Genomic DNA, 132719 nt, shown 5'->3' on the forward strand with positions numbered 1-132719 from the left:
CAACTGGTATTTCGTCATATCCTGGTGATTTACCATTTTTGGAGCTTTTTAAAACATTAAATACTTCTTCCACAGATATTTCACAATCTAACATATCATCATATATAACATCTACATCATTTTCACATATATTTACATCACTATCATCATTTCTATTAAACATATTAGAGAAATCACACTTCCATGTAAAGCAATGGTTTAGATCTGTTGCAGTATATATTACAATTAGTATTTGTTTATTGTTTTGCATAAAACTCAGGTAGCTATTTTATTTTTGTTTTGAATGTTTTATATTTGTCAAGACCTTTTTATATATGTTAGGACCTTTTTATATTTGTCAGGACCTTTTTATATTTGCCAGGACCTTTTTATATTTGTCAGGACCTTATATAGCTTGCAATGCGGAATGGATTGTTTAATTTGTTCAGGTCGTACATTGACACATAGTTGTTATTTTCTACGTCATTTTGTCTATGCTGGAAATTGTCCATTGGCAATCTTCTTATTCACCTCATAAAGTAGTTATAGTTTTTTTTAGTTTGATCTCAACAACCAAGTTAAAGATCAATCCGAAAAAGGAGCAAAATTTATCAATATGAAATTAAGTAGACAGATAGACATGCGATTTATATAATACTACACAATATTTCCTCGTATTTCCGTCAGGCAAGACCAAATTGATTATCCTTCTGACATATATGTCATGCATTCATTAAAAAAAATCCCAAATCATTTACAAAACTCAACGGTTTGATAACATATACATAAAGTGCTTTTTCGCTGGGATTGAATTATGTCTTTTCATTAATTTCAACTAATATCATTAAATATTCAGATCCGATTAAATAGTAAAATCAAAAAAAATACTGAACTTTAAACACAGCAAACGGTGGACAACAACTTTCATATTCCTGACGTGGTACAGCAATTAGGAGGAACACAGGTACTCCCACACCTAAATACTGATCACCTCATGATATTTGTGTATAAAAGAAACACAACTACGATTATTATTAATCAAACAATAATTGCGTTCATAAATGCGTTGCATGTAACAGGGTTATTTTGCATTCGTTCACATTACTCATCCAACATCTATATGCAAAGTTAATGTTTTACTAATACAATTGCTTATATCCTTGAATATTTTAACAATAAACATCTTAAAACAATACCAAAAAGAAGATGTGGTATGATTGCCAATTGCTATGAGACAACTCTCCATAAGAGACCAAATGACACAGGAAATACAACTATAGGTTAACATACGGCTTCCTACAATGAGCAAAGCCCATACTGCATATTAAGCTTTAAAAGACCCCGAAATGACAAATGTAATACATTAACAACCGACAACCACTAAATTACAGGCTCACGACTTGGGATAGGCACATACATACAGAATGTGGCAAGGTTAAACATGTGAGCGGGATAGTATAGTAAAACAATATTTCGCAATAAAGAAAAAGTATTTTACTAATTCAATATGCAGACAAAGGCATACATGGCAAATGTGAAATATTAAAAAAAAAAAACTTACGGCCTAATTTATGATGAACGAAAATCAAATATGTAACAAATCAACAAACGACAATCATCGAACAACAAGGAACTAATTTGGGACATGCACATTCGGAGTGTGGTGGGGTTGAACAAGTTTGAAAGCGCCTGCCCTCTCATAAAAAGGAACAGTGGTGTAACAGTACAAAATAAGAACAACTATAAAAATCAGTTGAAAAGGCTGAACTCATCAGATAGATACAATTAGAAAGACATCTACAAAACAGTGTAGTATGCCGACGGGTACTTGTACACAACAACAACAGAAAGACACATAGTACAGATCTGACAGATAGTTTAAAGCCAATTACAACTAAAAACCAAAGTACCATATAAGACTTAATAATCAATCAATACACATCCAAAGGATTTAGTGTGAATGTGTCACAAACAGTCAGGGAAAACACGGACTTGTACGTATACAATGCCAGTATACTGGTGTAGACCGATTGTAAAGCTACGAATATGCATATGAATTTAACAATAATATTTAGTTTGATTTTAATTTACTGATTATCAAAACCAATATCAATTTAACAATAAAAACGATATTCAAAGATCTAAGTACAGTGTGTAACCTTCTATAAAAATAGAATAAGATTTTAAGGGATCGATAAGTTTATCCGGATTGTTTCTAAATTTCTGTGTTACAATATCTCCGTAAAAAAATCGCTATCCCGTTTCTATGGGTACAACAAAACTTTAAGTCCAAATTTTAATAATATCTACGAAAGATCTGTAACGAAATTCCTGCCTTAATACTCAGTTATACACAGGTGACGTTCATAAAATCCACAACGTCACAGCAGACATGGGCATAGCGAACGAGTTTTGATATATATATACATTGTAAGATGTTGCAAAAATGAACAAAATTGAAACTATAAGCAATAGGGAACGAACAATCATTCCTTTTGTAGTACTTTTTCGTGTAGAGTTTCCCGTGTAAACATGAAATATCTAAATCTAAAAAGGATATTTATAACAATTTACATCAGGGTAAATGTCGGCAGTTTATTTAGAAAGTTCCTTAGTACACGAAAGCGAAACAAATACAATTCACCTATATGCAAACAAATTGCTAATTCGACAAAGGAATTGACATATTAGTATTTTTTTTAGGGACATGTATGATCATATAGTAATGGATGGCGTCATGCTCAAGCAATATGGCTGATATGCAAATAAACAAAGTACACTTATTTTTGCCATATACAAATTAAAATTAATAAATCTGAGAAAATTGCTTTACTGTTGAAATTTAGAGAAATATAAGGTATGGCGACAAACGGCGTATAACGTATAAGAGAAGTTGTCATAAAAATAAAATATAAAAGGGATGTCATAACTAAAATGCCGAGCTCCGATGCAAATAGAAAACAGTGAAATTCAATAAAAAGTGCCGAAGGTAAAAGCATTACTTCATCAACATACGGAATGATTCAAAAAACAACTGTCATATTTCTGAATTGGTACATGACTTTTTCAAAGAAAAGTTGGTTAAATTTGGTTGTCATGCCGTTTATTAGTAAGTTGTCTTTTATATTGAAAATGACTATATCCTGATTAGATAACAGGAAATCGTTTTGGTTCAGCAAAAAAGTAGAGCAGTTGTAAGACATGAATTCATCTCTTTACTGTTCACTAATTTATGATGAAAAACATTAAATTCCATCAATAATGGTACTAATGAATACCATTCACATATTAACTGTTCCTCTGACTGTTATTGCACTTGCTAGATTGCTTTCCAGCATTGTTTGATATCTACAGTGTAATAGTAATGTAAATATACCAAGATATTGTCGTATCATCTAACTAAGTCATTATCATGTTTGTTTCCTTACACATTCATTGTTAAAGATATTATTTAATAAAGGCGAAGTGTACCTAATTGCACGGCTCTAGCGGAATACGGGATTAAAAACGTTCGTCGTTAGTTACGCAAGTTATCTCCCTTACTCCAAGAAAGGACACACGAAAGAGAAACGTTTTGTGGTTTATCTTGAATCCAATAAGTACGCTTGTGCTGTCTTAAAACCTCATAGAAATTTAATTAAATTACTCCAATTAGAAATCAACGCATTCTGTACGTTGTTCCGTTGCAGCCTGACATTGCTACGACATTGTACGGTATAATAAAGTTACGACGTAGAAGTTGTGGCGACATTACTGTAGACCATGATGTTGCTGAATAATTTTAATGTTCCGGCCAAAAAAACAAACTTCAACCAGGAGTAGCGTAAAAACTAGCACGTTTGCTAAGGACTTTCTTTCCACCGATAGATTCGTCTTTCATGTTTGAATCGTATATCAATCAATTTAAAAAAAAATCAATTGACTAACAAAATAGAAAATCTTGATAATGTAAAAATATCTGCTAATTTTATTGATTTTCCCTATATATCCCGTGTATTTTTGGCGTATCATGCTATTAAATTTAACGGCTCGTATCTCAAAAACGAAAACGATTACCCCTTTTTTTATTTTATTTTCTGGTGTAATTTTACAAGCAGAATTCATATGTAGAATTTGAAAAAAATCCATTGTGTAGTTTAATGACGAACACTTCGCCTTAAATGTAAAATGAAGGTAAACTCAAGTCTTTTATCAATCATCGAAATACATTGATCTCTTATATATTATCGCTCTCTTATTTATTAGCCACTTGTTGATTCTTAAGAAAATTATTTCTAATTTATAATCTTCAAATGTTAGAAAGATTTGTTTTAGATCATATCAATACTAAAATAACTGCAATATAAAAAGCATTATATATTATGGGTTTGATATTAAAAGTAACTGTAATAACCTTAAACAGACAATTGGTACGAGATGTGTTATTAAGTCAGGAAATGGCCATTGTTGTACCTTAGTTCGTTTCTGTGTGTGTGACATTTTAACGTTAAGTTTCCGATGAGTCGTTTGTTTTCTCTTATATTTGAATTTACATTACTATAAGACGTGTCACGGTACTTTTCTATCCCAAATTCATGTATTTGGTTTTGATGTTATATTTGTTATTCTCATCGGATATTTTCTAATGCGTCGTTGTTATTATCGTCTTATATTTAATGCGTTTCCTCAGGTTTAGTTTGTTACCCCGACTTTGTTTTTTGTCCATAGATTTTCGAGTTTTGAACAGCGGTATACTATTGTTGCCTTTATTTACTAAAAGATTTAATGTTCCTTGTGATTTTTTTCAAAATTCAAATATCAGAAATAATATAAAGAAAGATTTGTATAAAAGCTTTTATATTGATTCACTTATATAATCTTTGCATCGGAAATAAACACGTTTATTCTTAAACAGTTGTTGGCATCGTACGGGTTGGCATCGTTCACATTACTCATCCAACGTCAATTGTTCTTGTATTTACAGGAGAAAATATGCATAGTTAATGTTCAATTAACACAATTGCTTATATCCTTGAATGTTTTAACAATAAGTATCTTAAAACAATATGAAAAAAGAAGATGTGGTATGATTGTCAATTGTAAAGAGACAACTCTCAATAAGAGGCCAAATGAGACAGAAAATAACAACTATAGGTTAACATATGGCTTCCAACAATGAGCAAAGCCCATACTGCATATTAAGCTTTAACAGACCCCGAAATGACAAATGTAACACATTAACAACCGACAACCACTAAATTACAGGCTCATGACTTGGGATAGGCACATACATACAGAATGTGGCAGGGTTAAACATGTGAGCGGGATAGTATAGTAAAACAATATTTTCGCCAAAAAAAAAAAGGATTTTACTTATTCAATATGCAGACAAAGGCATACATGGCAAATGTGAAATATTTAAAAAAAAAACTTACGGCCTAATTTATGATGACCGAAAAACAAATATGTAACAAATCATCGAAGGCGAAGTGTACGTAATTGCACGCTTCTAGCGGAATACGGGATTAAAAACGCTCGTCGTTAGTTACACAAGTTATCCCCCTTACTCCAAGAAAGAACACACGAAAGAGAAACTACTTTTTGTGGTTTATCTTGAATCCAATAAGCACGCCTGTGCTGTCTTAAAACCTCATAGAAATTTAAATAAATTACCCTAACTAGAAATCAAAGCATTCTGTACGTTGTTCCGTGTGCAGCCTGACATTGCTACGACATTGTACGGTATAATAAAGTTACGACGTAGAAGTTGTGGCTACATTACTGTAGACCATGATGTTGCTGAATAATTTTAATGTTCCTGCCAAAAAAACAAACTTCAACAAGGAGTAGCGTAAAAACTAGCACGTTTGCTAAGGACTTTCTTTCCACCGATAGATTCGTCTTTCATATTTGAATCGTATATCAATCAATTTAAAAAAAATCAATTGACTAACAAAATAGAAAATCTTGATAATGTAAAGATATCTGCTAATTTTTATGATTTTCCCTATATATCCCGTGTATTTTTGGTGTATCCTGCTATTAAATTCAACGGCTCGTATCTCAAAAACGAAAACGATTACCCCCCTTTTTTATTTTATTTTCTGGTGTAATTTTACAAGCAGAATTCATATGTAGAATTTAAAAAAAAGTCCATTGTGTAGTTTAATTACGAACACTTCGCCTTAAATGTAAAATGAAGGTAAACTCAAGTCTTTTATCAATCATCGAAATACATTTATCCCTTATATATTATCGCTCTCTTATTTATTAGCCACTTGTTGATTCTTAAGAAAATTATTTCTAATTTATAATCTTCAAATGTTAGAAAGATTTGTTTTAGATCATATCAATACTAAAATAATTGCAATATAAAAAGCATTCTATATTATGGGTTTGATATTAAAAGTAACTGTAATAACCTTAAAAACACAATTGGTACGAGATGTGTTATCAAGTCAGGAAATGGCCATTGTTGTACCTTAGTTCGTTTCTGTGTGTGTGACATTTTAACGTTAAGTTTCCGTTGAGTTGTTTGTTTTCTCTTATATTTGAGTGTGAATTTACATTACTATAAGACGTGTCATGGTACTTTTCTATCCCAAATTCATGTATTTGGTTTTGATGTTATATTTCTTATTCTCATCGGATATTGTCTAATGCTTAGTCTGTTTCTGTGTGTGTTACATCTTAATGTTGTGTCGTTCTTCTCGGCTTATATTTATTGCGTTTCCCTCAGCTTTAATTTGTTACCCCGATTTTGTTTTTTGTCCATATATTTACGAGTTTTGAACAGCGGTGAACTAGTGTTGCCTTTATTTATTAAAGATTAAATGTTCCTTGTGATTTTTTTTCAAAATTCAAATATCAGAAATAATGAAAAGAAAGATGTGTATAAAAGGTATGGCTTTAATATTGATTCACTTATATGATCTTTGCATCCGAAATAAACACGTTTATTCTAAAACAGTTGTTGGCATCATACGGGTTATTTTCTTCTCATATATTTTATGATGGTATGATACTAAACCCCTAATGGGAAGAATGGTTCTTGATATCATTCGAAATTTTTATTTGATGTACATATTTTATCATATTTTATCATCATCTTAGTTCTAGGGAAGTATAAACCATAAACCATCATAATTAACAATACACAATTTTAAATGTGATATTTGCAGAACATCACTGTCTACAAATACTCTCTCTGTTATGCTATCAATTATTTGAAAACGCAAAGACAGGCCTTGTCGATATAAGATTGACATAGTTCCAGCAACTTCCAGATAAAAACATGGAAAGAAACCGTTGAACTTCTAAACTTAATCAAAAAGAGGCGTACATAACAGTTAGTCTTAGCTAGATTGGCCTTCACTATTAACGTAAAAGTTAATAAAAAAAGTTTTTGTGTGTGAATTGCAGGATGTTTGAATACAGGGTTATTCAAGAAAAAAATGTATGTAGAATAAACTATTTTCTGTAGAGAATCAATATCAGTAGAATATGAAAAGCATATTTGTACGGCATTGCATTCCTGATTTGTCAATTGTTAAGTTTAAAAGTTGGATAAGTAAGAAAGTTAAACTGTCTTAAAGAATAGAACAACATTACTAACGTTTAAACATTGCATTTGAGACAAAATTATGCAATATCGAATGGACAAAAACGGAAAGGATTTTCATAACTAAAAGAAAAAATTGTATCTTCGATGCCAATGTTAGTAGGATTAGCTCTGTTCAAAATGACCATGTGTATTCCATCTTGCATTTGAGCCCTGAGAATGTTTGGGTTAAACGCAAAAAAATGAAAGTTTGGATAATTTAAAAAGTTGACATGAGTGTAAAAATTAAATTTTGCAGTAGATAATAGAACCCATATTTGATATAGACATATCAACGATATAGACTGTGCCGAGCTATTTCCCCGTTTCGGGCCGAATCCTTATATCGTTGATGTGGAAAGTCAATGCACTAGTATTAGAGAGGTTGAGATTGGAAACTTGTACCTGTACGGGTACTTGTAGCCACACGTACATGTACACGAAGAAACGTCTAGATTTTTTGGTTGAGATTTCGCTGTCGCACGTGTACTGGTACGGGTACCTAGACGTACACGGAAGAAATATCTAGTGCTTGCTTGAGATTTTTTTACGTGTACGGATACTTGTATGACTGAATTGCGGTTTTGAAAACAACAATTTCATTGCCTGGCTTATTCCTCACTTTCTTCTAGCTCAATATGTCTTCTGCCGAGATTCTCTTGTTGTCTGCTATTGAAGATAAGGACGAGTTGGTCCTTATTTCAACTGAAATGAACCAGTCTCACGGCAATGTATACAGTGGAGAAACAAATAATTTGGAGGTTCTCACTAATGAACAATGCAGATTTATGTTTCGATTTGAGAAACAAGACATTGATAGACTGCGTGTTGATTTGGGAATCCCACCAAAAATTGTATGTAACAATGGAACAGTTGCAAGTGGCATAGAAGGGCTTTGTATAGTTTTGAGAAGACTTTCATATCCTAATAGACTTGAAGATATCTCTCCAATTTTTCAAAGGCCGTTGTATGAATTATCTTACATTCTTTCCAAGACGCTAGACATAATTTATGACAATACCAGTCAAAAACTAACTTCCCTAGATCAGGAGTGGCTGTCTGAAGAGTACCTTCGTACATTTGCAGAGGTCATTCATGAGAGAGGATCACCTTTTCTTAACTGTTGGGGATTTATTGATGGCACAGTAATGCCAATATGTAGACCAACCAGGCATCAACGAATTGTGTATAGCGGTCATAAGCGTGTGCATGGATTGAAGTTCCAGTCAGTTGTTGCACCAAATGGACTAGTGGAAATTTTATTTGGGCCAATAGAAGGCAGGAGACATGACTCGGATATGCTACGGGAGAGTGGTCTCATGAATCAACTGGAAGGCACAATGAACAGGGTAGATGGAACGCCATATTCCCTTTATGGTGACCCAGCGTATCCTCTAAGACCCCATTTGATTGCTCCATACAGAGGAGCAGCACTTACTGCAGAAGAACAAGAATTTAATAAACTCATGTCAGCAGTCCGTGTTTCTGTTGAATGGACATTTGGCAAAGTTCTTTCCTTATTTGCATTTCTTGATTTCAAGAAAAACCTCAAATTGTACTTGCAGCCAGTTGGCAAATATTACGTTGTAGCAACTATATTCACCAACTGTCATACTTGTTTATATGGCAGCGAGACAGTAACATTTTTGGATTAATTCCACCAACCCTAGAAGAGTACCTCCAATAGGCATAAATGTATATGGACATTTGCGTTTTTTCAGTGATCAGAAGAATGGATTCCATTATTTAACTAGTTTTTGTAAAAGATATCTCCTTGAATTTTTTTTATCTTAATATAATTTCAGAATGAGAGTTCTTATTATTTTCTTAGTTATCTGGTCCCATTACTCTCGACAGTTTCTGAATTAATAGAATTATTTTTTCCGAAAAAAATAGAAAAACTTAAATAAATCACACCCCTTCCACATCCCCCCCCCACCCCGGACGGGAATTTAGAAATTGTTATTTCGTGGGTCAATTAGGAGGAGGGATAAATGCACACAAGCAAATGGAACCCTTTATGTGCCTATCCCAAGATGTGCCCTTGTAATTCAGTAGTTGTCATATGTTGCTGTCTGCCTTACATGATTGTATTTGTTTTTTTCTGTTGCAGTTTTTAGATTAAATCAGGCTGTTAGTTTTCTCTCTTGAATTTTTTCACATTTTGTCATGGCTGGGCCTTTGATATATGGTATGTTTTTTTTAAATTTTTTAAGGCTGTACATTACCATATAGTTGTTTACATCTTCGTTTTCTGGTGGATAATTTTCTCATTGGCAATCCTGCAACATATTACTTTAATAAAGACATTTTTAGCAACAGTGGCAATCTTGGTTTTTAAAATTAATTATACCAGACGTAAAGTGATGAATGTCTGTAGTGTAAATATGGACAATTAAATTAGTCTAAATAACGTAACAATATAGTATTTATTTCTTCAAATATAACATTTTCAACGTTTTCCACTCCTTATCATCACATAGACTACTAAATTAAAAGTAAAATTAAAATGCAATTGCTTTTGATAACGTAACAATATAGTATTTATTTCTTCAAATATAACATTTTCAACGTTTTCCAATCCTTATCATCACATAGACTACTAAATTAAAAGTAAAATTAAAATGCAATTGCTTTTGATTTATTTAAGATTTTTTACAGTTTTGATAAGTTCCATCAATAAAAGCTGTTGTTGTTTGTCATTTTCTATCTTCTGTTTCCTCTCTTCCCTTTCCATCTCTTCCCTTTCCCTCTCCAACTTCAATTCCTCTTTCCGTATGTTCACTTCTGCCATTTTGATGTCTTTTTCGACATCACATTTTTCTTTAAGGTACGACATAATAGATTCATTACCCTTTATTTTGGTGATCTTACTGGGTGTTACTGTTACACCTTCACTGTCTACAATTATACGTTATGTGTTTTTCTATTGTTGAAGGCCATATAGTTATCTATAATTGCTAACACCAATTTCATTTTAACTTTGGTGGATAGTCTCATTGGCAATCAAATCACATCATCTTATTTTTATATTTTTATTTTTATCATTTCAGGCTGCTATATATACCTACTAAAAATTCACGAGTTTCTTTTTATTTTACATGTTTTATTCTAAATACATTACAGAAAATGAATACAGCCTACCATTTAAGATCTTAACTGGGGTAAGGGCTTCCATTGCCCCTTTTCTGATTAGTTTTGCAGAGTGTTCAGCCTTGTCCTTCTGTTGAGCTTTTTCCTTCTGTTCTTTGTCTTCTTCTTCAGCTAATGACTGAATTTCTTGAAGAAGTTGTTGTTTTTCTGTGTATTCTTCTTCTGTTCCAGATCTACAATGTATTGGGAATCTACATGAATTACTATTAAACTATTTATTTAGAACTGCAATTAAACCAAGGAAAGAATTAAGAAAATTGTAATTCAAGAATAAAATGCAGGGTAGGCATGGTAGGAGAGAAGCATGGTAAGCTCTTTCTTAAGACCACGACCATACATAAAATGAGAAGATATTGGCCTATTTTGACTGGTATTTTTTGCAAAAACACCTCCAGAACATGATATATCTGTTCAAAATGCAGATTAGTCTTGTACAAACATGTACACTCTGTCTGATTCAATCTGAATTTCAAGTTTTTTTGGGTGTTAAACATGTTAAAATGTATAAACAAAGTAAAATAATATTTTATTTACCTTTTCAGTGCTTCATAGTTTTCTTTCTGAAACTGCTGCAATTTGTTACAGTAACTGTATCCTTTCTCTCTCTCTCTCCTGGATGTTACATTAAGTACTTTATCAACATTTTCCTTCACGTTTTGGGCAACAACTTCCCATTTTGTTTTGTCCTTGTATGGGTTTTCAGCCAACACCTCCTTTAGAAGGTTTAAATCATCCTTTGCTGAGAATCTCACCTTTGTTTTCCGAAAAAGTTTGGGTAATGCCATGCCTTTGCTACAATAAAAACATGTATGCAAAATCAATAATGTTAAGATTCGATTTAAAAAAAAAGTAAAGAGTTCAAAACTTGAATTTTTGCTACATTTTGATATTACAGTTTAAACTTAGCACATATTTAACAATCATAAAGACAAAATCCTCTGTTTTGTGTAATATTTCATTTTCTTATGCTGAAAGGGCCCTATAGGTCATGAAATATTAAATAACAATACAAAATGGAAAATAATGAAGGAAAAGGCCTTGGAGAAAAGTGATAAACAGTACATAAAGGTGTGGATGTAATGGTACAATGTCAATGGTAAACAATAAATCAAATGAAGATGGTAAACAATTTGTTCGTCAATTTACATGTAAGAGCCCTGCAACACCCTACATGTTATGTAGCTTCTATTGTTATATAATGTTCAGTATACTTGTTTCAAAAGGTCACTTCCATATATAAAAGCAACCAGTGTTTTAAAGTTTGATAGAGGATAAACTTATTAAAGATGATTGATTGTTTGTTGCTTAACGTCCAGTGGCAAATATTTCATGCATGTTCAGGACGAGAACAAATAAACAACAAATACAATAGATAGGTCCTGTTAGTTTAATAGAGGCCGTTCGGGGAAGTTTAGACTTCCACTGTAAAATGAGTGGAAATTGGATAGGGACAGACATTTTGCCTTGCAACAGGCCGCCTACGGAACCCTCCAAATGTTTTTGTAAGAACTCTTACGAGCATAGTTCGTGGCACTCTCTATACACGAGGCATCGGATTTAAAATAAATTGGTTAGCAGGGGCGGATCCAGCCATTTTAAAAGGGGGGGGGGTCCAAACCCAGGATAAAGGGGGTTCCAACCACATCTCGCAATTTAGATCTAAAAAAATGGCGGTTCCAACCCCCGAAAAAAACCCTCCCTCGATCCGCCAATGGTTAGACTATTTTTAAATATTTGTGGTTGTACGTCGTCGGGCACCTGTTTACTATTATAACCGACACTTACGGCACTTTTCGCATGTAATAGTTTGAAGGGCGCCAAAATTTAAATCAATAACTTGTTTAAAAAGACGTTTTTAAAAGCCAAGTTTCAGTTAAATTGGTGTGAAAATATATCTGAATCATATTTATGTCACAAAGTCAAAGACCAATGGCGCCAATTTTGCAAAAATGCAAATGGCGCCGCCTGATTCATTTTCCCCAAAACAGACGTGATTCATGCAGTCTATTATGCTGAATTAATAATATTTTGAAGAAATTTGATACAACACATGCTTAAAATTTTAAGATTTATAATTTTGTTCCTATACAAAGTCAAAAGGCATCGTTAAACCCACACGGGTAACACTTACTTGAAGCAGTTTCTGCACACGTTTTGATCAACTTGTAACGTTGGCGAAAATCACGTGACACTCCAATTCTGGTGACGTAATACGAAAAAATACAAGTTTCACGTACCGGTACAAGTTTCCGATCTCAACCTCTCTATTGTCTTTATACTGCAACCTAAAATAGTACATTTTCAATTGTTGTTTAATGCGTTAAGATTATTTATTTGATTTAAATACTGGGGGAAATCCAATTTAAAAAAAGCCTCATATCATGCTCGCGGAGAAATATACAACACAATGAAATTTACATATACCTGTTGAAACCCACCTTTGATGGTGAACGAAATCGTTTGAGTATGGACTAAACTATCAAACATAAGCATAAAACATAATGATTTATAGGTTGCAAACAAAAAAGATTAACAAATGAAATATGTTTTTTCCAATAATTGCAAAAGAAACAAGGTTGAGTTGTTCCACGCATCTATGTATGCATTGGACACAGGAACAGGTTGAAGAGGTCGTATGAATACTTAAATATTATTTCGGCAACTTTTATTTAGATATTCTTGAGGAAAAGTGATATCGGGTCAGAGACTGTTTATGACATAGAAATATACAGTCAACGCATTTTGACTACTCAAATAGAACGAGTGCAGTATAAATAGACAATAATAGTGCATTGACTTGACATATCAACGATATAAGGATAAGACTTAGAAACGGGGAAATGCGAGGTTCTGACGAGCTTTTTCCATGTTTCGGACCGAATCCTTATATCGTTGATATGTCAAGTCAAAGCACTATTATTGTCTTTATACTGCAACCTAAAATAGTACATTTTCAATTGTTGTTTAGTGTGTATGTTATTATTTGATTTAAATATTGGGAAAACTTCCCCCCTTTTAGAAAAAGGCCTCATATCACAGCACAATGACATGTACATCTACCTCCAATCGATGATGAACAAGTTTGTTTTTAGAATAAACTAAAATATCTACAATAAGGATAAAATATAATGGTATATAATTTGCAAGCCAAAAATGTTAACAAGTGAAATATGTTTTTTTCTTCAAAAAACTGAAAAAGAAAAAAGCTTATGTCGTTGTTTACATTGGAAACAAGAGTAGGTTGAATAGGTCGTATGAATAATTAATTTTATACTGCACTCGTTCTATTTGGGCAGTCAAAATGCGTTGACTGTATATTTCTATGTCATATACAGTCACTGACCCGATATCACTTTTCCTCATGAATATTTAAATAGAAATTGCCGAAATTGTAATTAATTATTCATACGACCTATTCAACTTGTTCTTGTTGCCAATGTATACAACGGCTCAAACGTATTTCTTTAACAATTTTTGGAAGAATTTTTTCTCTCACTCAAATCATTATGTTTTATGCTTATTGTTGAAATTTCATTTCATTCTCAAACAATTCCTTCACCATCGATTAGGGGTTTTATCAAGAATGTACATTTGATTGTGTTGTATATTTCTTAGCCTGCATGATATTAGGCCTTTTTGTAAAAGGGAGAGTTTCCCAATATTTAAATCAAATAATAAAATCAACACATTAAACAACAATTGAAAATGATTTTCTAGATTGCAGTATAAAGACAATAATAGTGCATTGACTTGACATATGAACGATATAAGGATTCGGCACAAAACGGGGAAAATGCTCGGCATAGCCTCGCTTTCCCCGTTTCTAAGCCTCATCCTTATATCGTTGATATGTCAAGTTAATGCACTATTATTGTCTATATAATTTCGGCAATTTCTATTTAAATATTCATGAGAAAAAGTGATATCTGGTCAGTGACTGTATATGACATAGAAATATACAGTCAACGCATTTTAACTGCTTAAATAGAACGAGTGTAGTATAAAAAAGGTAATATACCATACAAATTATTTTTTAAGGCGATCGTTTATTGTAAAAAGGTAAAAGATGGAGCTAGAAAAAGATCAAAACATGAAGATAATACGGGAAAGTAAACTCTAGGATCTAATAACAAACTATAACCTAATAATTTGTGAAATAAAATTACTTAACAACTGTTTAAATGATCTTGTACAAATCTTGCATCGACATAATGTCTTTTAAACTGTATATATGCATGAGATTTCCTTTGAATGAAAGCTAACATTTAAGTTGTCATATTGTTATGAGGATTATGTTTATTTAACTGCTTGGTTATATAACAACAATGTGGGTATGCTTTTAAAATTCTTACACATGGTACTATACGTAAATCAAACTAAACATATATGCATAGGCTCCGACAGCAATGGTAATAATTCAGCAGTCAACTGCAGATTACTTGTTTCTTGCGGAGAGACCAATATAGAAATAAAGTGTTGGGGGTAATAAAGTACTGGAACACACCCGAATACCTAATTTAAAGCGCATGAAAACAATTAAAAGTCGTGATCGTAGGTCGCCGTGTTTCCTGGTGATTGTTTTTATTAGGTTTCTGTTTCATTTGCGCACAACACTCAAATGTATGGAATACGTTTGAATGAATGCCTTATTTACATAAATCTGTTATTGTTAGTCTGATACCCTGTGTCGGTGTCTCGACAATTAACGGCAAGAATTCTGTAAGTTTACTGGCTGCATATTAGTCCAGATTGGTACGATTGGATGTGACATAAAATAGGGTGTGATCATGTACACATAGCTGTAGATGATTTCCTTATTGACAAACGTTGTCTCATTTCTTTGGGAGTTCTTGCGATTCCACTATTGTTATATTTGTCACTCTGATTTCTATCTCCTATTTGATTTACGATATCGAACGTCGGTATAAAAGTTTTTAATGATTATTACGAACTTTGTTTACTCACTGTGATAGGAACTTTGGTAACTCACTGTAATACATTTTTTTTTCGTTAAATGTTTTTTTTAATTTTTGTTGAAAATATCAAACATAATTAGGTATATGCTATCTTTTTTTTTTTATCTTGCTTTAAAATATGTGATAAATAGATTATAACATGGCATTTTTCATATTGGCCATGGTATCAGCCCTAGACTCCCATATCAAGCCAGAGGGCTTGATACGGGTCGTAGGCTGATACCACGGACCTATAGATATAAATATATCATATATTCCCTTTATCATTGTTATTTATATCGCAATAAAAATACCAGAAAAAATTCAAAGCACATGCACACGCTCATTAAGACATAATTCTTGTTATGCAAAATTTTGTATTTCGTTAAGACTAACGTTTCATCAAGACGTAGCCATTCAAATGAAAACAAAATTGACTTTGAGTCTAAGTAATAAACAAGTATAAGCTTTTCAAAGAAATATTTAAAGTATGTCGTCATTATGAGCATATCATGAAACATTTACATACACATTGCTGCTATAAGAATGAGGAAGCAATCTTTACTCTTATCTTAAAGAACCACAATGAATGCACACACTTATTTGTTGATTGGAAAACTAGTACATGTCTTATGTGTTGTATTTATGTCGCTTACAGAGTAGCTGTAAGTAAATTTAACCAATTTATAAGCGTTATATGTTTGATGTGTTTCTATGTTATGTTTTCCGAGAGTAAAGACCGTTCAACACCCTCAAGGATAGTCAAAGTCGTTAAAAACACATACCATCGTTGTCAACGAGAGTATTGTCAACCAAAACGTCATCACTTTTATATTGACATGAATATTGATGATATGTTCATTTTTTGGTAAATTTCATGTTTATCAAATGTTGAACACGTAGGCTTTTCTAACCTAAGACACAGATATATTCAACCGTGTATAACACCCATTTTTTAATTTTTTTTTTCTTTTCTGTAAGCTCTTTTAACCTGAGCTAAAATGTGTGTATTACTGTATACTTGATTATTCTACATTGTCTCGAGGTAAAGGAGGAGGGTCGCGATCCAACTAAACATATTTAACCCTGTCGAATTTGTGCACCTGTCCCAAGTCAGGAGCCTCTGACTTTTGTTAGTCTTGCATGTTTTTAAATTTTAGTTCATTTATGTTTTGGAGTTTAGAATGACATCCAATTTCACACATTTTTATTTAAGGAGCAGCTGATGCCAACCTCCGGATGCGGGATTGTCTTGCTACATTGAAGACCAATTGGTTGCCTTCGGTTGTTATCTGCTCTTTTGGTTTATTTATTGTCTCTTTGACATATACTCCATTTCCAATTTTTTATAGGAATTAAGAAATCTTTTGTGCATTTGACTACAAGTCATTGACATCAACCGCAATGATCAATGTCGTAAAAAAGGCAGAGGCACAACGAGCTGTAATTTGATTAAAACTCAACAAACTCGTATTAAATTCATATATTTCAAAGAATCTACGTCATAGATAGAATTAGTACCAATAATATTTATTTCATCAAAACAGTCATATTTTCATATGTTGTTTGGATATATTTGTATAGTTTCATCATTGTATTCAATTGTTAATGACGCACGTAATTATTCACTGATGCCAGGGAAATGACAATTCAAGACAAAATAGTGCGTCTAATGGGATCTTTACCCTTCAAATAGCAATACAATACCACATTTATTGATTTACAGCATTATTGGTATGATTTCCTCAAAGAATCTGAGAGGTATATACATAAGACATCTCTATTTATTGCATAATTATGTTGCACAATATGTTTTTGTCATCAAAAGCTTGTTTTGACTGTCTTTTTCATGAAAAATGTTGTTAAACAGTCGTTAAAGCAGTAAACTACTGCTTAACGAGGAAATAACTCACAGAATGCTAAAAATATTATTGGTACATGTAAACTAACACAAGAAGTAAGCACATGTTACATAACAGATCAAAATTTATCATGTATACTTAGTAAATCTAATAAATGAATGTCTTTTATATGTTCTTTGATATTATTGTTATTGCTCAAAACCTCAAGGACCATAACTAGCAAATGTTTGCACTGCAATATAGCATGGCTTAACCAAGTTTTCTGAATGCACTTGGATAACAAAAATCATACAATCAACCATTTATCAATCTCAAATTAGAAAGAATCAGTCGATATATAATCATATTTTTTTTCTTTTTATGGGTATTATGCTATTAAACAATGATAATGTCAGTACAAAAGAGCAGACGATATGTCTTCATTAGCGCGGATTTCACCTGCCTATTTGATTTGAAATTAATTCCTTTATAAAATAAAATAGCTAAGAACAGGATTCAATTAAATCTATGTATTATGTGTCGTCTGTTAGAAGACTTGTGTCCTAAGTGCCAAGCTATCGTGAGATTTACAAAGTTTTTGATAGTTTTTGGAATCATTTACATTTTCTTCTTCTACAACTTATAAAATTGAGAATGGAAATGGGGAATGTGTCAAAGAGAAAACAACCCGACCATAGAAAAAACAACAGCAGAAGGTCACCAACAGGTCTTCAATGTAGCGAGGAACCCCCGCACCCGGAGGCGTCCTTCAGCTGGCCCCTAAACAAATGTATACTAATTCAGTGATAATGAACGCCATACTAATTTCAAAATTTTACACAAGAAACTAAAATTTTAAAAATACAAGACTTACAAAGGCCAGAGGCTCCTGACTCGGGACAGGCGCAAAAATGCGGAGGAGTTAAACATGTTTATGAGATCTCAACCCTCCCCTATATCTCTAGCCAATGTAGAAAAGTAAATGCATAACAATACGCACATTTGAAATTCAATTCAAGAGAAGTCCGAGTCTGATGTAAGAAGATGTAACCAAAGAAAATAAACAAAATGACAATAATACATAACTAACAACATAAACAATCATGATTAATTCGAATCATAGACGTTTTGTTTGTTATAATCGAAAAGCTATCGTCTTGGAATGACAGTGGATCATGCTGTCAGAATTTCTCAGAGTTTTTTCAAGGTAATCTTGATAGAATGTGTTAGCTAGGGAATATCGTTATATTAATATTTAATATTACAAATGTTAATTATTTCAAATACAAAATAACAGATCATTTATTGAAATCAACCTAGCTGTATAAATGATATTAAAAACCGATTATGTCATCATGTTTATTTTTTCATCACATTTTATCAAGTTTTATTGAACGTTATTATCATACTTGACTTTTTATACTAATGTATGAAATGTATATGTCTGGATTTTGTTTGATTTCAATAATGAGGGCCTCTGGTAAGATTAGTTATATAGCTAACTGTGAACTATTAACATAAAGTATTGTTGTTGATGTTGTAATATTTAGGAGGTTTATACTCCATATACAGGGGCTAAGGGGATGTTGCCACAAAGAAATGGAAAATTCACAATTGGAGACTGAAAGCATTTCTTTTATTGCGTAGTTTTCTTCTCAACCGACACTCGTCGTTATCAAGAATGATTTAAAAATATTGTCAACATTTACTCAAAGGTACTAAATTTTAAATAAATCAAACCTGCTTAAGATATTTCTGTTTTAAACGGAAAACCCTAAAAGGGATGAATTTATCTCTTTGTTGTCAACTTTTTGGATGGCGATGTTAAATCACTTGAAACCATCTTAATTATGGTCCTTATATATCACAACTGGTTTGCTATGCCCGTGTCTATATTGACCTTTGTTTCTATTTAAATGAATGTTATTTAGTTTTGTATTGTTGGAAGGATAATTATTAAGCCAGTGATTTGTTATCACACACAACTTTAAACCTTTTCAAAATTACTCCATGGATACAAATATTTGGTGTTGAAGATCTTTATAAAATATTTCAAACGGGATAGCACATCCTTATGTCCACGGAGCTACTATTTACCGAGTCTGGAAATTTAGATACGATCCTGGTTAACCAAGGCATCAGCAGTATATCTCCGTTCAGAAGTCAGAAACAGGATGCAAGAAAACAAATCCGGGTTACAAACTAAAACCGAGGACAAACACCAAACAATAAGGAGAAAAAAACATTATAACATAAACACCGAAGTTCAACAAAACAATCACCAACCGATATGGAAATTGATTTTTTATTACAATAGCAGTATTCCTGAATTGGTACAAGACATTTTAAGTAAAAATGATGGGTTGGATCTGATTTTATGAATAGTAAAAAATTCTGCTTATATGGAAATGTTAACCACAGAAGATTTGTTCTAAAATGCACAAATTCAACCCTGTAATTATATTCTTTGAATATTTATTTTGAATATTTGTTAGGGTATCTGAAAATTAAAACCAAATTCATATGAATGATATATAATCCTGGTACCTGTGATAACTAACTATACATATATGCACATGTTCGATTCAACAATTTGTCGTAATCTGTATTTAAGTAAGGCTTGCAGAAAATCATGTTTTTTCTCTGATTAGTATTAGAACTCATAAACTAAGGCCATAGTATGTTGGAAGTGTATTGATTAATGATTAGTATTAGATAATTATCTATTTTGTGTGGACGGACTACTGTTTTAGAATTGTCATTTATCCTTTCACAATTGTAAATCTTTCGTTTATTGATTGTCCGCTCGTATCATCAGCCTCCTCACATGAAGGTATATTATACACATCATTTTATATATCCCAAGGATTTAATTGCCTGTGTTCCGTGTAGGAACGGATGCTCATCTTAACATGTAAAAGATTTATAGGAAGGCGAAACGCGCGTCTGGCGTACTAAATTATAATCCTGGTACCTTTGATAACTATTTAGTAGTTATTATAGTCTGAGAACTAGATGTCAGTAAATGACAGTAATCTAAGATCGATTTTCATAATTTAAATTTGCATATGTGTATTACACCTCAGTAAGTAAACGTAGTTTACATAAGTAAAATTTATGGTGCATGTTTGCAAATTGAATTATGTTTTAAATGCAACAATCTACATGTTTTTAGTATTTTGCAATAACTGTGTAATCATATTAGTGTACCTTTCAGTGATAGTATCTCTGTCCATTATTTCTACTCTTAAATCCGTTTGGAATTTATCCTGAAACAAAAGGAAATAAAGATGTTTGATGAATGCTATTTGTATAAATTTGTCGTTGATCATGCAGGTTGTTTGCACAGCTTTATATTATTGTTATAACTTTGTGTAGAAAACAGTAAATCTCAAGTGATCTTGCCATGAATAGCCATTTTTTTTTTAAAAACAATATATTGAAGAAACTATTTAATTAATGTCAACATCTGAACAAAAATGTTTTTATCCTGATATAATGGATAATTACTTAAACTGTCGCTATGTACAAACGTATAATTGAACTCATTATGTTTTTGGTGTATATTTTGGAAGAAGATGGTTAGAATGGAGGATAGTCCAGCCATGGCCTCAGTGACTTTTTTCAACAAATAAAAAATGATTTTTTTTTAAATAAGTCACTTAGGCCAGGGCTGGACTAGAATGATGGATACAAACTATTGTTATCAACCCAACAGGAACACGCCAGCTAACCCTCGTTTCAGGGCTGGACTAGAATGGTGGATACAAACTATTGTTATCAACCCAACAGGAACACACCAGCTAACCCTCGTTTGGTCATGTGTTATCATGTGTGGACGGACTACTGTTTTAGAATTGTCATTTATCCTTTCACAATTGTAAATCTTTCGTTTATTGATTGTCCGCTCGTATCATCAGCCTCCTCACATGAAGGTATATTATACACATCATTTTATATATCCCAAGGATTTAATTGCCTGTGTTCCGTGTAGGAACGGATGATCATCTTAACATGTAAAAGATTTATAGGAAGGCGAAACGCGCGTCTGGCGTACTAAATTATAATCCTGGTACCTTTGATAACTATTTAGTAGTTATTATAGTCTGAGAACTAGATGTCAGTAAATGACAGTAATCTAAGATCGATTTTCATAATTTAAATTTGCATATGTGTATTACACCTCAGTAAGTAAACGTAGTTTACATAAGTAAAATCTATGGTGCACGTTTGCAAATTGAATTATGTTTTAAATGCAACAATCTACATGTTTTTAGTATTGTGCAATAACTGTGTAATCATATTATGTGTACCTTTCAGTGATTGAATCTCTGTCCATTATTTCTACTCTTAAATCCGTTTGGAATTTATCCTGAAACAAAAGGAAATAAAGATGTTTGGTGAATGCTATTTGTATAAATTTGTCATTGATCATGCAGGTTGTTTGCACAGCTTTATATTATTGTTATAACTTTGTGTAGAAAACAGTAAATCTCAAGTGATCTTGCCATATATAGCCATTTTTTTTAAAAACAATATAATGAAGAAACTATTTAATTAATGTCAACATCTGAACAAAAATGTTTTTATCCTGATATAATGGATAATTACTTAAACTGTCGCTATGTACAAACGTATAATTGAATTCATTATGTTTTTGGTGTATATTTTGGAAGAAGATGGTTAGAATGGAGGATAGTCCAGCCATGGCCTCAGTGACTTTTTTCAACAAATAAAAAAGTGATTTTTTTTTTAAATAAGTCACTTAGGCCAGGGCTGGACTAGAATGGTGGATACAAACTATTGTTATCAACCCAACAGGAACACACCAGCTAACCCTCGTTTGGTCATGTGTTATCATGTATGGACGGACTACTGTTTTAGAATTGTCATTTATCCTTTCACAATTGTAAATCTTTCGTTTATTGGTTGCCCGCTCGTATCATCAGCCTCCTCACATGAAAGTATATTAACACATTTTTATATATCCCCAGGATTTTATTGCCTGTGTTCCGTGAAGAAACGGATGATCATCTTAACATGTAAAAGATTTATAGGAAGGCGCAAATCAGACTTTTGTAAGAAAGTTTATGAAAGACTATAAAAAAAAAAATCCGCAGCGTAAAATAACTATTTGAAAGAATGATACAGAAACAGATAATAGATTTAAACTTCAAGGATCTAGATACCAATGAAAGGCATATTTTTCTAGGTTCAGATATTATATCCGCTATCATTCATTGAAGTAAATAATACGAATACGAATGATAGAAAAACAAAACTTTTACTTTTGCACACTATACACGTTAAAAGTGTTGATATCCATAGATGTGTTATAATTTACTGCAATTTTCAAATGATAATAACAATTCTGATAAATGAGGAGAAGGTATTATTAACACGTTACAAGAGTACTTTACACATTCAAATATTTATCAAGAAACTCACTTGACCGACTTCTTCAGATGTTCTTAATTACTGATTATGGAACATTTTAATGACTATCACTATTCTCGGTGAATGAAATATTTGATGCAGCGCTAGTTACCTTTCAGGAGCACCTGAGACTACCCCCAGTTTTTGGCGGGGTTCGTGTTGCTTCGTCTTGATTTTTCTATGTTGTGTCTTGTCAGAGACATATAATACAATATGTATTATATGTCTCTGGTCTTGTGTACTATTCTTTTCCTTGTTTTGCAATGTCGTTGTCAGTTTTTTTTTTATCATCCATAAGTTTAAATGTCCCTATGATATCATTCCACCCTCTTTTATTCAGCTGATTTCAATCAATTTTATATAAAGACATCGATTAAAACGTATACACTAGTAGCAAAGATACACGGATAGCATAAGGGAACTATTCTCTTATAGTTGTAGCCAGCTAGTTAGAGACATTTTTTATATCACCCTAATCGGAATGTGATTCGATAAATGATGAAATATACCACTTATTTGTTATTAGTTTGTCCTGTCATGAGTACCAACAATTTTGTTAGGTCAATATTTTATGTTAAATGTCACTTTTCCTCTTTGACAAAGGCGATTTATTTACTGGCGAAGAAAAAAAGTAAAATCACATAAATGCTGAACTCCGAGGAAAAATTCAGAACGGAAAGTCATCAAATGTGACAAAATTAAAAGCTCAAAGACATCAAACGAATGAATAACAGCTGTAATATTCCTGACTTGGCTATGGTTTTTTTTGGAAAAAAAAAATTGTTTCCAGTTTTTGGAGAAAAAAATAATTTGTTTTTGATTCTGTGAAAAAAATTGTTTGTTTCACCCTCAGCTGCCACTATATGTAATGCTAAAATTGAAAGAAAAAAAATGTTTTCGACTTGTCGAAAAAAAAATATCCAGAAAAAAAACCCATAGCCCCCCCCCCAGAAAATCAAATGGTTGCTGCCTTATGTAGACATTGGTGCATAAAATCTGGTTTAATAGACAGCTATTATTTCTGTTGTATGAACAGTCTGGTGTCTCTGATGTTGTTTTTTTTTTTAAATTCAAGAATGTTTTTTAATTAGTTATATATACATCTATTTCAGATATTTAAATTCGAGATATATGAAACATAAATACGAAAGGGAAAAGTAACGTTGGTACAAATGATGGCATACATTATATAATGCATTTCCGTCGATTCAGTATTGTATTACCTATAATTATCAGTAATACGCTTAATCTCGGTATTGAAAATCATTTTTGTTTTAATTATATGATTTAGATATTTTTTGTTTTTATAAATGAACTTTATCATATACTTAATAGAAAAATAAAGTAAAAAAAAATGGGGTCACCGTTCATTTAAGCTCACAAATTTGCCTTCAATGGAATCATGCAGTTTGGTTTAGGTCCTTTTTTTCTGTTGAACTAATAGGAAAAAATAAAGGAAATATCGAAATAAAAATGGAACTTTATTACAGAAATCGCTTACATTTCGCAATTGTTTTGTTTAAGTACAGCTTATTTGAAAATAAAAGAATGATAATATAGATCAGCGATGAGTTAAAAAAAAAAGCTATTTTAATTTGAATGCCAAAAAAATACATTTTTGCACCAAAAGGAGATAACTTAGAGCTTCTTTATTATTCTTGTTGGCAAACACCTACAAAGTATGCTAATTTTTATTGCTTGATATCATTAAAACGCAATAATTGTCACGATTCTCAATTTACTCGAGTACTCTTTTCTTCACATAAATTGGTACTTTAGAGAAGTTATTATAACCCATCTTGAATATATGTTATATATGATATTATCTTACCTCCTATCTCTTTATAAAGATGTGATTGGTTAAAGTACTACACGTGGTGACTATGTACGATAGTATAGATCAAATCGTGACCAATACATTACCAAAGTAATATGAAAATAACGGGACATATTATGAGGCAATTGAGCACGGGGTCGTGCATTTGACATGTTTCTTCTAAAGATGCAATGACTTTCATGACAGAAATGCATGAGATAGTTGTATAAAGTATATGCGTCGGGTCGACACAATACTCCGATTACGGAATTAAAAATAAACGCTGTTAGTATAAAAGGTTTATCCGAAAGGCAGATTTTTGTCGTTATACAGTATACTTATAATCCAAACTTTCAGCTCAATATGTGAACAAATTATTTTTTTCTCACGTCGGTGCATTTTAAAGCCGACTTCGAGATATGGGGTTTTCTTATACTCGAAGGCCATACGGTTACCTATAATTGCTGTAGTGATAGGACAAGTTGTAATTACATTCGTTTAAGTTTTGCAAATAAATGTAAGATTATTTATTAGAAAGCAATTGTCAAGGAAACATGATACATTGTTTGACAATATGTATTGAACATGTTGGAAAGTAAATCACAAGTATGCCGCGCCAAGGATAGTTCAAAACGGAAAAGACGTTATCATATTGCAAACTCAAAGCTCAGACACATCAAATGAATAGAAACAACTGTCATATTCATGTACTTCCGTTTGTAAGAACTTGGTTTTATAGCTAGCTTAAATTCTCACTTGTATACTAGACGCCTGACATTACATTATACAAACAACAAGGGAAGGCCTTTACATAGCATACATCACCATCTTCTACATTTGAAAATGCCTGTACCAAGTCAGGAATATGACGGTTCTTGTCCATTCGTTTTGATGTGTTTTGTTATTTGATTTTGCCATATGATTATGGACTTTCCGATTGGATTTTCCTCTTAGTTCATTATTTTTGTGATTTTACTTTTTTTCACATCAGAATATTTGATACTGATAGGCGACATCTGACAATTATCTTTGACAAATATCACAATTTTAGATTTCATTTGCCAACTTTCCAATGTTTGAAAAGTGTCACACGCTTGGTCCCAAAGTCTTGCGTGTTAGTTCTCAGTCGAATCATTCAGCATATGATTAAATATTATATACGAACTTCGTTTGAAGGCCTAGTGTGTGCTTAAAATACAAACAAAAAACTACTTTATTTCGATTTTACTTGAAACTCTTCCATCTTTTTAAAGAAATGTGTTTGTATATTCAAGCTTGGTGTACAAGGGTAAAGATATTTTGTCATTTAAAGTTTTTTCTCAGTACAAAGCATCTGCAAAGACAGTTATAAGACATATAACTGAAATACTTAATATTCGTCTAAGTTTTTAAAAAGACAATATATTAGAACATGTGCAGAAACGCGTTATTTTGAAGGAAAGATCATTAAGACAAAAAATGAAGTGAACATTTTTTTTTCAAATTAATATTTGCAATGATTGAGAATATTACTAGCAAATGGAAGGTCTCAAAGAGACGATAAGCCAACCAAAGAGCAGAAACCAGCTCGGGACCAACAATGGGTGTGAGCGCAGTGAAAAAAAAATCCAGCAACGAAGCCGTGCTTCAGCTGAGCCATAAACATAATGCTCAGTAGTTTAGTCTGAATAACAGATCAAATACCACCAAATCGGTGGTATACGAAAAAGCGTTGGAATTTTTTTTATTCCCTTCAAATTGACAGCTGTAGGAAATTAACCTTATAATTCATTGCCGTAAACAAAATTCTCAGTTTTAAATATATATTTTGATTTTGACAAAGCGATATTATTATTTTTTATTTGGTGTTTCTAAAGAAAAAAATCGAGACTTGAGATAACATACACATGTAAAAAAGAAGGGGGAAATATGATTTGTTAACTTCCAGTGGTAGTTTTTTTCTTAAATGCAATCAAATTTTGACTATAGTGCTGGATAAGATAAAACTTTACTGATGCCAAGTATCTCTTCATTGTAAACAAAGATACACTCTGCACAATTTCTAGGAAAGTGCAAATTTAGAAAAAAGACTATTATGGAAAATTCAAAAGTGGTATTACATCTTTTTATGAGAAGATGCACATTCACTTTTGACCTTGTTTAACACGCATTTGTAGAAAAAATGAAATACTCTGAATGGATTGAGTCTGAAAAACTCATTTTATGAGAAAATTGACAATAAGTATGACTCTACCATGAATATTAGGAGACAAAGCAAGCGATGGTCCTTGGGGGGCTTTTTCTGACTATTTCCTCTCATGTCTTATATTCTGCTACAATAGAAACATTTTTCCTAAGAAAGACATAACAAGTATAAAGTTATTTGTAAAGGAAACTATGTTTAAAGCAGTAACAACAAATAAATCACCAAAAGGGATTTTTTTTTAAATGTCCCTCTCTGGAACGCAGCGTAAATATAAGTTTAAGATAAGGTTTTATTGAAACCTCTTTGGAGTCAGTGAACTTTTGTATGGAAAGTTCATTCAGCTTGAATACTCCAACGACTCATTTATTATCACAAATATATAATAAATGAGTGAAAGTTATCGCAAATTTTTTATTTATTGGCCTAAAAAATTGGAATTTTGAGGAAATGAGAGTTATAAATGGACCAAAAGAGATTTTCAAAAGAAAACGAAGAGTTCAAGTAATGGCACGTATCATCCCAAAGTCATCCTTTGTATCATATTCAACTGTTTGTTTGCAGATGAGATAAATGTTATACTGTGGATTCATTTATATTCGTAGGTATACTTTTTCTTAGATTGCTGAAAACTTGTATATTCGTGGATATTTGATTTCGTGGTTCTGCCAATCTCTGTATACAAAGCCTATTGAAAATATGATGTTCGTGGAACATTTTAATTCATGGTTCACCTGTATCTTTTCGCAGACATTCGACCATACAACCAAGTTCAATCCACCATTGTTGCTTGAAGTTTCCTGTACCAAGTCAGGAATATGGCATTGTTATCAAATTGTCACTTTCAATGTATGTTGACGTTTGTTGTTGATGCATTTCAGGTTTTATGATAATCTGTGGTTAACCTTTCATGATTATGTGTTTCCCTCTTTTTTGTTTATGACCAATATGTGCTTTGCTAAGTCGAATCATGGCTATTGTACAGTAGTATATAAATGCTGTCTTTATTTATATATTGATGTTATTTTGACTTTTCTCAAACATATTTTAAAGACATTGTTTGATGTACTTGAAACGGAAACTGAAAATAATTTAGAAAATCGAATGTCTGCGAAAAGAAAATCTACTGCTACAATTTTAACGTATGTAATCCAAATTCAACCAATTATGACATCAATCTTCGGAATCCATGTGTGTTTTATGCTAGTTTATAAATAAAATTATCTCCATTTTAGAAAAGAAATATAGGTTTGTTTATCTTTATATTTATCCTATATGAAAAAAGTGAAATAATAAAAATACCGAACTCCAGTAAAAATTCAAAACAAAAAGTCTTTTATCAAAAGACAATATCAAAAACTAAAACCCATCAAACTATATATTTGAAAATAACTGTCATATTCTGGTGTCCTTGGTTTAACTTTCAAAGTTCTACCCTAGTAGTGCACAATGTTAAGTCATGTATTCTATCTCCCCTTGTAACCAAAAAGAAACGTTTAAGAAAAGATGAAAAGTTCATGCACACAAATAAATGGAAAACAAACATAAGAAACAAATAACATAGAGGTAAAAAGAGTTAAATACAACATTGGTAATGAAGAATATAAACAGAAAATATATCTGACCAAATAAGATATGATAGTCATATCACCATATCATCACCATGTACATTATATATATTCATATATTTCTTCCTCAGATAATGTGTTTATAAAACAAAATAAATAAATGTTAAATATATTAATGGTGTCTTACAGTATAGAAATAAGGAGATGTGGTATGCTTCAATCAGAAAACTATCCAGCTAATTTCAAATGAAGTAAAGTGTATGCAAGCAATTATTGACAACCGAAAGTCAGCATTAAAAACATGAAACAATTTATCCGATCTAATTTATAAAAACTATGAATTACGAAAAGATATATGACGGATCTGAACCAACAATACCCACAAAACTTTAGTCTCCTGACTTGGGATATGCATATAAAAATGTGGCGGGGCAAAAAATGTGTTTGAGCGATCACACCCCCCCCTACAATAATATTTCGTCGTTCGACTGAGAATTTTGATTAATACATGAATAGGCTTGCTATGTTAACCAAATATAATTATAAAGGGCTTTCGATTAATGAATCATTTTAAAATTCCTCTCATAATGTCTTAAATTATATTCATCAGATTCAAAGAAAGATAATTCTATCTGATATCATTGCCAACTGCTACAATTTATATGCTTGTAATAACATTAAAGGTACCAATTTTCCTGCACCAGATGCATATTTCGACATTAAATGTCTCTTCAGTGATGCTCGTGGCCAAAATATGTAAAATCCAAAGCTTATATAAAAGATGAAGAGCTATAATTCAAAAGTTCTAAAAAGTATAGCCAAATCCGTGAAAGGAATTAGAGCTTTGCATGAGGGAGAAACATTCCTTAATTTATTATATATTTTTTTATCATATTGAACTGCAATATAGTTTAACATTTATGCAAGCCAGGACAAGTTAAAATGTGTCCCTTACACATGATTACGATCTTCAAAAAAACAGAAATGTTGTTGGCACATGTGTGATCATCTTTCAGCAGTTCAACAAAAACATACAATAAACACCACCGACATACCTGACTGATAAACATGGCTCAACCCGCTTGAGATTTTATCATATCATTGTACAGTCATCATATCTATATATAATATGTAATGCAAGAAACTTTATAACGAATTTATTTTATTAATTCTGTATTTTGCAATAATTTGTTATAAATGTTTGCAGTTTTTCAGCAATTCGTAGGTTATCAGTTGTACGTTTGTCTGACGGACAGGCTAGAATGTGGCACTTGAAATATGTGCATTTTCAAATTTTTCTCTTAAATGCTGAAAATTGTTGCATTACATAGGGATAAATAAAAGTGAAAATTGGTAGTGGTATTGAAATTATGCTCACAGGTGACCAACGACATTTTTGAGATTGTCGTAACTACAATCTCATCTTCTTTTCTCCCTCAACCGCCCCGATCATGACATTATTGTATACGATTGCTCACTTAAACTTTTTTAATATTTATACTGTTGTTTGTGTTTTTGATGTTGTCGATTTAATTTTAAACTTTAATAAATTTTGAATAATGATTTGGAAGTTTACATCTTTTTTGTTTAGTGTCTACCTGATGTATAATAACTATGTCTATGGTTTCTCCAATACTCAAGACCAGAGATGAATTTTGCAGTACATTCATCTTTCTAAAAATTATTTGTTAAAATACATATAACTTAATATTTGTCTGAATAGCCATAATGGTTTCATCTATCAGATTCCAAATGAAAAACAAAGACGAAAGATACCAAATGCATTTTTTAACTCATAAGTTAGAAAAAACCAGACAACGCCATTACAAAAAACATAAATCGGCCATACACTAAAATCCCATTAAAACAGAAAACGTACAACCAAAGACAAAGCAACAATAACACAAAAATTTGGTGTTGATATCATGTGCTCCGAAGGGGTACGTAGATCCTGCTCAATATGTGAAACATGTCGTGTTATTTATATACATACAAACCAAACGACAAGTTTCAATTGGAAGGTCAAATGCGAGGTAACTAAAACATTGTAGACAGACAATAGAAATATCTGTGAAACGGTCAACTAGTAATAGTGTCCGTACCTTTTTCGAGGTGATTATTTCAACTCCATAAATTTGAATTCTTTGATTATCTCCTTTATAAGCAACAACTTCCTTTCGGGGCAGCTATCGTGATTGGAACTACGAGCTCTTGAATATCGTATCCATTGAGATAAATTTAGTCCTTCATAAGGCACAGCTGGAATGTTGCTACCTAAAAACATAATGTCTAAGGAGCTAATATGTCTATCGGAGTAAAGACAAAATATAGGAAGATGTGGTATGATTGCCTATGGGGGAAACTCTCCTCCAAAAACCTACTGACGTGTAAGAGTACAATTATATGTCGTTATCGAACGGCATTCAATAATTAACAAAGCCCACAACACATTGTAAGTCATGGAAGGCCCCGAAAGATCAAATGTTCGATAGGGTCCTAAAATGGCCCCCTTTTTTAGCGTAAATTTCAAACTCGGATTTATCGACCAATATCACGATAAATTATAGCTAATACATTGACTAGCTAGGATATAAACCATTTTGTTGAACATTTTACGTTTCTGCGTTCTATTATGACGTCACAAGTTGTACTCATGTTGATTTTACACGAAAAAATCAATGAAAATGGGTAAATTTCCATAGATTATTGGACAGGAAACATAGAGCGCATACGTCGACAACAAAGATCTTTTAAAGTAATGTTTGTGAAGACATTTCACATGTCTTATTTGAATCTTAAGCTTGTCGACGCCTGCGCTCTATGTTTCCTGGTCCTTTATTTGGTTGAAATCTAGCTGATTTTGTCAAATTTCACCAAAATCCCTTATTTTTACATTTTATGGATGTAAAAATCAACGTGTTAGAATTAAACTTTGACAAAAACTGTTCTGTTTAACTCTCTAACATGTCTTTAAGGCAACTTAAAACATGTATTGTCTTGTAACTATGAACTTTATAATTGGGGCCAAATATGGCCCTTACCGAACTTACTCCCTTATACAAAGTAGAAAAAAACCGACCTGATTTATGTAGAAAAAAAGATATACAGAAGCAGACGACTGTATAGCATCTTCCTAACTTTGGACAAGCACAAATATATAAGTGGGGTAAAAAATATATGCTGGCGCCAAACCATTTGATAAGTTATATTATCAACCGATCCTCAGTGTCAATATCTAAATGATAGTCAAGTTAAGGTGAGGTCTTAAATGTATATAGGTATAGGAAGTCAAGAAGTGTTTGTTTACCCTCTATTTCAAGTACGATATGATAAATGCATTTGATACAGTTCCCAAACTTAAAATCACCGAGAGGATTTTATGTATATAGTGAAACGTTAATTCAAAGAATTATAACGTTCTTTCCGTTCTTGGTAAGACGTCTTCCAGAGATAATTAAAACCAATTTTGTAAATCAATGAATCTATTTTGTAATTGATATGAAAGTTATATAAGACCACCAGGTTTTTGTCCATGCAAACCCTAGTTATTTTATACATTCAGAGGAACTTTTCTTTTTAAAAGTTGTATACTAGTATCTCCTTGAGGTGTAATACCACCATTGATTTTCCCCTATTAGTCTTTGTTAAATTGGCACTTGTAACAAAATTGTACAGTATTTACCTTTATTTCAACCAAAGAAATACTTTGCATGTATAAAGTTTGATCCTTTCCAGTGCTAATGTGAAAAGTTCACACTACATTTCAATGCATATAAGAAAGTAACAGTCACCGGAAGTAAACAACCCAATTTTTACACTGTTATTTACTGGTTACCTGCTTTGGTAACTATGTATCCTTAACTTTTCAAAATATTTTATATAAGACCATCAAATCAAAAAGGAATGATGCATTTAGACACCCAACATACATGTGTATGCCTCAGAAAAATTTAAGTGCATTGAAATGCAGGGTTAATTTTCTACAACTGTCAAATTCAAGGAAATATTTTTAAAGACCTTCTTTCGTATGCAACCGGATGTAATTATCATGATTTGGTGGTATTACACCTTGATACATATTATCATGCATGTTGAGCCTTTTTCAACGGATGTTTATAGTTAGTTCTAATGAGGTTCTGTTACGACCCTGTCCCAAGTAAAAGGGAAGGTTGGGATCATGTTAACATGTTTAAATTCGTAAATACTAGTAGGTAACAAAGAAGAAGGCATATAACAACCGTTGCAAGATTGTTTTTTTTTCCCAAACGAGTAGTCAGGTAAAGATCCGAGGCAATTGCTTAAATTGTCAATGGATTTTTCAAGTTGTGGCAATCAAGGTTTCGAGCGTACCCTAAAGTGTATATCCGATGCAAATGTCGTTTCCATCAGACTTTTTTTTCTTCTCTTATACGACTGATTCTAAAAATCTTAAGCAGTTTGTAATAAGCTTACACATTAGTAAATTGTTATAAAACTGATGTTAATATTACTGACAGGTAGTTGCCATTAGACTTTTTATGTTATTTAAGCGAATTAGGTTACTGCTAATTTCCACTGGGTCAATTATTTCTTTAGCCAAAACGATATACTTTTCACCACTTTATTATTTTTTTCGCCAAGTAACAAAACTATATTTTTCATTTAAAATTTCCATTTTTTTTCTCCCCCCCCCTCCCTTAAATAAGGTGATTTTTGCTTTTGAACATTTTTCGTCAAAACAACAGCTTTTTTTCTAAACTATCTTTAAAAGGAGAGGAGACGTCAAATTATTGATTTTCTGTCCAAATCTTAATGAGGTCAAGGTGAATTCCGAGTATTGTCTGATCGGGTAAAGTCAGAGAAACTCGAAAAAAAGTAAATAAACAAGATGGAGGATTAATCGTTATATATATTTTTTTGCCAAATTCTTTGGCAAATAACGAATTATTATCGCCACAATTATTATTCTTTTGCAATTTTTAAAAAATGGCGACTGCCAGCGGAAACCCGAGGTTAAAGTTGTAAAAAAATAGCAAAAAAACATACCGACACTTTGTTATTGGTAAACCATTATTATAATTTCATTTACGACAATAGCATTACTTATGATCCTTTAGATTCTGAAACAGTTCTTATGAATAAATACAATAAAGACTGGAAATATGTCGTCATAAGTGTTTACTTAGAACAAATTCATCAATTGTAAAACATTTATTCAAAAGATGTTTTCCTTTTGATTCAAAACATGCTTCACACGTTTTCAAATCTCGAATCCAGAGAAAGAAGAATGAAGTCCACCTCGAATGTAGTCAACGGACGAACCTCTGTGTTTGATGAACACATGATCGCCTTTTTGAAGTTGGACTACCGCATTCATAACATGGCTTTCACCGCTTGTAGTGTTTGCTGAATACCCGCGTACAAGAATATCGTTATTCTTATTCATCTGGGTAATTACATCATCTCCTTTTAATGCATTGTATATTACGCTGGTAAAATGGTAAGTTCCAGGATGTGGTGCAACGAAAATTCCTGAGAATGGATCGTAACCCGCTCCTACGTTTGTTTTTACGAGGTCAAATTTTAAGGTCTGATCGTTTCCAACACGCGGGTATGCATTCAAAATTACTAAGAAAGCTGGTTTGGTGTCTGAAATGAATATTTTTTTACCTTTTGACAATTTTACTAATGAACAAATATAAGTAGTATTATATAACAACGTAATTCATTTGAAATGAATATCAAGAATATCCTTTACAGATCAACTGTTGAATGAATATATACATGCGGTTGCAAAGATCTTATTAGATTTAGTAGAATAGTTGGGAAAGAGGAAAAATAAATGACACACACAATTTTTCAAAGTGAACTTTTAGATAAGTCAGTTGGATGAACAATATCACTGACAATCAGTCATGTATTTTAAGGTTTCTCTTAATTTAATCTTCGATTTTGCAGATTACGGAAATTGCATTTTACATTCTCTAAGAGGAGTTGATATTTTCCTTCTCCATGCTATGAAAAGAACTTATTCAGATATTATTTTGATCTTAAAAGTAATGCTTTGTCTTAGGTTTTTTAGATTCTTCTGAACAGAATCATTGTGAAGTAAACTTCTACTAGTAAGTGCCTTTTTAAAAATTGATCCAAGAATAAATATATGATACGTAGAAACTTTTAAGTTAATGATTACTTAAAAGCTACGCCATTTATAACATCTCATTCTAAAATTATGTTTGAAGTTTTGAACATAGGCTAATAGTTATACCCTCTCTACTACTCGATATTTATGTGATAACATTCTGGTTGACTAGATACCAGATATCCCTATTTCTATATTAAATACTCTGATAAAAATGTTGAGCTGTGACATGGTTTCCAATGAGAATGAGCTCCAATAAAGTAAATATTAGCGATTATAGACAAACGCACGGCCTTCAGCAACTTAAGCTGTTTTGTTCTCCTGTTGTTGTAAAATTCTGCCATCATATATTCTATATAATGTTGTCGGCCTACTGCTGGATAAAAACACACCAACGTCATATATGATACTTACCATGAGCACCAGTCAGTTGTGCTACCATTTGGTTCAGATTGGTTACAGTCTGATTCAGGAAAGCTATGGTATTTTGCATTTGTGCTAGCTGCTCCTGAACCATAGAAGATTCAGTCAGTAAAAGACGACGGTCATATTCAGCCACACTACATGTTAACATAACACCCCAAAATAAGAAACACTTAAAAACTTCGTTCATTTCTAAAATATTGTACTGAACGGTTATGGTAAAGATAAGTGTAATAAGATAAGTGTAATAAGATAAGAAAACCAGGCGTTTATATATAGCTTAATAAGAAGCCAAGGTTTTATCTTTCTTATGTATTTTAACATTGATCTAAGAAGAACTTTTCTATTCAATATATGTTTATGATCGAGACGGAAAACCGACATGGTCAAACAGAGTTTCATTTTAATGGTCTTGTCATGGTTAGAATTAACATAAAATACCACATTTACAAACTCAATCCTCATTTGTTTTTATTCTCATGCGTGTCTATGAATAAAACAAATCTATTCTCTATTTAGAAATTTGCCATTGATAATATAAACGTTATACAAAAGGTGATTTTTTTCGGTGTTGATACATATATGTGAGGGACAGTTTTTCTTTCGTTTGCTGTCGTCAATTCATTGGATGTGTTGTCAAAATTTTGCTGTTTACATGTTTAAATTTCTATTGCATTATTTATTTATGCATGTTTCTGTTCTGATGGTAATTGCGTTCTTTTCATTTGTAATGTATTTCTGTCAAGTAATGTTGTCATTTTATCGGTATATGTATTATTGCCATACAAACGGAAGGTTAGGCTAGACTTTAAACCAGGTTCAATCCACCGTTTTTTCTGAAATTGTACTGTACCAAGTCAGGAATTTAACAATTGTTATTTCACCTTGTCGCTGTATGTTACAATTTGTTTTGTTACTACTAGTCAGTTTTTCTTTTGCTCTTAAAGTTCATGTGTTTCCCTCTGTTTTGCTTGTAAACCTGATTTTGTTTAACGCCTATTATTATTATTTTTTTTTTTTTATTAATAATGGTTTACTACTGTTGCCTTTTTTACCGTTCAATGTCAATAAATAACTGTGTATATGAAGATCAAATGAGTGAGGATTAAGATGAAGCAATAGTCATATTAATCCCAAAAGTCATTTAGACCATAAAACAATACAGTATCACTTACATAACATAAACAAAATAGTGTATAGAAAACTGTTTAACATTTGAGAACTTATTGCGGAAAGATAGTTAGAGCGAACAAACGGTGGAACAATCAGTACGCATCACTTACTTCTTATATATATTAAGCGTTATATATGTAACACTCCCAAACGTGTCCTTCCCCCCAAACGTGTCTTTTCTCCCTAAACGTGTCCGAAATGTACAATATTCCCGAAACGTGTCCATTTCCATAAACCCCAAACGTGTCCGAGAATTGTTATTCGCCAAAACGTGTCCAATATTCAACGCCAAAACGTCACACGTCTTTTAACGCTAATACTGTATATGAATCTCCTAAATAAAATCGCTGATAACGTTTACGGTAATTCTATGATGGGAGTCACAGGTGATTAAGTTGTCATTTATCAGATTTAGTTAGTACAATGTAGGTTTTTAATGATTATAATAATTGCAAAATTAATCTATTATTATCAATTAACTTTGACTGAAATTGCTTATTGTCGAGTTGCAAGTATTTCATATTCATTTAGAAGGAACATGCACATAATTCTGGAGTTGAATTAATAATTAACTTTGTTAATTATTTGTACTTATAAACTCCAATGATACCCCCACTTTTGTCAATAGTTTGTGCGTATTTCAAACGCTCATCAAATCATTAACTAGTTATCCGTTTTTTTAATAAATTTTAGGTTTCAGCATCACTAAAGACGCACGATAAAGTGACATAACGTCCAGTGCCAAATGTTTCATGCATAGGTTTTATAAATTCTTTTTTTTTATGAATATAATTATTATGTGATCAACGCCGGTTTTCATTGCAAATTTATTTTGTAGTGTATAAGTAAACATTTTGACTTTTGATTTCGAATTGTCCAGTTACAAGAACATTATGTATATTTAGAGTGAACAATAGTTTTGCAAGTTTTAATACTTTTACAGTTGTACTGTACAAATTAACTTTAAACTGATGATCGCGTATTGTCCAGTTGCAAGTATTTTATGCATATTTAGATAGAAAATACATGTACAAGTTTTAATGATTTTGCAGTTCTTTCTAGAAAGAACTTAGGCTACTAGTTTTTATTTAGTTTTACATTTGAACATACATATCTTAATGTTTTTATTGTTCTATTGTTAAGATAAACTTTAGACTGTTGGTTGCATATTGTCAAGTTGCAAGTATTTAATACATATTTAGAGAAGACATACACGTTTTAATGTTTATTTCTAGTTCTACTTAATAAATTAACATTAGACTGTTGATTTCGAATTGTCCAGTTGCCAGTATATAATGCATATTTAGAGAGAACAGTAACGTTTTAATACACAGAGAAAGGGACACTTTGACCCGTTAACTGTACAGTTTAACTAAACATGTTGGCCTACAATTTACATACAATATAGCCGAAATGACGCCACCATTTAAACCCAGTTTAATTCTTCCGGTTTGAAAAAGTAATAACGTGCCTTATTTATATTTTTAATTAAACAGTAAAACTAGTATACGTTAATAAAATAGCAATAACCAAATAACGCTTGATGTGGACACGTTTTGGGGATTGGACACGTTTGGGGGTTAGTTCAGAAATAGACACGTTTGGGCGTTTATACAAATGACACACTCTGGCACTGTTTTCAACTAGACATGTTTCAGGGAATCGGACACGTTTTTGGGGAAGGACAGGTCTCTGAGTGTTACATATATGTTACATACGAGTTGGAAATCAGTAGGATTATGAAGCTCATAGTAAAAATTTGGATTCGATATAATAATGAATTGATCAATTATCACTAAAAAAGTATATAAACATCCATCTTTTTTAACAATTGCGCGAAATAGATGTCCTACAAATACTTTATTTGCTGACCGATCGACGAACAGGTCAAACTACAGTTTTTACTATTTTAATCCTGTTGGTACAAATAATCTCATCTCTTCACATGTTTGTTTTCCTTTTTCGTTCTTTTAAACAAATTCGAACTGATGTTGTGTGTGTCTCTTTAGTAAATTTGAAAATACTTAATTCAAATGTATTTTGAAAATTGAAATGAACATAAATCGGCAGAAAAAAACTTTAAAGTTAGAACTTTAAAAAAAGAAAGATTTTTATTGATTGATTAATTGATTGTGGCACTCAGTTTTTATTGGTAGAGGAAACTGGAGTGCCCGGAGAGAACAATCTACCTTCGTAGAAAGTTTTTAACTTAAAGGTTGCATTTGTAAATACAGCTGCTTCTCAAACTACGCTATTTTAGGGAGCTATATAATGTTCATAGATAATTAATTTTGTTTACGTACTGTTTTACCGTTATGATCTCTATGTTTCATCTTATGTTACCGGTAAATATACATGTGCATATTGGTCATAACGTAATGTGTAGTTATATTTAAGTCAATGCAGGGTATTTGAAAAAGTTGATGTTGGTTTAAACTGTTAGAAGTTCGGGACACATAAATGTTGAAAATATTCCGCACAGCCCTATAGTTTGACCTTTGAAAAAAAATAGGAAAGTGGTACTGTTCTAGCCTTAACAGGAGTTCCTTTGGGAAATCGCATTGTCCATATTTACAGAAATGCAACCTATAGCGGAGTTTGTCAATTTCTAATGTTATTTAAAAATAACATAAACATCAGTAACAAAAAACAGCAACTTTATTGCGTCATCTGTTAATTACAAATTATAAAAACCCAAGATTATATAAATTAGAGAACTGTCTATACATAGTGGTACTTATGTATAATCAAGTATGTATAATAAGCGATGCAATATTGTTTCATGGTAAATGAAATGGTGAAGTCTTCTTCTCGATAAACATGTACATATGCACAAAAATGTTAAAGAATACAATATACCTACTCGCAAATGTAGAATTAATTTGCAATATAAAACTTGTTAAACTATTAAATAAAAGTGAAAAATTAATAGATATATATATACATGTATTAAGAGTTCCAAATTCTTGATTTGTTTTCTTTACAAACCATAATCATTTTTATTTCATTGATATATAAATAAGTCATAATTACACTATACCCTACTTACAATACTTTGCACCACCGTAAAACAATGATCTTCATTTTTATCTTATCATTTTTTACGTACACATTTGTTTTTAAAATGGGAATGGAGACATTCAAACTTATGAATAATATTTTTAACCTGTTTTCAAAAATGATATCGAAGGTAAGTGTTTTTATTTGGAAACGATTTCATTTTATATAAAAATCAAAAAAAAATTATAAACAATATGGAATTAGGTAATTATTCAAATCTTGTCATCAATCAAATGTAACCGTTTGGTTTCACCCAAAAGAAATTTACTTGCTCATTATCCTTGTATTTAAAACATTCATTCAGCTTCTGCATATCTCTAAAAAATATATTAAGAAAATAAGGTCAATTTCAAACATAACAAAGACAAAGCGAGGTAATTAAAAAAAATTGAAACATTTTAACTCATAATGTTTTCACCTGGAGTCTTTAACAAACAAAAAACTTGATTTGAGGTTGATTACGAAATTTTATAACGTGCATGTTTTATTATTTGACATTGTACTACTTTGAAACATATTTCGACTAGACAGATACCTATTATAACATCACAAATAAAGACGACTTTGTCTAATGACCTTACATGGTAAAATCAATTTATGTGTGCAGATCATTAATAAAGAAAGTACATGTTTGTCTGCATATAGTTTAACAATCATAAGAGGAACAGATTCTTCCACATATCTTGTGAAGTACGATATTCCTCCTCCCTTGACATTTCTATTTCAAAGAAAATTTGTCGAGTAGAGAAATATCGTTTCACACACTAGATATAGTGGATGTATTTATATACAATTTTCTAGATATAACAGTAAGTTATATTTCACAAAGACAATAACATAATCACATCTACATCTAAAACTTAAAGTGTTCCAAGTGTAAAATGTTTAAATACAATAACAAAACTTAAAATTAGAATAATCAACAAACTACTTATATTTAATACTCTTTTAAAGTCTTAAAATCATTTTGTTTGAAAAGATGACAGACTGGTGTCATCATAATTTGCGTTCACATCACATCATTAAAACTGAAAAATGTAATAGTGATACAAAACGTTATGTGAATTTTTCATTATAAGAACTATATTACCTATATACATATTATATACATTAAAACAAATCATTTAGACTCAATCATATAAAATCAACATTTATAACAACTTTGGTTAACTTTAATTAACAATTTAGGACGCATATTTACTTGAATTCATTATTTGTCATATCTTCTTCGTCCACCTTACTCTTTAACAGACAATATTCCGGAACATATCTGTATAGTATTCGTGAATATTATTAAATTATGGTATAGCGTACACCCAAACATTAAAGTATGGCTATCTGACAAACCTAAATCCACATCCTAAATCGTGTTTGCTTCAAAGAGTATTTGCACATCAGACTTTGAATGAACTTAGTCTTTTGAAAATGTCTAATACTGATAGAGTTTATTTTACAATAGCAATAGAAATATAAAAACAGAAGTACATTGCAAATACATTTTACAACTGCAACATGAAGCACTATTAGATTGAGAAAATATTGACGGTTTAGCTGTTATTTTGATAATTTTAGATGATGGAACAGGTTGTTCTATAACTCTATAGGTTATATTTTCGTCATTTTGAGGTCTTGATAGGGTTGGATTAATTGCAGGTTCACAAACTGTAGCCTTTGACTTTTTTTCTGAAATAGAAATATATAAACAATAAAGAACCTTTTAAGTCATATGTTTATATAAAACGTATAGTACGATACGCGGCACTGAAGATGTAAAAAAATATAAAGTGGACGTAGTTTAAGTTGCACTATGCCAGTCTAGTTATTTCTAAAACACAAAATAAATGACAGACAGAAACCAATAAAAATCACTAAATGAAACTGCCGTGGATCATGTAATGATGCGCGGTTAAACATGTTTATAAGCAAGCACCCTTTGTGTCACCTTGAACAGTGGTTCGACATAGTCACCAGACTTTCACAGCACTCAGTGTGAACAGGACATTGACAGACTAGGAATACACATAACCTTGTGCATATATACTAAAATTTATTCATGAAGACGGTGTAGAACCATACTCAAGTACAGTTAGGCATATTTAGTAATGATTGATTTCAGTAAGATCTTATTACGTTGTTAAATGGAAAGTATTAAGAATAAGTTCAAATAATCAAAAAGTTAAATATAGCATATCTTATTTTACGTGCTCTATAAACAACATCGATGTATAAAGGCTGTTAAATACTACTACACATTACGTTGGTGCATGTCTTTGTTTTTAGAAAGCATTTAGCAGGTTTACAGTTATACATTTATGTATTGTTACAAAATCCCAACGGCCATGTTTTTATATACAATTTATCATTTCATTCTTATTACGTCTGTGCTGCATTAACATTGACTCACACCATCAAATGCTGATCACTGCTTTCTTAGTCGATGTGTGAACCTTTTTTTATACGCCTTGATCAATTTCTAAATTATTTTCAAAAAATGATATTCAAATATTTCAAACATTTATATATTTGTTTTTCAAATAAGCACCAAGTGATTTTTTTTATGTGCTGGCTCTTGTGTAAAAGAAATAATTACATGGTGTACCGAATTATAAGCCTCGAATCTTTCATAAAAGTTTTCACGTTTGCACCTGTCTTTTTTTTTAACGGAATAAGATGAATATTTTATGACAATCTCCGTCTTGGGCATGAACGATGGTATGTGATAATTTTTAATACCATGTATGATCTTTGTCGTCGTTTATTGAAAGGTGGAATATTGAAAATAGGTATTGAGAAATATATTACAAGTAATTCTTTTTGCATATCTTCCTTACCATATAACAAATGAAAGTAGTTATTTTTATTCCGGATGAGGTGTTGGTTGACATATTCAAAGGAAGAACATTGTAAATTTGGCATTTTATAAATCCTTGTTTCCGGGTATTCGAAATCATCACCAGGAAAAGTTGTTACCACCTGTAATGACATAAAATTGAGAATGGAAATGGGGAATGTGTCAAAGAGACAACAACCAGACCATATAAAAAACAACAACAGAAGGTCACCAACAGGTCTTCAATGTAGCGAGAAATTCCCGCACCCGGAGGCGTCCTTCAGCTGGCCCCTAAACAAATATATACTAGTTCAGTGATAATGAACGCCATACTAATTTCCAAATTGTACACAAGAAACTAAAATTAAAAAAAATACAAGACTAATAAAAGTCAGAGGCTCCTGACTTGGGACAGGCGCAAAAATGCGGCGGGGTTGAACATGTTTATGAGATCTGAACCCTCCCCCTATACCTGTAGCCAATGTAGAAAAGTAAATGCATAACAATACCCACATTTAAAATTCAATTCAAGAGAAGTCCTAGTCTGATGTCAGAAGATGTAACCAAAGAAAATAAACAAAATGACAATAATACATAAATAACAACAGACTACTAGCAGTTCAGTGACATGCCAGCTCCAGACTTCAGTTAAACTGATAATAAGATTATGATTTCATCATAGAACATTTTGTTAGCTAATTGATTTTACAACAGCCTCAAGATAACATAAAATACAAATAGTTTCCATAAGCGACTGACCCCTTTTTATTGAGCTGAAATGCACATTCAACAATTGTAAAATGCTAGTTTTGCTTTTTGTGATTATATTTTTGTATGTTTTTCCTTTTCGTGATTTGTAAAATAAAAAAATAAATAAAAAAAATAATATTAAAGATATAAACAAAATATTAAGATACAAAAGGTTCGTACAGGGCGTTTAAGTGGAAGAAAAAAAACAATATCAGTTTCAGAAGTTAAAACAAATGATAAATAACATAAACATTCGTAATATTTAAAAATCGAACCTCAAAAAAACTTCAGAGACGAACTAGTTTGAACAACCTTCATAGAGTTTGATTGGTTATACCAATTTAAATCATGCAAAAAGCCAAAACAAAAGGCGCTAATTTCAGTGGAGATCAACATTCTTACAGGAGAAAACTTGGGCTTCCTCTAAGGCGACCATTTAGCTAATATACAGAAAGATTGTCTTATTATTATTTAAATTATATTTTATCAAATTATTTAATTTCATGTCCGTTATTGTTAAAATTGGGCTTTGCACAGAATTAAACATTGATATGATCTCTAATAAATATTGTAATTATCATCATAACAAACTGAGCTGAAACACGGCGTAGTGAGAATTTTTAAAATATAAGTTATTTATTATACGACTGTGCATTTGTGTTTACTACGATTCTTACCCAGCAGATAAATTCATTCGATCCATCCATTGCTTGTGTCAGAATCATTTGAGTAGACATTTTCTCTGACAAATCAAATTCATCATTAAGAAAAGCTAAACATTTATATTCTGAAATAATAATATTAATCATAGATATAACATTAATAATGTACAAAGATATTTGTAATGCATAACTCAAAACTACATATTTTAATGGTTTTTAATTCAAATTAGCCTGTAAGAGTAATGCATTAAAATATACAGGATTGAGTATTCGAGTATATTTTAAGTCCTTTGTATAGATTTAGAGCATTCATTAGGTATAAGTATCAAAAACCCTTACACATATATGTATACATATCTACTTTGTCAGTCTTGAACGACAAAAGATAATTGCTTTTATCTAGTTTTCCATTTAATTTGGTGCGTTTTCTATTTAATAGGCGTTTCGTTCAAGAATGTATAAGATTTACATTTGAAGAAAGACAACTCAAAACCTTTGATTTAGTAATATTCAAATTCCCTTCTTTTGTATAACGTTTTTGTAATGTTGCTTCTGTATAGTGTGATGTCGATTGTATGATGAGATATATCCACATGAAAAAGGTTTATTAATATACTTTTTATTTTATTACACAATTGGATAGTTATCTTGTGAAACACTCACTACTTTCAGTTTTCACTCCAATGCAGTTGTTTGAAGTTATCTGTACGTGTGTATTATATGTACATGTGATGGCATTCCAATCTGAAACGTTTCCTGTACATTTGTGACCTCCAAGAACAGCTTCAAATGGGATAGTTCCAGATAGACCACATGGTGATTCCCATAGCTCTCCCTCTCCTGATAATATAACAATGTTGATATTTAACAATTTGTTTTCTTTTGCAAGAACAAAGAAAACAAAATTGTACAGTTGTTAATAACAATTTAATAAACTTCATGTTAATAGTTATCAAAGGTACTAGGATTATAATTTAGTACGCCAGACGCGCGTTTCGTCTACACAAGTCTCAAAATAGTTGTTGAGCCAAACAAGTACAAAGTTGAACACCATTGAGGACCCAAACAAAGGTGGTGCCAAATACCGCTAAGGTAAACTATTTCTGGGATAAGATTAATCCTTAGTTTTTCCAAAAATTCTAAGTTTTGTAACAGGAAATTTATAAAAATAACCATATAATTATTATTCATGTAATTTAGTACGCCAGACGCGCATTTCGTCTACAGATTTTTCATATGGCAAAATACTAGGGTACTCATTTATTTCAAATCACGGCTTTTCCAGTGTTTTGTTTTAATAAACCCTCACATACTAGTCCATTAAAAAGAAAAAGATATAAATTAATTTTAGAGATAATGATAACAGAAATTCTAAATAATAATTGAATAAAAATTGAGATGCGATAGAACAGATAGCTGCCTCTCAAAACAACTTTGTCCATTTCGTCTTCACCTATACCTTTTTCCCAACTCTATTAACAATGCCAAAATGTGGTTTTTATACATATTATTTGGAAATATTGGTTAGAGTTAATCAATTTTTCCAATCTTTTACGATTGTTTTAACGTACAGTACATGATGCTGGCTGTGCGATCAAAGAAAGATATGTCAGCGACTGAAAATTATATAAAGGAAGCACATAAGTTGCACTAATTACCGTAGGATTTGCGGTAAAAAGGAAAAATGAATTAACATTCAGCAGCTAGATACCAAAGTGGCAATAATTTTTATTGTATTTCAACAGTCAAATGTTATGTTTGGGTATTTTTTTTTTAGATTAAGTAAGTCTACAAAATAATGATATTGTGATAAATGAAACATAACAAAGAATGCATTTTGTACCAACTTAAATCGACACTGCATAAGTGTTATTAACACCAACCCGAATCGGTACGATTTGTTTAATGCTTAATCTTACTTTTGGTGAAGGCAAATTATAACATACAGCAAAGCTATTTTCTGCAGGCACGAAACAGAATAAGTACATTTTTAATGGCGTGTACAACCTTTTCGTTATCTCATGTTCTTGTTTATATAAGTACTTTGTTTTTTAAGATAAAATAATGTAAAGAGGAACTCACTTTTTTTAATACCTCTCGGAAAGTTTTGTGTAGGTTCATATATTATACTTACGTAACAGATTTCTCCTTTGAGGACTTCTATATCTGCTTTCGATTCTACCTGAATATGTGTCCTTTTTAAAATTACACATCTCAATATGATTTTTATCCTCTCGAAAACTGCGACCTTTAGAAAAAAAAATGTATGCAAACTCACACCACATCTTCCTATATCTACTTAGTGTGAAAATAAAAGCACATATTTCATATGTCGGTAATGATGCATGAAAAAGTATACAGACATACAAACTTGCTGTTTAATGTGAAGACTATACTTTGACTTATAACGGTTCATTTTTTAGACAGTATGACTCAGTGGGGAGTTGTCTCATTGGAACTTATATCATATATTCTTATTTGAATAACCGTTATCTGCATCGTTGGTTATATGATTACTTGATAATGTTTGCAAAAATGTAAAACAATATGCATGGTACATATAATATTTAATATTTCAATTTACATCTGGAATATTTAACCCATGACAGATGGGTAGTGATAATACAAAACATAACTACAAATATCGTTAGCGTATTGTAAAGAGGAAGTTATGTTGTCTTCTAAATTAACATCAGCAATGAAATTTCATATTATAAACACTATATGAAATATTTTCATAAAAGCATGTGCAATGCGGAAAATAGTATAGGAAAAACTACATAAGATTAAAATATTTTAAAACCGAAGGTTATTTAATGTAGATAAAACGCGATTTAGTTGTATCAAATCATATCATTTTATTCATTAGGCATTATTCAAAGAATTTCCAACTATGAAATTGATGAAAGATGTTCATAGCTTTAAGTGATGATTTATACCAACCTAATCGGAACTGGAGAATGTTGTTATGCGGACGTTTCAATTCAATGCAAGTGTATCTCGTTGAGCTGAAATAAAAACATCTTTGGAATCACTTTGCTCTTTTCCGTGTAAAATTAAATATAAGGGTTCTGATTTGTCTGATTTTGAAATTAAAAGAAAGTTCAAATGAGCGTTAACTTTGCATGTCTTTAAAATAAATATATATGTACTAAGATAAAAACAAATAAGCATAATTTTTTTCGAGTTAATGAATTCGGAACTTAAGACAAAATTTTGTTTGACACTCGCGTGATTGTCTTTTGTTTTCAAAGTAAATAAAAGTAAACCTAGGTAAAGTTATATATAAGACAGCTTTAAAACACCATGTAATAACTCTAAGTATATACAAGAAGATATATCCAGTGCTTTAAATAAGGGTATTCAATCCTCCTTGTCCCAAGCCAAAGTAATATCTTAAATTATCATTCAGTTTATATGTAAATGCCAATATTTTTTTTAGATGTTTTAATTCATCACGAGAATGTTACAACATAATTGGTCTCACATTGAATATTTTTAAATCATTAATTTCATGAAGAAGTTATCTAAATCGTAAAATAATATTTTTTTCTGCCAGAATAGCACAAATAAAAAGATGCAATAATTTATGTATTAACAGTGCTACAAATTAACTTTTGAGATCACATAACTACATAAACAAGAATGTCTCCAAAGTATTCAGATGTCCAACTCGCACTATCATTTTCTATGTTCAGTGGACCGTGAAACTGCGGTCAAAACTCTTGTGTGGTATTAAAATGAGAACGATCATATCATAGGTAAAATGTGTATTAAGTTTCAAATTCATTGTACTTCAACTTCATCAAAAACTACCTCAACCAAAAACTTTAAACTAAAGCGACACAAATAGACAAACAGACGGACGGACGGACGAACAAACGAACGAACAAACGAAAAAACGAACAAACGAACGAACGAACGAACGAAAGAACTAACGGACGGACGGACGGACGAACGAACGAACGAACGGATGCTTAGACCAGAAAACATAATGCCCCTCTACTGTCATAGGTGGGGCATACAAACTTACCAGCCATTATTAAAGTTGGACACCAACTTATATAGGTACTGTGCAGGAAGAGATACTCGTTCTAAACATACAAAATGGCCAAGGTTTGAGAAATAAATGTGAGTCCGATTTATTACCACTTTTTCTTCCTTGTTGTTTTCAAACAACAACCACTTTCCTCGAACTAGCTCACTAAATGAAACCTCTGACCAGAAATGTTCTTTGTTATCTGAAAAAAAGTAAGGTTTGATAGAGATTGTTTTTTATCATGTATAGACAAAATATGTTTTTTTAACGTTAGAGTAGCTAATCTAAAATGGCATGTAAAATATAACGATGATAAAGCTTAAAAGAAATGTTTGCTATTATACAAAACACTCTCTAAAATATCAATACTAATAGAAAACAATAGTTTTTTTTTTTAACAAAAGGGAGATGTGGTAGGATTGCCTAAACTTTTAAGAGCCACCAGAGACCACAGACGACATTCAAGAATATGTTAAAACCAAAATAATACACTTTCGTGTGTTATATATATGAACGTATATACACATAGTAAATTACGTAAATGTAACAGCTGCGTGATGAATTATGTATAAACAAAGATGTGGTATGATTGCCAATGAGACAACTCTCCACAAGAGACAAAAATCACACAGAAATTAACAACTGTAGCATATACAATAGCATATATATAACTAATGAAAAAATAAAAGTACAATTCGTTTCACCTGAAACCCTGACACGTCTTCTTTTATTAAAGTTAAATTTCATCTGTTTTTAATCGATTTTTCCCTTTTTTCAGTAGTGATGTAATATTTAATGTTATTTTAATATATTTTAGTACAACAAAATAATTTCATTTAAGTGCAATCGTATCATACCTAGTAATTTAACCCACTCTAGCATTAGAAAGTTACCAAACGAGATATTTCCAGACAGCGATATATATAATTCTTATTCTCACAAACTATACTGCAACTTATCAGTATAATCAGCTACATGAAGGAATTTTTAAAAAGGACTTCGGTTTTTCTACCCTAGAAAAAGATTTATTTAAGCTGTAGTTGGTCTGTAACTATTTTTTAAACTGTCTTTTTATACGTTACCCGTGTGTCTGGCGTACAAAATTAGAAAGCTCAAGCTTCTTTGATGAGGTTTGTTAAAACCAATAAGTCGATGCTACAATTTATACTCTAGGTGTATCATTGGCCCCAAAGTCAGCATTTTAGTGTTGACATGTAAAATCATAGATTCTTTTTTTATGAATCAACTGTTCGCAAGACTTAAAATCCAAATCAAGATTTATACCCAATGAATAAAATACTTTATCTGTATTTGGCCAAACCTATTGGAATTTCTAATTGGTTTAAAAATTTAGTTTATACTTTTGAATCAACCGTCACTGATGAGTTTATTAGAAAAGTCAACGCGCTTCGGGCGTTAAAAAAATAAGCATGATATCTTTGATGAGTTTGTTCGCTGCACTATATCCCTAAAAGTTATACTAATTAGAATTCACTTACTACAGAGACCACATGTTTTTCTGCAGTGCGGAAGATATCGGTTATTTGATTTTTCACACATTCCTTTCTGGGCATGGTTTTGGCAAAACTTTTCATTTTCGTCTTCACATTCGTCTCGATCTACATAAAATCAAAATTGAGTTATTCGATGTTATTTTCTACCTCAGGCATATATTACCTTAGCTGTATTTGGCAAAATGTTTTAGGAATTTTGGTCCTCAATGCTCTTCAATTTCGTACTTTGTTTTGCCTTTTTAACTTTTTTTAGATTCGAGCGTCACTGATGAGTCTTTTGTAGACAAAACGCGCGTCTGGCGTATATACAAAATTTAGTCCTGGTATCTATGATGAGTTTATTCTAAACGTCTATAAAAGTTCCTTTTATCCACTGGAATGGCTTATTTAAGATTATTAGTGAAAGCTACATGTGAGGTTATAGCGTGATATACAAACAGATGGTTGTAACTTTAATTTATCTTGCATATGCACAGTTGATTGAAGCGCAATGTTTGACGTTTAGGTAACCTGCATGTTTTTTTTTGCTTTGATTGTATGTATATTTCAATTTTATTTTCCACCTCATATCTCTTGTATTTTTTCTCTTGTATTATAGTTCACGCCATTCCCTCAGTTTTTGTATTAATCATTGTTAATTAAGATTTGCCTTTTTCGGCGATTTATAAAATTTGAAAATCGAAAAACTACTGTTCGACTATAAATATACTACACATTGCCTCGTCCATATATACGATGATGACTAAATGTCTTAGAATGCTATATATGGTTTTTGTATGATGCACAGACAATAAAAAAAATCTTTCCACATTTTTTGGTGCGTGCAAAATTGTCTTGCTTCGTGAATAAGATTTTAAATAATAATTTACCCGTTCTGTTTAAATGTAACTCATAATAATCTATTCCTGTTGAGGGCTGCCCGTCTTCATGTATTGGGCATATTGGACTAAAGTATAACAGTGCTACAAATTCTTTATATGGTTTTGCAGGAAACCTCTGAAAAAACACACCATGCAACAAAAGTAAAGATATTGGTGATATCTATTAAAACAACAAAATGGAGGATACTATAATACAAATCAAAATGTAGTTTATACGAAAGAGCTAAACAGTCGTATTTCATTTGTTCTTATCTTTATGTCAAACTTACTTATAAGGTTTATTTATTTGTTCAAATATAGTTTTATTTGTAAATTAATAACACTTACTTTGGCTAAGAACTACCATAGGTGCTAATCAGTGAAATATGCAATCAAATTTGATCTCCAAGTACAAGGTAAAAATGATGAAAAGTTGACAGTAGACTATTGAAATAAAACAAAGCCACACACAGTAAACCACATTTTAATCTTATACTAGGCACAAATAACTTAAAGTAGTTTTGTAGTCCGTGTAAACAGAACATGATGTGATACAATATTGCAAGTGAAGTGAATTTATCATATTCAACCCCAAATATAAAAAAACCCTTTCATTTATCTTATTTATTCTAATTTTCGAATTCAATCTTTAGCTCGGGCTTATGAGGCCTAGATATTAAGTTATGGCCTCTTTGCGTTGTCCTCTCTCTTTTTTTCGCTACAGGTATCTCAATGAAAAACTGCTTTCTATGTTTGTCTCCGTCTTGATTATCATTCAATGAATAACTCTTATTAGTCCGGCGGCTACAAGCATATTTCAGACGAATTGTGCACATCCTGTTACAAGCATGAATTTTGGCATAGACCTTCCTCAACTATTACTCTTTTATTTCAGATAGGGAGGCATTTGAAAAAAATGTCTCACTTCCGGTAAAATCCAAAATGGCGGACGTCATACTTAAATCAGCCCAATATCGAAGGCTAGCGTGTAAAAATGTGTTATTATCATGCTACTATCATAATATTTGGTACAGACCTTTGTTTTTTACTACTTTTGGATAAATTAAATAGATAAGATATCTTCAGAAACCCCACTTCCGGTTAAAATCCAATATGGCTGACATTGTACTTAAATAAGCTTATTTTTTAGGGAGGGTAACTCAAATGTTTTTTAACGTATTGCAACTATCATTACATTATGTATGAACCTTTCTTTGGTGTTTCTGATGGATACAATGCATAAGACATATGTCTTAAAAACCCTTTCTTCCGGTTATATCCAAAATGGTGGACAGAGAAATATCAATTTTTTATTCAAATTTTCATATTTTTCTATATGTAAAGAAATAAATTTATTTTTTGCTGGTCATTAAACTTTTGGCTTAAAGTTATCCTCAAAACCACTTATTCTAGCATGTTGTAAATATTTAGATAAACAGTTGACACTTCCGGTTAAAAATATGACGTAAATTTCAAAGATGAGTCCTCAATCTATTTCTTCGATTTAGAGTTTTGGATAGATTGATTAAATCAAAATAAAATCACTATAGTACTAAAAATTATTTAAAATTATTACTATTTGGCCAAGAATACATGTTTATTCACAGTCACCATGACATGCACACATCACAGTGCACGGGATACCCGATTTTCCACATTAAAAATGACCGCGGAATCCTATCTTACATCCACAATGTATAAGCTTTTGACAAAATGATGAGGCCTCAAAAAGAGTTTTTCAAAAGTTATCCTCTTTGTCCCTGCCTGGAGAGGGTAGCATAAGAGCCAATCCTAAGCTCGTCTCCCTAAACACCTGGCTTAGTATATTGCATTATTTAGACTAGACCAAGTTGAGGGAATAGCCTCGAAAAGCCGTCCCTGTTGCGCAAATAGTTATTTTCTTGCTTCGTTAACCATGTTATACCCATCTGCTAAGTTTGTGCGATCTTACAGTAAAACCCCGGTGATTTAGTCTGATTAATCATCATTCTTTTTGTTAAAGTCACATCTTCAAATTCAATCAATGTCTCCCACATAGTCTCCCCCCCCCCTTTCAAGCAAAGAGAGAACCATATCACAACAGGTAAAGACATGGATAACAATTAGTGTTTCAGATCACTCAGATCACTCATTGCCTAGTGCATTTGAAAGACCATTGATAGATATTAATCCAAAGTATTTTGCCCTCCCAAACACCATGTCTACCCCTATGTCACGGAATAGCGAAACAGTAGTGACAACATCATCATTAACGACTGTTCGAATCATGACTCGTTTAAGTGCGTGTTTCACTGCATCAGACACATGCACCATGATTTTAGTGTCTGCCTCTAAATGTGAACTTGGTGCTGAACTTGAAATACATTACGTGGTGGATAAGATAGAATATCCTGACCATTTGTTGCTATAACTACCATACGCATCCAAGACTTCATCCACTCGTATTTCAGTTTCAAGGTATTTTATTTAGGTAAGGACATAATACCCAATCAGCATACTCAGTAGGCCGCAATTCACAATCGGAGAGCTGATTTCCAACATTTACAAAGACTGTGGTATTGTTTCTCACATCTTAATAAATTCTGCAAAAACACATATTTTCTTGCCTTGTTAACCTAATCTGTTTCTTTTTTTTTATCTTCCAACAAAACCACGTATCGTTTTCAATGACATTAAACATCAAATCCATTTGGTGATGTTGGCTGGTCAATCATCATTCTAAATGCTATAGTCACATCTTCAAACTCCCTTAATGTCACCAACGCAGTTCCTTTTCCAGCGAACGTGTTATCTTTTAATGCCTAGTGCATTTGAAAGGTCATTGATTGATATATATCTTATACTTTTCCCCTTCTAAATGCAAACCAAAGTTTGTCTGCCCTATGTCACGGAATAGCGAAACAGCAATGACATCAGTATCGACTGTTTGAGTCATGACTCAGTTAAGTCTATGTTTCACTGCATCAGACACAACTATCTTGATTCTAGTGTCAGTCTCTTCGTGTAAACATGGTGCTAAACTTGAAACATCATCAAGTGTTGGATAACACTAAACATCCTGAGCATTTGTTGCTTCAACTACCTTGTACTCAAAATTGTATTGAGCAAGCTCCTGTGAATGAAAACTTAAAAGTTCTTTCTTACTGTCGTCATCTCTCAGAAAACTTTCCCATCTTTGAGGATGTTTTTAATCATGGGTTCGTCTGTGTATTCCCTTTCCCCTAAATGTTGCCCTTGCTTCTTTTAGCAGCTTTCAAACTACCAGTATTTCGCTATTCCGTGACAAAGGGACAGACGAACTATTGATTGTATTTGGTGAGGCAAAAAACTTTGGATTGATATCTATCAATGGCCTTTCAAATGCACTAGGCAATGAGTGATCACACACTTTTATTTCTGACCAATACCTTATGACGGGTTGTGATACTGTTCTCTCTTTGCTTGAAAAGGAAAAAAAAGACTGCGTGGGAGACATTAATGGTATTTGAAGATGTGACTTTAACATAAAGAATGACGATTGATCAGCCTAAATCACCGGGGTTGTACTGTACAAACTTATCAGATCTAACATGATTAACGAACCAAGAAAGTCAATTTTTACACAAAAGGGAAATCTCATTTTAAGTGAGGCTATTCCAACGACTTGTTCTAGTCTTTTCAAGCATGTAAAACGTGTAATATACTAATGCAGGTGTTTAGTGAGACGACCTTTGGATTGACTCTTATGCTACCTAGTCTTGTCACTAATGGATTGCGAAGGGACAAAGAGGGTCCCTTTAAAAAAAATATTTCTGAGACCTCATCGTTTTTTCAGAAGCTTGTACATTATGGATGTCAGAAAGGATGCCGCGGTTATTTTTAATGTGTAAAATCGGGTCTCCCGTGCACTGCCTTGTGTGCATGTGGTGGTGACTGGGAATAAGCATGTATTCTTGGCCAAATAGAAGTAGTATTAAATATTTTTTAGTACTATAGTGATTTTATTTTGTTTAAATCAATCTATCCAAAACTCTACATCGAAGAAATAGATTGAGGACTCATCTTTAAAATTTACGTCATATTTTTACCGGAAGTGTCAACTTTATATCTTAGCATTTACAACATGCTAAAATAAGTGGTTTTGGGGATAACTTAAAGCCAAAAGTTTAATGACCAGCACAAAATAAAATCATTTTCTTTACATTTTGAAAAAAGTTGAAAATTTGAATAAAAAATTGATATTTCTCTGTCCGCCATTTTGGATACTTCCGGAAGTAAGGGTTTTTAAGACATATGTCTTATACATTGTCTCCATCAGAAGCACCAAAGAAAGGTTCATACACAATGTAATTATAGTAGCAATACGTTAAAACACATTTCAATTACCCTCCCTAAAAAATAAGCTTATTTAAGTACAATGTCCGCCATATTGGATTTTAACCGGAAGTGTGGCTTCTGAAGATATCTAATCTATTTAATTTATCCAAAAGTAGTAAAAAACAAAGGGCTGTACCAAATATTATGATAGTAGCATGATAATAGGACATTTTTACACGCTAGCCTTCGATATTGGGCTGATTTAAGTATAACGTCCGCCATTTTGGATTTTACCGGAAGTGAGACATTTTTTTCAAATGCCTCCCTATCTGAAATAAAAGAGTAATAGTTGAGGAAGGTCTTTGCTAAATTTCATGCTTGTAACAGGATGTGCACATTTTTTTACAAAGCCGCCGGACTATATATAATATTAAGAATTAAGAACACTTACTATACAAAAGTGATGGTTATTATCATCTCCAGCTGCTATCATAAAAGTATAATTTCCATGAGTCCATCCTCCTAGACAATACAGACGCTTCCCTATGGTGGATCAATAAATTTCAAATTGTTTGAAAATAGCTTGATGTCATGTTAATTTCGAATGAACTTTAATATATACTTTTGTTTACGGTTTGTGTATGAAAGTAGGAACTGCTTTCTCTTTTGAATTAAATAATTCATAATATCAAATGGTTCTATTCCATGTGTGTTAGTGTTTTTTTTTGTTTCACTTCGGTGTTCCTGCGGTTCCTGTTATTCCTTTGTTTTCCTCTTATATTGATGTGCTTCCCTCTGTTTTTGGTTTGTATTCAAGATTTGTTTTTTATCAATTGATTTATGACTTTGCATCACCGGAATACTACTGTTATTTGGAAAACCATTGTTATTTTGTTTGATTTAGGTATTTTACCCTGCCTTCTCAATATTTCAAGAAATCATTTTAGGCTACCCAAGAAATGTCTTGGTTGTAGATACAATTCGTTATTTAATCTAAATAATTAATATAGATGTCAAAATTTAAAAAAAATGCATCTACAAGCATTGCCCAATCTTGATTCAAATCAAAACAAATAAGAAAAACTTACATTCTCCCTGGGATAAAAACGGATTGCAGTTACTTCCCTTAGGTGCAAAGAAATCCATGCCATCACCTTTTAGACATTCAATTTCTAATTTTGATCTTCGCCAATCATCTTTACAAACATCCTGTAAAGAGAGGCCAATATCAACAAATATCTTTCACTATATCGACAATTATAATTACTTGCTTATTTAATTTTGTTAATTTAATGTATGACAGACTTAGGCGTTGATATAAGAAAACGTTTATTAGACTTTAATGTCCATGCGGCAAACAGGTTTCCAACGCGTTGATTTTTTGGTAAAAGGGTAACATGTAAGAGGTTCGTATACATTAAAGTGTAGAAATGAAAATTCTGATCATGAAAAAAAAGAATAAAGAAAGGAATGGGGGAAGTTTAATTTGTTTTCAAGCATTACTGCCCAAATATGTAGTAAATATTTATCCTGCCTAAATAACTGATGTCTTATTTCTAGACATGTTCATGTTTTCCACAAAACAAATTAGAAACTAAATAAATGGCTACCTGATTAGTCAGTCTACTTTTGGTCCGAAATGTAAAGCCACCAGCTACAGGACAAACGGTTGGCTCCGGATTCCAACTAGCTAAAATAAGTTGACGATATTTTAAATAAAGTGTAAAATGGAAATACATTTAAGATTGAACATTTCTTTTTAAATTTTAGTAAAGTTTGTGTAGGTTTCATTATGAATTGGATGTTGCAAAAAATAGCGTGTTTATCAGGGGGGAAAAGCTGAAAAATGATAGTCAACATGTTCAATTAAACCACTTATTGACTTCACCAAAACACATTGTTGCATATAGTATTATTTTAGTTGTGTTTTCGATATGATTGAAATTTGGATTTTTTTATTGATTGATAGGTGTATAGCTCTACTATCAGCAGAACTATTGTGCTATATCTTGGCGGTCAGTTTTTATTGTTGGAGTAATTCAGTAGAGCTATTGTGCTATATCTTGGAGGTCAGTTTTTATTGTTGGAGTAATTCAGCAGAGCTATTGTGCTATATCTTGGCGGTCAGTTTTTGTTGTTGGAGTAATTCAGCAGAGCTATTGTGCTATATCTTGGCGGTCAGTTTTTGTTGTTGGAGTAATTCAGCAGAGCTATTGTGATATATCTTGGCGGTCAGTTTTTATTGTTGGAGTAATTCAGCAGAGCTATTGTGATATATCTTGGCGGTCAGTTTTTGTTGTTGGAGTAATTCAGCAGAGCTATTGTGCTATATCTTGGCGGTCAGTTTTTATTGTTGGAGTAATTCAGCAGAGCTATTGTGATATATCTTGGCGGTCAGTTTTTGTTGATGGAGTAATTCAGACAGCTCAGATAAAAACGTCGACCGTCTATGGATAAACTAACAATCCTAGTTTATAAAGATTATAATTGACCAGTTTAACCTATCGGCCATAGCGTTTAGATTTTGTATTAAATAGTGTATACGCCTGAAAACATGCTGTAAAATGATATTCGCCTCGCAATACGACACTTGGAACTTACTAAAGTGATACAATGGGTATTCACTGATCTAAACATCTTATATTTTTAATTGAACAGTTATTGAAAATGTGTGATATACAATTAGTTCGGTGAATAGTTGTTATTAAGCTTGTTCGCCCTCATAACATAGAATTAGATAATAACTGTCTTTTTTTCAAAAAAATATGATTACAACTTGGACAAAATTTGAATACTCGCTACAGCATAAGTGATTATCAGTCTTTCTTTTTCAAAAGTAAAAAAAACCAGCATAGCTTTCCTATCCAAAAGACAGTGATTGTAATGTATCGAAGTAGCTAGGCGAAATTTGTTTGTCTCCAAAACAACAAAACATATTTACATGACATAAACTTGCATCTGTGGATATAAATCAATGAAACTGTTAACTATAAATGTATATCTTTGGGACTATTGGAATGTATAAAGGGTAAACAATTCATGGTTGAATCAACTGACGCTTTCAATCATTTGAAAACAAAAAGATTTCAAGATTATAACACAATTTGGACTGCTGCTCCTTTTTTATGATATTTATACCATACTATGTTTTTTTTGTTTCGAAACAATTGACTTTTGTTAAAACACCATCATTTAATGATAGTTGTTTCTTAAAGGTGTCAAATAACAATTGTTTTGTCATATTTATTGATTTGTTAACATTAGCTTTCAAGTCTTTGTGTTATTTACAGTTTATCTCTATCTATTATATAGAGAATAAAACATGGCAAAAATCCGTATCATATGTCGTTTCATCCCGAGACATCAAAATCAGCCCAAGGGCCTTTATGCCCGAGGGATGATATTGGCCGAGGGTGATACGGCATGTGTTACGGATTTTGCCATGTATTATACGTTTTATCATATATTTCAACAGAAGAGTATTATATTATATGAACTGTTTTCTGATCCATAGCACTGGGTTACCTTCATATCTATTTTTGTTTTGTTTCAAAGGCCTTAAAAGAACTGCTCAATTACTCATCCGAAGCACCTGGGTTACCTTACAATTTGCGAGCTGTTGTTTTGAAAAAATATTTTGTTTATTATTGTATTTATTTGTGTGTTTTGTATTTTTTATAGTTACAATTAGTGTGCAAAAAATATGAAAACTTGACGTTCGTGACGTCACATACCAAACAATGACGTCATTAAAAAAATTGACCTATTTTGAGGAAAAATTATCTTAAGCAAACAACATCAAACAAAACTGACTATGTAAAGTAGGGTGTGATAAAAGGTATGCGATAAATGGTGCGCATCAAAGTTGCGGCTGTTTTAGCCTAGTTAAAAGATAATCTGAGATGCATGTAGAGGAATCGAGGTTGCAATTGGCCTGGTTGTTTTGTAAAAGTAACCGGACGATAGAGGACGGTCGATAGGTGTTGGAAATAACTAGCAATGTTCATTTTGGCGAATTTATTTTAAAATCCGATAATTTCAAAAAAAGAAAAAAAGTATTGTTCTTTCCCTAAATCAATTCATGGGTATATTAGTAATTAATCAGGCCATTCTAAAAAAAAATCCTTCCCCATTGTAGTCTTAGACTATGTTCCAGATTGGATCAAGTATTATTCAAATAACTATTTCATCAATTAAATAGAAAAAGAGGGACGAAAGTTACTAAAGGGACAGTCAAACTCGTATATCTAAAACAAACTGACAACGCCATGGCTAAAAATGAAAAAGACTAACAGACAAAAAAAAGTTCGCATGACACATAGAAAACTAGAGAATAAACAACACGAACCCCACTAAAATCTGAGGTGATCTCAGATGCTCCCGGAAGGGTTAACAGATCCTGCTCCACATGTGGCACCAGTCGTTTTGCTTATGTGATAAAAAAAATCCGGGAAATAGTCTAATTCGGTTGGTCACATTCATGAAAGGGAAGGAAATTGTAGTTACGACGTAAGGAACACATCAATTACTGCTTAAAAATCATTGAATATGTAATAGTTCAATTGAAAAAATGCAAGAGATGCTACTTTTTAATTCTTAAATAATGCTGCACCTACCAATCCACGGCCAATCATCAACATACATATTCTCACATAAATCTGGTGCATTGGTGCTTCTCCAAGCTCCTATAAAAATACAGAAAATACAATAAACGTCATATATTAAATGTTTTATTTGTCTTTAGAGTATCATACATCTTTTTGTTTAGAGATAATTGACACGTGTTGAACGGTAACGTCTAAGAAGAAATTCGCATCCATTTATATTTCTTTAAGAATATTTGCTGAAGCAATAATACATCTGCTCCATCAATAAATCTGTATTTGGAGATGATCTCTAGAGAGTTCTGTCATATTCTAGTTGTTGAATGGTAGGTAATCATATATCATACTTTTTTCCTTATCTTTCGGTGATCTTGACTTTCCCTCTGGTATCTTTCGTCCCTCTTTTAGCAATTACATTGTGATTTCTTTTGTGTCATTTTATTCTGGTTAAGAACACTAATTAAACTGGTCATTTACATTTTTCTTAAAATAACAATTAATTAAAGAGAAAAAAATACCAATTTGAAACATAAACTCGTGTATATTCTTAGTAACTACAATGAACAGTTTAGAATTTTTTTTATCGTTCTCTTATTATCCTATACCGTAATATGTTTTAATGAGCAACCTTGTACGTGTAACTTCCTTTGGATAATTGACTGGAAAGAAATATAGTGTTGTGTTTATTATCTTTCGTAAAAAGCATAGAGAATTTAATTCAATTGGTTTTTATGTAGTTTTTAGGCAATAATTGTTGAATTAATTTAATTTGCACAATTTGACTTCATGTAATCATTGAAATGTGAAAATGTCAACTGCTAAAATAATAATTAAAAACAATTCTAAAACATTTGTTTTCAAATGGCGAATGTGATTTTATTCATTTAATATTGAATAGAAAGAAATATTAAAATTGTCACAAATAAGATTGATATTTTTACAACATTTAAGCATGTACTTATAAAATACTAGGTTCTGGTGTAATACTAAAGATGAAATCATGTAACCATGTAAATTGTCTATTTATGAGACATAATAGCTATAAAATTACTCGAATTACATTTCATAAACAATAACCGATACGAAACTGAGCGAAATAATAAGTTATTTTAAAGCTGTGACAATAAAATCAACAGATGACAATGTTTGGGAACAACAATTATAACCTAATTATTTTCTTTTAGTTTCGAATAATTAACTATTTCTGAACATGACGTTAATTATACACATATTGATAAAGATTTTTTTGTCAAATTATATCGCCATTGTTTATTCATCGATGAGATATTTGCATCCGGGTCCATTAAAGAAATAGATTATTCGGAACATTTCAAAGGCTAATTTATAATCTTCCGAAGATCTAAAAGCAAAATAAATTGTATAATAGTGAATGATTCCAAACGCAATAACTTTAAGAGGATGGGTGATATGTTTTTAAAAGAGTTATAGGAACATCTTTAATACTGAAACACAAATGTTTTATTTTGATTGCCTTATAGATGAGAGGAAATAGGAAATACACATAAAAGAAAGAAACAACGCAAAACAAAATCAATCAACAGGTAAAAATACAGTCTGCCATATTAGCCAAGAGAATATTTGATATAATAGATACATGAGATGTGGTGTGAGTGCCAATGAGACAACTCTCCATCCAAATAACAATTCAAAAAAGTAAACCATTATAAGAATATCAAAATAATCCAAAGCCTTAAAACAAATACTATATATTGACATCTTGTATTTTTCAATATTTTTGTTTGATACGTCTGCAATATTGTCGAATTGGTCTCTCATTTGTTCATACCCCATGTCTAATATTATATGTTTATTTCTAATGACTAAAAGCCGTATTTTGCTAGATTTTATCTTATAAGAATAATTTTTGATATATTGATAAACCGTACGTCTGGCTTCAACTCAAATAACAATAATTCATTTTTTTTCAAACAAAACTGTATACAAGAGAGTAAAGAACCGATTTAATTACATAACAAGGATCCATCCGATAATACAAATACGAAAATAGATAATGTCAAATGTACAAATGTGTCCAATTGAAAACAAAGTCTCTGACGTTTTTTTGGTTTTAACAAATAATAATTTGAAAATAAAAATGTTTTAATAAGTTAATTTTCTCTTTCTCGTTGTGGTGTACTTCTTTACAAAGTCTTTGTATAAGAGTAAACTTGATGCTTGGAGCCGAAAAGTAAACTTTAAAAACATATTGTGGTCATTTCACCTTAATAAATGCGCAAATAATGTGTATGAACGTAATATAAATAATCACTTACTAATCCAAACGATCAACTATGCTATTTCAGAAAATGAAAGTCGGAGGTTTTGAGGTTTGTATGATGTATGATCATTTTGGGAGTTTTCAACAGGTTATTAAAAAACAAGTTTATAACATATTACTTTCCTTTGAGTATTTAACTACAGTTAGCATCGCCTTTAAAATCACATAAATTGCATGTCTCTTTCTTTTATGCGTTTCATGATTTTGATTGCAAGCAATCATTTCTCTATAAATATAATACCACGTAATGTACCAAATAAAAAGTCTGTACAAACTAATTTTGAACTGCTCATTTAGAAGTTCATGACACTATAAAGATATGATACTAAACAATTAGGAATATGATAATACCAATGAGGCAACTATCTACCACAACATGTTTTTTTGCCCCGCCTACGATAGTAGAGGGGCATTATGTTTTCTGGTCTGTGCGTCCGTTCGTCCGTCTGTTTGTCTGTCCGTTCGTTCGTCCGTCCTTTCGTCCGTCTGTCCCGCTTCAGGTCAAAGTAGTTTTTGATGAAGTTGAAGTCCAATCAACTTGAAACTTAGTACACATGTTCCTTATGATATGATCTTTCTAATTTTTAAACCAAATTGACCCCAATATCACGGTCCACTGAACATAGATATTGAAAGTGCATGTTTCAGGTTAAATATTTTGGTCAAGGTAGTTTTTGATGAAGTTGAAGTCCAATCAACTTGAAACTTAGTACCCATGTTCCTTATGATATTATCTTTCTAATTTTAATGCCTAATTATATTTTTTATCCCATTTCATGGTCCATTGAACATGGAAAATGATAGTGCGAGTGGGGCATTCGTGTACTTTGGACACATTCTTGTTTTATTCTGTGAAAAATCCACATGAAGTCAAAATAATAAATATGATATGAATGTCAATGAGGCAACTATCAACCATCACGTAGATGTGAGCAACCGTTGGTGACTAAACTCCTTTAAACATGTTGGGTGTGAAAAATTAGGAAACAGTTTTGTACAGCATTTTGATTCAAAAATGTAAAGATACGTAATATGTGATTCTTATATACAACATATTTCGATAAAACCTAAAATTGTTATTTCCTTAAATAAGTTAATAAATTATTATATATCTTACCTACAGAAAAAAACCCAGTAAAATGTTTGACATGTCAAAGTGAAGAAAACATACGTCAATCTATTGAGATAATATCAATAATGAGTTATACTGTATATCATCTTAGATATATCAGATGCCAAAATAAATAAAATGAGTTCATATTTGAAACTTATATCCAGAGTCACTCTGTTCAATAATATAGTATTGACACTGTATATTTTTGTTTATTTGGCTTGAAAATTAGACATGCCCTTTCGTTGTAGCTGAATTTAATACATGATGAAAGTCTACTTTAAGGTCATGATGCTACTAAAGATGTTTTAATATCTCTGTTGAACATTATTAGTCCATGTAACTATCATACTACATTCAATATTGCTACTCATACGTTTTAATTCGATTCTCAAGAGAGTATCTAATGTTTTCACATCAATAATAAGTCAACAAGTGGGAACAATAATACAGAAATCTTTATTGATGCTTAAAACATAGACATATCTGTCTGTAACTTTCGTTGAAAGTCAGATGCTTAAGGAATAATTATATTGGATTATGTTTTAATTGAAAAAGATTTAACTATTTACATTTAATAACAATATTTAAATGAAACTATCATTCGTACGCATAATTGTTCTTTTTAATTAATCAAACACACTATGAAAAATGTTATGATATTTTACCGTTTCATTGAATAAAACCTAATTACAACGTTAACACCTTACACGGAGCACTATAAGACTCAACAGCATCTAATTGGATTGTAGCATGGTCCATATTTACTTAATGAAATGTATGATATCACTTGCAAACAATTTAAACATTGACAACATTCATAATTATTGCTAAAAGACAATTATTGACTGTTATTGTTTTGAAGGGAAAACGCAATGACAGAGTCGTTGGTGAGGTGCCTGATTTGGGTTGAAAATTACAAAGGGGAAAATACAGAAATAAATTATGTTGTCGAATAGTTATTAAAGGTACCAGGTTTATGATTTAATACGCCAGACGCGCGTTTCGTCTACACAAGACTCATCAATGACGCTCAGATCAATAAAGATGAAGCTAAACAAGTTCAAAGTTGAGAAACGTGGAATAAGTTTGTATATTTACAATCCTTAGTTTCGCGTATTCAGAAATACACTCATACACTAATATAAAAAAAATGACATAGGTTAAGATGTAATTTGCATTTAAGGCAACATCTAGTTTTTAAGGTTTTGATTTTAGATTTAGAATATTTAATAACTTTACCATTTGGAGATGACATTGCAATATAGAAAATACAGACCATCTTTATCAACTGCCATCAGACACGAAAATGGTTCCAGATGTTGCACGCAAAATAGAAATTCAACGTTTAATTTGCGACTGAGTTCACCCCTTGTTATTCGTTTGGATCATGTAGCTTATTATTCAGTTTTCAATATTGTGTCATGTGTACTATTGTTTGTCTGTTTGTCATTTTTTTTTTCATTTTTAGCAATGGCGTTGTCAGTTAATTTTCAATGTATGAGTCTAACTGTCTCTCTGGTATCTTTCGTCCCTCTTTTAAGCTGGATGTCAGAATTAAAGTAACTATATTATTACCTCAATGTATTGTATTAATCTTCACTTCAGTAATATAACTTTTGAACAAATAAAGGATGAAATAACTTCCAATGAAAGGATACAGAAAAAGTAAACTAAGCGTGATCAGTCATACTACACTTTCAGTACACTAATTGTAGCATGCCAATGAAAATTAGCCTTGTTTCTAAGATTTAAAGAGAAAAATTTATAAGCATTACACTCTTGTACGATTGCCTACAATTGGTTTTCACAATTCAATTAACCTACTTAACAACTTTACCACTACTTAATGTATATTTAAATACTTTGTCAGATAATTAGGTCCAAATCACGAATTACAGCAAAGAAATCTTTATTTCTGTTATAAATTAGTAATAAGTTTCATGTACAAGGAGTCAAAATTGAGATTAACTTGCGACTTATGAGCTTTTTTTCTCAGCGAAGATAGAGGAGATATTATATAGCAAGAACGTATGCTACTTCTCTGAGTAATCTGTTTGGTTGTACCACACTTTTTTTGTTTCTTCATTCGGGCTCATTATATATAGTTTTCTTTTTTAGTTAAAACATATAATTATATACATATAACTGAATAATATTGATTTCAACAATAGTTTTAAAGATCTTTTTGTCAAAATCTAGAAATATGTTAGTACTTATTTAGTGTCCTCTCGTGTTATGAAGTTATTTTGTTTTTAGTTTCCTTTCTCTGTTGTTATTAATGCAGTCTGTTTTTCCGAAAAAAAAATCTATTTTTAAATTTAATGACTAGATGGATATTAGTCTCCAACAGTGGAGACGAAATCTAATTTCCTTCTTTTTGCCTAGATAATTAATTCAATATACGTTCATATATCGCTTTTCATTTTAACAACTATAAAATGTAAGGCTACAAATTTTAACTAAAAGTACTAAAATGATGACGGTCATTCTAATTAGTTTAAAGATGTTATTCTACTTGCATAAGTATTCATATAGGTTATGTTAAAGCTTTCATAAACATATGGTAAACTTTCAAATGTGCCAGGTATCAAATAGAGCTCATTTTACATGTAAAAGGGATGACAAGAAAATGTTTCATTTTAATATACTTCCTAAATCTCATGTTGATAACATTTAATTTATTATGCCAGTTTTAAATCGAAGGTACAGTGTAATCGAAGGTACAATGTAATCGAAGGTACAATGTAATCGAAGGTACAATGTAATCGAAAGTACAATGTAATCGAAGGTACAATGTAATCGAAAGTACAATGTAATCGAAGGTACAATGTAATCGAAAGTACAATGTAATCGAAGTCAAAGCACACGAGTCATATCTACAACTCAGTTCAATCAATCTCCTTTGTCAAATACAAGTGCTGTGGAGAATCCAATTCTTATTGATATAAATTAATCAGTTTATCACACTTCTAAAAATATAATTTCTACTGATATATAAATACTTTAGAAAAATAAAGGCAGCAGGTTATTAGATCAAATTTTGGTTGACATTATAAGAAGAACAGAGAAAAAGACCAAAAATAGATGACATTGTCTAAATATAATAAAACATATAATACTTTCTTCTATATATAACACTCAAGAGGAAACTGTCAATAATTTGTAAGCTGTATCTTCCTGCCAATTAATAATGGTCAGCGTTTTCTTAACATTAGGAACTCCGAGATTTAATGTTTTCATGATATAATTTTATCACATGTTATGGAAACCTTCCAACCTTCATTTATGAACCTTATATTCACCGCTTTCAAAATATTGTCACTATTTATGTACGAAACCTTTGCCACACGGCATTCTAAAATACCCGCCGTCTTTCATCGACACAAGGTGCAGAATCTACTTATGATATGATATATGATTATTTGCCCCAGAGTGTTAAACAAGAGACAATTATTAAATTTATCACACTTTTGCAATTGATGCTTACATAAAGGCTTCGTATTTTATCATTTGTTCAAATTATTACAAACAAGTTTATATCGTTATTCACAAAATGGTGTTAACACAAATTAAACGAAGTATATGCTATAACATAAATTGACGTTGAAAATAAACTGTTTATCGATTATAATATTTATCCTCCCTGCGCTCCCAGTAAAGGTATTGCTCCCTTTGGAGTTCATGCGATTCCCTCAGTGTTCTTTTTACCTTCATTCATATGTTCTTAATCAATGTTATGATATTAAAGTACTGTTGTCTTAAATTGTAGGTATAACGATAACATTGTTTCAAAAATGCTGTAGGAGGCTAAGTTTCGTTATAAAAAGAAGATATAAAACAACAACAAAAAGAAAACTTTTGAGTAATGGTTAAACAACTCAACATAGATACCAAGCTTAAAAGTGTAAATGCCAGTCAATGGTTTCATCTACAAAGATACATCAATGAGTCTCAAAAATAAAAAGGTCACATAAATACGAAGTTTCAGTGTATAAAGGACTCAAATTTCGAAAGGTAAAAATATATTAAATATGAACCCATACGTTAAGTGTAAAGGAACTCATATATTGAAAACAAACATTTTTCATAGAAAAATTGATTCATCACAATATAACAGTCGAATTGTAATTTAAGCGAATCTAAAATATACATTTAGGAAGCAAGTGGCGGAAAATTACAAAGCACCATATAAGTCGAGCTACCAACCAGTACTTGAATAGCACGAATAAAGTCACATGGGGATATTATACTTGGTCTGGTGATAATGCGAAGTTCGAGCTAGTAGACAAATAAATTGTACCACAATCATGAACAGATAGTTGAGATTTGTAAGGTAAAATATTGATCAGTATTTGCAAGATGTCACCTTGATAAAAAAAGAAATATGACGTATTTGACGGCAATGAAAAATCGGTTCCTAATATGACTAAATAGGATAAGCATATGTACGGGAAAAGCACCAATTTGAAAGTAGTCTTTACAAAGAGATATTCTGAATTCTTAAATGGAAAAAAAACTGACAATATCATGGGAAACGGCGGGAAAGTCAACCAACCGTCTTCTACACAAAACTATACATATATAGATTTAGAAAGTCGAACCCCGCAAATATTAAACCGTGATCGCAAAAAAAAGTTAGCATAATGATTATTATTTTTTCATGTTTCATGTTTTATTGAAACTTTTAACATTTTAATATCCAAGTTTCAACATATTTTCTTATACCGTCATGATTAGATATCAATCTAGTGACTTCAAAAATTTAATAATACATATGCTCTTCCTATGTTTAACTTGATATATAAGAACTTTGGTTCTATCTTAAGGAAATTAAATTTAGCTCATACAATCACAAGGAGTATTAATATCCGTTTTGTTTAAATATACTTTTTCACTCTTTTGGTCTTTAGGAAAATGTTGTTTGTGCTGTTTTAGACCCTTCTACAACGAAATTTGTTTGACATGCACACGTATAAAAATTGCGGTTTTTATCCAACGCATTCATAGGTTTGAACGTAGTTTTCAATTTAGACTCGTATATATATATATATATATATATATTTGATCAAACTTGTGATAAAGTCTTAAAATAAACCTGTCTCTTGTATGTTTTTAATGCAAGCCAACTCGCTTGTCTATAGTTGAATCACTGCAGACAATTTTTTCAGGCTAAATATTAAAGTCTATATCACATTCATGTTTGGGTTGAGAGTAAATAATTTATGCAATAGGTTGGTTCTATAAAATTCTATCTTCGTGATTTCTGTTTCCTCCTGTTGTAACAAAGCATATAAGAAGTTCTCTTCAGTAAATTACTTTGATACATTACACATTAAATAGGGAAATACTAAACCATGTAGGAGTTAATTTCAAATGTTATCATATTTGAAGAAAAAAATATATATTGTATAACATGCAAATGGTTTTGTTAACAGTAAATTTTGATTTTATTATCGCATTATTTCACATTATTATGTAATTTCAAAAAATGAATTTAACAGTTTTATGAATAACGTATTTTAACTCAAACGCCTGCATACTTTATACTACGATGCTATATATATGATCTTATATCATCGTTGTAATATAAAATGTCAAGCATGGTTTTAATCTGATAATTCTTTGAATTAGGATTTTAAATTCGTTACAAATTCGCATAACAGTATTGTCATGCATGTGATAGTTTTGTTTTTGTTAGTTTTTATTTGTCTTAAAAGAGATCCAATCAAATTCGAAGATATAAAAAAACATGAACATGCATTATAAACAGATGAAATTAAGCTTACAACTGCGTTGGCTTTAAAAGTTTTAATCCTTCCTAAGGGAAAGAATTCGAAAAAGTAAAAATCAATCTCTCTGTAAATGGTTCTTTACGGCTTTTACAAATATACTATTGTTCTTTTAATATTACCTTGTGTCACCTGTATAACGTTGTTACTCCGTAAGGTAAAACTCATGCAGACGTAGACAATTCTGTAAAAAAAAATATAATTAATGGCACTTTCAATGATTTGAATACATTTTTGTGTGGCATTACTTGATGCTTTATATTTCGATATATTGCAACATTTTCCAATTATTTCTAATCAGCACCATGACAGTTCTTTTAATGTATTGTACTTTGCCGTCGTGGAAGACAAAATGTGGTAAAGAGTACGAATAACGGATATGTTCTTCGTTCAGAGTTTCTCGTGTATAGAAATACAACGTTTAACGTTAAACGTTAGCTGTATTATAAAAAGAACCATTGTGACAATTGCAGTAAGCATTTTGCGGCTTGTTCTCTAAGCTGATGAAATCCTTTTTAAGGCTCGCATAAATATAATACATATATATATTCAGTATTTTTTCTAGATCATTGGATGGAATACATACTATATTTTATTACATTAATACAGATTTTTTTAAAATATCTTTTTTGTCCGTGGTATCAAATGTATCGTTCACATTATAATAGATGACTTATCACGTGCAGAAATAAATGCAGTTGGCAGAAACCAAAGTTACAGTCTTTCAAGTAGCTGCAAATGTGCTTTATTTAAGGCTAGATCACCCCTAGTTTTTTTTGGTGGGGTTCGTGTTGTTTATTCTTAGGTTTTCTATGTTGTGTTATGTGTACTATTGTTTGTCTGTTTGTCTTTTTCATTTTTAGCCATGGCGTTGTCAGTTTGTTTTAGATTTATTAGTTTGACTGTCCCTTTGGTATCTTTCGTCCTTCTTTTAAACCTAGTTATATCAAGAAAGTACAGTTAATTTTTAGATTTAAAGTGTGTTGTCCATTTAAAAGTAAAATATGGAAAAAATGGATTTAATTATTTACAAAATTTACTTCTGGATACTATCTTATGATCATAAACAAGCTTCTGTCCAAATTTGGTACAAACCCAGGATAGTTTAAGAAAGTTATTAAAATTCTAAAAAATTTAACCACAGAGTGAATTTAATGTTTCCCTGCAGAAAAATCTAAGTCCATTTATAAGTAAAATACGGAAAAAAATGGAATTTTATTTTTACAAAATTAACTTCTGGATATTATCTTATGATCATAAACAAGCTTCTGTCCAAGTTTGGTACAAACCCAGGATAGTTGGAGAAAGTTATTAAAATTCTAAAAAATTTAACCACAGAGTGAATTTAATGTTTCCCCACAGAAAAAACTAAGTCCATTTATAAGTAAAATACGGAAAAAATGGAATTTTATTTTTACAAAATTTACTTCTGGATACTATCTTATGATCATAAACAAGCTTCTGTCAAAGTTTGGTAGAAATCCAGTATAGTTCAAGAAAGTTATTAAAATTTCAAAAACTTTAACCACAGAGTGAATATTTGTTGACGCCGCCGACGACGCCGACGCCGACGGAAAGTAGGATCGCTTAGTCTCGCTTTTTCGACTAAAGTCGAAGGCTCGACAAAAATGACCATATTATTGATATTCATGTCAACACTGAAGTTATTCTTTATGCGTGTGTTAAACTCTTGAATACTTATGGATTTTTAAACATCATTGTTCTAAAACTTTAAGTTGAAAAGTACTATAGAAATAGTTTCCTTGATTGATCAGTATATTGCAGAGTATTTTTTGTAGAAATCGTAATTTCCCAAAAGATTTAGCCGAAGAAATTTTTGGCAGTTAATTAGAATTCAAAATCTGTTTCGAAAAGTGCCGTTAGAAAGTCAGTTAGGTCTTAAAAATACTCGCTCCATTTAGAACACATTTAGCTTATGTGAGCAGGTACTCAATATCTTAGCGAATTGAATTTTACAATTTAGGCTTATTTCATTTCCTGAAATGGTTAAGAAAACTCTTGATCCATCATTTTCAATCCTACATAATTAAATATACTGTTACAGGAATAATTAAGAGTATGTGATGGATGAATGGATGATCCCGGTTCAATTAGTTCGTGCTTAATTACATCAATAAAATTAATTTCCTGGGGTATTCATTTCAGAATTATTCTTTAATATGTTGTCCAAGTATCTTGAAATTATGATTCGCTTTTATCCACAGGATACCAGAAATATTACCAGTACAAATCACAAAAATGCATTTACATGAGTAGTAAAATGTTGGCGTGGAAAACTGATTGAGTTTGGAATGTGTCAAGAGATTTGTTCTCTTATTCCCATGAAAGGCTGGTGCGTTCAGAAAGAATTTCTATTACGACGGACACAAAAGAAGAAAATGCAACTTTAGAATGCCTCGTATCTAAATGGTATTAAAGTAATAGGTATTTCAGTAATATAAAGTTGACAAATGAATCACTGACACATAAGAGAATTATATTTACTTTTCTGAAAAGAAGATTGATTTTAAAGTAAGATCAGTACTAGTTTTATATCAAATTTAATTGTAATTTACTTATAATAATTAACTAACAAATACCATATCTATCAATATCACAACCTCAATAACATGATTAAAAGTTTACATGATGTTTATAACAGAATTACAATTTTACGTAACGTTGTGAAAGAAAAATAACTTGATAGAATTTTGAGCATATAGCTCAGTTGATTCAAAATTCCTTAGATTATCTTCTGTTTCCGGATTACATTTATACAGTTGGCTCCATGCAAGAAAACGGTTAAATCAAGGATTTATGGAAGACTTTTTCGAGTTTATTACCAGAGATCACCTCATTTTTTTTAAATTATTTTCTATGTTACGTTCTATGAACTGTTGTTCGTCTGTATGTCTTATTTGTTTTAGCTATGGCGTTGTCAGTTTATTTTCGAATTATGAGTTTGATTGTCCCTTTGGGATCCTTTGCTTCTCTTTTCAATTTCTATGTGGTCGCAATTTTGACTTGGTTGTTAGCTGTAATGGATTGTATGTGTCCCATATAAACACAGACATATTGCATTTAATTTAGTCTTTTACCTGACTTAAATCTCGTTTTCCTCTCCTTCAACTGTCCTAACTTTTTAATTCGCTAATCAATTTTGTCATTTTATATAGTGGCTAGGACCACTAACTTCCTATCGCTGTAATGCACTTGTTAGTTTCCTTGGTTATCCCGTGATACCGGGGTCTTGATGCTCCATCCGTCACAAAAGGGAAATTATATTGACCTAGTGATCAGTCTATTATTTCTGATAATGTGAGTTTGAACTATGCTCGTGGCGTATATTTTCCTATTCACAGTTGGGGAAACATTTTAAAATGAGCATTTTTTTTTATATATTACAAACATAGTTGTCAAACAGCTGATTGCAAAGTTTCAATCCTGGTATCTATGATGAGTGTGTTGAATATGTGGAACGTGAAATATTTGTTTGAATAAATTGATTGTTTACAAGTTATATAGTTGTCTGTAAAGTTTAAATTGTCGATGTATTGTGTTTCGTTTTGTGTTTTTTGTTTTTCATCGTTTTGTTGGGTTGTAGACTTTTGTTGAAAATCTACCGATGACAAAATTTGTTCTATTTAAATCATTATCTTCATTCTTAATGGTAAAAGTGAACTAAAATTAAATACCATAATTGCAAACGAAAAAGTTGTAAAACATAGAAACATTTACCCTCCGTCGTCAAACTGTGCTATTCTGAATTTATTACTTTCTGGCGATATACATTTCCTTTCATGGTGTTTTTTAGTCATGGCACATTCTTCTTTTTTGTCTGATTTAGAAAATGGTGTGAATCTCCGACTTTTACGTGCACAATTAATTTCGTCTTTTTTATAAACAACACGCATATCAGATCCATTGACATATATCTCATGTTGTTCCTTCATCCTAGGATTATCTCTTATGTTAATCCACCAGGATCTAGTTATCCAAGGTCGTAGCTCACCGTCTATCCTTTCACTTTGTAGAAACTCGGGGAAATGACAAACGTCCAATTTGACACATCCTGAAAATGATTATAAAAACATGTATCACGAATAACAAAACTATCTTTCAAATTAATTTTTAATTATATTCTAATAACGGTGCAAAATCCATTTATTCAAAAGGGGTATTCAAGTATCTACGAATGGAAAAATTAACAAGAACCAGACCAGGTGTCATCAAGGATCCTACAAACTATAATGCGTAAAAATACTTTGAAGTGCTATTTAACTTAGATGTGTTCAATTATCTTTTTTCAAATCTGTTAAATCCGTGAATAAATATTCATCGAAGGAAAACGGATTCATGATTTATCAGATACAGATTAAGGAATTTTTAAATACTTTTTTTTAAAGTTTAGAAACTATTTTCATTTAACATAAACTTAAAAATAGCCATGGGTTAGTTTTAATATTCTATAATGAATTTGAAGCTCAGTTTGCATTTGTTGAGACTTGAGGAAAGACATATAAAAAATTCTATAAATGTGGCAATGATGCTAACAATACTCATATTTATCATTGACTATCATAAACAATTTCTTTTCTCTTTCAGAACAACTGGTATGACTCTGATTGAATTGGAGATCCTATTGGATTTAACCTTCAAATCCGTGTTATGTTCTGTTAGTTCAGTCAAAACATATTTTAATGTTCACAACCTGTATAAACGGATGAGACACAAATGAAACAACTTAGTCTTCTCCAGCTAACATAACATAATTATCCACATGACCTTGTTATATTCTCTCCCCCAGCTTGCTATCATTTTTGCGTTGTGTATACTATTTTACAGTATTTGTTTTTGTTTTAACATTGACGCTTCGGAACTTTTCTATCTTGTTACATTATTCAGTGTTCAGTCGTAAGGAATGCTTAAAAAAGTAATTAACAAATACGACTTTTTCTTTTCCAGACATCATAAGAGAAAGACGAAATTGATTTTGAAACCCGATTCATGTTCACCTATTGTAAACTGTGAGTTTTGAGAATAGAGAACCGAAGAATAACATCAATTTTGATAAATGTCCTGCGTGATTATATTTCTATTTTCCTAACTGTGAATCTGCACTAAAAATACCAATATAAAACTCCTTCGGTGGTTTCTACAAAATTTGGTTACAACAAGTCTAATAAGTTAGAAGGAGTTTTCATCTAACCATTGCGTGACTAATTCTGATTATCTATCGAACAGTATGCGTGTAGAGTTATAATCGTAAGATTTTTGTTAGACTAAAAGATATTGAAATATAAATATTTCTCTTCTTTTTGGTTTAACTTATGTTTTTCTTATATAATCGTTCTCTAAAGGCTACAAAGCTAGACTAAAAGACGTCCAGAACAATTTGTATTTTAACATATTCTATAATTTGTAAAGTATCGTAGATGAAATGAGTTGGTTAAGTCTTATTTGATTAGCTCTAATATGATCAGGCTAATTTAATTGTGCTCCACCGTCGTTGACGTTTCTAATACAATTTGTAGACAGTTTCTGTCTTAGAACGAGCAATTGGACTGAAACGCGCTTAATGGGCGAGCAGCATTGTTTATAATTGATGTTGACGCTTATACAAAGTGAATTAGACCAAATGTGATTTATTGGTAACTTATGGTATCTTTTTTCTAAGAAGATATTATACTATCGATATAATGTATAGGCTCAAAGAATGAAGTTTTATGCTAAAGGCTTTGTAAACAAAATATGACATTAAATTTCAGTCAATCAATGTAAAGGGAACTAATTAGATTTCTTCATGTTAAGCATTGCTGTAAATCTATCTTGTATAACATTTCCTTAATTTTGAAGACAGTCTATAGGAATATAGATCTGGTTGTAGTTGGTTACCATAGAGGAAATGAAGCAAAAGTGCCCTCTTGATAATCATAAAAGCGTTTGCTCTATATCTTTTTCGATTATGATAGTCTTTGTATGTTGTTTGAAGTTTCTTTTATGTACTGGTTATTTCTTTAAAAAGGGTTTTGATATGGCATCGTCAGTTCGTTTTCAATCTATGAGTTTGGTTAGCCTTTGTGTATCTTTCATCTCTCTTTTTCTATAAATAGATAAGGTCGATCAAAAGCACAATTATCCTATGTATGGACAACGATGGAAAGATACAGAATTGGTCAGAAGTACATATTTCCCCGATTTCCGCCGAGGAAGGTATCACATGTTTTTTTTAGTGCGTGCTATAAGCTATTCCGTGGCAATACTACCAATATAACATAAGGTGTGGGTTGATTGCCAATCAGACAACTATCCAACAGAGACCAAATGTGCAGATGTCGGCAACTACAGAATACACGTACAGTCTTCAAAAATATGAAAACCCCATCCCACTTAGTAAGCTATGTGATGTCCCGAAAGGTGAAAATTAAAATGAAAACATAACGGCTTGATTTATGACAAAAATAAACAAAAGCCAAATATGACAAATACTAAGCAACAACAACTACGGTATTACAGGCTGCATACATGCTTTCCAATACCAAATATATATTTAAATGATATATAGAAGGCAATAAAAAAACAATAGACAGACAAAAAACTGCCTTCTACCATCCATGGATGTTTCAAAAAGAATATACCATATTACTTAGGTATTGGTATAAGAGGTGCAGTGCTATATATACCTTTCATTTCAGTTTTGTTTGTAATATTACGTTCATAAATTATGCTTTCTAACTGTTTTGGGACCTAATAGGTTGAATGTTAACAACACAAATATCTTTGGCTTACGAAACGTTTGATCTCAAACTTACTTGACTAAGTTTATCCAGAAACAACTAACGTTCACATTAAGATTATTTTGATATGATTCCTTTTGCCTTGTATTATTTAGATTTTTACACTTTATTTTGTTAATTAATGTGTTGTTGCGAGTATATGGATTAAAACGAGATTTAATTGCACCAATTATTGAAATTTCTTGATCAAATTACTTTGAAATGTTTAACTTAGGTTAGGTGGTTGAAAGTGTACAAATAATACAAGATGATAAATGGCCCAAGATGGCAAAAGAATATTTTCTTCATAAAGCAAAAATCATAGTTCATATCTGATTTCTCTCTAGGGATAGGAAGTCTGGTCTTAAATGAAATTGCATCGGATAATAACAAAACGAATTATTGTTTAAATACAAATTAACCATGAATCGCGTGTCAATAAATAAATGCAATTGACTTCAATTTGCCACCAATAGTACAAATAAAAATCAGTTTAAATAAATTCCGCAGAGGTTAAAAATAGCACATTTTCTGCTTAATTTGTAAATAGTTTTATACATCCGAGCACCATTCGTCAAATTAGGTTACTTTAACATCTATATATTTCGAAGCAGAAGCCATTAGGGGTTAGAGGTTACAGCAATTTAAATTGTCTTCAGGGAACTGTTAGAAACAGCTTATAGCAATAAAGATTGTAATTATATTATCTAAAATGTAATCATGGTAATTGTTTTATGATTAATGGTAGATGTTCATGAACAAATAGAGTTTATATGACTTGTTTATCAGAATAAAATACAAGGGTTGAAATTAACAATAATAAGTACATTTTTAGAATTAAAAAAACATAAAACATAATTGATTATCTGTTAGTTTGGTGAGGTCGGGTCGGAAATGTTTCACAAAATAATGAATATTGTGGCCGAAATCCTAACATTTTATGTATCACCGATTTCAAACCGATCTTCGAAAAAAAGAGATAATGGAAAAAAAAGTTAGACGAAAGATACCAAAGGGATTCAAACTAAACACAGAGCATCACAAACGTCATTAAAAGCTGTTGGTGATCTCATGTGCTCTGGTAAAATTATTTGATCTTGCTTCACGGATTGGTTTAACGTCTTTGAAAGTTGGCGCAATGCTTGAAATCAACGTCTGAAAAACGAAACTCCAATAGATTTGATAACTTATCGGTATTACTTTCGCCTACGTCACTATAGATGCTTAGTCTTAACAGACATAGATTTATAATTGCGGCAATTTATTTTTCGCGATTTTTTTGTTGCCGTGAAGTATTGATATAAGGGAGATCCAATTGGTGCATGTTTGTGTTATATGTTTTACTTGCGAAAGTTGCGACAGTAAATCGCACGCAAAAAAAAGTTGGTTAACAATATTTCAAGGAACACTATCTATGTATGGTAAGGAGAATAGCTGCTATATCTTGTTCAACCTGGATGTGAAGACAATATAACAACTTATCATATGAAAAAAAGTTAGTGTTAAAAGGAGCATAGTCGGTTCCCATGCAAATTTAACTGGTTTTACACACAATGCATAGTAATTAAAAACAATGTCGCAATTAACTTGTAAATGACATTGAATCCGTAAAAGATTCATTATAATACTAGTAACTGGTCCACCTGAGGAATAAGAAACTGATTTTTTTAGATTTCATTAATTATGATAATATTCAAATATAGTGACATATAAACTTAATACCAAAACATTCTAGTGTATTTCCTTCAGGTGAAGAACTAGAGAATAAAAGACTTGCACTGAGAAATATCGTACAAAGAACAGAATTAATTCTACTTTTGTAACCTAGATCCTGATATAAAAATTGTTGGATAAAATTGAGTACAAATGTCAAGTACAATCTTTATGACAGAAACTTGATGCAGTTGTCTTATATGGTTAACCAGGAGTATAGGCTAGCTAAACAATTTGCTTAATTTATCTACAAGAAACGGGAGTTATTTCATATAAGGTTAATATTAATGCTATTACCAGTGTGTCGTTTAATTGGAGGTGATACACTGGGACTATATAGTTGTTATGTGTAAACTTCTCCATCCCTTAAATAATTTTTACAAAACATAACTGACGACTAAATCAATAAGGCCATAAGTTTTCTCCTTTGAATTGTGTTACATTTGTGATATAGGGCCTTATAAAACTGACTATGCGGTATGAGCTTTGCTCATTGTTAAAGACATTACAGTGACCTATTTGTGTTTGATGTGTTTTCCTCGGTTGTTGTTTGTAACCTGGATTTGTTTCCTCGCTATCGATTATGACTTTTTGAACACCGGTATATTACTGTTGTCTTTATCTATAATTGTAAATATTTGTGTAATGTTGTCTCTCGTAGAGAGTTGTCTCATTTGCATCATATCACGTCTTCTTTTTTTGTAGCAGTAACTTATGAGGTCTCACTTTGAATTCTGCCATTCTTTGTCCGAAAACAGAATACGAATTTTCTTATTCTAAACATTTGAACTCTTCAGATTTTATTTTCATTTGTAACAACGTTACCTAACATCTAGAAAACGTGTTCGTACTTTCAGGTTAATCCAAATACAAAACTTTTACTAAAAATTATTAAAAAATATTGTTTCCTGTACCAAGTCAGAAATATGACAATTGTAGTCCATTCGTTTGGTGTGTTTTATCTTTTGATTTTGTCATTTGATAAGAAACTTTCCGTTTAGAATTTTCCTCGGAGTTCAGTATTTTTGTGATTTTTCTTTGTTCCAACGCAAACCTTCACGTATCTCCTGAAATATTCTGAGACCAAATTTGATTTCCAAAACCCAAAATATAAAGCTGTTACAAAGTCTCTATTTTATATGTATTGACGTCACAAGCTGTTTGTTTGTGTGTATGTGCGTGCCAGGGGTTACACTTGAAAAAAGATTACTTATATATAATCAATCACCACTGTTAATATAAGCCTTTCCTATCTCTTTAGATGATTATTAATTATGTGGTCATTTTTATAAATTTTCTGTTTACAAAATTTTGATTTTTTTCGAAAATTTAAGGATTTTCTTATCCCAGGCATAAATTACCTTAGCCGTATTTGGCATAACTTTTGAGAATTTTGGATCCTCAATGCTCTTCCACTTTATACTTGTTTGGCTTTATAACTATTTTGATATAAGCGTCATTGATGAATCTTATGTAGACGAAACGCGCGTTTGGCGTGCTAAATTATAATTATGGTTCCTTTAAAAACTTTTCACACCACTAGGTCGATTCCACTGCTGGTGGACGATTCGTCTCCGTGGGTATCACCAGCTCAGTAGTCAGCACTTCAGTGTTGTCATGAATATCAGTTATATGGTAATTTTTATCAATGTTCTGTTTACAAAAATTCGAATTTTTCGAATAACTAAGGATTTTCTTATCCCAGGAATAGATAACCTTTGTCGTATTTGGCACAACTTTGGGGAATTTTGAATCCTCAGTGCTCTTCAACTTTGAACTTGTTTGGCTTTATAACTATTATGATATGAGCGTCACTGATGAGTCTTATGTAGACGAAACGAGCGTCTGACGTACTAAATTATAATCCTGGTATCTTTGATAACTTTTTTGATTCTCACAAGAAAAATAAAAGTAGTTAAAGTTTAAAAAAAAATAATACCAGTTCCTGATCAAAGTATTATCATCTGGATCTTGAGTCTTGCAATATTGACAATTGTAAATTTTAGCGACCTGATTCCTGGAAATTCCAGAAGATGCCTGGTGTTTTATTATAAGACAAAATACTCAGAAACATCTAAACAAAATCATAAATCAAGTTAATTCTCCTGTTAAAGATTATTGTTACTTTTTACGTGTATTCTTTGAAATGACTGTCAGGGCATTTAGAATAGCGAGTATTTAAATTATTGAACAATATGATTTCCAGTACACAAGTCTTAAATTTTTAACTATATAAAAATTGGATGAATAATGAATTCATAAATAAAACAGGTGAAGTGAAAATTGCTCAATACAATATTTAATGCTTAAACAAAATGGAAGCCTACTGATTTCAATAATTTCTAAAAAAAAAAATATATATATATATTCAAAAAAAAATAATATATAAATGATTCATATGATCAAGCATCAAATTAAATATATAATAGATAAAAGCGAACACTGTCAAAAAAAATCAGAACCAAACGAAAAATCGCTGACAAAATTCAACTTTAAATGGAAATAGTCATCAAAGCTAAACATCAAAACTGGATATGTTTCATGGTCAAGAGTACTAGTCATTTTCAAAACGTCGGATTTCTTTGGATGAATGACGAATAACGGAAAAATCTAACAATGTTTGAATTTTCGTTTATGGCAGTATCAAAGAAATACAATTTCAATTTATTGTTCAATCCATGTGGCCTTCCAAACTTTTTTCCTACGTTTATAAATATTTAATTACCGAGGTTGGTTATTTAACTGCCATGATATATTTCTGTTGATGAACGAGGTGTAGGGTATGCAAAATTAACTCCTTTTATGAACGAATGGGGATGCCGACATTGTACATGTATTTTCCTGCTGGTTTTGATCTCATATTTTAGTCATTTAATCATTTTAACCTCTGAAGGTGACAAGCAAATAAATATATATATCCAAAAACGAACGTATTTGAGTGAGTGACTTTATTCGTTTTCGTTTTTTTCTTTTCGATAAATTAATAATTTTGTTAGTGTGTGTGTGTGTGTGTGTATGCGTGGAAAGGGGAGACGGGTTATAAAAATATAAAATGATTGAAACTACAATTAAATCAGGATAATAACGTAGGGCTGAACTTTTCACTTTTATCAATTTAAATACATATATATTGAAAAGAAGCAATAGGAAGCAACATAAAAGAGGGGCAAAAGATTCCAGAGGGACAGTCAAACTCATAGATCAAAATTAACTGACAACGCCATGACTTATAAATTAAAAGACAAACAGTCAAATAGAAGTACACAAGACACAACATAGAAAACTAAAGATTAAGCAACACCCCCCCCCCCCCCCCCAAGAAAAACAAAAAAAACTTGGGGTGAATTCAGGTTCTTCGGAAGGGTAGGATGATTCTGCTCCACATGTGGCACCCGTCGTGTTGGTCATGTTATAACAAACCCGATAAATAGTCTAATGTCGGTAAGTCACATAAAATACGTTCAAAACGTAGGCTTCAGAACTTTAAATTATCTTAGTATTAACACTCATGACAATTTACACTGTTATAGGAGAGGCAGACAAATATAACAATCAATATTGAACAAGATAGAAAGGGAAAATATAACCCAATTATTGAATTTGTTATGTAAAAGTACATTTGACCTTTTGGCAAAAAATATACTATCACAGCAATTCCGAGTTTTTTAAGTGAAATTTTCCAAATTATTCAAAACTTGTACATTACAAAGACAGCTGACCTTTCATCTTATCTTCTCTAGGGTTTACACTATTGTAATTTGGTATAAACTTCTGTCGTAATCTTGTTACTTCGTCATTATGACACATAAATAAATAATGAATTTGATTACCAATGCAATTATAAATACGTAAAGTACAAAGTAATCTTTCTTTTTTTAATATTATACCATAGATAAAAGAAAGTTCCATAAAAAAATGCATGCATACTATTTGAAAAGACTCGATTTTAAATGTTTAAATCTGGTTCAAAGAGCTTACTTTTAAATACGTAGAAATTTAGAAAAATAAAATATATACGCACACGTTTACATAAGCCTTTTAATTTTCCTAACTGGACATGCAGATGTCTCGAAACAATGTCAAATATTTAAAATAGTTTTCATCTACAAACTAGTAAGATAAATGTAAGAAGACGAAAAGTATAAAATAACTCACCTATGATGCCACAGAAAACCAGAACTTTCCACAGTATAACAGTTGTCATCTTCTTAATGTTGTAATTTTCACAAGGCAGTTCACAATATACAAAGTCCACATTTCTAAATTTTTACTATTGCATTCTACTGCAGTAAGATCTTCATCGAATTAGACAAAATGTTTTCGAAAAGGATTTATTCAGAGATTTATTCATACTATGTTCCGTGCGCAGATAATCAACATAGTAAACGGGACTACTCATGTAAAAAAAAAAATCCGAGTTATTACAACGTCACAATGCACCTGACGTCCTCATTGATGCCTAGGTTAAACAGTCTAATTAGAACAGCGTGTGGTGATTTAGTAAATCTCTGCCCTTAAGAATCGATTGGTTTCTAAGAACCTTCTGTTCAAATATACCTGTAACAAAAAGACAATGATTATTATTTTTGATGATATTTCCCAGTCATTCTCCTATACTCTATTTCATAGATGATAATGTTTGAGTCTCTTTAGCAAACCTACTTTTGTCTTTAAGTAAACATATTGAACGTTAAGAACCAACGCATGACGGCCTCAATTACGGAATGTGTATTGGTAAATTCTGCCTTAATAGATAAACACAATAGCAGTTAGAATTAAAAACACAATCCATTTTAAAAGTTTAATGTAAAAGTTTTTAATTCATCTGAAAATTACTTGAAAAGTCATCGACATTGATTTAATCTTTTTAATATAGAAATGATTTGTAAAATGATGTTCTTATCGAGGCATATAAATGTTATTGATGCAAGCTTGAAATAGAATGATGGTGCAAAAATCATTGTAAGCCTACTTAACTATTGAATATAGATACATTAAGTATTTAACTAGATAATAGCATGACAAACTCATAAGACGGCCCATGCTGAGATTTTAGTTAGTGATGATTTGGTTAAAAATTTACATATTTTCTTGAATTTACTTAAATAATTTTGTTTTAAAGCGACAAATAGTAGATTTTCATTCCCGGGTTATACAAAACTGTTATCTCATCATCATGAAAACATTGTATGTGTATTTAGCTATAAAGAAAGATTTACAAGACAGTTTTTTTTTTTTATCTTATTTGTACTGTGAATAGTATTGTTATTTATAAAACGGTGGGCGTAAAATATCACTTTAAAATAAATTATTGCCATAGAATCAAACATCATATAACTCAAACATTCCATTTCAAAAGTCAAATCAGGGTAGCGTGTTATCCAAGAAATTGAAACGCTGAGGGGTCAATCCACATTTTCATTATTCAAATACAGTAAATTGGCATTTGCTGCTAAATCAGAGTAAAATGAAGCATTTAGAAGAAGTTAAAAAAAAGTATCGACTTGTACACATACGCGCATGACGACAATACAAGCATATCTCTTCTGTGATGTTCGAGGTCAAAATATTTGAAAAAAACAAACTTATACAAACTTTAAAATAGAAAAAAAAGACATAAGGTATAGACAGTCGATTTGTCTTGCAGCAGGCTGTGGACTGTACAGTTTAGCATTTTGAGGTAACAACTCAAAACTCAAATAACGTATCAGTTCAGTGAAAAGCTTAGAAGTCTTGAAACTATAAAAAAAACAAAGGCAACGGTAGTATACCGCTCATATATCTTGAAACGATAAAGAGTGAAATTAAGTATAACAGTACTAACATTTATCTTATCATTGTGATATCAATAGCTGTATAACCTACATTGACATATTAACTCTTTCTCTGGTTATGTTAAACATTATTTCCCACAGTCCTTCGTGTAATTGACATGACATACTGTCCAAAATTATCCCCATTTAGACTGGATTACCTTCTGGAAGATGGTGCATTTGATTACAGAAAAAATTATCATAGTCTTCTTTCGACGTACAATTTCTTAGACGGCCATATATAAATTATGCAAAAGCTCTTAATATACTGGGTGCACTTTATTGCTTGTGAGGAAAATTACATCATTGAAATCATATCTGCACGGTGGTGCACTCTTAAAATGCATTTGTCGTCATTAATTACTTGCCAATTTAAATTGGAAATCCAAAAAAGAAATGAAAAATCCGAACGTAAATATGTAAAATCTCAAATTATGGCGCAATTTATATATAAAAAAAATCTAACAAAACCAGAATAGGAAGACGTAAGAATTGTGCAAATAACTCACAGATTTTGTGACAGTTTTGTTTTTCAAATGAAAAAAGTGTCATAGAATAAGCCTAAGCATGCCATAGAACATAAACACTTGATACTTTGATAAAACATCGTCGTTCTATTATGAATCCTTCAGGTGTTGTATTTGTCTTAAAAAAATAATTATACAGTTATTTCTCTTAAAAATGATAACTCCATCAAAATTTGAAAACAAGAACATCCAACCGTAATTCGCCACAATCGTAAAAACATATTTATCAATTTATTCAGACGGAAATGATATTGAATATACTTACAATCTTAATATTCGAAACCTTGCTTCAGTTCACACCAACTGCTTTTATCATTGTAGCTATTACGATCATTAGCAATTACAAGTTTACATGAACATACATATAACGTGCGGACATCTTTTTCTCTCGTCCTACATCTTGTAAATTACGTAATACTTAAGACTCTTTAATACTTGCTTGTTGATTCTTTATAGTTATAACACGATATGATGATTTTTTTTCAATTCCAATAATTGCGTCAGTAATGTACTTATATCGATGTGAAAAAGTTCATTAAAATCTGACATTTTAAGTATAAAACAAAATATGTACCGAACACCACGGTATTCCTTCAGTGCACTTCTAAAGTCCGGAAGTATGCCGTAGAACCTTTTATCTGATGTTTTGTTTCACTAAATTCATTTTTCTTATTAGCTTTGACATTTATAATTAAATAGACAAAAGATGTGATTTTGTTCAATTAAGAATCAATGCATATAATATCTAACGCAGAGTAAAATCCGATGAATTCCGATAAGACTTGCTTTTCAATTTCATGTCCAATTAATGAATTCTAATGATTTCTGATCATTTCTATTAAGTTTCACCCGAGATGAGTTCAACAGTTATTCTATTTCGAAAATAAAATATCTTTATTTCTCAATAAACGAAATAAATATTTATCTGTTTTTTCAATCCGCAATAAAGAACGCCTGTTTAATATATAACAGTTTCCTGAAGTTGAAATTTAAGACTGCATAAAATAAATGGCGCCTTGTCTGTATTCATATTGAAAAGAAGTAAACATAGTGTTAAATATGGTCAATCTAAACAGGGTTGTTGAATGCGTTAGTGCTTTAATGTAATGAATCTAAACAGCAGGTATTAAAATTGGAAAATTTGTAATTCTTGCAGTGTTTTTACACTTAATTGTAAATCTGAGTTTTAAATTGATTGATAGTTCCTGATTGAACAAATTACAGGATAGTAAAATGTATCTATTTATTTGAGTCACAGAATGATTTTTATGCTTCGAAACATTATCACAGTGTGAAAATCGGTTATGAATGACTATTTACTTCTGTAGAGAGGACACACAAAACACGATGAATTTGTTAATAAAAAAAAGTGGCTGATGATGCTCATATTGAATGGACAAAAAATTAAAATACGCTTTAGCCGCTTACAACAAATGACAGTATTTTAGAAAATTGCCAAACATAAAAGTAAAATCCAAAAATACTGAACTTAGAGGAGAACCAATTCGGAAAGTCCATAATCACATGGCAAAATCAAATAACAAAACGTATCACAAACGAATGGACAAGAACTGTCATATTCCTGACTTGGTACAGGCATTTTCAAATGTAGAAAATGGTGGACTATACCTGGTTCTATAGCGCTAAACTTCTCACTTCAATGACAGTCAACATTGAGTCTCTGGTTTTCTAAAAATGATAAACACTCAAATAACATTATGTAGCTGCATTTAGAAAGAAAAAGAAAAAGTCAGGAGCCTGTAGTTCAGTGGTTGTCGTTTATTTGTGTGTTACATATTTTTTTTTTCGTTCATTTTTTTTTTACATAAATAAGGCCGTTAGTTTTCTCGTTTGAATTGTTTTACGTTGTCCTATTTGGATCTTTCATAGCTGACTATGCAGTATTGGCTTTGTTCATTCTTGAAGACCTTACGGTGATCTAAAGTTGTTAATGTCTGTGTCATTTTGTATTTTGTGGATAGTTGTCTTATATTTGCAATCATAACACATCTTCTTTTTTATACATTATTCCGAGAGAGAAAAAACCGATCACATCACTATTTATAATAAATTTAAGTTAAAACAACGGAAACATTTTTTTTTTCGATTTAGTGCATCAATGTTTATTTCAAAATATTTCCTAAAATACAATCTATACCCTACAAAAACAACATGTTACGATTTCCCTTTTATCTGTAGATACAATTGCGCGACCTTAAAGATACCTCATAATACCAGTCGGAGAGGGATAAAATTTCTTCAGCTTCAGGGCAAAGGAAATTCCAACTTTAGTTATGTTTCGCAAATTTTTAACCTAGCATGTTATATCTGTATAGAATATCAATAATAATTGATGAATTTTAAAACTATTCGGTTCGGACCAAAAACCAGTGTTCTTTGGTTATCGAGACGTTTGGAAAACAGTCGCATTTAAATAAATGCATAAATGATGAAGCAACTTTGAAAAGAATAGATAGATAATAAAAAAAGGCATATACATGTTTCCTCATGCATATATGCCTCGTCGATGGAGAAATATCAATGATAATCATTAAATAATAGCAATAACATGCAAAATACACTGCCTATCAACCATTCAAAATCCAGTTTATTTAAGTAAGGTGTAAGCAGTATACAATGCACTGCAAAAACTCATGCACACCAAAGAAGCCATGGTAATTATTTTTTTAACATAAGTACAACTCCATTTTATAAAGCGGACCAAAGAGTGCATGGGACTTATTTGTTTAAAGCAACTCAATTTGAAAAGTTTCTGAAGTTACGTTCAACGTCAACGATTCCTAGAATGGCATCACGTATTTCAATAGCACGTATATTGAAAACTTAGATTGCAGATACAGCTACTAAAAACAACGTGCTCAATCCAGACCACGTTGCAGAAATGATTGGAATGATATAATTTTCTTCCTCACAAGCAATAAAGATCAACCAGTATGTAACGAGTTTTTGCATAATTTATATATGCCCGTCTAGGAAATTGTACGTCGAATAAAGACTGTGTTAAATTTTTCTGGTATCAAATGCATCAGCTTCCATAAGGTAATCTAGTCAAAATGGTGATAATTTTGACAGTATGTCATGTCAATTACATACAAGCCTATGGGAAATAACGTTTGACAAAACCAGGAAAAGAGTTCATATACCAATGTATGTCATACAGTTCATATGTAATATTCACTGTTCATCGTTTCATTAAAGCACAAGACATTTCCAACTGTACAAAAGTAATCATTCTTTGCCTATAAAAGTACCACGAAACAAAAATATCGTAGTTCTGTTTGAGCTATCGCCTCACTATGTTACACCACTGTATCTGCAGTTAAAAATTTAACAGCATGTTATAGTCATTATGTCACCAGGAATGCATTTAGAGGAAGGTCAGGATCAAATTAAAATTAAACTTTAACCCATCCAATTACTCAAGTACCTGTCAGGAATCTCCCAGTTAATTTCTTATTTCATATCTTAATAACGGTTTTTAAAGCATTTTGTGTTGATTCAATATATAAAAAAAAAGTAAAATCACAAAAATACTGAACTCAGAGGAAAATCAATTCTTGATTATATTTATAAATTATATCTGATAGTTCCCATTAAACTTAATCAAAACTTTTTTCAGAAGCAATGATCATATATTAACTAGATGGATTAGTATGTGATGATTAGCAGAAATGTCTATAATTTACCTAAAATGTAAACGTAAATTTAGTCCTTTTCTGATAAGAAATTTGAAAAGTTTATTTTTGTTCAAATTATCCATGGTTATTTATACCTGTAAATTGTTCAAATTAAAACCTTGGTATTTTCAATTGAAAATTGAAATACTTTGGACTTAAAATGTTATATTAGATGCAACAAAATAATGATTATCCATTATACAATTAAGTTTAAGGTTAGGTATAATGTCATAAAATCCATATTGAAAATTTAATGAAAATTTGTTACACGGTGGTCATACATTTTTCATTATTGACCAAATAATTAAGATTCCATTTATATACTCGTAACAACGCATCGATATTATAGTCTGTCTGTGGCTTACTTTGGCTAGAATGCGGCCCGTTATTCACAGCATTTGCACACATCACATAATGGATTATCACTTGAACAAAACACTTCGAAAGGCCGAACGAAATTTGAAAGAAAAAATGCTATATGCATGAAGATAAAAAGAAGATTTGTTTTTGGTATAAGAATTAGTTTTTTAAACAATTTGTTTGATTTGAATTAAAAAAATGTCACTCGGGATCAACATGGTATTGCTAGATTCGCTTCTTCAGAGCACAGCATACACATACTATAATAAATCAGTGCGGTCAGAGTTGACTACGAAAGAACGAAAGATAAAAAAACAACTTAGTAAAGACACCAGACGGGCCAGTAGATAAAACTAGAAAAGCACATCTTTAATTATTTTGTCATTTTTTTTTCTCAACAAATTGTGCCATGTTTATGGGAGAATGTATCAGTTTTGTTTTTAAACGAGGTAATTAGTTTTTACAATTTTCTTTATCATTATTTGAAATTTTTCATTATTTTGTCAACATAATTGAATAACATATGCCATTCAATGTGTATCTGGGGATGAAATAATTAAATTGAAGGAATTCAATTTTCTCGAATTTCTCCAATTCGTAAGAATAGAAATTAGAACTAATCTTTTAAAATATAACAGGTAGTATTTCTCAATTACATCAATATAGATAAGTTTTTAAGCTGTCGTGTGTATTTTTGTTAATTAAGTAATTCAATAAGGAACGTAATGCGTTAACGAAAGAAAGTTATCATACTAACGTGTCTTCTTTATTGCTTTCTGCGAATGTTTCTAGAAAATACTAAATTAAATTCTTAAAAAGGATCTGCTTGCGGGAACTATTTGTTAAAGAGCTGAATTCAACATATATCATTTGGAAAACTTGTCCAATTGTGAGGGATTTACATGAATATAATAATCTCAAACCTCACCTTGTCTTTTTGATATTCTGAATTGCAGAAGCCCAGCGAGTTTTATATTTTCAAAGTGAAAAGATACTGTAAATGACCCTTTCACATTAAATTTTGATATTAGCTCTTGTTTCATGTTTCAGACTCCTTCACACAAGTGTACATGAATAGCATCTGACGAAGAATATTATTTCAAAATGTTAAAGAAGGACCTGCAAAACCTGTTAGACTGTTCCATGTTAGACTGATGTTCAATAACAAGTTTTTAAACTGAAATATATTTGCAAGGCGGCATGGTCATCTGAAAAGCAAATAAGCTAAAATTAATTATGTATCGATTTAATTGCCCCTTTGTAAAATCCGGATAAATTTATCTCCCGTCTGGTTACGTTATACCTGCCAAGTATTATGATGAGTACAAAATTTCATTGAAGAACACATCTATTTTATGAAGAAAAAGGATGAGCAAAAGGCAGACAAAAGATACCAAGGGAACAATCAAAACCGTAAGTTGAAGAAAATTGACAAAACATGACAGAAAATGAAGAATGTGTCTGAGGACACGAAAGCCCTCGCCCAAGCATTGACATTTTGTGTGTAATAAAGGGTATAAATCTAGAATGTTTAATGAAAAACTGCCATACTCTTAACCTGTGTCTGCGTATCATAGTTAGAATAACGTATTAGTTTCTCTAAGTTCAGATGAGGCCCAATTAAGTTATAATACAGAAACGGAAAACAAATTCAATTTTACAAGATATAAAAGGGCATACCTTTAGAACAATAAGTCACTAACTGCCAATGAAACTTTGTCTGTTCAGGTCTTAACACTGTGATAATATTGATAACATTTGGATGAGGAAAATGTAAGTAAGAATCTGGAAATGAAAATTGTAGGTACGGAAAAATAAAAAAAACATATGGGAGGAAGGGCGATAGAAAAACGACCAAGGGTTACACAAAATGTACCGTTTGTCTATACGATGGGGGCAAAAACATAACCAAAATATAAATAACAGTACGATTAAAACTAAAGAGGAGCACCACTTAAAACAGGGGTGCTCTGAGCAGTTTCAGAAGGGTAAAAGTTCTTGATCCATTGGGAGTTGTTGTTGTGTTGCTCATGGCATGAAAAAGACGGCGATAAGACTCAATTAGTAATGTTATAATCAAAGAAAAGAGGAAGGGAATGTGGCAACGATAAGTCGGGCGTAACCATTGTAATCTGTAATACAGATATTCCAAAAACTCTCAATCAAATTTTGATGGCATTTGTAAACCATTTGAAGAGATAACATAAAATTACCCAATATGAATCCTTGGTTTACTTCTAGTAATTTCTTGTTAGAAGCAATCCTGCATACAAGAGAAATATAAAGGAGTCGCAGGATTTGGCATATCGCAGAACTTGGAAAATATTTACTCCATATTCTGCACGTCTAGTTAAATGTTGCTACATAAAAATGGGAAGTTTTCAATGGATATATGACATCATCTCACTCAACAAAAATGTGAAAATAGAGAATTATTCTTTACAATGAAATTGCAGCTGTAAAGTCGTTCATGCAATCAGAAAAAAAACCCATCAAATAACTGTTTATGATCAATCTTGCTGCACATGTAATCAAGTCAACAAGTTCCTATCCATGGAAAATATACTAATGTGTGTGCAGACAGAAACCCAAGCAAGTTATTTATATTTAGTATTAGAACTGCTTGATATTGCATCAAAATACTTATGATTCAATACAAAACCAAATATATACTCGAAATAATGGAACTGTTTTAGATTCCTCCTGTACCTAAACCTAGGAGGAAGTGGGGTTTTCTTATACTCACATGAGAAGCCACTGTATAGAGTATATCTTATAAATGCAATAATAAACTAAACCAAGTCGAGTAGATTCCAGTTCATTCAAAAGAATGCCGACGTCTTGCTAAACGACATGTTCTTGTGTTTATGTAGACAACACACCTTTAAATCTTATCCAAATGAAAGAATAAACGATCATATGTGTTGTCTGTAACTTGTCTACTAATGACTTAGTATAACAGGTCATGAGTCTGTAGACATGGGTGTTTATAATGAGCAACTGTTCTTAGTTGTATACAGATGATAGTTGCCAACTATTGGGTAGAGCACACTAAAAAGCGATACCAATACCATCCTGCATGGATGAGGAAGGGACGCTGAGAACGAAGTGTTGCGTTATCATATAATGCATTTCCGGAAAAAGATGTGAATGAAATTAATGGTTAACACCAAATATCTTTCAATTATATGAAGTTAATTTAAATAACATCAATTGGTAAAAACGGATTTTGTTTTCTTTTTCAAATATTATTGCAAAGACACATTTACACGTTAAATAGCTTCATATTTCTCATATCAATCTTAGACCGTAACTTTGAAAATTGCTGATTTGCACTTATTTATCACATTAATCGTCTATTTAATAACAGAGTTCAAAGTTCAATGATTCTTTAGTATGATTTATGTCTTGCGTATTGTACACTTTTGAAATGTGCTATGCGATTTCACTTTTTGATGTTGAATAAATTAGAAATAAAGCTTACCTTTCAGTCGATTCACGTAGTAATAAAAAAAAAATCACAGTGGGTATAATTGCCTTTAAACTTTTCTCATTGATATATGATAATCAATATTGACAGATATGGAAACATTTGAGCAAAGTGAATTACCTTCACAAAACCTGTTTTATTCGTCACAAATATAATATTGGTATCAAATTAGTTTTCCTTTATCAGATGTAGCAAAATTGGCACTTCTTTCATTGATACCATTGGTTGCAGACGTTTTCATGATTTCCGGTCATTCAGCTCAAATCAAAACCTAGCTTATGTGTATGTAACCAAATTAGATCTTTTCTTTAAGAAACCAAAACTGAATAGATCGATATGAATTAGATATTTTATGTTCTCCCCAGATACCGCAAAATCTCTCTCAGAATCATTCTATGAAGTAAGAAATATTTTTTGGAATGGATGCCACTGACGTGCATTGTTTTCCTCTAAATTAAGCATCAATTATTTAAGTCAATTGTACGGAAAGAAGATGTTTGAGCAATAAATGAGCATAAAACTCAGATATCATCAATTGTTCAAGAAGTAATTAAAGCGGTCGAGATAGATTAAACACGTTTATTCGATATCACTCTCATTTATATGATCTTGCAGAATTTTAATATGTTTGTTGCAATGAAAAACAAGTTTTCTGAAAAAGAAATTGCAAAGCTTAATTAAATATTTTCGAGCATTTTCGTAATCGAGCTATTTTCTTGAAAATATTGAATGCATTATATACTCACTAAAGAAAAGAATGTCAACATTATGTTATCCTACAAATAAACAATTAAAACTTTGCTTAAATGGTTAATTCAAGGGTGGACAATGTCAATTGGGATATTTTTTAATTTGTCGACTCCATTAAGAGGTCTCTCGATTTTTTTTCCTGTTTGTTTTTGTTGGATTTTCGGTATTTAGATATCGGTGCCTTATTAATGTTGCCGCTTATTCATATCTTTATATAACATTTCACCCATGCATGTTTACCAAAGTGAATAACTGATAATGGAATCAGCAGAAATGTACTGAAGTGATCAGAGTTTATTCAACAAATGAAAATAATCACTTAAGGTGGTATGGGAGTCTAAAATAAAAATGATAGAATGTGTTCATACTTTGCCAAAATGTAGTATCTATTAATATATGTTAAAAAATATAATAAAAATGACAGGTCACCGCGCACGTGACAAAATGACACATTTTCTATGGATTATACAAGAAAAAACACCATTTTGTGATTAGAAACTAAACATAGAATTATTAAGAATTGTTAAATACTTAAGGAAAAGATAGCTTTCAGACAATGCTTTGAGATATCAAAAGAAAAGATATGGTCACCGTACGTTTTTTTCTGGCTAAAATACAAAATAGGAAAATTCCATGAACAGTCCTTCAGAAAATGCACTGTTTTAGAGTTACCTCCCCTTGAAATGCCAATTAAAAAAAATAAAAACAACCAAAAATAATCAATATTTGCAAAAATATAAATATTTATAAGTTATATTCTTATAAATTGGTTCCTTTAAATAAAAATTCACATTAAATATCAGAATTCCTGCATCAAATTATGCTAATTTGATAGAAAATCAGGACCTTTGGTTCTCTATTTTTTACAATCCAAGATGGAGGAAGACACCCATTACACCTTAATTACAAATGAATACTTTGATTCAAGAATTAACACATACGTTTTCTCTATTCATATCTTATGATGCAAAAATTAGTTTTGCTTATATAACCGAGGCCATCACTATTTACTGAGTGGGTTTATAGAATTTACAATCTTAAGTTGACAGCACAGTTTTTTTAATTACAATAATTTCTAGGAATTACGCCAATCTTTATGTTAAAAAAATGTTAACAATATGACACTTTCGTTTCCTTTATATTTAATACCCCCGACGTTGCTGCTTGTCTCTTTTTATGTGTTACATGCAAGAACTTAAACATCATTTGGTTAATTGTTTATTCGTTGTCGCAGGTGGTAGGTGGTATTAGAAAACTTCCGGGATTTCATTTTCTCTTTGACATGTTTTTAACTTATTAGTTTTACTTGCAGTTTATCCTTGTATTTGTGAGCATTTTCCTGAAATCAAATAATCACTAGATTACTTTTCAGAAATGAGTTAAAGTAAGGTTTATACATAACTTCTTTAAGATCTCGTCACTTTTGTAAGAGTTTAAGTCTCGCTACGGACATATGCGAAGGTGAAAAGGTAACTTGCCATTCGCTCACATAAAGTTCGGTAATTTTCTATGAGCACATGTACTGAATTTGTACATATATATACTATTTTTTAAAATAAGAATTACGCTGCTTATCATGGAAAGCCATACACATATTAATAATGGTGTTTAACCATACCAAAAGCATTTTATTGTATCAGTAAGTACTCCTTTTGATGTAAAAATATTATATATCTCATAGGCGGATCCAGAGGAGTGCCTGTGGGACCCGCCCCCCCCCATTTTGTGGGAAAATTTGGTTGATTAAATAGGGAATCACTGAAGCATGACTGGAGCCCCCACCTTATGTCAGTCAGAGAGACCCCCCCCCTTAGGAAAAGTTCTGGCTCCGTCACTGTATTCTAATGTGCTTATCAAAAATTTATCAGTTGTTTCTGATTTTATATTTTAATAATAAAAGTTTAATAATGATCTTTAATTTTGTATATTTATTGTTAAAAGAAAGTTGATAGGAGCTCGTAAATTGGTTACATCTAAACGCTAAAGTAAAACCTGAACAGGGACTATATTTCTATTTGTCACCACCTACTCAATGCTGTCGACCGTGAACTACTTTCGGATCACATTTATAACAGCAACTCGAATGTTCGCTATAATCTAATTTCACCAGTCAAATAATGGCGCGTGTATTAAATTTCAAAACTCATCTATTTGAGTAAGAAGTCTCAGTGAAACAACAAATCCTAATAATTCTGTAATATATATACTTTCCACATGAACTGAAACGAACCATTAACATGACTCATCGTAAGTAAAACATTTCCCTTAGCAGACGACATCGCTTTTTAGATGCAGATTAAACCAGGGAGTTTACTACCATAGTCTCTTTAGTGATTGCAGAAAACCCCTCAAATGTGATTAAGACGTCATAATGCCCAGATTGATTTCATTGTAGATAAAAATCATAAAATAATAGCCACAATTTGTCTACGTTCAAGATGTACATCTAAAGTAATATGTCCGATTTAATAAGCAAAGTCATCATCTTTCCCAGAATCTTTATTTCGCATTGTAGAATGTTATTGATAACATGATAAATGGACAGCAATGATTCCAATTTTATTTGTATGAATTTAATAAGGCAATGCTATGATAGAAAACAATGCGTCAATTTTTGTTCTGTTTGTATTTCCGATTGAAAACAGCGCCATAATCTGATTTCTGTCCTTAGAACACAAAGGAGTCTTTTGATTTCCACTTAATAAAATCGTTTCTTTTGTATCGTTTGAGCAAACTCAATATGTTTTCATAGAAATGTTTTGATTATTTGCAGAGTCAAATTTAGGATTAATATGGGAACATGAACTACATAAATCTACAAGGTTACTGCACAATAAAAGATTATGCAGTCTTGCATATATATTGTTCTTAATTTATCTACATTGAATTTCAATAGCTTTTGCAAACATCATTTGTACGCTGCTAATTTTAACCAAATAAAATAAATACTGAACTTGTACTTATCTCTTGTTGTATTTGTTCTACATTTTGAGAATCGTCAGATTATTTTAATAGATTTTCAAATTTACTGTTTTTCCATTTTTGTACATATCTATTCAACCAATGAAAACTATGCTTTAACGGTGAAATTCTTTCATAATCAAAAATGTCTGTCCTCAAATCCTGAAAATGTTTGAACACCGGTATACTACTGTTGACTTTTTTGGGAAAATTGATTCTTCAATTTGGTGTTAAAACTTCATTTACGTTTCAATGATTCTGACAGGGTATTGATTGTGGTTTTAAGGTTGCAGATTTAATATTGATATGAGAGGTCGTATACATTGTCGTTGTATATATTGTAAGTAAATAAATTGTGAGGTGAGTCTGGTTAACCCCAATTTAATCCGATGGAGATTGTCTGTATGTTTGATGATGATTTTTTTATAATGTTATTTTCTGCCGATTTATGGTCAATTCGTTGGATATTTAGCTCTTGCTACACAATATACATTCATTTATGGAACTAGCTTAATTTCAGCAATATCTATGGTTTTCTTTTAAAGTTCATATAGCCAAATTAGAATTTCGCCGTGCCCTATTTGTGTATATTTGAGGTGTAATACCAACAAATCATTGTACGTCACATCCGATTGCATAAGAGAAAGGATCGAAAAAATATTTCCCTTCAATTTGACAGTTGTAGAAAATTAGTCCTACATTGCATTTCAGTAAAACTTCCAGAGTCAAACATATAAACATATATATTGTGCGTTTCTCAGCACCATTTTTTTTTATTTGGTGTTTATATAGAATATTTTGAAAACTTAGGGTTACATGATTACGAAAGCTTGTGCATAGTGGAAATAAGCATGAACATTTGTTTGGTTAACTTACAGTGATTGTTATCTTCTTAAATGCAGCGAAACATTATGTCAAATTTTGTCTAAAAGTACTGGACAAGACAAAAGGTAACTCGTGTCAAGTATTTTTTTAAAACGAAGATAAATTCAGCACAATTTTTTTGAAAAGTGCACATTTAACAAAGACTAATAAAGGAAAACCAATGGTGGTATTACACCTTTAACGAGGTGCCGTTTTACTCTAAACTTTATTTTCTTTTTTAGCTATTTATTAAAAAAAAAAAAAAGTTTTTTATAATGTTATTTTCTTACGATTTATGGTCGATGCGTTGGATATTTAGCTCTTGCCACACAATATACATTCATTTATGGAACTAGTTTAATTTCAGCATCATCTATGGGTTTTTTTAAGATCATATAGCCAAATTATAATTTCGCCGTGCCCTATTTGTGTATATTTCATGTGTAATACCAACAAATTATGGTACGTCACATCCGATTACATAAAATATGTCCCTTCAATTTGACAGTTGTAGGAAATTAGTCAGTAAAAACTTCAAGAGTCATAAACATATATATTGTGCGTTTTTCAGCACCATTTTTTTTTTATTTGGTGTTTATATAGAAAATTTTGGAAACTTAGGGTTACACGATTACGACAGCTTGTGCACAGGGGAAATAAGCATGAACATTTGATTGGTTAACTTACAATGATGGTTATTAAAAAAATAATTCTTAAATGCAGTGAAACATTATGTCAAATGTCTAAAAGTACTGGACAAGACAAAAGGTAACTCGTGCCAAGTATTTCTTAAAAACGAAGATAAATTCAGCGCAATTTTTTTGAAAAGTGCAAATTAACAAAGACTAATAAGGGAAAACCAATGGTGGTATTATACCTTAAACGAGGTGCCGTTTTACTCTAAACTTTATTTTCTTTTTCAGCTATTTATTAAAAAAAGAAGATTTTTTATAATGTTATTTTCTTACGATTTATGGTCAATGCGTTGGATATTTAGCTCTTGCCACACAATATACATTCATTTATGGAACTAGTTTAATTTTAGCATCATCTATGGGTTTTTTTAAAATCATATAGCCAAATTATAATTTCGCCGTGCCCTATTTGTGTATATTTCAGGTGTAATACCAACAAATTATGGTACGTCACATCCGATTGCATAAAATATGTCCCTTCAATTTGAAAGGTGTAGGAAATTAGTCAGTAAAAACTTCAAGAGTCATAAACATATATATTGTGCGTTTTTTAGCACCATTTTTTTTTATTTGGTGTTTATATAGAAAATTTTGGAAACTTAGGGTTACACGATTACGAAAGCTTGTACACAGGGGAAATAAGCATGAACATTTGATTGGTTAACTTACAGTGATGGTTATTAAAAAAATAGTTCTTAAATGCAGTGAAACATTATGTCAAATTTTGTCTAAAAGTACTGGACAAGATAAAAGGTAACTCGTGCCAAGTATTTTTTTTAAAAACGAAGATAAATTCAGCACATTTTTTTGAAAAGTGCACATTTAACAAAGACTAACAGGGGAAAACCAGGAAATCAATGGTGGTATTATACCTAACACGAGGTGCCGTTTTACTCTTACCTTTATTTCCTTTTTCAGCTATTTATTTAAAAAAAAAAAAAGCAATCGATTCGGTACTTTCCGGTCTTGAGAAGCGAAATCCTTACTTAAAACCCTTTCAAAAATCAATGTCTTTAATTAAAGAAGTGCATGTAACGTTCAACATTTACTTGAAGGGTGAAGTAACATGCTTCAAGCTCGTTACTATTTTATTAACAGTTAATTGTACATATTCAGGAATGGCCTACCTCGTTTTAATTGGATCCCCTGGGTATCGTAGCTAAGATGTTGACGAATCAACCTTGACATCTTTGTCTGATCAAAAGAAGAAATCGGATGCAGCCTTCTTACTTGTTTCTGATCTTATATATTGTCGTTCTATAATATACAGCGAAAAAAGTTGCATTACAATAAACTTTAGCTCTCCCTTTCATTTTTACCACAAGACGTTAACGGAAATGTAACACATATTGAAGATACAATAAACTTATTCATGATGGGTAATTGATGGTTAATTTTGGTTTAGAATTCTATGTTAATGTCAAAACTGTTTACAATTAGAAGTCAACAACTTCTCAAATAAAAAATGACTTGTTTCCTTTATTTAACCGCTATAAATTGTTGTTATAAACAGGTAGGTTGGTGTGAAGCTGTACTAAAAAGTAAAAGTTCCTTTCAACCTAAAGAGTTTTAAAAAAAATGTTAATAACGAATAAAAAGAAAAAGAAAAGGGTAGAGTTGGAAAAAATACAATACCAGCTATTTTTAGAGACAAAATAGGGACAGAAGAGATAATTTTCTTTAATTGATAACATTGAAAAATATATAAATACATCAAAGAAGGCAAGACCGTATCGAAATCATTTGATGGCACAATTAGAATGGGGAAGTCCTCAATTATCACATTTAAGAGATAAATCAAAAACGAAAAGGAAACAATGGTACATTTGTAATATCAATGAAGGATCCTCTATAATTCAAATACTAGTAAAAAAAACATTTTCTCTATGAAAAATTACACGAAATTAATACATTAAAAGTGAATGTATGAATTACGAAAGGGAGGAGGGTTGAGATTACAAATAACCATTTTAAACCTACCAAATATGCATGGGCCTTTAAATAGTCTAGAACGGCAATCATACTTATATCATTATTTTTTGTTATTTGGAGAAATGAGTTGATGGTTGATTTTTTTTTGTTTAATTAATTCCCAGATTTGGTAAATCAACTGTTACAGTTTGACATATTTCTCTGTATGTTCATTTCTACTGTTCTAACCCGTCCTCTAGATGTATTTGGTTATTTATGTCGTTCGATTGCCTTCTCATTACTGTTTACCTATTCTTAATTTTACAAATAAAGGCAACAGTAGTATACCACTGTTCAAAAGTCAGAAATCGATTGAGAGAAAAAAAATCCGCGTAACAAACTAAAACTGGGCGAAACACATCAATTTTAAGAGGAAAACAATGAAACAACAGAAACACTGAAGTGCAATAAAAAAAACAAGCGACAGTGTAGCATACATAGAAACGAACTATAATATAACAACTGCCATTTTTATGACTTGGTACAGGACATTTTAAGAAATTATGGTGAATGAACCTGGTTTTGTTGCTAGCCAAACCTCGAGCTTTTATGGTAATGTTAAATATACCACTTAAATGACAACATTACATGACAGGAATACAGTCAAAATGAATGTTAAGAAGAACATCCAGGACAAACCTTCATTTGACGACATTTGTGCAACAATAGTAATGCAACAACTGTATTCTAATTTGTTTACTAGTATAACATATCGAAAACTGATACATCATGGCAGACAATGTAACAAAGCTCATATGACAAACAATTTATAATTCTGATTTATCAATTTCACGACTTCAATAAAACTACGCGATAAAGTTGTCAAACGTGTCTATATCCACGTATAAAACGAATGATAATTCACAATAAATTCAACAGCTTTCTTTAAATATGCATACAAATTCCATCAATACAAACATCAAATTCTAGGATTTGGTATATTGCTACATGGATGAGTTGTTAATAATGATACTTTTGTCATTTTTGTGTTGCAGGCGCGGCTATTCTAATCACGGCAGATTACTCGAGATGATCGCGTATGAATTTTTAAGATGATAGGATCTTTATGATAGAAGATATAAAACGTCAAATTAATGACGACATATAAATTGCTCGTCTGCAAAATAAACATTGGTTATAATTGGAACTGTTTGTGATATTTGGAAATGTAATAATATTCATAATGTTTTGCAGCAATGGACGTAGGCAGATATTAAAGCATGAAAACTATTACTTCAACTTATCTGTTGTCTCGAAACAGAATTTCTTTGTCATTATTTTTTTGTAATTCTTTTTCATTATTTGTCGATATTTAAAAGTGACTCCTCTAAAATACAAAAAATTAACTAAAGTTTCACAAGAACAAACAAAATGCGATTGCAAGTCTTTTGTGACTGAAAACCCACTACGTAAATTAGGAATGCAAGATTTTATTATTGCGGATCTTATGCTGTCACAGTTTTTGTATTTATAAAACATGCCAATTAATGGTTTCTAAATTGAGAGTTGATATGTACATGTATGTACTTATTACCTGACGTTGTTTTACGCTGCAACAGCGCAAACTGCTGTATCGCGGCACCTTATATTGGATGTAAAACAAATTAAAGCAACGCATCTCTCTTATCGGACAAAGCCTTAATTAGGCCAGAAAGATTCCAATAAGCCACATATTCTTTGAATGGCTGTATTCATAATGGATATTGATAACTAGGCTGTAAACCATATCCAAATATTTACGACTTATTAATATAGAGACCGTTATTCGGTCTCTATTATTACTTTTGTCTCCTTTTTAATATAGTGATGTTCTCTTGTCCCCTTCTTATGGTATGTACATCTTGCAACTTGTTCGCAATGATCGTGGGTTCAGTCGCGTTTTGGATTTCAATGAATGTGATTGTAGGTTTTGATAAAACAATTCAATAAAAACCTTTCTCAAAATTTTCCATATATACAAAAGTTCTGGTTAGGAAGTTTGGACGAACCTGTAGAGTTCTTAATAAAAAAAAACGGAATAGCACATCCTTATTTTGACAGTAATATGTATAAGTGCGGTAAATTAAAATGCGATAACAAATGATCCTTTGAATACACTTACTCTTAAAGGCTGTGAGTACTCTTAGTTTCTATTGTTTTACACTACTTGTTTGTGTGTCTCATACGGATCTTCTGAGTTGATTGCCATGCAACTGCAATTGATTTGAACATTTAAAAGTATGTTCTAATGTTAGGCTATAACACAACTTTAATAAGTTAGGGACATGATTGAGTGGTCACAATCATGTTTAACCCCGCCATATTCTTTATGTGTCGGTCCCAAACCAGGTACCTGCAGTTCAGTGGTTGTCGTTAGTTTATAAAATTGATAATGAAAGTAGAGAAAGTGTCATGGAGACAACAACCATAACTGAAAATAGCCGAAGGCCACCAAAATGGTCTTCAATAAAGCTAGAAAATCCCGCACCCGGAGGCGTGCTTGAACTTTGTTTGTCATATTGGTTTGTTTGTTAATTAGTTTCTCAACTATTAGGATGTTAGTTGGTCGATTGCATTTCTTTTAGACTATAAATTAAAATTAAAAAAATCCCACCTGCGCTTTCTCAATAATATTTTTACAGTGTGTTATACTACTTTTGGGACAAATTATATCAAAATTATAGAAAACTTCATCAGCTCTAACTCAAAATATGGACAATTTTTTGTTAAGGTGGTCTTGAACTTTTGAGAGCTTCCGAAGTGCTAATTTTTTACTTTTTTTTTCAGCTGGACCTAATCACTACTTTACATTAAAATTTATGACCCAAAATTGTTTACAGTGTCACTTCACCCTCCCCCTTACTTGCTATATGAGGTATTAAACATGTAGAAATAAATTTGGACGGGGTATAAAAAAAATGGCAAGTAACACACTGTCAACACTATGGACTATAGCATAGTTGCAGATAGATACAATCTCGGGTAATTTTCTAATAAGTTTTTCTTTTCCTCTTCAAATGCTTGAAAAGGTAAAATTTCCCATGGCAATAAGAGGTCTGTAGAACTGGGTAAAAGGATACAGATTGTACGTAGATTGAAAAATTCCGTTTATAATTTTGAAACGTTAATCAATTTAAGAATTTGCATTTTTGCAAACTTGTTATGTTCAACTTTCTTTACCATTTACACTTTCTTTGTCATAGATGCACAGGTACTCATCTCAGAAATTATTTCCCAATATACCTTTATATTTTATGAGACGAATGCCTGTGCATAGATGGCTTAAAGTAAACAAAATTGTTCTTTTTATAAAATAGAATATTGAAGTTTTGTATTCAAATATTTCAAGTTAGGTTAAATATCTTTGTATGTATGATCCAAACACTTAAACATTATTACAACTGTATTTCTCAACGGCAAACTCTTTCAAACTATCTTTCTTAGTTACTTCGTATAAAATATCTTTTTGCTTGTCCATTTTACCTCATCAAAAAGAGTTCAGAACAAAATCGTATCATGACTTTTATAACTTGCACCTAAAGTTAGATTGGAAGATGAACTGTATAACGGAGGGCAAATTTCCTCTGCATTTGTTTCATTGCAAGAGTCACAATCATGAAGTTGTTAAACCTTGATGGAACTCAACAACACAGGCACTTGTCTCAGAATTTTTTTTCCCTATATACCTTATTAATAAGGTATATATAGGGAAAAAAATATTGCAAAATGTCTACAAATTCACATTATTGTTTTTGCTTGGACTCAAAACGTTATGCAGCGTATATATATATATAGTGTGTATGTGTGTGTTTATTTCCCCTTTTCCTTTTCATTTCTATGTCTTTTTGAAACTGTCACTCGCCTAAATTATACTTTTCAAACTGACGATTTCTGTCTAGTTTTTTTAGATGGAAGAGTTATCATTCTTTTTCTATAATATTTAGGCATCAAACTTAAATCAAGAAAAAGAAAACAAAAGGAGAAATGAGACTTCCAACCGGCAGAAGAAGAAACTGATTCGGGAGTTATTATAATTTTGTTTACACACAAATATTGTGACGAATAAGCTTATTTTTTGTTTACAAAACTTATTGAAAATATTGAGGCTCAACGATTTCTGTTTTTCTAAACATGTAGAGATGTTTTAAATGTTTACACATCCAGAAACACCACAAATGAAAAACTATCTTACTTAATTAGAAGTTTGGTTCAAAGTATACTAAGTCAGTTTCGACAGCCACTGGATCGATGCTAAATCGCATGCATATGGAGTAAAGAGCTTGATATTATAAGTTATCTACGTTCATATCCGTATATATGGATATTTTAACACCCTGAAGTACCCCAGTACACCATGAGGCGTAGCCGAAGGGTGTACAGCGTACTGAAGGGGGAGTACCTCTACTTTAGCGGACCCCATAAAAAGTACGGGAAACTATAGTAAGTACTAGTATATAGGAATTGGTCCCGCCAAAAAGTTAAAAACGAAAATAGGCCAAAAATCAAAAAAAGAAGGTCAAAATCGAACTCCCCAGGTCAAGTTTTGTTTAAAAAACTGTTGTTTTAAACATTGTTTTAAACAGTTTTTTAAAAGAAAATTACAAAATCTAGTAGAAATACGTCTTGGTAAGTGTACAAAATGTCTACGCTTCCGTAACTCAGGTAGGTATATCACGTGATAAAAATTCCATTATCTGTGACCTCTATGTCATGAATATTCATGAATAAGTGACGTCATAGTCAACCGTAACGTAAAATCAGCTGTGTTTACAAACACTGTTACAATGTAAATACGGAAATGCCGATCAAGTTAAAAGATTTGTTTATTATTTGTGAAAGTGTTGAGAAAATTATTCAGTGGTGTTTTTCACTAGGATTAATTCTAGATTTATCTGGAGAGGTATGTAAAAAGTGTAGCCATGGACATTTCAGTTTAAGAAAAGACAGTTCTTTTTCAAACGACATTTTTTATTGGAAGTGTAGCAACAAAAAATGCAATAAAAAGGTCTCCATCAGAAACGGATCCTGGTTTCAAGGACATAATTTAAGTTTGGAAAAAATATTATTCATCACTTATTTCTGGATTTACAAAATAGACCAAGAATTTGTTAAACATCAACTTTCTATTTGTAATCAAACAATCGTAGATTGGTACAATTATTGCCGTGAAGTTTGCATAGAAATTTTGGAAATAGACAGTGAAAAAATAGGTGGAGAAAACGTTATCGTAGAAATAGACGAAAGTAAATTTGGAAAAAGAAAATACCATAAAGGGCGTCGAGTTGAAGGACAGTGGGTCTTTGGAGGTATAGAAAGAGACAGCAAAAAAAGTTTTTTTGCATCAGTAGAAAATCGGACAAAAGAAACACTGTTAAAATTAATAAAAGACAACATAAAACCAGGAACCACAATCATCAGCGACTGTTGGAAGGCATATGATTGTCTAGGATCTGAGGGATTTGAACACTTAAAAGTCAACCATTCTGTAAATTTTGTAGACCCTGAAACAGGAGCGCATACAAATACGATTGAAAGTACTTGGCGAGCACTTAAAAAATCACTTCCAAAATACGGCACAGTAAAATCCCTTTATGACACTTATTTCAGTCAATATTGTGTACGAAAAAAATATATTATTGGCTCTGACGACCCTTTCCTAGCATTTATTAACCTTATTAAAAAAGTGTATAATCCGGAAAAACAAAAACAAGCCCTAATTACGACAGAAACCATCACCGTCAGTGTACCACAACCTGCATCTAAAAAAACAAGAGTACTAAACGAAATAACAAACACACTATAAATTCTAGTATGGATGATTTTCAAGCTTAAATGGGTAAGTGCATTATATTTATTTTTAATTGTTCAGTTTCACTAGTTAAAATCACTTTTTAAAAATCATTTACATCGACGTCTTTCGAAGCGGTAAAAAAAATGGCCGCTGTTTATATTTCAGCATAGCAACGTAACTCGGGGTTATAGGTCATGCGCATAAATTGTGCATCTTCCAACTTCCGGGGTCCGCTAAAACAGATTCTTCCCTGAGTGTAAATGATCGGCATAATAGGACAAAATCGTTAATGAATTAAATATGTAATTACAAACATCATGGATAATCTATAGAATTCAATATTTCACAAGGAGCAATCATGGAACTAAGGAAAACTTGCGTGAATTTCCCCGGGATAATGGTTAGCAACGTCCGGGGGATATGGGTTAGCAACACCCAGGGGCTATGGGTTTTGTAACGACGTGCGTTAACCAATCAAAATCCTAGATATATACTAAGCCGGGGATAATATAGTCCAGGGTTAGTGTTTTCAATCGTTATCTCCTTTATAGAGTTTATTGCTCACGCAGAAACTATTGCATAAAGGGTTCCAAACGGTAAAGTTGAAGTTATCCTTTTGAAATTTTCACGGACGCTATCATTATTTGGCTGATCATTATGAAATATCAGTGTCACATTTGACGACGGGTTTTGGTGGGGTTTATTTTGCTTAATCTTTAGACCTCCAGATGCAGTTAAGTGTGTTGCGTTGCTGGTTTTTTTTTGTGTGTGTATACGCCCATCCACTTATATTGATTTTTCATAGTGTATTTAATTGAAACAAAATCATTTTTCAAGCTTCTTTTGATAACTACCAATTTAAAAGTGTGGGTAAGAAAGTGATGTCCCCGAAAAACATCAAATATATATATATATATAAAAAGGCTTCTCAATAAATTTTTCATGTAAAAATGAGGAGGGTTGTGATTTCCTGCTACGTTTTCTCGTACCTATCCAAAGTCAGGATGATTAAAAAAAAAGGGTTGCCGAAAACGGAAGTAGTAAAGCATCGAACTTATAGCTCCACAGGCGACCACCAACTAAAAGAATTAGACCGTTGGTTTTCTAGTTTGAATGGTTTTACACTAGTAATTTTGGGGCCCTTTATAGGTTGTTGTTCGGTGTGAGCCAAAGCTCCGTGTTGAAGGCCGTACTTTAACCTATAATGGTTTACTTTTTAAATTGTTATTTGGATGGAGAGTTGTCTCATTGGCACTCACACCACATCTTCCTATATCTAAGAAGAAGGACATTCAAACTCACAAGTCGTAAATAAACTGACAGCGCCATGGCTAAAAAGACAAAGAAAAACAAACAACAGTTCACAAAAATCAATAAAGAAAACTGAGAACTGAGCAACACGAACCCCACAAAAAACAAGAGGTTGTGATTTCAAAAACAAGTTTAACCTTGCTACGTTTTCTCGTCCGTGTCCAAAGTCAGGATGATTTAAAAAAATGTTTGCCAAAAACAGAAGTAGTAAAGCGGCGAACTTATAGCTCCAACGCGACCACCAACTATTTAAAGAAGAAGAAGGGGGACATTCAAACTCACAAGTCGTAAATAAACTGACAGCGCCATGACTAAAAAGACAAAGACAAACAAACAACAGTTCACACAAATCAATAAAGAAAACTTAGAACTGAGCAACACGAACCCCATAAAAAACTAGAGGCGATCTCCGGAAGGGTAAGTAGATCCTGCTTCACATGTAGCTGTCGTGTTGCTCAAGCTAGTTCAAACCTAATGATAAGTCTAACCTGTAGGTCACATTCTGGAAAAGGGGACAGTATTGTTGTTATGACAATTGGAACATGTCCATTGTCATCTGTGAAACGGATATTCCATAGTAGTCAATTAACTCGTGATGGCGTCCTTAACAATTACGAATGGACGATTTAAACTAAATTTTTTGTATTCTCGTCTTTCATTTTTGCTAATGTGCTTGGTCTATCCGTTATTAAAAAATTATAATAGAAAATACAAGCTCAGGAATACCGTATCAATTAGGAGATATATACTCCGTATGCAGGTGCTGCTGCAATGTTGCTACATAGAAATGGGAAGTTCACAAGTTGGAAGCTGAAACGATCTCTTTTGTCGTAAATATTTGGTCAATTTCTATATATAAGTCAAGATATGAGGTCGAGTTAACTGAGACTGCTGTATCCAGTATATGATGTCAGCCTCATATAAATAAAGGAACAAGTTGGCAAGAAGAGGAGCACAGTTGGTTCCTGTGATCGTTCGTTTGTTGAAAAACACGTCCTCCGAACGTCGACTTTAGGATTTCCATTGCTAAAATATCCATGATATGTTAGAGAATTTAGAAGTTAAAGGAATTGCTAAGAAAATGCTCTTTTTTTCTTTTTGTACATGTATAAAGGTTCGGGTTTAATTTGAGTTTCCAGGAAATCTGTGAAATAAGTAGAAATAAAACTTTGGGATTTTATTGAAAACAATTCGTGTTCATGTACGATTTAAATTTTGACAATATGATTTGTTTTCATTCGTCTTTACATCAAATGTAGAAAAAAAATCTAAAAACACAAGTCTAGTTAAAGAAAAACAATTTTGTAGACGATATTTTTTTTTTCTTTCTAAGCCTTGTAAATGATTCAACGCTATTTAGTTAATTTAAGTGTCCGTGGTATATATGTTTTATAAATATAAATACCAGTTTGGATCCTGTTATTCAGTGGTTGTCGTTTGCTGTAATACATCATATATGTTTTTCGTTTCTTTTTATTCTGTTTTGTACATAAATCATGGTTTCTCGTTTAAATTGTTTTACAATTGTCATAAAACACAATGAATATCAAGCCATAAAAACGACTTTCGCTTTTTTTCTTCTCTTAACACTGTGCCTAATCTTTTTAAGTGAGGTCTACCGAATCAAATAAATCAAGGCCCTTTCATTCAATGTGGTATACTGCATACCCCTTTTAACGTAATTAGGTCATTGCTATCTTTGAGAATGTTATAAAAGTTAGTATATTATGCAATTTCAATGATTCTAATCACGAAGAGATATGATTTTTTTTCATACAAACTCTATCATTATATAGATAAATACAGACCAAAGTTTATATCTAAAAAGTTAAACAAAAGATACAATTTCAAATTTGTTCTTTATTTTATCATAATGGACAATTTTGAATATTGTCTAGTTATAATTAAGTACATACAACCCTTGATCCTCATAAAATTTTGGCTTTCAAAGCTATTCGTGACAAAATGTGTTTGTAAAGTCAGCAAAAAGATCTATCCTAGGCCAAAAGAAAGCAGTAAGGATTCTCATATTTTTAAGATATAACACATATCGTATACAGCACATGCATAACAAATTATAAAAGTCTTTACATTTGTGCAAAGTTACTGATAAAAAAAATTAGGTACACACAAGGTGAATCTCGAAAAATGTTTTTTTTTTAAAGAAAACTTTAAATATCGACGTCCAAGCATACTTGTGCGTATTGAACGAACAAACTGATTTACACTTCATAAGAAGGCCCGAGAACTCAGTTATTTCGTATTGCATTTCTTTTAGAATTTAATTTAAAAAATCGCATCTGCTCTATGTCAATAAGATTTTACAGTGTAGTGTTCTACTATTTGGACAAATAACATCAAAATTATAGAAAAGTCTACCAGCTCTAAATCAATATATTGACCTTTACATGTTTAGTGGGTCTAAGGTCCAGTTTGACAGCTTCGAAACATACTAGTTTTGGACCCTTTTTTAACTGGACCAAACCACTACTAAACATGAGACTCAACACTCAAATTTAACATATAATTTCATCCCCCTTACTTTAATATTTCATACAATATAAAGAAACGAATTTGGCAAGTGTATGATGTTTTTAAAGTTATACACTATCTACACTAGGGAATATTTAGAAGAATCCATGAGAACATTGTTTATTACTGAATGAAAATATAGTTCAGACAGTGTTCTAACACACAAAGCTCTATCAAAATCCGATGCATAACTCATAACCTTTGAAAGGAGGATGGATTCTGAAAAATAAACAAAATTGAAGTTAAGGATGACATTTAATTTCTTTTTCAGTGCCATGTGTTGGATATTTTTTTTTAGATTATATAAATAATAACAGTGTCAACACAATTTGAAATCTTCTAAAATATTAAAATTCGTCAGTATACAACGCTATAAAAGAAAGCCAATTTATTATTGTTACATTATTATATATATAAGGACAGAAATGTAAATTTGGATTGAAATACATGATACCGGCAAATTTGCATTAACATTTTATAGGAAATATCAATTTGTCAAGATTTTCTATCTTTGCATTGTATCTCATGTATGCCTTGCGTGGCTGCAGTAGTTTGGTAGAATGAGATTGACTACTGTGTTTATCCCCTTCCTATCATTGTTCATAGTAACATCTTGCGATAGAGAAAAATGAGACATTTGCCTCGATTTCACTCCTGCACTGATAAATTGAATTGGTTCGAAATTTGGATGTTTATAATATTAATTAATTTCAAGAAAATAACCTAAGGCTTATTCTTTTATACGATCCAGTAAAAACGAATTATCATGCACCACCAAATTGTATACATTTGTAAGGTTTTTGGCCTTTTCGTAATTTTTTGCACAGATTAAAATTAGATAGTCCCATAAACATTTTAACTATTCACTCATAAAATGAGTCTTTAATATCATGTTTTTTTATCCTGATAAAAAACACAAATTTTGCAAAACTTTAAATATTTCCGTATTATCATTCTTTTTTTTAGCAAATAAATAAGTACATATATAAGTTTCCTATTTGTGAAGTACTGGTGTCTGAAAACAACAGAAAAGAACCCATTCCTAACATCAAAGAAGTTGGTAGAATATTGGCTACGAATGAAGAGAAGAGCAGGTTAACATGCTACCAGTGTCGCAAAATGTTTAAAAAGTCGACTTATTGCAGACGTCATATGAAAAGGTTTCATAAGAATGATGACGTTAAAATCGCTGAGCTACCAAGGGAGCAAGACGTTAACTCTAAGGACGGAGATGTGAATAAGAGTGAATCCTCAATAGACAGTAAAAAAGAGTCATTTCCCAGAGAGTCGACGAAGCTGATAGATGATGTCTCGGAAAGGGAAAGTTATGAAAACGAAAATGACAGTATGATACCAGAAAAGAATGATAAAGAGTCTGACACAAATTTTAAGACTTTCGAACATGCATGTCTGAATGGAAGCAGGACATGTAAGCCAACACGGCCAGAGAAAATTGTGTCACCAAGTCAGAAAGAATTTGTTAAGTACAGAAAATATATAAAGTCTGTTAGAAGTATGTTAAATAGAAAGGAGGTCGCAGAAACAATTCGGAAAGAATTTCAATCTTTGTTTGAACTTTAATTAGTGATTGCAGATATCAATGTTTTTTTTATATAAAATATTATTGGCATTGTAACTATTGGGTTGTAAAAAAAATATATCTATGTAGAGTCCGTCGGATGGGGACGTTAAATCCGAGGCCCCTTGTACAGGGACATGTCACGCCCTGTGCATGTTAAAGACCCCTTCTGCAGATTTCGTTAAAGAGTAGGCTCCTTGGGGCCGCTGCAGAGGCAAAATTTGTTAGGGACCCTTTAAACTTATTCTTTGTGCTGATACAAATAGGAAATAAAAGTATGTAAGTCATGCGAGGACGCATGAAATCGGAGGCGTGGGTAATGTGACAAAAATGCATTTTAGGCATAAGACAATATTTGTAATTTATCGTTGAATTGTAATCTATGATTAATTACCCATTTGAACAATACGTTAACGAAAACTACATATCAAATCATCCTTTTATCCTCGGTTGTTATGAGATGCGTTAATTGTTGCTAGGGTGCTCTCTTCGAGGTCCGCGCTCTTGGTATATAAAGACACTGATTCATAGTGCGAGTCGCTCATTTGTTATTTGGCCGTTGATGGTTAAACATCGGGAAGAAAATACCAGCAAATAAAGAAGTTAGGACTGAGAAGTTTGTAAACCTAGTTGAGTTGAAAGCGTTGTGGTTTTGAAGCAAGCGGTTTTTGAAGTCTTTACGATTGTTGCAAGCTACCGGGTTGTTCCGATACTGTAATTTCCCTCGGGAATGGTCGCAGTCCCTCGAACAGGTGGTTTGTAATAGTCTGGTGACTTTGGTGCTTCGGAGACTAAGTATTGCAATTATTAGAAGCTACCGGGTTGTTCCGACACTGTAATTTCCCTCGGGAATGGTCGCAGTCCCTCGAACAGATAGCTTGTAATAATCTGGAGACTTAGGTGCTCCGGAGACTAGGTGCTTCAAAACTAGTCTCAGGAACTAGGTGCTTCAGAGACTAGTCATTTCAGGACTAGGTGTTTTAGAGACTGGGTGTCTCAGAACTAGATGTTTCAGGAACCTAGGATTTTTGAAGCTTGTTCTAAAGTTTAATAGTGGTTGAATGGTTATAATATAATTGTTTGTCAAATCAGTTGGGACCTCGGAGTCAGTGAAAGGATCAAGGATAAATTGAGGTTATAGTTGACAGACTACTTTTTGATATAAAGTTATTTGTGTAAATAGTGTTATTTCTTTATTAAGTTTCAAAGTTGGTCTTGTAGTTTTAAGTAAAGCCTCCAAGTTGAAGTTAGGTTTTTGGGTTAATTAAAAGATTGATATTGGAGTATCTCAGATTCTGTGAAAACGGATACGAACATATAGTTCATAAGCCAAACACGTTACAAAATTGGTGGCAGCGGTGGGATCTGAGAAACTTCAGTATTATATGTAAATAATCACATTGTTTTATTGTCATTATTTCCTATTTGTCATTGCAAGAAGCAACACATTGTTTTGTAAATACATTGATTGTTAAGTTGTTTAATAAAAAAAGGTTTGAAACACTTGCTTGATTCATTTTTCAAAATATGTCCCGATCGTACCGAGAAGATAAAATGTTGTATGACCCTTACAGTGACGAAACAAGAAATTTGACCATGGAGTTAGATAGATTAAACAAGGAAATAGAGTGCTTAAGATCTAAGAGTTTTGAAAATGCCCCAGACTTTTCTCAGTCAACTCCTATCAATCAAGCAACATGGCCAAGACAATCCGACTCTGGATTTGGTACTTCCATTATTCCAGACCCCGACTTTGGTACAGGCAGCAATATACTCCAAAGTTCAAATGTTGGGAAAGGGGCGGCTAAGTCAAAAGTTATGCCACGGCCTGCAATACCTGATAAACATATCCCAGCTTCGGTAAAGTTAGCTCCAGAGATGAAAAAATATTCAGACTCTGTTTTTGAGACAAATTTTGTTACTGAAAGGGTAAAGAAAAATTTGCCAAAACCACAAGATAAATTAGGTGCATATAGGCGAGACAACAAACGCAAAAATATCATAAAGCCCGCTACGTTTGACGGCAAAGGATCATTGATAGATTACAAGTCTCATTTTGATGCATGTTCTAATATAAATAGTTGGACAGATGTAGAGAAGGGTTTGTATTTGGCAGTCTCATTGAGAGGACAAGCCCAGGGGGTACTAGGAAATCTACCCACAGATAAAAGACAAGATTTTAAGGAACTTGTCAGGTCTCTTGAAGAGAGATTTTCGCCTGCCAATCAAACGGAATTGTACCGAACACAATTACGGGAGCGTCGTCAAAAGGCTTCAGAAAGCCTTCCTGAATTAGGTCAGGACATAAGACGCTTGGCGAACCTTTCATATCCAACAGCCCCAAATGACGTTAGGGAAACTCTCGCTAAAGAGCAATTTATAGACGGGCTCATGAGTGTGGACATGAGACTCAGAATTAAACAAGCTAGACCTACAGACCTGAATGACGCAGTTCGGCACGCTGTTGAACTAGAAGCTTTTAATAAGGCTGAAATAAAGCAAGAGGAAGGAAAGGGTTATTTAAGAGCTACAAATACAGATGTAGTCACCACTGACACTAGCGACAAAACAGTAGAGCTACTACAAAACATGCAGACAGCTTTGTCTGAACTGCAGCAAGAAGTTAGAGCTTTAAAGCAGACCCGGGCACAATATCAGAATCACAAGAATCGAGGATGTTTCAATTGTGGAAAATTTGGACACTTCAAGAAAGATTGTCCCGATAGTAGTGTGGAAAGAGGAAATTCAAACTCCCAAAACCTATCCGAATTTTCACGGGAAAAACAGAACGGTTCGATAGGAGTTAACAAATTAGCAAATGAGGCTGGTATGTTTATAGAAGCTAAAGTTAATGGTTGTAAAGCCAAGATGCTTATAGATACAGGAGCGACAGTATCTCTAATTTCAAAGAAATTATTTGACAGTATGGGTTCCCATGTTCTGTCACCAATGGACAGAGAGATATTGACTACCAACGGTTCTCCATTAATTGTATTTGGGAAAACCATCATTGATATTGAAATAAATGGTGATGTCTGTTCCAACATAGCTGTGATAGCAGATCTGAACGTAGATGGTATACTGGGAATAGACTTCCAAAGGAGCCAAAGTTGTGTAATTAATATTACTAAAGGTAATATTTGGGTAAATGTAAGAGAGACCCGTTTACATTTTGAAGGCCAGATAGGCTGCTACAGGGCATATGTTGCAACAACTATAACACAGCAACCTATTTGTGAAGTACTGGTGTCTGAAAACAACAGAAAAGAACCCATTCCTAACATCAAAGAAGTTGGTAGAATATTGGCTACGAATGAAGAGAAGAGCAGGTTAACATGCTACCAGTGTCGCAAAATGTTTAAAAAGTCGACTTATTGCAGACGTCATATGAAAAGGTTTCATAAGAATGATGACGTTAAAATCGCTGAGCTACCAAGGGAGCAAGACGTTAACTCTAAGGACGGAGATGTGAATAAGAGTGAATCCTCAATAGACAGTAAAAAAGAGTCATTTCCCAGAGAGTCGACGAAGCTGATAGATGATGTCTCGGAAAGGGAAAGTTATGAAAACGAAAATGACAGTATGATACCAGAAAAGAATGATAAAGAGTCTGACACAAATTTTAAGACTTTCGAACATGCATGTCTGAATGGAAGCAGGACATGTAAGCCAACACGGCCAGAGAAAATTGTGTCACCAAGTCAGAAAGAATTTGTTAAGTACAGAAAATATATAAAGTCTGTTAGAAGTATGTTAAATAGAAAGGAGGTCGCAGAAACAATTCGGAAAGAATTTCAATCTTTGTTTGAACTTTAATTAGTGATTGCAGATATCAATGTTTTTTTTATATAAAATATTATTGGCATTGTAACTATTGGGTTGTAAAAAAAATATATCTATGTAGAGTCCGTCGGATGGGGACGTTAAATCCGAGGCCCCTTGTACAGGGACATGTCACGCCCTGTGCATGTTAAAGACCCCTTCTGCAGATTTCGTTAAAGAGTAGGCTCCTTGGGGCCGCTGCAGAGGCAAAATTTGTTAGGGACCCTTTAAACTTATTCTTTGTGCTGATACAAATAGGAAATAAAAGTATGTAAGTCATGCGAGGACGCATGAAATCGGAGGCGTGGGTAATGTGACAAAAATGCATTTTAGGCATAAGACAATATTTGTAATTTATCGTTGAATTGTAATCTATGATTAATTACCCATTTGAACAATACGTTAACGAAAACTACATATCAAATCATCCTTTTATCCTCGGTTGTTATGAGATGCGTTAATTGTTGCTAGGGTGCTCTCTTCGAGGTCCGCGCTCTTGGTATATAAAGACACTGATTCATAGTGCGAGTCGCTCATTTGTTATTTGGCCGTTGATGGTTAAACATCGGGAAGAAAATACCAGCAAATAAAGAAGTTAGGACTGAGAAGTTTGTAAACCTAGTTGAGTTGAAAGCGTTGTGGTTTTGAAGCAAGCGGTTTTTGAAGTCTTTACGATTGTTGCAAGCTACCGGGTTGTTCCGATACTGTAATTTCCCTCGGGAATGGTCGCAGTCCCTCGAACAGGTGGTTTGTAATAGTCTGGTGACTTTGGTGCTTCGGAGACTAAGTATTGCAATTATTAGAAGCTACCGGGTTGTTCCGACACTGTAATTTCCCTCGGGAATGGTCGCAGTCCCTCGAACAGATAGCTTGTAATAATCTGGAGACTTAGGTGCTCCGGAGACTAGGTGCTTCAAAACTAGTCTCAGGAACTAGGTGCTTCAGAGACTAGTCATTTCAGGACTAGGTGTTTTAGAGACTGGGTGTCTCAGAACTAGATGTTTCAGGAACCTAGGATTTTTGAAGCTTGTTCTAAAGTTTAATAGTGGTTGAATGGTTATAATATAATTGTTTGTCAAATCAGTTGGGACCTCGGAGTCAGTGAAAGGATCAAGGATAAATTGAGGTTATAGTTGACAGACTACTTTTTGATATAAAGTTATTTGTGTAAATAGTGTTATTTCTTTATTAAGTTTCAAAGTTGGTCTTGTAGTTTTAAGTAAAGCCTCCAAGTTGAAGTTAGGTTTTTGGGTTAATTAAAAGATTGATATTGGAGTATCTCAGATTCTGTGAAAACGGATACGAACATATAGTTCATAAGCCAAACACGTTACAGTTGTTCTTAGATATCGTTTGTCATATCGCAATATCCCCTCCCCCTTATTTAAATAATTTCGTGTTAATTTTACGAATTTTACAGTTTAAGAATATTACAATATCACTACTGTGACAGTTATGTTTTTATTCTGATTTCGTTATGAATGTTCCCCGTTTGATATTTTTATCGTCGGCATCGAAAATCATCCCTTTATCCTCGGTTGCTATAAGACGCTTTTCCTGTACAGTTGTTGATATGGTGCTCTCTTCGAGGTCCGCTTTCCTAGTACGTAAGTAAGTAAGTGATTAGCAGGTAGCTTTGTAATATAAATTCCCAGCTTCGATTTGGGTTGATAGGTGTTGAAATTCATTTAATGTATTATTTTTTTTTTTTATATATTTGGTAGTATAGCATAAAATGTTTGACTCTCGAAAATTTAGATTCTCTTCAAATGCAAGGAAACTGTCCCGACGGCAAACATATTAAAACACCCCCGCCCGCGATGAGACAACTCTTCTCCAGAGACTAACTGACATAGAACTTAATATAAACAACTGTAGTTCTCAGTACAAGCATCAGCAATCAGCAAAGCCCATACCCACAGTCAGCTATAAAAGTAACCGATATGACAAATGCAAAACAATTCCAACGAGAAAACTAACAGCCTGATTTATACATGTACAAAACAATGAACGAAAAACAAATATGATACATATAATACAGCATTAATCGACATCCACTGAATTACAGGCTCCTGACTTGGGACAAGCACAACCTCTTTTTTTGGCCCTCATTCCTATCAAGGTTGATTTTCTTTCCTTTCAAAAGTTGAATGGGGGCGGGATCAATATACCGTAATTTAAACATCAGACAAACGTACCGTACTGGTTACCTCAATTTTGGATACACCAAACCAGGTACTTCATATCTGAGATACAGGCAAAATATGCACTCTTGATCAATTTTAGAATTCATTCATACATGAATGCGTCATTCAGAGCAGTCAATATGTGTTCTACAAGGACCACAGCCTTTCACCTTTCATTTGATACCTTAATAACTAAATTATATTCTACATAGTTCTATATTTACACCTAATCGTAGGAATTATTTTGTTTTAAATATGTACTACTTTCTTATACGTTCTTTTTGTCAGCAGGTCAGAATTCTGTGTGGTTCTTTATCTTCTGGTAGACGTCCAGTTAAGCGCATACTAAAAGAATTTACACACAAACCTTCTTTGATAAGTAGCATCCATGCTCGCTCAATGTAAATCTTTCTAATATTTGGAGACATTCAAATAAAAGAAAACAAAATGAAGAGAAAAATGAAAGGAGAAAAAAAACACTCCTTTTTTATTGATTTTGTGGTTTTTTATATCACAACAGTCAAACTCTTTTTGAAAGATTGCGTGGCTCTAAAAAGAGCTGACTTCATGTTCAATTTTCTTTGTTCTGTAATAATTTGTCTGAGTGTAATCATTTTAACTGTTTCTTCGGCAGTGTTAACAGCTGGGCCTGCCTCATACACTGCAGTGTAGGCCGTGTTTCTCCTCGGGTCCATCAAAGCGTTGTTACCTAGTATTTATAATTGAAAATATCCTCTTATTTTATACCTGGAGTTTATAATTTAAAAACTCTATTTCACGGCTCCTCCTGTTTCTAAAAGCAATAGCAAAACACAAAACAATGGAATAAAAACAAAAGCAAAACACAAAACAATGGAATAAAAACAAAAGCAAAACACAAAACAATGGAATAAAAACAAAAGCAAAACACAAAACAATGGAATAAAAACAAAGCAAAACACAAAACAATGGAATAAAAACAAAAGCAAAACACAAAAAAAAAATGTTTTCCATACATTATACGAATCAAAACAAGGTTCTTTTTTCAGAGCTTAGCATACTCTGTTCGTATATATTAAATACGCATTAAAAATTGATACAATGTATGACAAACTAATCAGTTGAATTTGTTTGCTTAAAATAGTCGATATAGTGTTTTTTTATGATGACACCGGATTCAAATTTTTGTAGGAAATTCCAAAATACGCTATGTTAATCATATATTCCTTGTTCATTTTTTGATAAATCTAATGACTCATGATTCAAATAATTCCCCTCTAATAACTTAAAGTTAAACAACACTTTACGCTATTTTTATCAAAAAAAGGTACATAGTGTAAGCGGGATATGGAAGTCTGACACACAGAATTTAAGCGGGATCCGGGATCGGGACCCCCAAATAAGACCCAGTCTTCAGTGTTTGACTTCTGATAAATAGCTCAACGAAATAATACTTTTGATGGCAGAAACCAATGCAACGCTATATACACTCTGCATATCGTCTCAAGTGATGTAAACGTCCGCGTCAGTATACACTCCAACAACCCAGTATGTACGTATACAGGGGGAGTGTTATGCCGTCTGAAGTACTAGGGCGCCTGTATCCGTGGTATTGGATAATGGATCACTGTTTAACTGGTTTACGACTTTGGTCATGATAATGGTTCTCTGTTTTACTGGTTTACGACTTTGGTCATGATAATGCTTCCTGTTGTTATCATGAGGCAGCAACCATTTGTTTCGGCCGGGCCGGGGGGGGGGGGGGGGGGGGGGGGGGGGGGAGGCTATGGATTTATTCTGAAAAAAAGTTTGTTTCCAGTTTTTGTCTCAGCTGCCACTATATGTAATGCTAACATTGAAAGAAAAATAATATTTTCGAATTGTCGCGAAAAAAATAGATTGTTTTCGCCGTAGGCCCCCAGAAAATCAAATGGTTGCTGCCTTTCTATGTCCTAGATTTATCGAACAGTATGTCCATCTTCGTGATTGATGGTCTGCCCAGCAGTATTCTGCTTGGATTTCTTTTAATAGACCGTCCCTGGTCGTTTTTTTCTTTATAAAAGACTAAGTTGCATAAAACTTTAAGAAAGTTATCGAAACGTTAAAAAAAATAACTTTACACTGCAAATACTCAATTGAATGTAAATAAAATTGAAATATCTTTTTTGTCCCGAAAACTATGCGCAAAATGATCAACATAGCCACCATCTCTGACTTAATCTTTTTAAAAACCTCAATATAATGCTTGAAAAGGCATGAATACAATACATTTCTTTTTATATAGGTACATGTAACGGTAACCAATATAGTTAAAATCAAGGACGTTATTCGATTTCTCTATATACAGTTCTGAGAAGTCGCATGACTATAGAACGATCAATTATCAAATATGACCCATTTCACTGAATATATATCATTGATAAAAAATATTGATAAAGTGCAATGGTCCTTAATTATGGTTATGATTCATAATATTATCTTTACTCATTCAAATTGCATTTGTATTATCTTTTAAATAGAATCCGCATCCTGTTTGAATATTTTTCTTCTCCCTACATACATTACGATATTTTGTTGTAATGTATCATAATATTTGAATGTACTGTTTTCTCTGTCTGTATGCATTTAGGAAAACTTTCCAATTCTAAAATTTAAAAAAATGTCTTATCTCTATCTATAGTACTTAATTTGCAAGGTTTCCTAAAAAAAAATATGTTTATCTTATTTCTTGCATTTATAAAGATGACTATATTATATAGCTTGTTGTTCGGTGTGAGCCAAGGCTCCGTGTTGAAGGCCGTACTTTAACCTATAATGGCTTACTTTTTAAATTGTTATTTGGATGGAGAGTTGTCTCATTGGCACTCACACCACATCTTCCTATATCTATATACAGTAGATTAATTTATATTGAAATCATATTAAAATTTATCAGTTTAAGATCTAAATGTAAAATGTTTGAAAAATCACACTTTTATGAGACGATGAATTGAATAAAGTGATTATACTAAAGCAACAGGTCCACGTTTACGACATCAGCTCATTAGACTTAAAATATCATTGGATTTTATTTTCAACGTCAGTGTCACAAGTGGGAATAAAAACTATAATAACCTGTCCTTCCGGAGCACATAGTTTTATTTGTCACCTAGCCGGGTAGTATGAGAATTTCTATTTGGATGGAACTAACTCTCCTTCTGGAGTACACCAGTCCATCCCCTTTCTTTTTTTTAAAGGGGGTAATGTTGAGATAAGAAGATGTGATATTGTTGCCAAGGTGACACCCCATCCACCAGAGATCGAATTGTATAGACGCTAACAACTATAATAGGTCATCGTGCTGCTTTCGTCAAAGAAGCAAAACCCATACCGCATAGTCAGCTATTAATGACCCCCAAATGAAAAATGATTAATAATTGAAACGAGAAAACAAAAAAATACCACTTCTTATTTTATATGAAGTGCAGACTAAAGTAAAACAACGGGTTCCACTAGTAGACTAGGATATACTTATCCATCTCCATTGGAATTTACTTAAAATCATCTTTGTTTAGTGGGATGTTTCTGTTGGTTTTTTTTCTCCGATTGTCCGATAGCCCCTTTAGGAATTTTCACGAATGAATAACTTAGAAATTCGAAATCCAACAAATTGTCCTACGGAAGAGACTTTCAAGATGGCTTGTCTACTTGCTCCTAATTTAAAAGTAAGTCTTAATATTGATTAAGACAGTTGCTAAAAACTCAACCTCAAGTTTGATATCAAACTATAACCTGCTCAACACATTAAGATTCATCAAAATGGCGATCTAACAGGTGAGAACACGGAAACATTTTTTTTATATGCATTTAAGCAAACAAGATAGTTTAAAAAATATCAAATGGTCTTCGGGGAGGCACTGCACCAGTAACTGGTATCTTCCGTTATATAATTACACATGCATCGTGCACGTACTTTGATTTCTGATATAAGGTGTCTTATTAACACTCGTACCACATCTCCTTCGTTTTTAGCTCACCTGGTCTATGGGGTCAATTGAGCTTTTCTAAATGTTTGGTGCCCGTCTTCGTCTGTTAACTTATTCAAAAATCTTCTCTGAAATCACTGTACCAAAGGACAAGGTACGATAATGCCCCTTTTTTGTCCCCTCCCCCTATTTTCTCATTTAAATAATTCCTAAAGCTTTAATTTTGTTTGGATAAACTTCAAAACCATTAATTCTAGAAAATGGGTGAGGTGAGGGAAAAGGGGGGAGTAAAGGTCACCAAAAACCGCCAAAAGAAGGAAAAATAACAATTTTTGGTCGTTGATTCTTAAAATATAATCCTACGTGACCCGGAGAATTTACGGCGATTTAGACCAAAGAAACCAGTGCCTTTGTCATTAGAATAAAAAAAAACTGGGTCACGTTGGCCCGGGCACCTAAAAACTAAAAATTGTTGTACGAAACACCTGCAAAGTGAACAACAATCACATCATTGTAATTGACTAATAACAGAAAGTTTATAATAATAAAATGAATAATAATTACAATATTATTGTTGCTGTCTCTTTGACACATTCCCCATTTCCATTCTCAATTTTAGTATAATTGAATAATAACAGAAAGTTTATCCCCCTCACCTCACCCAGTTGCTCAAATTATTGGTTTTCAAGTTCATCCAAACAAACTTAAAGTATCAGGGATATTGTAACATAATAAATAGCTTTCCAACTCAGAACTTGAAAAATGAGAAATAGGGGGGCAAAACGGGCTTTATCGTACCTTGTCCTTTGACCAAACTTGACCACATTATTCTTTGAATTATCTAGTTTACAAAATGTGCCGAATGATCCAATCCGTAAAACAAGATGGCCGACATTGCTAAAGATAGATCTTTAGGTAAATTTCAAGTTTAGTCTAATATTTTCATAACCGTCGTCAAAAAAAATCTGACAAGGCAGAAGACTTCAGAATGTTGAGTTTTCCTAATGTCAACTTACATCCCTTAAAAAAAGGGGAGTGGTAAATTTAAATAAACTCAAAGGTGACTATAAAAAAATCATAAAGTGTCAAGGTTATAACTGACTAAACATTTAAATGTGGGTAAACTAATGAACTATACGAGGAAGCTAACGGTCGTGGGTGGATTATATGGACGAACCCGAAATTAGTTCCGATCCATCGGTTGTTTACTTTTATTAGTATAAAAGTAACATCGTTATGTTATATATCATATACAATGTTACGTATACAAGGATGTGATGAAGCAAAAAGAAATCAAGCCTATATTTCGTAAAACTGTATTATCTACATATTATCACAACAAATACTTGAGACGAATTATAACACCGAGACGGCAAATTATAACGCTATAACACTGCCCACATACATGGTTTAATTTCAATGAGATTTTGAAAAATAGTTTACTTTGATTATACGGAAGCCTGAAAAAAATATGCTTATAAAGTCTTCGACAACAGGGACAGATCCAGCCATTGTTTAAAGGGATTCCCAACCCAGATTAAGGGGGAGGGTCCAACTGTATGTTGCCATTCAAATGCATTGATCGTCCAAAAAAGGGGGTTCCGGATCCCCCTCTGGATCCGCCACTGGACAATATTCATTAGGTAAAAATATTTATCAATGCTACAAATTGCTGTTCAGGGCAACACTGATATTCATGTTTTGGTCAAATCTAGCGTCAAAAGAAATTCGTAACGGTATTTAAAGTAAATTAGTCCGTGTGTTATATTTTTCTGGCATAACTGCAACATATATATCTCTGATCAGTTATAACTTTATTTTTTGTTAAATGATGCAATGGAGAATTCTTTATGATTCAAGATTTGATTCAAGATTCTTTATTTCTCAAACACCATAACATTACAATGGTACAAAGAAGTTCATCAGAATCTATATAAAATAACACAAGCACACATGACAAGATGAGATGAAAATATTAAATAAAATACAATAAACAGTATAATAAAGAAGAGTGGTGATTAACCAGGAAGATTCACTTGAAAAGTTATAACCCTGATAAATTTGCACAGCTTTTTCAACTTATTTTTAATCTTTAACTGAAATAGTTTTTCAAATTTTAGTATGTTTTATCTGTGCAAGAAAAAAGTATCCAAATATTGTGCTCGAAAAATTGCCAAAGAACTACACTGCAAAGTGTAATGAAATTCATCACCAATCTCGTTACAATGACATAAGTTACAATATCTAAGGTTTAAGATGACCTTATAACTAAGGACTCATTTAATCTTATATTTATGTTTATATATAGCTGTAGTTCAGCTAGATATATTTAGCCTACTCACAGTATACTGTTTTGTAACTTTGTAGACGTGTGCCTGAAACGAATGTTTTATATATACTCCTATATATACTGATATATGAAAACTTGTTTCTTATTTGTGTTTGTAACTATGTATACTGTATTGGTAATTATATTTGTAAAAGAATAATATTATAAGGATATTATTATATGCTTTTTGTGAGCCCATTTTATGGAAACAAAGCATCTCTTCTCTTCTACATTCATGTCATTTAGGTTTTTTATTTATTTTTATACATACTATACTTATAATACTTACTTTAATTCTTATATTAGACTAAGTATCTTTCAGTTTGTGAGGTCAAGGTCGAACTCATGTAGAGTAAGAGGGTTGACAAAGAATCGATAAAGACATCAATAAAACAAATTGTGTTAAATAGTTTTTAGCAATTCAATTCAATGTTTTATTCAAGTCTCATCTCTCAACAAGTACAATCAATCTTTATACATTGTAAAATAATACTAAATAAAATGAGAGCCATTCTATACAGAATTATAAGAGACTATTGAAATGCATAGATATAATACACAATATGAAATAAAATACTATTTACAATATATAAAATTTCTTCTACGTCTTTTTAAAATTAAATGACAGGTTTTGACTCACACACGTATCATATTTACATCTGAGAACAAAAACACTAACTTGTGATTATCATCTAAAGTATTAGAATTATCATTAAAAGTTTCAGCAACATAATATAAATGGTTTCTAAAATCGTCATAAAGAGGACATCTTAATAAAACATGCAAGATTAACAGGACTAGTCTGCGTCTCACCTTCGTATTTTCTCTTTGTTAAAGTATTGTTTTTTATCAAAACGTTGTATAATTAATTTATATTTTATAAACTAAGCGCCAACGATTGTCTTTATTTACCTCCAAGCCATATTTATTTTTCTGCAAGATTAGCAATTAAGGCTGCGTCTCGCTTCCATATGTGCTATTTGTAAAGTATTATTTTAATCAAAATATTACAAAAAGAACTTATATTTTATTAACTGAACCGTAGATTCCAACGGTTGACTGATTTTAGCTCCAAGCCAAGTTGACAAGATAGTACATGTAATTCTTATCAAGTCTATTGTCCTTTTCAGAAATAGCATGGCTATGGTATTACGTTAATTAAGGGTCTTTGTTCTTTTCAGTGAGAGTTTAGAAAATATGTCATATTAACTCAAGTTACTTGATTGTTCGACTAATCGTATTGGTCAAATTGAAACTTTAAACATAAACGCGAAATTGTACAGGTAAATCTCTCTTTAAAGTGGCACTTCTATATGGGCTTTTGTTCAGGTGAGTCTACATTTTTTTAATTTTCATATTTTTACATTGACTGCAGTGGTATTCGTGTACAGTCTTTAACAGGATGAAAAGCGAAAGTCAACTTATGTACAACAAATGGACACTCCCCAACCCAACACCATGGTGTGTAAGGAAACGTGAAAATCTGTTATTATCATGGGCAAGGAAGCTGAGGAACTCAGGGGCTAGCTATCCGGCGGACTCAGCGGAACGGACAAACAGAATAGATATCCGCAGACTGATTCTGGTCAAAGTTGTGACCGGTGGGGGGGGGGGGGGTGCACTTTGACCGGCCTAGGCTCCCTAAGTATGCATTCTAGTTTTAACTCTGTTCTGTGTATCACAGGTGTGTGTGGGAGGGTGAAAATTACCATTCAAATGTACCGGAATTTTTAGCGCTCCTCACGTCAGGATCGAACCCCGGACTTTTCAGCACTGTAGTCATCGGTCTTAACCACTACATTCATGACGAAAATGGGTCTATTTATTCTTCATGAAATGATTTTCAGTATCGGCAGAGTTCTTTTTCCTTTGAAACACATTATTGAGCATATTTTTGTCAACCAATGCGCATTGTTCAAAATGACAAAATTTTAGTATCAAATATTTGAATTAAGTTTTCTTAAACTGTTAAAGCGCAACATTGGCTCATCCATTTTTAATCATGAATATCATCAAGAAAGATTAAAATATTCAACAATTTATCCTGCATATAGAACAGTACATGAGGTATGCTCTCATAGATTCGACATTGCATTGTGTGCATACGCTAAGGATTTTATTCGCATCTTACTCACATATTTGAATGTTAGAATAATGAAAGTAAAGTGTAATGCCTAAAATACGTCAGCCCATAACATAGCAGAAATTCAATTCTCGCATACCTTTTCAAACCGACTATATGGTGTTTTTTTTTTCATTGTTGAAGTTCGTACGTGACAGTTGCCTTAATATGCCTTCGTCCACTTCTTTTGAAAGCTGGTGGATAGTTGTTTCATTGACAATCACACCACTTCAAGTTTTTTTACAATGTAATTGCTAACCGGTTAATTGTTTTTCAAAACCTGTTAACTCGAAAATATCTATTTCCTAGGAGCAAACATTTCCCCGTAGCTGTACTTATTTACTAGAAATCGGATATTAGCAAGTTAATGCTTCGCGTCGAGAAATATGGAAAAATAAACTTTCTATTGTACTCATATGATTGATAAGTAACTTTTGAGTATACCGAGAAATATATATAGTAATATATGCCGCCGGGCGTTAATTATCAGGCGATCTTTTTGAACAATACTTATTATTTTTTACTGATGTTTGTCTTTGGTTACAGCTGATTTCCTAAGGCTTGAAAAGTAAAACTTTGGTTGGCTTGCTTGCTTTGTATAATTGTTTATACAAGCTTTGTGAATAAGATTGACATCTTTGAACAATAGATATAGCCATAGTTTAACCTGTATACGTATATTATATCTGAATTTAATTGGGTGTTAACATAATATGATTGTACAATATACAAACAAAGTAAGCAAGCTAACCAAAGTTTTGCTCTACATGCATTAGGCAATTAGCTGTAAACAAATAAGGACAGTTATAACTATTGTGCTAACTTAAGTTGAAAGCAATAAAGCCAATTTCTATTTATCTTTTTCTCACCAGGCCGTCCATTGATGGCATGTTGACATCATTATGTCTGACTTACTTACAAACATTAGACCGTTGGTTTTCCCGTTTGAATGGTTTTACACTTGTAATTTTGGGGCCCTGTATAGCTTGTTGTTCGGTGTGAGCCAAGGCTCCGTGTTGAAGGTCGTACTTTAACCTATAATGGTTTACTTTTTAAATTGTTATTTGGATGGAGAGTTGTCTCATTGGCACTCACACCACATCTTCCTATATCTACGTAAACAAATTAAAATAAATTTAAGACTTTTAAAAAAAATATATGCCTAACTTTCAACCTTGTAAACAAGTTAAAATTAAGTTAGACTTGTAAAACCTTTACATTTTAAATGACAAATTTTAGTATGAATAAAAAGAGAGACATTCCAAACCACACTCTCATGTGCATGGTAATTGAAGTCATCAAATATTTTGTTTTGTACAAACTAATTCCATTTCAATTAAAATTATGTCTTTGGTAGCCAATTTAATAACCTTTCTTTTCATAGAATAATAAAATGTAAATTTGTTAAGAACTTTTTAAATATATCATTCAAATTCTTAAAACTAGATCCGCTTTTGTTTTTCTTCATTAACTCGGTTATTTATTAACATCGCTCGAATGAAACACACGGTGGTTTTTGGCCCTTTTCCTTACGGAACTTCAATTTATTTAAAGATGACATCATGATTGTTTTGTGACATTTATTGTTATTGTTGATAAATAAAATACTTCGTAGCTATATAATTGGAAATGAGCGAGGGTGGATGGATTGGTGTTTAACGTCACCTGCACAGGATTGAAGATCTGTTTGGATAGGTTTGGATCAAACTCATCCCTCGAGCGAGTAGTCGTGGCGAGCACTTTACCAACGAGGCTTCATAAAAAACTTTTGAAGTACCATAAAAAAAAACATGTATTTCATTTCGAACTAAGCTGGGTGAGAAGACATCCTTTTTGATAGAATCAACGTGAAACGATTGCAACAATGATCGAGAAATGTGCAAATAAAGTAATTGAAGTAACCAAATATGCCATTAAAGTGGTGAAAAGGTTCTTTATTAAATGGCAAAATCAAAAGCTAAACCACATCACACGGATGGCAAAGCAATGCGATATAGCTCAGTTTAGAATTTGAATGTGTATACCATAGAATGATACGCCATTGTTGGTCGTCTCCCCCTTTTCTTGGTAATATGATATATATTTGTAAATTTGATTTTATCGGTGGGTCATTATTTTCCAGGAAAAGTGTTATCATATCTTTCAAAGCCAAAATGACATGGATATATTTATCATAAAAAAAAAATGTGACTGTAATTAAATCATGTTTCAACAAAAAAACATGTAACAATGTTATACGTACATGTATCTATATTTTAAAGCTTTTTACCGTGTGCGTAATTTGTCATATGTACTGATCCTGTTATCATAATAGATTGTCAACTGCGTTCAGATGACAATAGTAATTCTCTCAGAACACACAAGTTTTGATTGTCTTATGCATGCATATGACTCAGTTATTTTTTCAGAAACAGAAGATGTTTATAAGAGAAAATAAAAGGTTACAATTATCAAAATTGTGTTTAATGTAAAATTAAAATTCATGTTTTTAACATCTGTATTGCCCCACCATTGTATCTAAATGTGTTACACAATGAATGTGTTATAATAACATAGACATTACTTTGTATCTAGTTGCAAATCTATACAAGGAATCAATGAAATCTTGAACATTTTCATCAAAGAATTTTAGCCGAAGGAAATCTAGTGATCAACATATTTAGTCTTCAACATTAGACAGATGCCTTAAAAAATATGACAAGCTCTCAATTCCCTTGCCGGTGTAAAAAAACAAATGGAAATATATTTCATAAAGGCAATCAACAATCTTCCTTACAAAACTAATAAATTACATTGTTTTGTTTTATTTAAAATATTAAAATAAGGTTAATGCTTAGGGGCCAGTTGAAGCTCGCCGAGGGTTGCGACGTTTTCCCGCTGTGTTGAAAACCCATCGGTGGAATAGATTTTTTTCATTTACCATCTGAAACAAATTGTTTTTGTTCTAGAAAATAATAAAATTAAATAATTTAAAAAACAAACAAACAAAAAACATGCTTATAAGAAAATAGGTTAATGACCAATGTTCCTTGGTAAAGATAAACTTGTAAGTTTCCGTATACTATCAGGAACATCTTCACTCTTCCCAGATACCATACAATCGTTAAAAGTAAAGAATCTAATAATAGTTTACGTAGAATACATATTCTTATATAGGTAATACTATACTTATAATGGACGAAATAATTTAAACCCCGGATATATAAATCATTAAATAGAAAATTTTTTAAAAAGATTTGATTTTGTACCTGAGGGCGCGATTAAATCAAAAGACAAAAATATACATCATTTCAGATATTTTGTCAATTCGATTGGTCAGTTCTTGGTAGAGCACCTTTTTATCTGGGGAAACCCACTGTGAAACGTATACATAATAGTATATAAATTAAGCGTCCTGTATACAAGCTACATGGATTTGTTGAAAATAGAACACTTAAAATAATTTGATATCATATAACATAGATGTAAACCACTTTTACAAAAGTAAGTCAATTAGCTCAATTATGATAAAAGTTACTTATCGGTAGAATTTTTAATAATTATTTTTGAATGCAATGTTTTCCACACAATTTTTAATGTTACTAACGCTTTTGTTGTTGCAAAAAAAACCTGAGTGTAGTAAACATTATATATTTCAACAAACTAAGCGTGCATTTTTCTTCTAGTGACAGTTCAACTTTATATGAAAAACAAATCGATTTAGTAAACTTGTCCAAGACCCGATAATTTAGAGGTTGTCGTTTGTTGCTATCGCGTATTTGTTTTTCGTTCAGTATTTTATACATGAATTAGGCTGTAAGTAGTCTCGTTTGAATTGTTTTACCGTTTGTAATTTCAGGGCCTTTGATGATCTTTTATAGCTGATTATGCGATATGGTCTTTACTCATTGTAGAAGGCCATACGATGACCTACAGTTGTTATTAACTGTGTCATTTGGTCTCTTGTGACCGACATACATTTTAGTCTTAGTAAAACTTTATGTACTTGAGAGTTCCACTTGTTTACCGAGTTTTGTTTTCCTTTCAGGTAACTTAACATGCCTGGAGAGCAACTAGCATGCGTTTGGCAGGCGGTGGCAGCACTAGATGTCACCAAGAAATGTGCAGTCAGCGCACCAACAGAAATAGTAAAAGCAGTAACCAAAAGTATCAGTGGCTTACAGACTGTGAATTTCTCGGAACACATCTTCAATCAGACATTTCAAGACGAAACCATTAAATTTGAGGATTACAAAATATATGTTAAAAATTCTCTGCGAGAGAAAGGAGTTTCTTTCGGTATTCTCCTTGAAAGTATTGAAGAGGCCTGCTGGGATGTGATTAAAACAACATGTAAAAGTTCCATATCTAATGATGACCTATACAAATTATGGAAAATCAACAACCGGTTAGTGAGAGAAGATACATATCCACCTGTTTTGTGTAAAGAAGAGGCTTGCTGGTTTACCGACAAGGTCCTTGGTAACTTCGGGAACATAATCAAATCAACTGATGAAATGTTCAAAGCAGACAGTTTCATTTTTATGGATTTCATCAAAATACTCGAAGATCTTGTGTTCAAAGAAGTAACGGTAGATAAAACAAAAGCATGCATTGATGACCTTTATTCCTGGCTTGTATTAGAGATTTTGAAAAAAGAGAAAGTATACGTTAGATGTAGGAAGCAATCAAACTGGTCGACATGGGCAAAGCGCAGCTGCGTCCTTACTCCACGAAGTGTAAGTGTATATACCGGAAGTCCAGATAAAGTTAGAATTCAAAGCAGCACTAAGAAAATAGAGTTAGTAATTACTAAGAATACAAAAGTAGAAAGTCTCCCAATGTACAGTGGAATAATACATCATTTAAAAGGCAGATTTTGTATAGCAAACCATCCAGTTATAGAATTGGAAATAGCAGTTGAAGATGACTTCGAAAAACGATCATGGTTATCTTCTGTAGAGGAAATCATTGAATGCATACTAGATAACACAACTCCAGTACAGAAATTGCTGCGTGATCGATATACAAAAAGGATTAAACAGTCTTCAACACCAATAACCAAACAAAGTTCTTTGCAGAAAGTAGAAACGGCACTAAATGAAAATCACAAACGAGTATCTCGTGCAATTTCGAACATGCCAAGTCCAATTCGTACACCAGTCATTCAGTTGGAAGGTATTCAGGAAACAACAGACGTTGTAACTGTTGAGATTGTGCCAAAAGTCACCACTAAACCAGGACTAAATGGAACGAATGGGAACAAAACAGGTAGTCTGGGGAATAACAACAACACCGATTTCATAGCAGTTAACAGAGAAAAACTAAAAGCAGTATTCATGAAAATAGACACAAACGGTAACGGTCTTCTAGAAAGAACTGAATTTCACAAATTTATCAAAGAAATAGGCCTAACAATGTCTGAAAAAGAAGTAAATTTAGTGTTTAAAACGGTGGACACACGTGATAAAAGGGAGATCACCTTCGATGAATTTGAAGTGTACTTTTCGAAGCACGTGATGGATGAGACATCAACTGCTGAATGCGTAAACGCCATAAGAAAGGCGTTTTTAGAAGCAGACCGTAATGGCTCTGGCACATTAAACTTCAGAGAATTTACAGAATATGTATGGGAGAAGAAACGTTCAATTAGGATGTCTAAAATTATGACCTCTTTTTCTGAAAGTGCGAAAGATGAAATCACCTTCTCCGATTTTCAGAAAATGGTCCAGGGAGGCAATTCTGATGTTCTAACTTCGATAATCGAGGAAGAAATTGAGGCTATCGACCTAAATGAATCATCAGTAGGTCAGTTCCAGAACCAGCTTAAACAGGTCTATAGTGACACAGATTCCAAAGAACTTACAACATACATACGTGATAGATGGAAGAACTTTGCGACTTTCAGAAGGAAAGGAAACACGGGAACAATTGTAATGAAAGGAGGGCATGGGATGGTGGCAGATTTAGTTCCAGGGGAATACAGTTTAATAGATCTGGCATGCTTCCGTGATCTTCCGCCTCTTATTCCCAAACACACCGTAGTTAAAGGGGTAAAATGGGAAATAGGAACAGTACCTGGAAAGTCCGGTAAAATTACTTTCCCGCCAGATTTCAATGGAAGAGTTGTTACCGATGTGGCCACTACAGAACTATTGCGATATTATGACTGCAGTTTTGCTGACGCAAAACAAGAAAAGATTTCGTTGTTGTATAGACATGGAATACAGGACTTTACATACGAGAATGGCTATTTAGAAAAATATGTTGCTGCAACCAACGGTGGAGCGGGTCTCGAACGTCACGAGTTTTCTCACTTAGATTGTCCGTTGACAGACGAGTCTGGAACATTCATTCTAACTAAATTTACAGAGGACGGAGAATTTCACATAACTGGATTCAAAATCCCCAAACGTCACACCTTGTATATTCCCGGGGGTGTGATCCATTGTAACGATTACCTTAAGGGGACGTGGAGGACCATGTTATCAGATGAAACAGACATTGACCATGTACATCTCACCAGACGAAATGACGTACACGGTGACGAAATTTATGACAATAATGTCGAAACAAAATTTCAATTTACTTTTGTGTAAAAGGAGACATTTCTACATGATGAATTTGAAAATCTATATTTTGGTGGAATCTAGTCAAAAATTAATGTTGCAAATTGTTCAAACGGCTATGCCTTATTATAGCTGACTTGTGAATAAAAGATTAATGATTTGCGATTGTAAAACTTCTTGAACGTATACGAAAACACCAGTTACGAAAACAAAATGAGGAGCAAATGCAAATGTCATCGAGAAAGAAATCTGACATCACAATATCACAAAAAATAAATTCCTAATCAACAAAATACATTACTGAAAACAAAATCTTTTTCGTTTATTGTTTTATACATTTATCATGTCTCTTGTTTTCTAGTTTGAATTTCTTTTACAATTGTCATTTCGAGGTATTTTAAAGCTTTCTGTGTGGTATGGATTTTGGGTTTATACTGCTATAGTTTTGCTTATTGTTGAAGACAAAATATATTGTGACCTATTATAGTTGTCAACTTCTACGCCATTTGGTCTTTGTAGAGAGTTGTCTCGTATGTTATTATGCAACATCTTATTGTTCCACCTTCAATGACAGGCATGTTTCCACACCACAAGTCTCGAGCAAGATCAACACACATCACTATATGGTCTTCAATGTTAGGCAAGTTTCAATACTTCTGAAGACCAGCACACGTATGGTCTTCAACGATGGGCAAGGGAGACTACTATATGTCAAGCTTTACGCTAAACAGAGACTTAACAAATTTTAAAAGAATATAAGAGACAAACACAAATATTAACATCAAATTCTTTAAAGGACAAACGAATATCATCTGCAATAAAAATACGATTAGAATACGTAATTTATAAAAAATAAGGAGATGTGGTATGATTGTAGATGAGACAACATTCCACCGAAGTTTAACTTAGTGTGAAGTGGATGCAACCAATGATTTACAGCGGATTCCATTGAGTGCGTAACCAAAGGTAATATCTTTGGTTAGCTTGCTTGTTAGCTGAACCGTGAAGTCATTCATAGGTTAGGTAAACTACCTACCTTTAGAATAGACTAGTATAATAGAAAACCAATCGATCTGTCTGTTGGACTATGCTACTTCGAAAAGAAGGTAGTATACCTCATATAATAGTGACTTCACGGTTCAGCTAACAAGCAAGCAAACCAAAGATATTACCTTTCGCTACACACTCAATGGAATCTGCTGTAAAAGAGATGTGTACATTAAGCAAGCCGTCCCGTTTTGTTCTTCTTCTTCTCATTATGAGTTATAAGAAGAACACTGAAATAATCATTCAAAAGATATTCAAATTGTTTATTCAATTAAGTTGAAAATATATCTATAATATCTAAAATAGAACATATCTGTTTTACTATCTAAAGAACCATGTTTTAAACAACATTAAATATGTTGTTTATTTAAATTTCTTTTATTTGTAAACATTCATTTAACAGATGAAATCACAAGACCGAAGGCTACATATAGTGTTAGATAATTGGTTCGTCTGATGACCAACTACGGATAAAACAGAACGGTCATAAAAGCGAATATACTTTGCCTGAAACACAATTTCATACATTTCAATTCATTTTAACTTCGACATGAAGATGCGACATTTAGATTTCCCATGTTAATACAAATGATTGTAAGATTGACTAATGGGATTTATTTAAATGTTATTCTACTAAATCCTATTCTTATATGTAAATATTACGAAAATAAAGTTTAAACTGATTATAAATATATCTTTTACCGTTCCGTACCAGTACAAAAAGTTTAACATTAAATACTTTTCCTAATAGAAAAATAAATATAGATACAAAAATCATAAAAAACTAATAAATAAATTTATTGTATAGCAATATAATATTTCCCACAGAACGTAACCAAAAGTTAGCGTGCAATAAATTCTAATATTGCACTAGTGCAATAAATCTTCAAATTTCATGACGTCATCAACGTTTAAATCTTAGTTTAAACCATTTTTAAACTTAAGTAAAAACCTAAATTCCTGTTGCAGTGTTAACTTTACTTTTAGAATAATAATAGCCCATAGTGTCATCACTCATACTAAACCCAATCGTCTGCGATGTAATTCAAATTCGAACCGTTGCTTAGAAAATTCAGCGATTCCATGATATGCATGCAATGGTGTTATAGTAAATCCAACAATTTTATTGTATAAATAAAGAGTAACTTGGTTTTGCTGGACTCCATGTTTTAGGAACATGAGCAGAATGAAGTTAAACACACCAGGCGCCCACATTATTGATAGTCTTATCATAGAGCAGACACCATGATGGTCAGTCCCAATTTAGGAAATTGTACCGGGATGGCTGTCATTCGTTGTTGTTTCTCATGTTTGTTTTGTAAAGATTTAAGGTGGTGCCACTATCCCATGCTAGGAGAGGTTAGAGCGCCCTCTATATTCACGTTTAACCACACACTATTTTGGATTATCCTTTCCCAAGCGAAGAGCCTTTTATACAGTGGTTGTCCTGTCTTGTATGTTCTATTTGTTTTTCGATTATTGTTTTGTGCTGCTTGATTTTTCCTTCAAATTGTTTTACACTTGTCATTTCTAAAAGCTTTTTTTAGCTTGCTATGCGGTATAAGTTATGCTCATCGTTGAGGGCCGCTCAGTGACATAATACACGTTAGTAATCGTCTTTTTTTCTTTATTTGAACTCTGGTGGAGAGTTGTCTCAATGGCAATCATACCAACTCTTCTTATTTCTATATTGATCGTAAATGTCTGAATTCTTCCTTATAACAAGTCTGTTTTGTTGCATTTGTTTCCTCTTCTCCTTTAGATGTAGCAGTTTAATTGCAAGCCAACACACATATATAATAGTATAATTTCCAAATTATACAATTAATATTCCTTTCAAACATCTGATACCTTAATTTTTCACTAGT

The 132719-nt window shown here is 32.0% G+C and overlaps 2 protein-coding genes across 4 annotated transcripts; one reads left to right on the plus strand and one right to left on the minus strand.

Annotated features, from left to right (window-relative positions):
• Nucleotides 1-10199: 10199 nt before the first annotated feature.
• LOC134697795 (uncharacterized) lies at nucleotides 10200-80913 on the minus strand. Its single transcript, XM_063560079.1, has 22 exons — nucleotides 80688-80913; nucleotides 71782-72115; nucleotides 68166-68227; nucleotides 58854-58922; nucleotides 55848-55927; nucleotides 55326-55446; nucleotides 54689-54780; nucleotides 49951-50077; nucleotides 49067-49186; nucleotides 47562-47769; nucleotides 46472-46536; nucleotides 45663-45776; nucleotides 44192-44368; nucleotides 43544-43653; nucleotides 42118-42259; nucleotides 40783-40969; nucleotides 35045-35190; nucleotides 33947-34137; nucleotides 20718-20776; nucleotides 11246-11503; nucleotides 10703-10884; nucleotides 10200-10459 (listed from the first exon to the last, which is right to left on the minus strand). Exons 1-22 carry the CDS (start codon nucleotides 80734-80736, stop codon nucleotides 10200-10202), a joined length of 3153 nt encoding a protein of 1050 aa, XP_063416149.1. The 5' UTR covers nucleotides 80737-80913.
• Nucleotides 80914-122269: 41356 nt separating this feature from the next.
• LOC134697133 (uncharacterized) lies at nucleotides 122270-129964 on the plus strand. Of its 3 annotated transcripts, none has more exons than XM_063559189.1 (2): nucleotides 122270-122463; nucleotides 127284-129964. In XM_063559189.1, the coding sequence occupies exon 2, from the start codon at nucleotides 127294-127296 to the stop codon at nucleotides 129832-129834; it is 2541 nt and encodes an 846-aa protein (XP_063415259.1). In that variant the 5' UTR covers nucleotides 122270-122463; nucleotides 127284-127293; the 3' UTR covers nucleotides 129835-129964. The 3 variants fall into 3 exon arrangements, with proteins under 3 accessions (XP_063415259.1, XP_063415261.1, XP_063415260.1); XM_063559191.1 differs by having other exon boundaries at nucleotides 122282-122417; XM_063559190.1 differs by lacking the exon at nucleotides 122270-122463 and adding an exon at nucleotides 126547-126739.
• The last annotated feature ends 2755 nt before the right edge of the window (nucleotides 129965-132719 follow it).

The sequence above is a fragment of the Mytilus trossulus genome, chromosome 14 (genome assembly GCF_036588685.1).
Source record: "Mytilus trossulus isolate FHL-02 chromosome 14, PNRI_Mtr1.1.1.hap1, whole genome shotgun sequence".
NCBI classification, from domain to species: Eukaryota; Metazoa; Mollusca; class Bivalvia; order Mytilida; family Mytilidae; genus Mytilus; species Mytilus trossulus.

Coding starts and splice junctions, on each gene's coding strand:
- LOC134697795 (XM_063560079.1), bottom strand. CDS start 80,736: ATGACAACTGTTATACTGTGGAAAGTTCTGGTTTTCTGTGGCATCATA. Junction 54,781..55,325: donor GTTTTTATCCCAGGGAGAAT/GTAAGTTTTTCT, acceptor GATCCACCATAG/GGAAGCGTCTGTATTGTCTA. Junction 43,654..44,191: donor TGGAGTGAAAACTGAAAGTA/GTGAGTGTTTCA, acceptor TTATTATTTCAG/AATATAAATGTTTAGCTTTT.
- LOC134697133 (XM_063559189.1), top strand. CDS start 127,294: ATGCCTGGAGAGCAACTAGCATGCGTTTGGCAGGCGGTGGCAGCACTA.